At 41.6% G+C, this 127,649-nt stretch overlaps 2 protein-coding genes, 1 long non-coding RNA gene and 1 other non-coding gene across 5 annotated transcripts; 3 read left to right on the top strand and 1 right to left on the bottom strand.

The window, feature by feature from the left end:
* The first annotated feature begins 7,101 nt into the window (after window positions 1-7,101).
* On the top strand, window positions 7,102-49,198 carry LOC101531043 (aldo-keto reductase family 1 member D1). Its single transcript, XM_004594376.3, has 11 exons — window positions 7,102-7,320; window positions 22,252-22,392; window positions 23,033-23,203; window positions 33,022-33,189; window positions 36,505-36,621; window positions 39,741-39,818; window positions 41,172-41,294; window positions 42,857-42,966; window positions 44,107-44,272; window positions 47,813-47,895; window positions 49,058-49,198. The coding sequence occupies exons 3-11, from the start codon at window positions 23,111-23,113 to the stop codon at window positions 49,098-49,100; spliced, it is 981 nt and encodes a 326-aa protein (XP_004594433.2). The 5' UTR covers window positions 7,102-7,320; window positions 22,252-22,392; window positions 23,033-23,110; the 3' UTR covers window positions 49,101-49,198.
* A 9,890-nt stretch (window positions 49,199-59,088) lies between these two features.
* LOC101530477 (aldo-keto reductase family 1 member D1-like) lies at window positions 59,089-82,458 on the bottom strand. Of its 2 annotated transcripts, none has more exons than XM_012929616.2 (10): window positions 82,415-82,458; window positions 78,091-78,261; window positions 74,521-74,688; window positions 71,698-71,814; window positions 69,517-69,594; window positions 68,069-68,191; window positions 66,624-66,733; window positions 65,316-65,481; window positions 61,694-61,776; window positions 59,089-59,395 (listed from the first exon to the last, which is right to left on the bottom strand). In XM_012929616.2, exons 2-10 carry the CDS (start codon window positions 78,181-78,183, stop codon window positions 59,353-59,355), a joined length of 981 nt encoding a protein of 326 aa, XP_012785070.2. In that variant the 5' UTR covers window positions 78,184-78,261; window positions 82,415-82,458; the 3' UTR covers window positions 59,089-59,352. The 2 variants fall into 2 exon arrangements, with proteins under 2 accessions (XP_012785070.2, XP_058537386.1); XM_058681403.1 differs by having other exon boundaries at window positions 78,091-78,224.
* On the top strand, window positions 72,234-72,336 carry LOC118760267 (U6 spliceosomal RNA). Its single transcript, XR_004996683.2, has one exon. It is a non-coding gene; the product is annotated as a U6 spliceosomal RNA (small nuclear RNA).
* LOC131483390 (uncharacterized) lies at window positions 75,104-76,191 on the top strand. The gene is made up of 3 exons (XR_009247633.1): window positions 75,104-75,218; window positions 75,680-75,864; window positions 76,136-76,191. It is a non-coding gene; the product is annotated as an uncharacterized LOC131483390 (long non-coding RNA).
* Window positions 82,459-127,649: the final 45,191 nt, after the last annotated feature.

Raw genomic sequence — 127,649 nt, 5'->3', positions numbered from 1 at the left:
CCGCACCTGCAGGCACATTTCCTGGGAAACCGGGAACGGGATCCAGCCCTCTCTCCTCCTCTCCCTGCCAGGGTGGTAAAGGAAGGCCTGTGTACACTGTCCAACAGACTCTGGGATCCTGAGTAAGAATTTAAAGAAACTCACTAGAAAACTGCTTATAGAGAAACAATCAAACCCAAAATAGAATATTTTAATGGTTTTCTTGTAAAGGTCAGGAATAAGGACACCCTTTCTCCTTTAGGATCTAACCCAGCTATTACTCGGTACTCTACTGGAGACCTTAGATAATGCAGGAAGGGGAGAAAAAGACAGAAATGATAAAGATGAGAAAGAGCTTCCCTCGGGCCCACACAGAGAGTCCTAAGGATGCTAGGAGCAAAACAAAACGAGCAAACACAGCTTCAAGTTATAATGTGGTGATATAATGAGATAGGACAGAGTGAAAGAGGAGCAGATAATGCATTAAAATTTTTCAACACAACTTTATTTTTTAGCTCTGTGGGGATATTGTCCCCTGAACCAGATGCCCAAGGAGCTTGAGTCTCAGACATTGTCAGCGGGCTGAGAATGCTGCAGGAAGCCGACTTCCTGCTGGGACTGCGGGCAGCCTTGCTGGTGAGGCTGACTGGGGATGTGTGAGGCGCCTCACTATCTCTTCTTTTTTTACTGCTTGTGGCACAAACACATCCGAGCACAAACAAAGTTTTGTTACATTCCTTTTCTTGTTAAAACTGTTTCTTTACCGGTATTGGTTCCTGTAATTCATGTTTGCTATACTGTTGCCTGAAGCCTGGTGATTGTTTCCCAAATCTCTTATGATCTATCTTTAGAGGGGCTTGTGTGCTATTGTTTGCTATTGTATGCTACTGTATACTATTGCAACTAGTAACTTTTAGCTGACTGCTTGCCCTGCAAAAATCTTAGTGTAAAGATTCCCAGGGAGACTCAATAAAGTACGCATTGGTTCATCTCGCCCTTACATCCCCTGTGTCCCGATTCTTCTTGGTATGGATGTCACACTCCGGTCCTGGTCCCCTCTAGAGGGACCCCTGATATAGCTGTATTTTATTGGCAAAAAGATCAGAAGGGCTGCTGAGGCTTAGAACTGGAGTTATCCTTGGATGTTTACTGGATACACAACAAAAGCAAGAAATCAGACAGTAGTCTGCACAACTTTCTGAAACTTCAAGTTCAGATACGGAATGAAACAAATGTTTTTCCTAAGTCATAATCACATACCATTATGTTTCAGTTCAGATGGAAAGCATCCCCTGATGAGTGGTGCATACTGTGGACAGTAAGAATTACAAACTTCATTTCACCTGATTTTATATAAACAGCTTCCTGTCAAAAGCCAAACTTAGCTGGCACGTTTCCTCAGTATCACCACTTCACTATCAGCAAGAAAATTTCCAAAGCCAGTGTGGTGGAGAGAAGCAAGTGCTTCACACCCAAGCTCAAGATAGAGTAGCCTTACACAATGGGACTCGAAGCCAAAATTACCAAAATATCAAAGCAGTCTAGCTAAAAATGCCACAAACTCAAGGCCAATGTAAAGGCAACAAATGCAGACCCCCAATCCCATTCCTATGTGCCGGAGTCCAGCTCTGGCCGAGGTTCGGAACTCGGGAAGGGTGCGTGGATGAGGCGTGAAGAGAGAAAGAAAGCAGATGGACCACCATGATTCCTTGATCGTAGTGGACCAAGCGAGAAAGCTGTCCGTTTTATTTATACAGAAGCAGTACAAAGTTTTTTCTTAGGGGCATTTTGACGTAGCTTCAGAGGGGCACAATTTACAACTTCTTGAGAAATGATTGAGGAAGGATTCCACATTCCTTGCTTATCTTGGCTTGCCAGTCTTCATCTGCTCTCCTCAGGTCTGGGCTGTAACCTAGGTGCCATCTGTGTCAACCAGACCCCTACCTTGAATTACGTATGAGTTAAAAGGACTGGGGCCTTGGTCTATGGGGATCGGGGTTATTGACATTAGTTGGCCATTAGGTCTGTAAGCTCACACAGTTTGTTAACCAAACAAGTAAAGCAAGGGTAAAAACGGCGGAAAGAATTGCAGTTAGCAATGAGCTAAGTTACTCTATTTAAGTTTCAACTCTACAATGGATGAGTGAGTGTTTCCAAAGACAATTCTACAAATTGTTTCAGTATTAGACAAGGCATTATCCATTCCAACGTTGCAACCAAGAGTTTCTCAGTAGACAACACATCTTATGCAGTAATACACTCCTACTACAATTCTTATTCTACAACTTATCTATCACTAAATGGGAGAAATACATCAAGAGAGAAAAAACAAAGATCTAAGACAAAAAGTTTTAAACATTACATTCCTCTACAACTGCAGGTTCTACAACTTCATAAGTGATCAAACAATAATCAAAAGTATATCTTTATGATGTTAGTAAAATCATCCTATATTTCCTCTAGCTAAAAATTTATGAAAACAACTAAAACAACTACATTTTCTATATTCTAAAGAATTGCAAGGACAGGCTAACCTTTAAGACCACAGTAACTATATTTTTTGCCTTAGCAGGATAGCCTTCAGGGTTACAGTAGCTATATTCTTCGTCATAGCAGGATGGCCTTTAGGGTCACAGTAACTATATTCTTTGTCATAGCAGGATGTCCTTTAGGGTCACAGTAACAGGATAACTTTTAGGGTCCCTCTTATCAAGCCATTTCCTAGAAAGCATGCTAAATATCTGGGCCAGATTTTATGGCAATGGGTAAACAGCACAGACTTAATTATACTCCTGTGTGTAGTTAAAGGCCCACTCACCAGGACATCCTCAGTAACATTAACTCTTAAGCTCACGTTGGTTGTAAAAGCCATCTCACAGGGGCAGACAATGCCTCAATAGATTACAAAATTCTTAGTGGGGTGGTTGAGTGCCCATGCGAAGGGGGGTGAAAACTGCGTCAAGGTGGTCAGAGATGAATCCACTGAGCCTTGCTAAGCAGCTGGTAGCTCCCCGGGCCCTGCCAGTCAGGGAGCTGTTCTCTTCACACCTTCGTGTTATTCACACCTACTGCAAGGACCCCATCACCTATACACTGCATGGATAACTGCATTAAATAGACACTGATTCTTGAGAAAGACCTATATATGTGAAATCATACAGAGGGAGTCAGGTGCATTTACTGCATACAGACACATGTAGACACAAAAAGCGGACCCAGTGTGATGGCTCATAGGCTAGATTTGCCTTGTGTGTGCTGGGATCCCATATGGGCACTGGCTTATATCCCGGCTGCTCCACTTCCCATCCAGCTCCCTGCTTGTGGCCTGGATAGGCAGTGGAGGACATCTCAAGGTCTTGGGACCCTGTTCCCTTGTAGCCACTTGGGGAGTGAACCATCAGAGAGAAGATCTCTCTCTGACACTCCTTCTCTTTTAAGAGTGAATCTTTTTCCTTAAAAAAAAAAAGGACCATGACAAAAATCTAGGAACAGATAGAGATGGCCTCTATGGGCGAGGCATGATTTGAATGTTCAAATAGAAATTTCTATTAAAATTATCTACAGCAGCAGATGTTTGGTGCAGCAGATAAGATATCACTTGGGAAACCTACTTTCCCTATAGGAACAATGGGCTTCCTGGCTACACCCATAATTCCAGCTTACGATGCATACCCTGGGGCTAGTGAGGATGACTCATGCGGTTGGGTGGCAGGGCCACCCATGTAGGAAACTGGGACTGAGTTCACTGCTGTAGGCTTCAGTCCGGCCCATTCCAACTTGGTGAGTGCAGGCTGAAGCCAGCATGCTTGTGTATGTGGTGTCCCACTGACACTTAGATATCTGTGACTGCAGATTAAACTCTTCCAGTTCTACACACTGCACTCATGTATGTAATGACCTGTACTGATTGTCAAGATCCTATAACTGATCCAATCACTCTCCCTCACTGTGCTGCTCTCCACCCTGCATTCTTGGACCAGAAGTATCCCATTGAGCTTTCAAAAAGTTAAAGAATCTTATACATTGTGTTGCTCTGTGGTGGCAGCCATGTGCCACACAGGGACCACAAGGCACATGTGACACATGGGCCACATGGCATGTGCGAAACATGGCAAGTGTGAAGGCAGAAGTAAATGTTCGTTGTACTGATTCGTATTCACACATCACACAGGCTATTGCCCTGGAACCGGCTGTAGGGCTCTCACCTCAGGAGGAAGCCTAGGAAGTGTCTCTCTTTTCTATCACACTATGTGCTTATTTCCTTGAACACAACCAGACTTACAGTGCCTGAACCATCCAGTTAGAAACCTGCACTTCTCATAGAGGAATTCACCCCTTCCTAGCTCTGTGGCATCCCTGAGCCCACCCTCTGGCGAAGCTGCAGGGGAAACCTTCTCTCTCACTGCAGTGTGCCACCTTGCTCTGGATGGGCCATGACTTTGTGGCTGCACTGAGTTTCCCCCACACGGCTCTTCCTGAAGGCTTGGACCCAGTTACGCTGTCTGTGAAAGCTGAGCTTTCTTCAGAGCATGTCAGCAGCAGGTTGGGAGAGGGACAAGAGGAGCAGGAGTTAAACACACAGCTGAACTGCATATGAACTCTTCCCTGCCTTCAAATGGAAGTCCCTTTCTCAGGAACTCCCCCTCACTCCACGCTGATCACACAACTGCTCCTGGGCCCCTGGCTCCTGGCTTCAGATTGGCTCAATTCCAGCTGTTGTCGCCATTTGCAGAGTGAATCAGCAGATGCAAAATCTCTGTCTCTCCTTCTCACTATTAATTTGCTTTCAAACAAAAATATGTAAATGTTTAAAGAAAATTGATTGTTTCTATCACTACACATTATGCCAGGTAAAAAGCAACTGCAAAGCATAAAACTGGATTACGTCAAGCCCCCGTGCACAATGACGTGTGCGGCCTCTCATCTCCATGCAACCACAGGGAATGTGCAAGACAGAGAAAGTACCAGAGATGATCTCTAGTCCCAATCAGAATCATCCCAGTGCTGGCCTTGCATCGTGCTGACCTGATGTCCCCGCAGACAGCGGCGCTTCTGTGGATGCAGCAAAGCTAAGCACTCTAGAAGCTGAGCTGCTATGTGCACAGTTTTCCCAGGTGACAGGAGTGCCCTAACTCATGAAGCGTTTGCAAGCAGGAAGCACAGTGAGTGTGGCAGAGAAGAGCAGAGAGCAGTTTCTGGAGGGCAGGGCTGTGGGAACATACCAAATGTCCCAGAAACATGTGGAAATTAGGTCCAACAGCAGAGGAGAGAGGATGGAATCCAGAGTATAACAAACCTGGAGAGAAGAGACAGCCAGAGGGGGCAGAACTCACAGCCCGAGGTTCTCACAGACTTACTCTAATGTGTCTCCCTAAATCATTCCAAACACAGACTCATTAACAGTGCACACACGGGGTACATACACATGAGCATGCATACGCACACTTCCACACACAATCTCTTCAAAGAAAAAAACAATATCTGATGGCAACAGCAGTTAAGCACCAATGAGTAGCAGAATTGAAGGCCCCCTCCACACAGCCAAGGCTGCTTCTCTTCTGAAGCCTGCAGCAGCTCCTAAGGCTGCGCCAGACAGAACCTTGGGTGAGCAGTTAATGTGGGAGGGTCAGGATAACCAGACAGCTGAAGGAGACCTGCCTGCTCAGGGCTAGCCTGCACACCATCACAGACCAAAGAGGCCAAAGAGAGGCCCAGGTGCCTGCTGGTCTGTCAAGTGCAGAACACAGCACATTTTACTGCTGCGACCTGGCCCCCCACACTGGCACAGGTGAGCACCCACAAGGATCCACTTAGCTATGGCTTCAGCCCATGGGGGAAAGAAGATGAGCTTTCCCCACTGAAAACTTGTGGTCTCCACTCATGCTTATCCCAGGTGACGGAGTGCCCATAGTCAGTGGTCAAACCATCACAGATTTGCATCCCAGCACCACATCTGCCTGCCTAGACACTGGTGTCACTGCTGTAGTGACCATCCCAAGTCTCCATGGCCAACACTCTGCTCCCATTTGTGGTACACAAATCGGCAGCTCCACTGCCCCGAGTGTCCCCAAATCCCAGATCTTGGCACCACCACAGCTCACGTGATCCTGAACTCCACACCACGGTGGCCTTGCAGGCTCACTGCCCAGCTAGATATCCTGTGATCCACGCCTCAGTTCCCGCTGGCCCCCAGGTCACTTCCCATGTCCTCTGACCCGCAGTCGCCTCTGATCCCTGCTTGGCCTCTGCCGCAGCCTCTGACCTACCTCACCTCAATCTTGCCTGTCACGTGGCATCTCGCCTTGTCTGCCCACCTCCTACATCTTCCTGGCCACCATGTTACTACTGCCAGTCCATCCCTCCCGGCCTGCCACCTCGTGTGCCATCCATTCCTGTCTCCTGGGCCCGCCAGAGAGGGTCACTTCCTGTTTGTTGGGCTTACCACGTCCTCTCTCGTTCTCCAAAAGCGATATTTAACACAGCTGCTCTTCAGTCCATGTTCATGCTGCTGAGGCTGATGGCAGCCGTGCACCACACACAGCGGCCTCACCTCGGGGAGGAGACCTCCTCCCGCTGGGCATGGGTCCCTCTCAGCGAGAGCGCCCAGCACAGGCTCTGAAGACACAACCTTGCGTCCCTGGGATCGTGGATTCAGGCCTCCAGGATCTCTCCTCCGTCCCGAGGCCCTGTCCTACAGCACACGGCTTTCCCGAGTCGGCCAGCGGCCGTGGACGAGGTCCCGAGCACCAGAGAAGCCCCAGGCCCGTTCGGGGCCTGCACAGCGGCCTCAGCCTGTGGGGAAGGCCGCGTGGACGGAGCCCCGCCCCTGCCCTGCGTTGGCTGACCCCGACGCCCACGCTGACGCTGACCCCGACGCTGACGCAGATGCGTCCTTCCGCCCACGCTGGACGCCCCCTCCTCACCTTGGCCGTGTAATTCTCCGTTTCCCGAAGGCGGCAGGAGTTCATGCTCATGGTGTTCTCTCTTAGTGGTCCCAGGGCACCGCTGACGCCCCCTCGCACTCTGACTTTAGGCCGCAGAGGGCACCGGTGGCCACGAGCCCTTGAGGCCCGTCGCTTGAAGACTCTGGCGTAAGGGAATGAAAAGCCCCGCGGCGGGGCCCAGGCAGGAAGGCGGCCTTGAAGGATGGCTCCAAGTACCAGCAGCTCCAGACCGTAATCATGCCCATCTCAGAACTGGTGCTGAGCCGGAAGAAGCCTCTGGGTGCAGTGCCCACAGTGCCCAGCGGAGTCCCGGGAAGAAGAGGACCATGGTGAAGGAGCCTGGGAGGAGCTGGCGAAGTCCGGTGCGTTTGCGGAGGCCGGCACCTGCAGACACCAGGTAGCACAGCCTTTGTTGCCCTGTCCAAGGAATGGGTTTTAGAATAGCGTGTGTTTACTTGGGTGATATAAAAACGCTGCCATCACTTTTCCAGTCTCTTAAAGAAACAGAGCATTTCTTTCTGTGAGTGGACCTGTGAGTGTCCTTCAACTCAGTAGCTCACAATAATTGATGATACTTTGATCTCAGCTTGCAAGAACCGAACCTGTGTGTATGGTCCTTGCTGCCTTCCAGGGCTGCGCAGTCGGAGGAGGCACAGGGGCACCGGGTGCTGCTGTCTGGGCCTAGAGAAGGTGCACAGAGGGTCCGTGCCTGTGGCAGCCAGGAAATCGTTAGTTCGCTTACCTGTTTGCTGAAAGGTTGGTGGTTCAAAGCTTGCTGGGGACTCCGGGTTTTAAGATATCTCCGCATTTTGAATTTGGAGTGCGCATTGTGTCGTAATCTGCCTCTCTCTTTAGCTTCATTGCTCTGTTTTAAATCACAGGTGGGAAAACCCTTGGAATTCATGTTAACAAAATAAAATAATGAATTTTGCCCTATTAGGGTCAAAACAAATATTGTGCTTCCATGTGAGTTGGAAGATTATGTTTTCTAGTCCTGTGAAAAATCGCAGTTGACATTTATATGGCAATTGCCATGAGTCTATAAATCCCTTGAGTAAATATGGAATTTTTATAATATTAATTGTTTCGGTTAATTCACATAGCAAGTTTTTTGTTTTCATGTGGCTTTTCATTTTTCCAGTAGTGGCTTGTAATTTTCACTGTAGAAATACTTTTTATCCTTGCTTTCATTTATTACGTAGTTTTTTTGTAGCTTTTGTGGGTGGAATTATGTAATTTCTCACCAAATGTATCATTTGGTAGTAAGCAAGCATTTTGCCTGTTGATTTTTTGTGATGTGCCTCCCTTGAAGTTGTTTGTTGTTTATTTGTCTCTTGGAAGAATCTTGAGGTTTCAATAGCTCACCTTCCTGCCTTCAGGTCCTCCTGGTCTCTGGTTTGGGTGTGCAGTGTTGCTGGATGACTGAATTGTCGGGTCCTCCTGGTCTTCAGCTTTGGTGTGCAGTGTTGGTAGGTGACTGTGAACTGTCAGGTCCTCCTGGTCTCCGGCTTTGATGTGCAGTGTTGGTGGGTGACTGTGAACTGTCGGGTCCTCCTGGTCTCCGGCTTTGGTGTGTGGTGTTGGTGGGTGTCTGTGATCCCTAAGGTCCTCCCGGTCTCCGGTTTTGGTGTGCATTGTTGCTGGGTGACTGTGAACTCTCAGGTCCTCCTGGTCTCTGGCTTTGGTGTGCTGTGGCTGGGTGACTGTGATGCTTACTGATTGCAGTTTGCACAGTGTTCCGGTATTTCAGCAGTTTCTGCTGTCCTTACTTCACACTTCAAGTCTGCCTGCACTGCCTTCAGAGGCTGCTGTAAATCAGTTAACTGATCCACCGGCTGAACTCCAGAGATGCTCCCAGTGTCTGCAGGGGAAGGCACCTGCAGGGAGCTGGTTGACTGTTGGAGTTCAGGTTGGTGCAAGTCAACATGTGTATTAACCCAGGGTGTCACCAACACTGTGGTTGTGGGGAATCGCATCCTGTCTTTAAAAATTTTTACAGAATTTGCTGTTTTTTCTAGGTTTACAGATAAACAGAGCAGATAGTATACAGGGCTGCAACATATCCCTTGGCCTCCCCAACAGTCCTCTGTAATTAGTGTTTTGAATTAGCATTGTATATTTTTTATTATTGATGACGCACTATTGATATATTATTATCAATCTCCATAGTTTGTATTAGGATTAATTCATTATGTAGGGTAGTTCTGTCCCCAATTCAACATTTAGCAGGATGGTTTCACCATTAAAAGAATGCCTGTGCTTTACCCTTTCACATTTTCTGAGCCCCTTCAGCCTAAATACATTGGTGTTTTTACATTGGTATTTTACTATATAGTTTTGTCTTTTCTAGAGTGTTCTATAACTGGCATCCCATGGCATGAATATTTTTCAGAGATTTCTAGCATCAGGTGTTCAAGTTTCGCAAAGTCTTTTTTCATGACTCAGAAGCTCACTTCTTTTTTTTTTCTCTGAAAATTGCTCCCTGGTTTTAGATGCACCACAGTTTGTCTCTTCACTTAGTGAGGAGAATCTTAGTTACTTCCAATTCTTGACTGTTATGAACAAAGTTGCTGTAAACACTTATGGGCATATTTTCAAGGGAATACAAAATTTTCTATTTGCATAAGCCTAGGACAGAGATGGTTTAATTATATACAACCATGTTTAGCTTCGAAAGCAGCAATGACAGAAAGTTCTGCTTCTTTGACAGCATCTGACCTGATCAGTGTTTGTGGGATTAAGTCTGAGATTCAAAAACTACCATTATACCATCAGCTTCTATGAGAGATCAGCTTTTCTGTGTTCCACAAGTATGTAAGATTATATAATATTTATCTTTCTGGGTTTGATTTGTTTAACTTAATATGATAATCACCAACCTTAGACTCATATTATTGAAGTAACAAGACCTTTGCTACGGTGAACATTTGTATTGTTGTAGCTAATTAGTTAGACAAATTCATCATTGGTTTAGAATCAGTGTCAGCAGCTCACGCAGGAAATGAGCCTCACTGACAAGAAGGAGGGCATTTGTGTGTTTACTTGCATCCTTTACTTGGGTTGGCAGGGGCCACATTTTGCGAAACAGAGCCATAACCACTGTTAAGGGATGGTTTTGTTCTAAGGCAGACTCCCCTTACTATATGAAGCTATGCCACAAGAAACAAAAAATTAATTACTAGCCTCCAGAGTAGCTATTCCAAAATCAAATTCTGCTGACAATAACAGCAACCATGTACAACAACTTAGGAGTATAATAGTATTAAGAATATCGTTTAGCAATTGAATACTCTATTATGAATATTGTTGTAGTATCTCCAAAGCTTGTTTCAGTTCTAGAGTTTTTGTCTTAATTATCCAGAGGCTGGATAGCCCCTATAAAGTACATTTCAACAAATTTATTTTTCAATTCTTAATATATCATAGCAATTGTGCTAGTCCCTGGGAATGCAGAATTTTCCAGATCATGTGCCTTAGCTTGAAGAATTCACTGTCTAGAGGAAGACACTTTCATAAATGGACCATTCTATTGTAATCCTTACTAAATACAATAATGTTTCCTTCTTAGTCTATACTGTTGTAGACTTCAGTAGAGTTTATGATAAAAGTCTTTGAACCTGCATTTGTTCAGCTGCCTGACACTTGACCCCAACATCCGGGAACAGATTCAGCTTTACCCTGCATCAGGGGCATGTTTACGTGGCAAACAATATGTAAAGCCAAAACAATGAGAAAAAGTATTTCCTCAAACAGGACACAGGGAGACCAGCAACAGCTAGCAGTACAAACACCAGATAATTCCATCATTTTAACAAAAATCATGAGGTTGAAGAAAGTAGGAAGGAGGAAAGATAGAATTGAAATCAGTCATTTGAGTAATTTTGAGTGATTGTTCATGTTAAAATTAATAATTATAGAATTCTGGGGGGCCCAGCAGCGTGGCCTAGTGGCTAACATCCTTGCCTTGAGCGCGCCAGGGTCCCATATGGGCGCTGGTTCTAATCCTGGCAGCTCCACTTCCCTTCCAGCTCCTTGCTTGTGGCCTGAGAAAGCAGTCAAGGACGGCCCAAAGCTTTGGGACCCTGCGCCCATCTGGGAGACCCGGAAGAGGTTCCTGGTTCCTGGCTCCGGATAGGCACAGCACCGGCCATTGCGCTCACTTGGGGAGTGAATCAGTGGACAGAAGATCTTCCTCTCTGTCTCTCCTCCTCTCTGTATATCTGACTTTGTAATAAAAAATAAATCTTTAAAAAAATTGATAATTATAGAATTCTGGGGATACTGAAATATGTCTAAAATGAAAATATGTGACATCGTTGGTATACAAATCCAGAAAGTGGCACACAGAGTTAACCCTCTGGGGGGAGATTATTAAATCCACCCTAGATTTTCAACATCACTGATGAGCTCTGTCCCTATTGGTGAGGTCTAGCTTATGTGGGATTTCATTCAAACACAGTTCTAATTGATGTATTTTTCCAACAGTCTTCTTTACTCACAATTATGGCTTTGAGATGCCTCTGAGTTGTTGGAAATATAAGCAGGCTGTTCCTTTGTGAGGCTGAGAAGTGCCCTCCTGTTTGAGTATGCAGCAACTTTTTTGAATTAAAAATAAGAATATTTTTACTATGATGCTTCTAAGACTGAATGACACATTAACACTTTCATGTGATAAAGAATCCAATTGACCCACATTGTGGCAGGAGACAGATACAAGCCCTCAGAGCTGGGGCCAAATGTCTACTAAAGACACTACCATTCACCAGAGAGGAATTTCCATGGATTCCAGCATCTGCGTTGTGGTTTCCAATTAGTTCTACCATGATTTTCCCAGAATCCTTCATTCTAACACCAGCCAGCCTAGCCTTTCCAGTCCTGACTTCTTCAACATCTCGGTCAATGGCTTTGTTTTACTCACCCAGCTACCTGTGGAATCCCTACCGTCCTTAGAGGTCATCGTGGTTGGACTGAGAGCACATTACATCAAAAGCAGGCAGCTTTTGTACATTGGCACATCGCACTTGGACAGAAACCTGAAAAGGTCAGGGAATGTGTATTTCCACTCTAGTTGCTACATAATTCCCTAAAGAGCAAATGAAGCCCTTTGTTCATTTTACAGATATGGACTAATTCTGTGTGCCACGTACAAGTGGTCGGTATTTACACCCAACATATCCTGTTCACAACGGGAGGTCAGGGGATGAAAGCTGGAATCGGATCTCTATCCTGGTTCAGGTTTTTCCCACCTCTTCCTGCCTTCAAATGCTGCCTCCATTTTCCACTGTTTTATACTTTTGGGTATTAACCCATGAATCATGAGTTATAAGGGGGAGATAAAAAAATGCTAGCAAAAAAGGTATAAGAGAAGATAGGGAAAAACAATCCTGTGAGGAATTATGGCATAGTGGCTAAAGCCATTGCCTGCAGCACTGTTTCATGTTCTAGTTGCTCCACATTCCATCCTGCTTCTTACTGATGGCTTGGGAAAAACAGCAGAAAATGGCCCAAGTCTTGGGACATTGCCACTCATTTGGGAGACCTGGATAATGACTGTGACTTCTAGTTCCTAATATACTGTATAAGAACTATAGTTTTCTTCTTTGAACATTATTATTAATACAGTGCATATTAATGAATTTTGACAGAATGAAAAATGTATGCCTGTTTAAGAATGATGAACATTTTTGAGAGAATATTTTAATTAGACTTATGGCTTTTAATTGAAGAGTTTTCTTTTAATTGAAAAGGAGGATGTAGGTAGAGAAGGAGAGACAGAATTTCCATCTACTGGTTCACTGCTCAAGTGGCCGCAATGGCCCAAAGGCTGAGCCGACCTGAAGTCAGGAATCAGGAACTTCTTCCAGGTCTACCACACAGCTGCCGGGTTCCAAGGCTTTGAGTCATCCTATACTGCTTTCCCAGATCAGCAGGAAGAAGTCAGTTCAGAAGCAAAGTAGCTGGGGCACGAATAGGCACACATACGAGATCCTGGCACACGCAAGGTGAGGATTTAGACGTTGAGCCATTACGCCAGGCCCCTATGACTTTTAATTAACAGGACGAAAGACAAATAATATTTGTGATACAGTTTAGGAATACATATTTACAATTTATTATACACAAAAATCAGTAATAAAATACACTAAATGTATACCAATTTAATTGAAAGTCTTCAACGTGAACACATTCAACACAGTGCTTAAGAAACAATCTCTTTTGGGTTGACGGCAACACTTTTGGCAAATAAATTCTAGTCAGTTCACCTGAAATCTCAAACAGGTTGTTTCAAAGAGAAGTTATTCTGAAGTGAGCATTTTTGGTTTCGTTTCATCCATCAAGTCAAGGGGAATGGGTTTGTAGTGACAAAGAGCAAATACTAAACCCAAGGGACTGAGTGTTTACTCCTGAAGGGTTAAAGGTCTTCCATCTGTTCTGGGAGGCCGGACACTGGACAGGATTCCTTCACAGAAACAATCCAAGCTGTCTAGCACCCACTCCCAAGGAAAAAGCTCCTGGGAAGTTTCCCTCAATTTATTTGTTATGACAGAAAAACCTGCCATACATTCATTTAGTCTTTGTTTCCAAAGAACTTCATATTCTTGTTTAAAATTATCTCTTTCATCAGTATTTTCATCCAATTCTGTTAGCTATTGCAAGTATGATTCTTCCTTCTTTTTGTGTTTCAATGTCAGGAAGGTTTGGTTTCATTTCATGAGATTTGGTTTCCAAAAGTGTAATCTGATTTGCTGTGACGTCTGCACTTCTGTGTCAAGATCTGCTGGGCTTAAGACAGAAACTTCTTCAACAGGATTATCTTCATTGTGATGCAACAATGTTTTTGAAATCTTTTTTTGCCAGTATTTTACTTTAGAAATATGCTCAGCCATGTGGCCATATCTGCTTCAGCTTCATCCTGACACTAAGTGAATCTTAGTAGAGCGTGTTCATTTTTTCCAGTGCACGTTTAGTTCTTGAGGTAGATTGTGATGTCCTTGCTGGATCTCAGGAAAGGACTCCTCTACAGCATTTGTGCTTTTTGCAACCTCTGTTGCCTTATCCTCGAGACTTTTTAGCTCTGCTGGTAAATCTACTTCTTTCTCACTATCTTTTATTTCTCCATTTGAGTGACAGATTTTTTTGCTTTCTTAAGATTTCTGTCAGGAATCTTGATTACCTCCTGGGCTATCAGAACAGCAGAAGCACATTCATTCAATCGCTTATGTACTTTACCCCATTTGTCTTTGGGGAATTTGAGTTTATGGTTATTGATTTTTATAGTGATATTGCTTAATTGTGAACCTCAGCTCTTACAGTATCAGCTCTCCGTGACAAATCATCATATTCTGTTGTGAAAGTTCTAACATTTTCTTCTAGCAATTTTGGATTTTTCAGTGTAGTTTATACTTATTTGTATGGTACATATCAGGACAGATTTTAAAAAAGAGAGGGTCAGATTAAGAGAAAAGAGAGAGTACTTCCAAATACACATTCACTCCCAAAATACTTGAAATGGTCAGGCCGGTGGGGTCTTTATTGGGAGTCAAAGTGAAGCGTAGGTCTGTCCTGAAGGAGGTAAAAACCCACATCCTTGATCATCGTGCTGCCTCCTGGGGTCTGCATTAGAAAGAATCTGGGTTAGGAGTCAGAGCTGGGAACCAGAATCAGGTGGTTGCTGTTTCAAGTGGGGTCCCAAACACTAGGCTCTAGGTCTGCACCAGAACATACTTTTGAATGTTATGTTAGAGTCTTCCTGCTTACAGTATAGTGAAACTTCAATGGAATTTGCAACTGAAATCAACTAAAGTATTGTATTTTTGTCATGTTTTTCTAGCAATGTTTGCTTAATTGCAAATAGTTTAGGAAAAAGGGAAATGTAATACAAATGTAATACACAATCAGAACTTTTAGAAAATCGTTGCAATGAAAGTGTTAGAACATATAGTTTGCAGAAAAATCAAATCCATTTTATTAAATACTTATATCAACAACATGTCCAAAATGGAAGTGGATGGCTTTAGACAACTGAAAATAGATGGACAAATATTGATAGCATTTTTGTTCTTTCAAATAATGGAAACTGGGAATCACGGCTAGTGTCACTCAGGCTGTCTCCTGATTAGGAACAGATGATTCTTGAGCAGAAAGTACCTAAGAATACAGGATCTGCCTTACAGCACCTGCTAGTATCCCATATGGTCACTGCTCTAAATCCTGGCTACAACAGTTGTAATCCAGCTCCCTGCTGATGTGCCTAGGAAAGCAACATAAGATGCGCCGCCTTGGGCCCTTCAACCTCCATGAGAAGAAGCTGGCTCTTTGCTTTGGCCTGGTCCAACCCTGACTATTATGACCAGTTAGGAAGTGAACTAGTAGTTGGAAGAGGTCTCTCCTTCTGTCTCTGTAACTCTGCCTTTCAAATAAATAAAATGAATCTTAAAAAACCTGCTTTATGAGTATGTTATGCTTTCTATGTCATGTTTTGTTTGGTCTACTGAGACTAAACATGTTTTGTTTGGTCTACTGATGGAGAGAGAAATGTCAAAAGTCTCCCACTGCCTGTATGTTCTACTTTACTTTGGTCATGTGGTGTTTCTCCTGTAGGAAATTTGAATTATCCATAACCCATTGATATCAAGAACTTGTATTACCACTATAAGTGATGTTATTTAGCCTTGTGAGATGTCCTTGTGAACCTTTCTCTGGCTTACTAACCAATGTTAAAGTTTAGCAGTCACTTTTGAAATTACTTTTTCTAATCTTTCCTGGATCATCATTGTCTCTTTTTATTTTTTTACTTTATTTTTAAAATATTTTTTCCAAAAAACAAAACCAAACACATTTATATTGAGACAAAGAACATGATATATTAAAATAAATACCATCCAGTTGTAGAAATGACACACAGTGAGCTTAGATACAGGTACTGCACGTGTAAGCCCTGGCAAACTCCAGGGAGGCTGTATACCCAGGCACTGCCCTTACTGCCACATATGATCTGACCCCAGATTGGCACAACCCCCTATAGCCACAGCTCTGGGGAATTGAGCCCCAGGTTGGGGAGAAGGCAGTGCCAGGCTGTGATGTGCTGGGTCAGCTCAAGCTCGCTGCCTCTCGGTACCCAGCTGCCTTTGCCTTCAGTCCATCCGCTGGGTTATCCTGAGCATCTTGGCCAAGCTCGGTGTCCATCAGTGCAGCTCTGAGACCCTTCTTCAGGGGGTCAGGTCAGCACAGCTTGTTTCTTTGGCTCAGAGGCAGCAATGGCAGGGAAAGGGATCATCCCTACTTCTTTCCTCGGTTACTTTGAGGCAGAAGCAGGTATGACCCTGCTGGGCTGGTTGACTTCCTTTGGGTAAAAGGAAAGAGAACTTCCTGCCAGACATGTTCTAGAACCGGTTCAAAAGCTTCAGACTCATTAGAGTGAGGTAATATTGTTGATTTATTTCTCAAATTTTGTTTTCAAAAAAGTTTTTATTTATGTAAGTTCGTGTTTAGGAATTGTGAGACCGTGCACTGCCTTTAAAATAGTTTTTCACTGTAGGTTTGTTTTCCCTATGTTACAGTTGAGACAGAGATTACAGAATGTACTTTTGAGAAATCAAAAAAAAAAAAGGGTAAGTTAGCGAGAAGTTCTAGTTTTCTTTTCTACTAGCTTTCTATCTGGAGGAAATAGTGTTAGTGACTTTGTGAAATATGATAATTAATATAGGTGATTGACTATCCGAGGTACCGTATGTACAGAAATATGTAAATATATGGGCCAAAAATATATTATTTATCAAGGAAATGGTTGCAAAAGGTTAGGATAATCAATCCAATAAAATTTGTTATTTAATATACTTATAAAATTACACATTAAGACTAAAATTAGTAATTTACATTTGCCATCTTTTGGTGTGAATGTGTATATGTATATGTTAATATGCTTTATACAATTTATTTCATATACATTTAGTTATTTAACTTAATATACTTTATATTTAATTTTTATTTATTTTTATATACTTTAAATTGGTAAGAACAAATACTACACTTGATCTTAGATCAAAGACCAAGAAGCAATGAATTAATATACTTCAAATTTAAATTTTACTTAATTTATATTTACTTAATTTAATTCACTTATAATATGCCATATGAAGACTAAAGTTACTTTCATTTATCATCTATTTGTGTTTTTGTGTATATATACACTTTCTTAGGTTTTATATATATGCATGGTTTTTATATATGTGAAGAATATAAGAATTATATATATAAATATATAAAGTATATATATAAATAAAAGAAATAGGTTATATATCTAAATACAACCTACGCAGTATTAAAATCTGCTAGCAATCATCAGTTGTGATCCAAATTGTTATATCACTTGGAAATCAAAAGAACTGACTTGGAATGTGAGTTTTTATTTTTCTATAAGGTGTGCCAGGTGTTCTGCATCACTGTGGTGCTTTTTAATCGTCACAATTGACTGATAGCCTTCTTTACTTTAGGCATGCTCTTCAGTCATTTTACCCCAAATTGCTTTAAAGAGGGAAAACTCTCAGCTAATTATTGTTTCTTATTATGTTGTGCTTTTCAAACATTGCCTGGACAGGCAGAACACTGGTAACCATTGCTTAGCTCTAGAAGCCAGGAGCCTGGAATTCTTTCTGGGATCCCTCTTCTGGTACAGGAAGCCAAGGATGTGGCCATTTTCTGCTGCTTTCTCAAGGAGAAAATTACCAGGAGGCTAGACTGGAAGTGGAGTAGCTGGGAATTGAACCAGCACTCATTTGGAATGACAATATCGCAGGCAGTGGCTTAACTAGCTTTACCACAAAACTGGTACTCTCATCTGAAAATGGTTAATGTTGCCATTTCATAAATTCAGAAAAACCAAACATTGTGGTGATAACAGTGATTTGCAACTGTTAGAAGACATCTTTGATTCTGGGCCAAGACAGCAAAAATTTCCTGATCTTTTGGCAAAAGTGAACCTCCTGGCAATCCTGCCAGTTCCTGGGTCAGTTTATTGCTGGTGTTCAACTGACACTTATTTAAGAGATAAGTTAGCTGGACCTGATTACCTGGCAGAAGAGATCTAAGAATCCTCCTGGGACATGCAGACTTGAGTTCTGGCCTAAACACATTGAACCTGGTGTCTCTGTGTGTTCTGGGTCAGCACTGGGAGTGTGGTGAGCCCATCATCTCTGTGACCTCCAGAGCCCTTCTGAACTCTCTGTCTGTACTTCTCTATCTGCCTCCACATCAAAGTGTTCCTTCACTGCTCTCAGGAGTCTGGTGAGTCCTTGAAATACCCCACTTGTTCAGTCTTCTACTTTTACATCAATAATGTCCTCTGTGATTGAACCATCACTGGCTTTCTGCAAGCTGGAATACCAGGAATCACTGAGATCCATTAAAAAATTTTAAAATGTTGAGGTTTCACAGTCTTCGTATTTTCATTAATTTGGACCTGTTTTGCAAATTTTTCTTTTTGCCAAATTCAGTATGAAGGGGAGAGGAAACTTGATAACTCAAAGCAGAAAGACTCTTTCCCACTTTCATTGTTTAAGTAAATATGCTAATATGTTAATATAGTACTCATGTCAACAAGAATCTGTATATTTCTCAAACTAAAATGTCTCACTGTCTATTGCAGTATTTTGTTTGTGATTTTAGACTTAAAAATTTTTATCCATTTTAAACAATCAGTATAATAAATTAAGTGTCCTGAAAATGTTTTTTGTCATTATTGTTTCTCATTCAATTATTACTATCCTTAGCTTTAGTATCTTGAGCCCCCAAATTCTCCCTTCCTTCTTGGACAAAAAAGCTCCCTTGATTATTTAACTTGTTTTAGGGAGTTAATTGCTTCAAAACGTATAAAGATGCAATTCAACAACGATTGTATAAGGGATGGGGTTAGTAGAGTTTTAAAGGATCAGAGTTTTATGTACTGTTGAAACCAGTTGAATATAGTTCATACTTCATTTATTTTAATTTTTTATCATACTTGATTTTTATAAAGTCAGAGTGCTAATTCTGCCCTTCATGGTATTCCCAGTGCTATGAACTTCATTCCATCATTAAAGCCATGATGTCCATTCAACTGGTATAGTATTCTTCCCTTATCTGCAATTTTGTTTTCTTGGTTTGTTACCTATTGCGCTATAATCCAAAAATATTGCATGGAAAATTCCAGAAAAAAGACTTCATATGCTTTATATGGTATATAATTCTGAGTTGGCAATTAAATCTACCACTCTATTCTATTTTGCCAAAGTCATGAATATTTCCTTGTCCAGTGTAACCACGTTGTGCATGTTACCTAGCAACTAGTCACTTTAGCCATGTCAGTTACCAGGTCAGTTGTCATAGGGACCAACGGTTAATCCAAGTGACTCTTAATTTACCAAGCAGCCTCAAGCATGCGAACAGTGATGCTAGCTGAAGAAACTTATAAAATTCTTCCCTAAGTGAAAAGATAGTAGTTTATCCTAGGTGTACATGTATAGAGAAAGAAACACACTATATACACATTGGTGTTATCTGCAATTTTAAGCAGACTTTGTGGGTCTGGGATATGCTGCCTGCAAGTAAGGGGAGACGTGTGTTAGTAGCATAGACTTTGGGAAGGTAATTAGGTTTAGCTGGAGTCATCAGAGTCAAGCCCAGTGTCCTTACAAGAGGTGAGCTGGAGAGTTCTCTCTTCTCTATCCTGTGAGGACGCAGCATTTGCGGACATGACCATCTAATAGAAAGGAAAGAAGCCCTCAATAGGATGTGAGTTGCCTGGCACCTTGATCTTGGACTTTCTAGCCTCAAGAATGATGAGAAATAAGTGGTTCCCTTTAAAATCATCCAGTCCATGATACTTCATCATGGCAACCAAAAAAGAGTAAAGCATCCAGGAAAAAAATGTTTTAATACATAGAAAAATTCTAGCAGGGTTTTTGAAGACACGGATATGCTGATTTTAAAACTTATATAGAAAGTGAAAGAACAAAGTTAACTGAAATACTTTTGGAGGATTTACATTATATTATTTTAAGGCTTTTCTTACTAAGCTATAATAATCAAGACCCTGTATTATCCATGAAGGAAGAAATACATAAATCAATGAGACAGCATCCACAAATAGACTTAGAAATAGAGTCTTTGATTAATAACAATGATGCAAAAGAAATTCTGTAGAGAAAGCAGTTCTTTCAGAAAATGTAATTCCAACAGTAGGACATCCTTGTGCAAAACAAGAGTCACCCAAATATTTTACATTATACAAAAACTGCACAAAAGTGTGACAGCTCTAAACGGAATGCATAAAATTTAAAGTTTTAGAAAAAGGACAAACAAAAATTATTTGATACAATATTCGAAACACAATACAAATTGACAAATTGACTTATCAAAATTGAAATATTTTATTTTATGTATTAAACTGTTAAGAGATTGGAAAGACAAGCTACGGACAGAAAAGTTAATGATTTTTTCAAACCATATATTCAGGAAAAGATATGTATCAAGAGTTTAGCAAGAAATCTCAAACTCAACACTAGTAAGACAGCAATTCAGTTTGTAAAATAAGTGAAATATCTGAAAAGGCATTTCCCCAAAAGGTCACAAAGGTGAGAAGTGTTTCAGTCATCATTCGGCGCATGGAAACCTCAGATGGCTAGATGTGCTAAAGTATTACTTTAAGTATTACTTTAGGTACGGATTAAAAGTTTTGACTTACCTAAAATTTTAAAAGAACTGATAATGGTAAGTGCTGCCAAAATTGTGAAACAGCTACAACTTACAGACATTGCTAATGTTGTTTCAAAGTGGGATAGTCCTGGGCCCAGCACCCTGGCTCAGTAGCTAAATCCTCGCTTTGCATGTGCGGGATCCTATATGGGCACCAGTGGCTGTTCCACTTTCCTTCCAGCCACCCTGCCTAGGAAAGCAGTAGAGGATGGCCCAATGTCTTGGGACCATATACCCACATGGGAGACCTGTAAGAAGCTCTTGGCTCCTGGGTCCTGGTTCCTGGTTTTATATCAGCTCAGCTCTGGCATTTATGGCAATTTGTGGAGTAAACCAGCAGACAGAAGCTCTTTCTCTCTATATCTCGCTTTCTTTGAAAATCTGCCTTTCCAATAAAAATAAATATTTTTTTTAAATGGGATAATCCTGATAAATGGTGTTGGCAGGTCCTTACCAATTAAGTCCAGACTTACTGCACGACCAGTCACTTTCCTGGAGATTTACCTACAAGAATGAACACTTAATGTTCATATATATTCCTGCACAAAAATATTTACAAGAGTTTTATTCATAGGCAACCCAAACTTGAAACAAATCAAATACTTTTCATGCCAGAACAGAAAAATGATCCTTATACAAATATATATTATGACACACTACTCAGAAACCAAAGAATAGACTGATTTTACACAAAACAGCAGGGATGAATCACAGTGGCATGCTGAGGGAAAGACCATTCTCAAAAGATTACATGTTCATGATTTTAGTTTTTATTTGAAAAGCAGATTTTTACAGAGAGAACAGGACAGGCAGAGAAAGAGGTCTTCCATCACTGGTTCATTCCTAAAATAGAGCTGAGCCAATCCAGAGCCAGGAGCCAGGAGCTCCTTTTGGGTCTCCCACATAGGTGCCAGGACCCAAGGATTTGATCCATCCTCTGCTGCTTTCCTAGGTCATAAGCAGCGAGCTGGAATGGGAGCAGAGCAGCTTCCATGGGGGATGCTAGTGCTGCAAACAGAAGATTAGCTTGTGCTAGCTCCTGCTATTATATTGATGTAATCATGTCAAAAGGGGCTGGCATGCTGATACAGGAAGCTAAATGAAAGTAAACATCATTTTGAAAGATACAATTAAAGTTATGGGGAATAGGTAGTGATTTGGGGGGGGCTTGTGTGAATAGAGTGCATGACTGTAATCAATTTGAAGGTTTTCAGGGTCATGGAACTTTCTAATACTTGCAGTGTGGTAGAGGTTATATAAATCTACACAAGTACTAAAATTCATAGGGATAAACAGCAAGAAGTCAATAATAGTAAAAAACAGAAGCATGTCTTAGTCAGCATTTATGCATGCAGAAGTACGCAGTAAGCACTCTTGAATCCATTTACAAATGATGTTGACTCCTCTGCTGCCTGTGCTGCAGACTTCCCCAACCTGGTTTTCTTATACTGCCTAATGTAGATATTAGCAGGATCACGATCTTTGGCCAGTTTTAAAACCATCAGGATCAAAGCTCTCATTTTACATATAGCACAGTCTTTTTGAAAGACTCTACTAAGTATCTGTTCATTGTTTCCCCAGTGCTTACCTCTTACAGCTGATCCTCATCCCAAATTTAGAAATGGCGTCTAATTATATCAAAGTTATCACTCTAATTTCTTTCACTACCATGACCTGCTGATAGACCCATGAACCAAGAAAGGCAGTTGAGGACAAGACTGAATTTCTGAATTACAGTGTAAGTTAAGCAGTAACTGGAATGTCCTCCTTAGGTTTGATCCTGACATGATATTAGTCCAAAGACAGGTAGTAAATCCCTTTCAGTGGGTAAAGGGAGAGTACTGAGAGAGCAAGGAGGAAGGGGGACAGCCTGCAGATTGGGAAACAGGTCCTGGTCATGTCTGTTCCTCCAGTGGTTCCCAAAACTTAACTGGAGATACAAAATTAAAATTTTCTCTGTTTTGCCTCTTCTAGATTTCCGGGAAAATTCTGGGAAACTGTTCTTATCTCCCTGAATTTAGCCCTAATGCTTGATTTTCCAAGAATTATGAACCCATAAACATCTTCTGTAGTTAAAAATAATTTAGCGTTGGTCCTTCACCTGCCCACATCAGCGTCTTAGCTGTTCAAACGAGAGAGATTTGTTTACTGTTTTTTTCTTTAAATCTTCTCTTTGTAGAGAAGTATACATAAGCTCTCTAGGTATTATGTTATTTACATATTCTGATTAAGTTCAAGGGATAACCATACTCCGGATTTCCTGGACAACCTGGAAAAACACAAGCTGAGAAATATATCTGTCAAATCTCTCCTTCCTCCCTCTCCTTCCTCCTTCTGCTCCTCCCTCTTCCCCTCCTCTGCTGTTAAATATGTGCTAGGACACCCTCCCAGGACTACTCTCCGTCTGGAGTTCAGATCCATCCCAGAGAGTTGGAAGCTTGTGCTCTGCCTTCAAGATGCTCCTCAGTGCAGCAGATCACCGCCTTCCTCTCAGTGATGGAAACAGCATTCCCATCATTGGGCTTGGTACCTTCTCAGAACCTCAGGCGGTAAGCTTCTTTCACTCTCTGTGTTCTACGTGTGTGGTTAGAATGTGTCGAGAATCTGTAATCCATTTTACATGGATTTTTAAATAAACTCTGTAATAGTGGAAGCAGCTTCCAAGGGTTACTGTGTGTGAATGAATGAACATGAGCACAAAGTTAAACTAAATCAGTGCAGAGTTAAAAACTAGTTTGGATAAGTGAGGCAATGGAATCTTTTCCTTCCTCCACTGCAATTCAGCTGAATGCTGGTAGCTAGATTACTTAAAGCATACGACATTTGTGTTTATGGTTCTTTGTGCTCACCACAATGTCTTTCCTCAGTGTAACCCCTCGGGAAGGTCTAATGCCCAGAATCAGCAGTGATGTGTATTGAAATGCTCCTGAAATTTCAGCCAGCATGTATGAATGAGCTCTATAAAGCTGAGTATGATTTAAGAAGGCAGAGAAACAGAGTTGAGGCAGGACATGCTAGAAAGAAGGATAAGTACAGAGACAACAAAAATGTGTATAGAAGGCCATGTAGTGCTTGGCATGCAGATTTAACTAATCTGTTGGTGACAGTTGGATCTAAAAGCATGAGTTAAGTTAGATTTGGAAGGACTGTGAACCCCCTGCTTAGGAGTTAGAATTTTGTTCTACAGAATGCCACAGTTGTCCCTGGGGCAGGCGTTTGGCCTACCAGTGAAGATAGCTGAAATACCTGTGTCCTACGTCCAGATACCTTGGTTTGATATTCGATCGGTCTTATCTCCACTGTCCTCCTAAAGCAGATCCTGGGACACGGCCCGGCTGGCTCACCTAATTTGGTTCCTGCCACCCATGTGAAAGACTTAGGTTGAGTTCCAGCCTGACCTTCTCTTGGCTGTTGTGGACAGTTAGCCATTAGAGAGGATCTCTCTCTCTAAGAAATGAACATTTTTTTTAAAGCTGAGGATCAGAGAAATACTATGCTTTGGAAAAGTAATTATTGAGACCCCATGGGAAATAAAAATCAGAGGAGAATGGAATCACAGTCAGAAAGATACGTTCCATGTTAATTACCTACTTCCCTTATTTTTGGTATTGCAAAGAAAATCACTCTCAAAACAATTAGGAGTCTGCACTTTGACTACTTCCTCTTCTTTGTTTGCCTGCTGTCTCTGTAGGATCCATTCATATCTTGACTCCTACTGTATGTGTGCCGGCTCCTAAACATCTATTTCCTGTTATGCTTGTTATGGCTCCCCTATATAGCCACATCAGAACCTCCTGGGACTTATTGAACATGTATTATCTTGGTCCTCTTCTCCAAGCCAGTAAATATGGACCTATAGGTTACAGGCTAAAAATCTGTATTTAACATGTTCCTTGTAGAGCAAGCAGATGTGGGGAGCAGGCATTTGGCGTAGCAACTAAGAGATTTTTTGGCATTCCCTTATACCTGTTGGAGTGCCTTGGTTCAACTCCTGTCTCTAGGTTCTAGCTTCCTGGTCATGCACATCATGAGAGTTAGTGGACGATGGCTCAAGGAGTTGGGTCTCTGTCACCTTCATGGAAGACTTAGATTGATTTTTGACGTCTGGATTTTGTCTGGTCTTGCTCCAGCTGCTTCAGGCGTATGTGGAGTCAACCAACAGATAGGAAATACCTCTCTATTTCTCTCTCTGCCTTTCAAATATAATTAGTCAGTTGATTAATAGAAGTAAATAAAGTTGTTCAGGTACATCTTATGTACACACAATTTTGCACTCTACCTTCCTCAGACAGCACTAATTCTAGAACAGAAGTATGCTGGTCATTGCACCTTCGCAATTACCTTAACTGCTAATACTGCTACAAGTTACTACAGAAACCAAAAATGAAATTATGCCTTTATCCTTCCCTATTCCTCATCTCTCCCATTTTCACATGATATCTATGTGATCGCTAAATCCTTGCTGATTTTCTCTCAAATACTTTTCCAATTCGAACCCTCCTATGTATACCCATTATCACTACCTAGTGTACATTCCTATCTTGGCCTATACTTATAGTTTTGTTTCTTCACACTTACTTATCCAGGAAGGGACTATCAGTTTGTTCTCAAATCTGAATTGTGTTATGACCATATTTGTGCAACTCACTAGTTTCCTCTCAGTTAATGAAGCAAACAAGACCTGCCAGTCCAGCTGCATTTACCACCACTTTCCTACCCTTTCCTGTATGTAAACACATAAATTTCCTGTATGTAAATGCTAAATTCCTCAGCTGACTCCACTTTCTAGGAGTTTTCTGCTTTTGACCTAAAACACCCTTTCTTTCCTCATGAGCCAATGTTCTAACATCCACTAACTCTTCAAGACTCGGTTTAAGGAACAGGTTTTCTTAGAAACCCATCTCCAACACCCTGCCTGCCCAACATGTTCACAAAGAATCCAGGGCTAGATTCTGTACAGTGCCTATCACAGTGAATTAGAGTCATGATTCTCTGTGTGTGTGTTTCCATATCATGATTCTCTGTATGTGTACAAAATTCATTAGGAAAGGGACCATGTTTTTCTCAGCTTTAGGTATAGTAAATAGTAGCTGTTCAACCAATACATGTCAGACTAATGAATGAGTTTGTTAGGTACATATGTGTGTACATCGCAATGTGTGAAGCCATAAACAGACACAATATAAATACTTGGATTTATGAACTGTTTACCCATGTGCCAGGAAATCTTTCAAGTATGTATATTTTTAAAAGATTATTTATCTATTTGAAAGTCAGAGTTGCAGAGCGAGAAAGACAAGGAGAATGATAGAAAGTTCTTCCTTCCCCTGATTAGTTCTCAGTTGCTGACGACAGGCAAGGTTGGGCCAGACAGAAGTCAGGAGCCAGCAGTTTCTTCAGAATCATCCATGAGGTAGCAGGGCCCCAAATATTCTGGCCATCTTTCACTTCTTTCACAGGACGTTAGTGGGGAGCAGAATCAGAAGTAGAGCTGCTGAGACATAAACCAGTGCCCATGAAGAATAACAGCATTCTATAAATGGTGGCTTATTTTAACGTTACATTAATATTCGAATTTAACACTCCTGGCATAATAAAATACATACTAGTTAGACCCATCGATAAATAGAGAAACTGAGACTTAAAGAGATTTCAGTTTCTACGATTATATTGCTTAGGGACAGATTTGGGATTCAAACTCACGTAACTTGAGTCCACATCCTCTGCTGTGAATGTACCATTCATACACACACACACACACACACATATCCTATCAGTTTCTAACTCTGACTTTCTGTGTGTGTTGCTGTATGTTATAGGATCCATGAATGTATGTGTGTATAATTAATTAATACATGTATATATATTATACTGTACATCTGTGTATATATATATTCTTAAATTCTTGGGTTCAAGGTAGAGAATAAAGTATTAAATACTCACTATCTGCCTAGTAATATTAGATCCTTAAACTGGAAATACTCCAAGTGATCACACGCTCTTCCCGTAACTGGTTTCAAAAGAGAAAGCAAACACTGCTTAGAGAAAGTGGCGTAACAGACCTCTATCGGAGACGGAGATTATGCATGAACCAACCACGTTTGTTATCAGCAATATTATCAAATGTAAGATAATACATTAGATTAGCTAATATGATTCACAGAATCAGAGGATCTGATGTGAAGAACATAGAGCATTCATCTGGAAGATTTGAGGTAATAAAAGCTGTAGAGTTGTGGTTATGGGGGGAGCTGAGCAGTGGTGAGAATAGAATGTCTCAGAATAAACTTAAATTTTTCTATCCCAAGTCATACAGTCGACCAGCTCCTGAGTCAGCACCCCAGGGCGGAGAAACAGAAGGTTGGCCCTCTGTGCCCGGTTTGGTCACCCCTGAAATCATTGAATTAGGTTTGATTTTTAAAAGATTTTTGAAATTTTATGTGAAAAGCAGATTTATAGAGAGAAGGAGAAAGAAGAGACAGAGAGAAGTGTCTTCCGTCTGCTGGTTTACTCCTCAGATGGCCCAAATAGCCAGAACTGATCTGGAAAACCAGGAGTCAGGAGATTCTTTCAGGCCTCCCATGAGGGTGCAGAGTCCCAAGAACTTGGGCCGTCCTCTGCCACTTTTCCAAACCACAAGCAGAGAGCAGGATTGGATGTGGAACAGCAGATATACAAACTGGTACACAGATGGCATGCCAGTGCCATAGTATGGAGGGTTTAGCTTGCTGTGCTACTGTACCAGCCCCATAAATTAGATTTTATTTTGGAGCCAATCTTAGACTGGAACAGTGCTTAGATGCCAAATGTTAGTGTTCTCCTCTTGATCTGTCTAAGAATCTTTTCAAATCCGTTCATTTGTAAGAGACAGATGGTGAATATCAGATTCGATAGATGTTTAACCAGGATTCCTTCACATTCTCTATGCAGAGTAAAATCTGCCAGTGTTTGTCCTGGAATCCTGCTCAGTTTAAGTAAGAGAATGCCTGAGCAAGACACAGGCAGATGTTCAGGGGGATACAGGGATGTGATCAGAGGGGAAGAGACCCCTCAGGAAGATCAGCATGGCTGTCATGCTGTGCCCTATCACCGGTACTGGAGCACATGGAGTGGATTCAGAAACAGCTTGCAAGATCATTGTGTGGCACTTACAGGAGCAGGAGCTTCTCTTGTCTTATAACAAGTTCTTTTCCTCTGGATATACCTGAACTGAGGGAAATTTTTATGCAATTAGCGTTTCTGCTAAGTAGAAAACACTCTTTTTAATCTAATTTCCCTAATGTCTAACCCAAATTAGACAAATTTGTTCTATGACAACTTCCCCAGAAAGGTACCATACAGGGATATCAGAGCCTATCAGAGTTCCCAATCAGATCTGCCTGTTTGTCTCACAATAATTACATGTTTAGATGTGTGAGCCCCTTTCTTATTGTGTACTTTGATAAGAATGGAGTTTCTATAAACTTCAATTTATGGCCCGATTCTGATCAATAGTTGTCAGAAAACTTCAAGTGTAACTTGGAAATGTTGCCAAGGATACAAATGGTATAATTCCAAAATCAGCCACTGACAGCAGTTCAGTTCCATCAGTATTTATTGTGTACCTGTTATCTTCAAGGCGTTCTTCAAGGGAACATGGAGACCAAACAAATGGGCAAATTGTTAAGGATTTGAAATCTAAGTAGAAGGAGTGGAGGCAGAACAAATCAGTGTACCTATCAGTGAAATATAAGGACGAGCTGTAAGGTTTCAAAGAATTGTTGGTCAGTTACGAAACGGTGAACAAATCTGGTGATGGGGCACATGAAGAGGCATGAAACTGAGAAGCAGTGGTCTATACTGGGGTGAATGGGAGTAATGGTGCAACACTCCTTCTTAAGTGGCCCTGTTAAGATTTGTGTGCCGTGTGTGTTGTTAGCCTCTGGAGGCAGAGTGAGAGCCCGTGCATGTGAAGAAGTGAAGGCCAAGTACAGCAGGGACAGCCAGGAGGAGCCTGACACTCTCAGGGCATTTTGCTGCTGTGCTGAGGGACATGGATGTACAGGGCTCAGGCTCCGGTTTCAGGATGTGCTGGCCTTCAAAGCAGGGGTGGGAAACTTTTGTTCTGTCAGGAACCATTTGGATATTTACTTACAACATCAATCGCAGGACATACAGAATTAACTTTAAAAAGTAGCTGCTATGCATTCATTGAATTTGAAGTCCTGCTTGCACTTGCTTGGCAGGGTTGCATTAGATGATTTCACAGGCCTAGTCCAGTCTTCAGGCCACATGTTCCTTACCCCTGCTTAAGCCTTCCGTCCTTTCCCCGCCCCACTGCCCATCCACTCTCTCCTCCTCCTCCTTTCAACCTAAGGGACTTAATTTCATCTGAGAAAGACAAAACCTTGCTGTCACACCTGGCATCTTTGTCAGATCTATACTTAAACTGCCAACAAGGGAAAGGTGTTTGAAAAGCTCTCCCTGGAGGGTACCAGGGATCAGAAAGGGAACATAAATAAGTGGTCTATTTGGGTTTACTTTCCCAATTTCCGAGTAGACAAGAAGGCAAGACATATTTTCTTTCTCTTTTTAATTTTCTTAAACATTTTTATTCTGAAATTTAGGTTACATATATATGTATATACACATTTTTGTGTATAAATGTATATGTTAGTGTGTAAATATATATATACATATACATATATATGCACATACAGCACACACACACAGAATCTTCCGTCTGCTGGATCACTCTCCACGTAACTGCAAGAGCCAGAACTTGGCCAGAAAGAACTCAGGAACTTCATTTGTGTCTCTAACATGGATGACAGAACCCCAAGTCATTGGGCCGTCTGCTATTGCTTTTCCCAAATTTGGAAATTAGCTCCTGTTAGCAAGGATCTGGATTGGAAGTAGAGCAATCAAGACTCGAACCAGTGTTGTAGGTGGTAGCGGTATATGCTACATGCTATACCCAGGAACTGGCTCTTGTTTTTTATTTACTGCAAGAACTGTCTAGCCACACCCTCAATAGACTTGTTGAGGACACAGTACATAGGGTCCCAGAGATCGTGCATTCCATTCTAAAGAAAACACCCAAGTCTTTGGAATAGCCCCTTGTCAGGTATAAACTGCCCCAGTTGTTGCCTGATTTGCTAACACTTTTTCAGGGAATGCTACGATTATTAACTTTTAATCAGTGGTATCTATGGTTTCAAAGTTTTGTGTAAGTTTAGATGGCCTGTAATTTTAAAGGTCAAAGATCAAAGGAAAAAATTCAGTTGGTGTTGGGGTGTCATTATGTTTAGAACATCATGTGTTCTAATTGTTTCCCATTACCTGTGACTCCTTCACTGTTACACTTTGCCATGAAAGCCTTGGCTTTTGGAATCAAATCCCAAGGGACTCAGGGCAGGTCTTCTCCAAGGCAGTGGGTGTTACACATCCCGCTGCAAGGGTGGTTTGGTGCTGAGGGTGACAGTAACGAAAAAATACCAGGAAGGAAATTTTAAATATTTGTTGCAAAATGATTAATCTGCCAGATTTAATATATACCAAGAACAGAAGTAGCACAGAAAAATCAAGTGAGAGTTTTTGTATTAAATGAGGAAAAAATCAGCACTGGAACTAGGTTGAGAGCTGTGATAAAAATGATTTGTCTGTAGCCTTGGTCCAGTCTACAAGTCACTGTGTTAGATTGTACAAAGGTTGATAATCAATTAGATCCAGGCTAAGGATGGAAAGAGTGATAGTTCAGACCCAGGTACCCACAATCCTTGTGCCTAAGGCTTTTTTTCTTCATTTTAAAACTTATATAACGGGAGCAAATTCTATGTACTTCATATATGCAGTGATTTTTTTAAAAAGATTTATTTATTTGAAAGAAAGAGTTACGCAGAGAGAGAAATATCTTTCTCTCTTCTGCTAATTCACTCCCAAAATGCTACAATAGCCAGGGCAGGTCAGATACAAGCTAGGGTTTACCTTCTTCCAGGTTACCCACATGGTAATGCTAACGTCCTCACCTTGTACACACCAGGATCCCATATGGGCACTGGTTCTAATCCTGGTAGCCCTGCTACCCATCCAGTTCAGTGCTTGTTGCCTGGGAGAGCAGTCGAGGACAGCCCAAGGCCGTAGTACCCTGTACCCATGTGGGAGACCTAGAAGAAGCCCCTGGTTCCTGGCTTCAGACCAGCTCAGCTCCAGCCTTTGCAGCCACTTGGGGAGTGAATCAGCAGATGGAAAATCTTCCTCTCTTTCTTTCCTCCTCTCTGTATATCTGTCTTTCCAATAAAAATAAATAAAACTTTAAAAATAATAATGGAGTTTTAAAAAGTTAAATATACAACTATATATTTAACTCCTTTTTAAAAAGAGGTTTATTTTATTTGTATTGGAAAGGCAGATACACAGAGAGAAGGAGATAGAAAGATCTTTTGTCCGCAGAACACTCCCCAAGTAGCCACAATTGCTCTAGCTGAGTCGATCCAAAGCCAGGATCCAGGAGCTTCTTCTGGGTCTCCCACGTGGATGCAGAGTCCCAAGGCCTTGGGCCGTCCTGGACTGCTTTCCCAGGCCACAAGCAGGGGGTCAGATGGGAAGTGGAGTACCTGGCACATGAAGCAGTGCCCATGTGTAATCCCTGTGCTTGCAAAATGAGGGTTTAGCCACTAGGCTGTTGTGCCAGGACCTACTTATCCAATTCTTAGCATTACCCCCCAATTAGTAGAATAATCACTGAAACAGCATTTTCATTCATTGTCTCAGAAATCAAAGTAATCTAGACATAATTTAAGTGTCCAAGATACAATACATTATAGGCAAAAATGGTGCCGTTTGGTATCACACACTTGAGCACCCCCGAATTTGCACTGGCAGACAGTTCTTGATTGAATTCCTTACAGATATCAAGGGCAGCTATACCTGAAACTGGGTAACTTATAAGTAACAGGAGTTTCTTCTCTTATGGCTCTGGAAACTGGAAAGTCCAATATTAAAATTTGCCAGCAGTGTAGGGTCCCGGGTCTCTTGGCTTCCAAGATGGCACCTTTAATGCTGTCTTTTTTGGAGAGAGGGTAGTGTTCCTCACACAGCAGAGGAGCAGAAGGGGTCTGAGCCCACCCCTGCAGGCCCTGCTCACAGCAGCATCTCTGACTCATGCAGGCTCTGATGTACCCTCAGGCCCCGCTACCCAATTGCTGAACTGGGAGTCAAGTTCTAATGTGAGGTTAGAAGGGGCAGAAACATTGAAACCATAATAGATGGGTAATCTCTATTTCCAGTGTAAAGAATTTGTGAAGATTTTAAAAATTATTTTATTCTAACTTCTTTATTATTATCATATGGATTAGGTTTTAGAGATTGATTCATGGTGAGTGTATCAGTAATTCATTCTCTTTTATATTGTTATTATTTTGTGTGATACAGTTTTGTAGGTATGTGGATTCTCCCCTCAATCTCTCCTCCTAATCCCCTCACGCTTCCCCTGTATTATTATAATAGTATAATTGTTCCACATGTACATACATAAATAGATCAACTATTTAATGGAGACTTGCATTCCTGAAAGAGAAGCTACATTGCAGTATGCACTTATATTCCAGAATAAAAGGAGGACTCCTAATGAAGCTTAAATAGACCTTGGCAATATGATATTAGATTTTCTACCATTGCCTATACCTACAATGCCACGAGTTTATTCTCTTTTCTTACTGATTCATTTTCCATTCTGTTTTGTTCTTCTAAACCTGTTTTAAAAAGGTTTATTTTTATTGGAAAGGCAGAATTTTCAGAGAGGAGTGACAGAGAGAAAGATCTTCCGTTTACTGGTTCAGTCCCCGAATGACCAATATGTCTGGAGCTGAGCCAAGCTAAAGACAGGAGCTAGAAGCTCCCATGTGGGTGGGATGTGGACCATCCTCCTTGCTTACCCTGGCCACAGGAGGCAGCTATATCAGAAGTGGAGCAGCCGGGGCCCAAACCAGTGCTCATATGGGATGTTGTGCTTCGAGGTGAAGGACTAGCCAGTTGAGCCATTATACTGGGCCTTCATCTGATTTTTATAATTTAGTTTTCTCCCAAGGACTTGGGCCCTCCCATAGCAAAACCTTCATGTACCCTCCTGTCACGGGCAAAACTGAAACCAGTTTCTGAAGCTGCAGTGCTGAAGGCAGTCCTGGGATGAAGGAGGCTCCTGCTGAGAGAGGGAGGCCACTGAGAAGTCATTTCCTCCTGTCCCCAGATACTGTCTTCCAGTCATCACAGTGAAGAATTAGGAACTTTCCAGAAATAGATACAGAAATGTCTGATTAATGATGACTGAACTGCAAGAAGAACTCATTCTTCTCCCCAACCTTCAATCCCACCCTCCTTGTCATTTCAGACCTATAATGGACTCTGTGCAACATCAGTGAAGATTGCCATTGACGCAGGATACCGACACATTGATGGGGCCTACCTCTACAAAAATGAGCATGAAGTGGGCGAAGCCATCAGGGAGAAGATTGCTGAAGGAAAAGTGCGGCGGGAGGACGTGTTCTATTGTGGCAAGGTGAGCTCTTGTCTTCACGCTGTCTCCTCATGTGGATGGTGGGTCCTGTGCCACCTTTGTCTGCTAAATAAACTTGAATTCGCTGAGAGGAGAACATGCTCCCTGTCCTTCAGTGCTGTATCCCTCTCCCTCTTAGGCCTGGATGGGAGGACATAGCTGTCTCTTCATCCCTGGATATTGACTTAAGGGAACTTACTGTGGAAAAAAGCCAAATCTGTCAAGCAGAAGAGTTGGGCAGTGCTGGGAAGAGTATAGGTTGCTCATATCCCACAAACCCTTGCCAATGCCATCTTTTAAGAGCAGCCTTCTTTTTATTTTGTATGCACCTACTTGTCCATAGATCACCATTTTTAAATTGAGGTCTGATTCACCTACCATGAAGTCCACTATTTTCATCAGGAGTTTTAAAGCATTCACGAACTTGTACATGTGTCACCTGTAGCTAACATTTGCATCATTTCCAAAAACACACTCCAACTGCATGAGCAGTTATTGCCCCTTTATTCCTCTTTCCTTGTCACTGACAGCCTTGGCTCTTACTCTATAGTCTTTCATGTGGACATTTCATACAAATAAGATGTCCGATAGTGAGCCATTTGTATCTAGCTTCTTTAATGTATTTCTTTAGTATAATGTGTTCAGAGCTTCCGCATGTGAAGGTGAAAGTATGCACATCTTTTATGTATTTAAAAGGCAGAGTGAGTAAACAAGCAAAAAGAAAGAAACAGAGACAGATCTGCCCTCCACTGGTGCACTCCCCAAATGCCCAGAACAACCTGGGCTGGTCCAAAGTGAAGTCAGGAGTCAGCGACTCCATCTGGATTTCCCACATGGACTAAAACCAGGCGCCTTGGTTTGGGATGTGGGAGTCTGGAGGCCCAGATGGTGAGGAATGCCCCTCAGGCACAGCTTAGTGCCTAATAATTTCCTAATTACACCTTTGCAGCTGCACTGCAGAGCACTTATTTTCTTGTAGAGCTATTTCCTATTGCAAGAGCGCCCACGGTCTTGCAGTTCATGATGTCTGAGAACTAGAAACAATGGAAGGCCCATCAGCAATGCAATCTGGAAATGTGTACAATGAGTGAAAACAAAGTGCACAAGCAGCAATGTCTGCTGTAGCCGAAGGATGGCTACGAGGATGAGCTTCAGCCACACATGCCATGAGAGGAAGAGCAGGAGTCCCTTTATATGGAGATCAGTAATAGGCAGAAGTAAACAATGTGTTGTTTAGCTATATGTAGAAACATGTACAGATCATTAAAAACAACCCTGAAGCCAGCAGGAAAACTTCAAGGTAGTAGTAAGGGGGTGGCCCATAGCAAGCTTGTTAAATAGGTTAAGATTCAATTTCCTGACCTCCTTGGAGGGAATGTCTGGGTTTTTGTTTTATTATTCATCTTTCTAAATATCTCTCCCTGTGTGTGTATATATGTGCAGTTGTATCCTGAGTATGGCACTCTTTTATGTCTATGGAATCTACCTCCATAGAGCCAATCCACCATGGTTCAGAAATATTTGGAAAGCAATTGCATCTGTGCTGTACACACACATCTTTGTGCCCTAAACAGTACATTACAACAGCTATTCACAAGGTATTTACATTTGAAGGCAGCAAAGAGACATCCAGGGAAGGGGAAAACACTTTCATTGAACACTGGAGGGCATGACAGGAGAAAGGAGGGTTGCAGTTTATTTATGTTTCTCATTGGAAAGGGGCTGGGCATGCAAACACGTGGAGATGATCATCTATGCAGTAAGCAGGATCTGAAAGGACATAAAGCCCCTTGTGGCTTGTCAGAGTCAACGTCGTATGCTGATGGTCTTATCAGCTGGGGATGTCCCTGAAAAGAGCTGCAAAACGCAGAGTCCAGGGAGGAACATTAGGCAATAAAATACCACCATGTCATCCTCAGGGTCATGTGATCATAGTCCATCTTACAAGATGTGGAGTTAACCATTTAGGCCCCAGCCACCTAGCAAATCCTAAGAATGTTCTTGCAGGTTTATATTTCCAACCTGCTGAGTGAATTTGTGGATCAGATCTGAAGGGAAATCTATGTTGTCTCTTGTACAGAATGAATTTCTGGCAAAATTTTAGTATTTATCAAAAAAACTGGTCATTTCCTGCAGAAAGGTGAGAAGGGGTAGGTTTTGTTTGATTACAGTGTGTAAATCTGTAGGACCAGGCATTTATACCTTTGGCTTCTTCCCTAGGTTTGTGCTGGGATTACAAGGGTTCAACACCAGCAAGAATTATAATTGGTATTCTGAAATCATCTGAGCAGAGAACAAGATTCACGTCTCGTGACGCAAGTTCTATGTGCTCTTTTTTTTTATGATGTTATTCATCATGAAACTAACCTTGACAGAGTTCCCAGCAGGCTAGCACTGAATACATGGGCTTGATTTATGCTCAAATGGTTCTGTCAACATTTCAATTAATGCTGTACCATTTTTGTTTGCTTTCAGTCTAGACTACATATAAGATTAGGGTAAATTACAAGAATTAATCCAATGGTTAAAATTCTTGTTTGTTTTCTGTAGTGCTTGTTCCATGGCTATACATTTAAGAAATAATGAAAATCATCACACTTTGCTCAGAAAAATAACAGGTGTATCTTATGAGAAGTAAGGATCAGAGAGTTATCAGCTAGATGGAATAGTAATAGCAATGCCACATGGACAGAGTTAATATTCTTCACTGTGCTTTTAAGGGAAGAAGTACTAGTCTGAGTATCCTGTGGTGCTATACATTTTACATATGTGAGGGTACACCGTTTCAGGATGCAGTGAAGCTGATTCCATGTAGAAACGACACAAATGCTAAGAGGAATCAAATGAGAACAAACATCTCTCCAGGCCTGAGCACCACCTGTCAAAGGGTGAAAGAGTCCTTGAAGCCACACACACATTTGCAAATTTTGAGCACAGTTTTTGTCAGAATGACAGGAAAATGAGATGGCAGGACAGGTCAGGATGTTTGTTAGACACATGCTCCCTAGTTTCACAGTAAGAAAAAGGCACTAAAGGACAGACAGGAAAGTAGATTGGGCTAGGCAAAGACTTGGTCACTAAGTTATGTTGTTTGTGGTCAAGAAGATCTTGTTGTTTCTAATACTATATTTAGATAAACTTTTACTCTGTATGTTGAGTCTATCAACTAATGTGATATTCAGACAATACTGCAGCATAAACATTTTTTGTGAAATGAGTGAATAAGGTATGAATAGGTGCTTTACAAGGGGCTAATAGGCTACATAATTGCAAAAAGAGTGTGAACCTTAGCTGTCTGTTCCCCTTTAATTATTTCAGCTGTGGGCCACAAACCTTGACCCAGAAATGGTGCGGCCAGCCCTGGAGAGGACACTCAAGGTCCTCAAGCTTGATTATGTGAATCTTTACATCATTGAAATACCCATGGCCTTCAAGGTAAGTTCAGATGCCTAGAAACTGGACCTCTGCATTCTGGTAACTGTTGTTAGTCAATGCCCCAAACTAGTTGGAGCCATCGTAGAATCACCAAACTGGGTCCATTTGCCTGACACACAGAAAGTCCATCAGCAACATTGGGTGGCGGAAGAAAGTAATCATTTATTGCAAAGAGCAGAGGAAGGAACCTAACAGCTACTGCTTAATTCCTGGGCTTCCAAAGGAATTAGGTGTAAAGGTTCTTATAGATTGAAATTGGGGCTGAGAGGTGCCTGACCAGCTCATGTGCAAGTTCCTGGTTGGTCGGTAGAGCACAGTATCTTCCTTTGATTAGTCGGTGATACTAGGCTATTTAGGAACTTTATGATGACTACTTGGGCTCCAGTTGGTCTGAGGGTTATATGAGGTAACAGTTACATTTTGCCCAGGCCTGCAATTCTCTTACATAAATCACCCCAAGATAACACTGGCCATAGAGGTTCTTATCCATTGGAGAAGCAAATGGCACCTTGAGTCTGGTGATTCCAACCTTGTAGGACTGCCTGGATTAATGCCTAAAATCAGTGAATTCCTTTTGATAGAGGACAGGCAAAGATACCTAGGGTGAAGGGTTATAAACCGTAGGCTGTGTCCTGCTTTTATATTATGGGCTTTTGGTTTCATAACCATGAGCCAACAGCTAAAGGTTAATACCCCTGAATGTGGCAGTGTTTTGTTCATATAATTCAGAGACTGACAAGTACCCAAAAAGATTATGTTAGCACACTCGGGCTTGGACCCTGCGTTTCTTCATTCTAAATTCAGTATGTTTTTTTAATTACAGTGTGTTTTTACTACTATAGCTTAATTTATCATTTATCAACTAGTATGTTGTACCTAGCTGTAATACACATTTTAGTTGTCCAAAATCCAGGTGCAACATTTTCCCTGTTCACAAAGCCATAAAAATTATTTTGCACAATGGGAAAGAAAATGATACAGACAGTTAACAATATACTTACCTGCACCTTCTTCCCAGGAAGGCAGCCCAAAGAATTGTCAGAAATTTGGATCCAGCTGCAAGACCACTATATCTAAGTGATCTCTGTTTTAGTTCAAACGAAGTCCTTCCTTGCTATTTCTCGATCTATAAACTCAGCCTTAATTTGAAAACCAAGAACATACCCCGTATACACTGCTGAAGAGAAGTACCTACTTTAAAATTTCGTTGCAGGAAGGAGAAATCGATAAATAAAATTGGCCACATGTGTATGAGGTCAGTCAGGTTTTGCTGGTTAGGACAAGCAAGGATCCTCTGCCATTGTGGAGTCTAAGATTATCTCACTCAGCTAATTTGGATGCCCTGACCTGTCCTGTGCGCTCTCCTCTGTGATTACATCTGAGTCAGATGTGTGGGGAAGATGTTTCGTTTGTATCCTAGTTCATGGAGATGTGCATTTGAAAACTTCATGGTCGCTTTGGTAACTCAGGTATGGGTTTCATAGACAAGACAGCATCTCTTAAAATCTTTAGGGAATTCACAGACATCTTGGTCTGTGACTTGAAATAATACAGAACAGCAGGCACAGGTAATGTTCTCTTTGCACTTGTTTTATATCCCACTGAGCTGTATGTAAAGGTCAGGCAGGGCATCTATGACCTGTAACCTTATTTTCAGAGGGAACTTGAGACCTGTTATTTACTTAAGACCAAATCACCAAGTACGTTTGTTGTGCAGTAGCCACTTAGGCAGGTATACTGACTGTGCAGTGTTTGCACTGTTAACCCACTACATCATGAGCTGTAATTTCTGCCACATTCCCTCATACGCTTATTTCACAAGTTAATTGAAGCAACTTCATAATCTGTATGTGGACAACAAAGGACAGTAGAAGCATAGGAGTTGTGCAAGCCAAGTCCTTCAAGCTCAAGAAAGCTGTCCAGGGTACATCCGGTTGGTATGTGCTTATTGGATGACAATAAGAAGTTCCACTGTGGATTTTAGTTTGCTGATGTGCTTATGCCTGTTTACCTATTGCCTCTCCTCCCACCCCTACCCACCAAACACTATTTAACATCCCATTTGGGAAGGGGCAAGAAGAGACCCTGGGGCTCTTTACCCCAGAAGTGTTGCCTTCTCAGCACCTTCTGGAGTTATTCTTGAGAACTGCAGGGGCTTGCCTGGCACCACTCTTTGATTTCACCCGAAGCCGTGTGCATTCCTGCCTTGGAGGAACTGATCTTTCTGACTTGGCGAGGCTCAGAATTCACCTTTTACCTTTGTACATTGCATCACAAAACAGAGAGCTCGTTTTAGTAAATCATTATCTGATCTCTCATCTGACAAGCCCAATAACAGTAAACATGTTTCTCTTTCTCCCAGATTCCAACTGAAGGCTACAGAAATGGTCAAGTAACCTGGTGTTTTCTACCCTAAACCTACCTTAGCAGGCCCATTGTCTGAATCACAGAACACAGTAGGATGATATTTATGTCATGTTATTGCATGGCAGAAGCTGCCACTCCTCAGCTACAAATGAGAACAGCCTCATTGGCCTCAATCCTTCCATAGTTATGCGTTTTAGCTACATGATGTACATTATTCAGATACCTCTGAATAAGCCAAAGTTCTGTTAATAAGTGGCAGATATCAAACTGAAACTGACTTTAACTGAAAAAGGGCATGATGAATTCCAGAGTTGTCTAATTCAGCTAAAACTGGAACAAAATACAAAGCAAATCTCCATATTTCTGGTTCTTTCTCTGTCTCCACCTTCTGCTTGACTTCTCAGATCTCCTAGTCTGTATGATGACAAAGTGACCATTGATGCAGTAAGCCCTCACTGTTAGTACAATTGTGAATTTGCAGCGAGACTTCAAAGGTCTGGGGCAGGCTAAATCCAGGAGCCAGAAGCTCCACCCGGGTCTTGCAAACAGCTGGTGGTTTATAAGCCCAAGGGCTTAGCCATCCTCCACTGCCTTCTCAGTTGCATTAGTTGGATTGTAAGCAGAGTAGCCCAAAGTGCACTATGGATGCCAACATCATAAGATGCTTTCAGGCATCAAAGGTGGCACCTCATACTCCATTGTTTTAATTCCCAGATGCAGATAAAATCAATTACATACGTTCTTGTTTACAGCCTGGTGATGAAGCCTATCCCAGAGATGAGAATGGCAAATGGTTATATCACAAGACAAATTTATGTGCCACGTGGGAGGTGAGTGGAGTGTCTGTTTTTAAAAATTTATTTAATTTTATTGAAATGCCGAGTTAAGAGGCGAGTCACAAAGAGAAAGATCTTCCATCCATTAATTCACTCCCCAAATGTGCGCAACAGCCAGAGCTAAGTTAACCTGAAGTTGGGAGTCAGCATCCCCCTCAGGGTCTCCCATGCAACTGCAGGGGCTCAAAGACTTGGACCATCCTCTACTGCTGTCCCAGGCCACAAGCAAGGAGCTGCAGGGAATTGGAGCAGCTGAGTCATTAACCGACACCCAAATGGGATCCCAGCACATGCAAGGTGAGGATTAAGCCACTGAGCCATCTAGACCCGGAAGAAGCTGCTGGTTTCTGGCTTTGGATTGGCTCAGCTTTGGCCACTGTGTACATCTGAGGAGTGAACCAGCAAATGAGAGATCTTTCTCTCTGTTTCTCCTTCTGTAAATCTGCCTTTACAAAAAAAAAGCAAATATTTTATATATATTTATTATATACTATATATTTTATACAGCTGCCAGCTTTAGCTTCCAATTTGTTTCCCACCACTGCAGATCTTAGGAGCCAGTGGTAGTGGCTCAAGTAATTGGGTTCCTACCCCAGAAGAGGAATCCTGAATAGCGTTCCTGGGTTTGCTTCTGGCCTCTGACTAGTCCTGGTTTTTAAAGGCAGCTAGGGAGTAAGCCAGTGGTGGGAATTCTCCCATCATGATTCTTTTCTGCGTCTCTCAAATAAGTAAATATGTAGTTATTATTCACACTTGCAATAACTATATAAATATGTGACTCTGTTTTTTCTTGAAATACAGGAAAACATCAGTAAGCCCAGAATTACAATGGTCGACGTTTGGCATACTTTTTCACCTACTTAGAAGTCAGTAAAAGTCAGAATTAATGTTTTATGTGTATATAAACATATCTGCTTGTATTGTATATTTATAAACACACTTAGATAAGACAGAAGATGAGACAAAGTATTCTGCATTCAAATAGGAGAGTATATGTGTTTCATACACACTGAAACATTTATAAAAACGGATGAGTTTTATTACCAAATCAGTATCTATTACAAAAATGGAAGGTAAGATATGATACGCAGAATTTTCAAAACTCATTCTGTCATCAGATCCTGCCTCACACACCCTGCCCCCTTTTCCTTCACAGGATGCTTTTGAAGCGCACAAGGTCTTACTTTTGATGAATCACGGCTGTGCAAGCATTACCCTCACTGACTTTGCACTTGACTTGAAAGGTGTACCCCAAGTGGCTGCTTTGTCACCGTGCCAAACGCTGTACACTAGGCACGTAATCTTGCTGCTTGGGAGGCTCCTTTGTTGACCTGTTGTCACCCACAGGCTTTGGAAGCTTGCAAAGATGCTGGCTTGGTGAAATCCCTTGGAGTATCCAACTTCAACCGCAGGCAGCTGGAGCTCATCCTGAACAAGCCGGGGCTCAAGCACAAGCCGGTCAGCAATCAGGTACAACTTCACAGCTTCCACTGTGGAGGAGCGGCCCCAGCACAACGCTGGCACAGGCCAGCACACACACTCCTGTGATCGGTTTCAATTGTGTCACCAAAGAAGAAGTCTTAAAACATGCAATGCATACCAAAACACCTAAAAACGTTTTTGAAGGCAAAAAACAATGAAAGAAGATGATGCCTCCAAAACATCGAGACATCATATAGAATATTTCAATTAGTGCGGAGCCAGTAGAGGGAACTATGTACAAGTAAATGGAAATTAACCAACACCTTAGAAATGGCCCCTGTGTAATGAAAGCTTAATTAAAGTAACCAACGCTAATTGCAAAGAGATGGTTTCTGGTGAATATGAGGAAAGTGATTATATGTAGGAAAAATGTAGATCTTTGCTTCAAATTAAACTCAAAATTAATGTTCCTTTGGTCAGGAAGAAAGAGGACAGAAAAAATCAGTTGTAAATACTAGAAAACATCTTCAGTTTAACAAAGCATTGGCTAGAAAGAAGAAAAGGAAAATCACAGAGACAACCTTTTTATTCTTCAATTTTATTTTTTTAAAGATTTATTAATTTTTATTGGAATGTCATATTTACAGATAGAAGGAGAGAAAGGATGATCTTCCAAATGCAGGTTATTTCCCCAAGAGGCCACAAGAGCCAGAGATGAACCATTCAAACCAGGAACCAGGAGCTTCCTCCGTGTGGGTGCAGGGTCCCAAGGCTTTGGACCATCCCGCACTGCCAAAATTAGGGAACTTGATGGAAAGTGGTTCAGGCAAGACATAAACTAGCACCTATATGAGATTCCTGTGATCGCAAGGCAAAGACATTAGCCACTAGGCTACCACCCCAACCCACAACAACTTTGAAATCTTAATATATAAACATCTGGAAATAGCAAAGAAAAATAAGTAAAATTCTTAGAAATTTAGTAGTGATTGTAGTTTACATCCTTATGAGTTAAAAACATAACAGAAATTAGGGGGAAAAGTTGATGAGGAAAAGCATTAACATTCAACCACAGAAAGTACAGGAGAAATGAACAGAAGTTCTCAAAACAAGTAACTCTCAAAACTGATCACTTGGAGGGTAACTGAAGAAGTTCATAGAAGAAAGCTTATTCTGGAACTTGGGTACAAATTAATTTAGTCTGAGTGTAAACCAATGTGGAGACATACATCCACAGTCTTAATAATGTTCACAAGCTTCTGTTTTTAGAGATTCATTTTTTTGTTTAAGAGTCTCAGGATGCCCAGATGGGCTTAAGTGTGTGCTTATCTTGGCATTGTTTGAGTCGAAAAATTCAAGAAATGATTCAATAAATGATAAGACACATATAAAAACATAACAGTAGATATTTCTGAGTTGTTTTGGTAGAAAAATGTGCAGACTATTAAGGAGAAAGACCTAGATCCAAAATGTAATATAAGGTATGGGGCGAATATGTTATTATTAAGTCAAATTGTATTGAAGATTTTTTTTAAACTTTATGTAAAACACATTTGATTACTAGAATCTGATGTTGTGCCCCTTCCTCTCTCTCCAATGGAACCATGTAGGTCGAGTGCCATCCATACTTCACTCAGCCAAAACTCCTGAAATTTTGTCAACAACATGACATTGTTATTATTGCATATAGCCCCTTGGGGACTGCTAGGAATCCAACGTGGTAAGTTATGCTACACGTCTCTCGCACAGTATTTCCTTAAATATACGAAACAAAACTAGTACCATTTATGTTACTGAAATGACCCTAGTTGGCTGTGGGATCTAATCCATTATGCCGATTGTCCTAAAATAGTAGTTTTAAACACTTAAAATGACCAGTAAATGTACCTCTTTTGGTAAGTTGGAAAAAGTTTATAGCCTCTGAAAATTCACACAATTAAAAATCTAGGTTTCATGGTGTTAGAAAGTAACTGCTTAAATTCATTATGTACTAACATGTATTAGACCTAATACATCCATCTCTATGAATTGTTGTAGGAATTTCTTAAGCTATGAAATCATCTATCAGTGCCTAGTACATAGGAAAGTTCCAATAAATATTTACCCAATTGTTATTTAGTAAAACTTTTTTTTAAGAAAAAAAGACTTATTTTAATTGGAAAGGCAGATCATATTTATGGAAAGAAGGAGAGACAGAAAGATTTTCCATCCCCCAAATGGCCACCAGAGCCAGAGCAGAGCCATCCTAAGTCAGGAGCTTACCCTGGGCCTCCCACAGAGGTCCCATGGCTCTGGGCCATCTTCTACTGCTTTCTCAAGCTATAAGCAGGGTGTTGGATGGCAAGTGGTGCATCCAGGACACAAATTGGTGCCCATATGGGAGCCTGGCACTTACAAGTTGAGGATTTAGCCATCGAACCATTGTCTGGGTCCCAGTAGAGTTTTTATAGTCACATTCTGAAATATTGGAATTACTTGCTTTATTGTATTTATTTATTTTGCTCTCTGTATCCAGTGTTGACACTACCACTTGGATGTATTCCACAAAATACAGACTACCCACGCTAAGATAATTTCAGAAGCTGTGGCTCTCCTTGCACTTGAGTCCTTCTGGAGCCTTTTTCCGTGTGCCTTCTCTTAGACTCTCTGTAGGCTCAGCAGGCAGCTCTGGGAACTTGCTGCTTGGATCCTCTCCTACAAGGAGCAGCTCTTCATTGAAGGGCTTCTGTGCACTCAGAGAGCTTGATCACAGGCGACCCCAAAATGTCCTGGGACATCCCCAGTTGAAGGGCGAGACAGAGGAGAGGATTTGGTTGTCATCAGTCTGGCTAAACATGGTGCATTCTTGCTTTCTAAAAAGGGTGAACACGTCTTCCCCACCTTTGTTGGAGGATGCACTGCTAAACTCACTAGGGAAAAAGTACAAGAAGACGGCAGCCCAAATTGCTCTGCGTTTCAACATCCAGCGAGGGGTGGTTGTCATTCCTAAAAGCTTTAATCCTGCAAGGATCAAAGAAAACTTTCAGGTGAGAGAATTGGCTTTTGGAAATGTGAGAATATGAGTGTGTTTGTTGCCTCTGCTTGCAGAGAGCCTCACTTTGACTCTTGAGAAACTTGCAATTCTGTGTTGCTTTCTTGTATGCCAGCTGCCTGAGCCTGCTGCCCCATCTTTTTATAATTTGTATCCCTTGGAGACTGCTAGCTGCTTGTTTGCTGCTAGCTGACTTCAACCTTCTGCCCTCTTCTCTCTTGACTCTGGATATTCTCTACTCACTTCACCACAACAGAAACGCGTACGGTTTAGCTTTTATTATACACTTCCTCCTGTCTCAATGGCTTTGGTAGAAGCTGGGGGTAAATTTGTGAATTATTGTTAGTATTATTCAAAGATTTAGTAATTTTTATTGGAAAGGTAGATTCACTGAGTAAAAGAGAAACAGAAAGATCATCCAAGCCCCGGTTCACTCCCCAAGTGTCCACAACGGCCTGAGCTGGGCCAATCCTAAGCCAGGAGTTTCTTGCGGTCTCCTGCATGGATGTAGAGTCCCAAGGATTTGTGTCATCTTCTACTGCTTTCCCAGGCCACAGACAGGGAGCTGGATGGGAAGTGGAGCAGCTGGGACATGAATCAGTGCCACATGGGATCCTGGCAGATACAAGGCCAGGATTTAACCAACAGGCTGCTGTGCCAGCCCCAAATTTGAGAATTCTTGCAGCAAATCATTAAGGATTTTATTTGCTCTGTACATAATTTGTGATCATTATTATACCCCTCAGGTGAGGAAAGAAGCTACTAGACAACAGAGTAATTGTTCTGTTACCGCCAAAGATGAATGCAAAGTACCATGTAAAATTAGTAACTGCCCATTTGTTTATAACAAATTTCAAAGTAAATTATTTGTTCAGCTCTGCTTATAAAGATAAGTATGGATAAATTTTAAAAAATAAACAGGAAAGAGTATGTGTCCCCTCATACAGAAAAAAATAATTTAATGCTTGAGCATATTTCATAAGTGACTGGTGGACTCAGTAACTGGGATAAGGCAGACGCTTTCATCTTTTATTTCACTCTACCTTGCACCAGCATTGCTCTAACAGTTCTTAGTGAACTCACTGTGCACACAGATATCCCTCCTGCCTTATAGCTGCCTGTGCATTTCAGCCCTTGGAAACTGCAGTTACTGACACTTCCTAACTTCTCCATGGACTCAATTTCAAACATGTTTCTTTTTCAAGCATTTTCAGTTGTTCCTGTTTACTGACTGGGTGACTTGCACCAGTTTATAAAGAAGATTTAAGTGAAAAAGAAGTTCCTATATAAGTTTACTTACCACTGAAGCTGTTACTTCTGTTTCTTACGTTCTTAAGTTTCTTAAGAGCAAAAGCTGTTTCCATTGCTTCCAATTCCTATTCCCCATGATCTCTTACAATCGTTCAAATCAAATTTCCACCCTGACTGCTGCACTGCCCATCCAGCTCTCTGCTTATGATCTGAGAAAGTGCGTGCAAGACAGTGCCAAACCTTGGGACCACGCAGCTGCATGGGAGATCCTGAAGGGCTTCTCAGCTCTGCTCATCCTCAGTCATTGCAGTCGTTCAGGGGAGGCAACCAAGGGGTGGAAGACATTTCTGTCTCTCCTCTATAAAACAAATAAATCTCAGAACAAAATAAAAAGTAAATCGTTAGGCTCACTCTCAGGCACTCCATGAAATCCTGCATCAGTACAAGATCTGCAGCTCTACAACGCCACTGCGTTCATCTGCAGCCTTCGGACTCAACGGGCATGAAGCAGAACGGCTGCTTGAACAAGAATTCATTTTGATTGGTCATTCTTATTTTTGTATTATTCAAATGTCTGATCTTTATAGTCTCATAAAATTAAATAGTTGAACAATTAACAACAAATAATAATGCCCTGAAAATAGCAATTTGAACACAATTTACTAAAGGAACAATTGAGCAAATCTGTTACATCTGTCTACACTATGATTACCATAGTCCAACGAGTAAAGTCAGTCCATGTGTTTGATAGGAAAGATCAGTAAAGTACTATGCAACTGAAGTTACAGAATAAAGAAAGTAGAAGTACTGTATTTTCTTCTTCTTGTTTTAATGTGTGGGAGGAACACCTGTGAAGGGAAGTAAGCTGGTGGGAAAGATAAAAGGAACTTGCATTTTAAAAGCTGTGTACTTGTTTTGCTGGCATTGTAGTACAGCAGGTTAGTTGTCACTTGAGTTTGGCATCCTATATTGTCGTGTCTGTTTCAGTCTTGGCTGCTCTGCTTCCCACCCAGCTTTCTGCTCCTGCACTTGGAAAAGCAGCAAATGATGTCCCAAGTGCCATCCATGTGTAATACCAGGATGCAGTCCCTGCTCTTGGCTTTGACTTGGCCCAAATGTGGCTCTTGTGGTCTTTTAGGGAGTGAACCACTGTTTAGCAGCTCTTTCTTTCTTGCTCTCCCCAACCCTATCTTGCTGTGCTTTTCAAATAAATAATAAATATTTATTAAAATATGTGCTCATTTATTTTAAAAAGGTATTCCGAAACAGAAAGGAACAGGCAGATAAAAAGGTCCACAAGATGAAGTGTGAAGCGATCTGAGTTTGGGGAGGTTTTGGCCCCATGAAGCTCGGGTACAACACCATCATGGTTGTGCTCCACCTTACCTACCTGCAAGTGTGGGATTTCCCATTTAACTCCATATTTCTCTGTATACTGCTGTCAAATACTACTCATAGTTAAACTTTATAAATCAATAATACATTTAAAAATGCAGTATGCACAAAGTATGTGAATATAAAGAAAAATAAAACTATGATTATGCTGTTAAAATAAAAAGGTAGACAAGACATTGAAGCCATGTGAGAAAGTATTTCACGATATAAAAAATAAAGTTTGGAAAAATAATCAAATTTACAAAATAGGAATTAAAAGAGCAAAAGAAAGTAGCAGTCCAAAATAAAAAATGGAGCAATTAAAAAAAAAAAAGATTAAATTTCCTTCATTGAAAGTGAAGGTGATAGGCTGTGGAGAGGATTTAATGATTCATTCCCCAGAAAAGCCACAACACTCGGCTAGCTGGAAGCCAGGAGTCTGGGGCTCCCTGCAGGTGGTAGAGGCCCAAGCACTCTGGCCATCTTTGCTGCTTTTCCTTTTGCAGTAGCAGCGAGCTACACAGAAAACAGAGCAGCCAGCACTTGGACTGGCGCTCTGTTCTGAAATCCTAGCATTCCCACTGGACCCCAAGGTGAGCGTCTTACACAGAAAAAATAAGAAATCTTCTACTTCTGGAATGTCAGTAAAATTCCTGAACATTTGTTATTTGAGAGAGCATTTGGAATATCTTACAAAATATCCTCAGCAACTATCTCAAGCATGCAGAGCTAAAAAGAGCATCCAGCCCCACTTCCGGTGGTGTCTCCAGAAGCAGCCCCACCCTTCTCAGGCATGCACAGAGATGCTCCTATACCTGTGGAGGGCTCCCACAGCTGTCCCACACTCCCTCACCTCAAGCTTAACCCATCTTCCACCTCCAAGAATGTTCTTTTATTTTGGTTGTTCCAGATCTTTGACTTTCGTCTTACTGAAGATGAGATGAAGGACATTGAAGCCTTGAATAAAAATGTCCGATATGTGGAAATGCTCATGTAAGTAGTTGGGGATCATTGAGGGGACACCGCCCCCAAGGTATTGGATTGTTAGGCATCTACCAACAGGACTGTCATGCACCCAGACCCGTGTGTCAACAGAAGGCACAGGTGCAAGGATTGTAGCAGCGTGTTCCAAATGTTAAATCTAACTGGGTGGTTGAGGTATGTCCACAATGAAGGGATTTTTAAGAGGTTGAACCAAAAATTCAGTTAGAAAAAATGCATTTCAGTGATTGTGACAGTTTCCTTCAAATAGATATGATTAAATAAAAAATAGACTAGTGAAATGTGATTATTCAATCACTGTGTCAATAATTTTATGGACATTTGTGACATGATTCAGTTTGACCTTTCACATATATAATACCAATTCTTGCAAAACTGGGGAAGAATAGCCAGTTGTTCAGGATTAACTAGAAAATCAGCCAGAGGGAAAAGTATTCAACCTCATGAGTCAACAGACTATCATTCAGCGGTGCTTTTTCTTTTTTCATTCAGCTGGTCATCAACATGGGGGAGCTTTTTTTACTTTATATTTTAATTTAAAGTTAATGGTAACTTGGAAAGAACTGAATCATGACAGGGTCAGACCCTGCAGACCTTTTATAACCTATCTCAACATTGTTATTTCAGGCACAGGTTCATCATCATCACTATCAACAGTAATGAACACTTTACTGGTCATTCCCTTTGTAGATCTCAAAGTTTTACACACTCACAAGGTGTAGTGAGAGGGGACAGCAAGCATTTCTGATGAGAAGAGTTTGGAAGAGCTCATGCAGTTCATTTTGAGGGAGGGATGCAGGGTCCAGAGAGGTGTGGAGGGAGGAGCTGAGAATTGTCCTGAAAACACAGGCAGCCATGACTAGCCTCTGAGTTCATTGTTTTTAATAAAATATTCATGTGGGGCACCAGGTTTCCCATAACCTTACATATAGACACTGACACACACACACACACACACACACACACAGAGCTATTTTTCTAAGGTATGAGAAAAACCACTGACTTAGGAAGAACAAAGGAGAGTGAGAAACAAGGGAATGAATGAATGAGTGGGACTGGGAGAGTGGTGAGTGAAATTATCCAACGACTTGAGTAATTTATACAGTTGTGTGATTTTTAGAATGAATTTTCCCTCTGGTGGTTATTTTGACAGGTGGCAAGATCATCCTGAATATCCATTTAATGATGAATATTGACTTCAGGAAACGTCTGCACAGATTGTCCCTCCCCATGAATGCCCAGCCTTTGGGCTGAATGGTTTGGGACCTGAAAGGAGTTATACTATCCTCAGACCAAGTGAGAATAAAATCATACTTTTGTATGTTATAAGTAAGTTTGATTGAAAAAAAGGTTCCAATCAGATGAGAGAATTATTTGGAAGTTATCAGGTAATATTTTATTAACCAATGTCTTCTAGATTCCAGACTGTAAAATATCTTGGTTGAGAAAATTTCAAAAGCCACATATGAAGACAGAAAGGCCTTCTGAGAATAAATCTGAGAATTGCCATTGGTATTCTTAAGTTCTTTAACACTTAACAGGAACACAGAGGGAAGGAGCTGGTCAGTGCTGCCTTGCTGGTAGTTGCCTTGTAATGCAGACACGGATGGAGATCCACCTGTGCGCTATTAACAAGGATAATGACAGAGGCCAAGTACAGAAAAAGTCTGAAAATAAAGCAGTGTTAATATTCCAGTGATCGGCAAAGCATTCAGGATCTTGATGCCATCTTGCTTTCATTCAATGTGTGTTTCTACAGCTTTTGTCCAGCATGAAGGACAGATTATTAGCCTCTTGTATCCTTCTCAGAGCCCGAGAACTAACAGCACATGGCCTACACAGGCTCTGTCTTTCCAGCATCCTAGGTCCAGAGTCGTCATTGTCATGCAGCACCCATACAGGAAGTGACTTAAAACAGAAAACATACACAAATAAGCTCTTTCTTGTAAAATTGTTCCAAGATTGTCATTTTGAAAGCAGGGACCAAAGTATTCGATCATCATCAGCTGCATCAACGGGTAGTCTACAAAAGGTGGTTGGTTTATGGGCATCCAGTATGGCTTCTCAACCACTGAGAAGAAAGCCTGTCCAAGATTTTAAATTAAGAGTTTTGAAAAAAATTATTTAGGTATTTGAAATGACTGCAATAGCCAGTGGTACCAGGTTGAAGCCAGGAGTTTGGAACTCCATCCAAGTCTCCCTTATGAGTGGCAGCAGCTCAAACCATCTTCCACTGCTTTCCCAGACTCCTTAGCAGAATGCTAGATCAGAAATGGAATAGCCAAGATGTAAACCAGGTATTTAAAACTCTTTTCCCCTGAAAACTAGCAGTTTAGAGGTCAGCTGTTAATTACCACATATATTTAAATAGCAAACTAAGACCAGAAACTACAGAAACCTAATTCCCTAGGTATAGTTATATATTCTTTTTTCATTTGTTTCAACTGACTGCCACATTAAACTTTACCATTTGTCAAGTAATTTACATTTATTCTTATTGGATATTTTCTGTTAGAAATCCCTACCTACTATTACTCATCCCAGAATCTATGGCCAGTATTTTTCTGGATTTTTTTCTTTAGCTTTCTGAGAAAAAGGTGACCAAATAAAAATATTACACATTCCAGTTATGTGATGAGATGTTTTGATATACATATTGTGAAATGCTTTCATATCTGTAATGTTACAGAATTATCTTTTTCTTCTTTATATGTAGTGAGAATCCTTCTGCTTAAGTTTTCCTATCTTTAAAAAAAATCCCATGTATATAATATATTATTAACTAAACTAGCCAGCCTATAATTTTACCACCAAAATTTTCAACTGAAACTTTACACCCTTAGCTTGCTGCTAAGGGTGCCGCTCACAATTACTTCACTCTGTGTTTCTTTGTGTACAACTGTCTTAAATCCCATATTTAAATGAAATCAGTGTTTGTCTTTTGGTGTCTAGCTTATTTCAATGGACGCAGATACATATGTGCTATTACACATGGCAGAATTTCACTCTTCGTTAAAGTGGAGTCATACTCCTTCTGTACACAATAACTTCACTGTACTCAGTCCATTGACAAGAACATTTCCGTGTGCTGGCTATTACGACTAGTGAGCATGGGAGTACAGCTAGCTCTGAAGAGTTTATGGTTTGCCAATATTTTCTTCCATTTTGTGGCTTCCCTTTTCATTTTGTTGATTCTGTCCTTTACTATGTAAACATTTTTTTCTTTGTTGCCACGTTCCTGTTTGTTTTTGCCCCTGTTGCTGGTGCTTTTGATGTCATATCAAAAACTTTTGCGTAGACCCACATCATAGGTTTTTCCTGTTTTCTTGCTTGATTTTTATAGTTTCAATTCAGTTCTCATTTCTAAATTTTGATTTCTTTTTGCATACTGATTTTTCATATTTTAGAGTGAATGAATAAAAATTTGGAAGACAGACAACACAGAATGGTGATATTGACTTATGTATAATACCTGGAAGTATTTGCTATCTACAGCAGCCTTGTGGTTCCCAATGGCTGGCTCAGCAGTGACCCCAGCTGCTTTTGCCTCAGTGGTAACCCAAACCCATCATTGTTGCAGACCCTCTGCTCAAGGAAATACGTGTTCATCTCCTGTCCCTAAGAAGAAGTCAACATTATACCTGTGTGAGATTGCCCCTCCAACCTATACCATCTTTCACATGTCTCAGACCTGGAGTACAGCTGTGCACATGGGCCCCTCTGCAGACTCTGGTTCCACAGCTGCACTGCATGCACACGTGCTCAGACAGTGGAGCAGGAAACCTCCACACTGGAACCTGTAGTTAAGGTGCTTTGAAAGCATGTATTTATAGCCATCTAGCCTCACACTGGAATTCAGAGACACGGTTAATGAACATGAGCCTGTGTTCCAGTCCTGGTTCCTTTGGCTGCTACAAGCACTAATAGAGGTTCAGCTACAGGGCATATGTTTGTGCCCTAGGCCCCAGGTCTTGAAGCAGTGGTAGCACTGCACATAGCTGAACTTGAAGCTTAGGTTCTGAAGCTATTCTGTGAGTCCCTTGCCTTACTTAGCATGAACAGTGCAGCAGTGGGGGATCTTTCTACAGCCACTGATGCCACGCTACTCCAAATTCCTCCACGCAGACATCATTGTTATTCCATGGACAGTGTGGATCACACACTTTTGTTGCCATCACTCTAAGCATACCCACAGTGGTCCACTGAGAGGGAACTCCTTGTTTATGACATTTTTCTCGAAAGAAAAGCAGATTAGGGAATCTGCAAAAGCCTTTGACACCAAAAGATTCTGAACCCTTGGCCCTGCTACAGACATCTACAACATTGATCACTGAGGTCTGAAATCTTGCTTACACAGACCTCCACTAACAGCTAGCTGCATGGAATCCATCCCAATGTGTACTCATCAAAGCTAGGCAAATTGGAACTGCTTCACCTTATCCAGCCAGTACTTTTCCCACCTCTAGGTAAAGCCAAGGAAATATATAACTAATAAAGAGCACAATAGCTTCAAGGAAATGGAAATCTATGCATCGCCTAAGAATTTCAGCAATATTGCTTTAAAAAAATCAATAAGCAATAAGAAAATACAGACAACTCAAGAAAATAATACACAAAGTAAATGAGAAGTTCAGCACAAAAATAATTTTCAAAATATAGGTGAAGTTCTTTTTTTTAAAGATTTGTTAATTTTTATTGGAAAGTCAGATTTACAGAGAAGGAGATACAGAGTGAAAGAGCCTCTGTCCACTGATTCACTCGCCAAGTGGCTGCAGTGGCCGGAGCTGAGCTGAACCAAAGCCAGCAGCTTCAAGCCTCGCCCAGTCTCCCATGTGGGTGCAGGGTCCCAAGGCCCTAGGCCATCCTCAACTGCTTTCCCAGGCCACAAGCAGGGAGCCAGAAGGGAAGTGGAGCAGGCAGGATATGGGATCCTGCCACATGCAAGGCAAGGATTTTAACTGGTTCAAGGGTGAAATTTTAATACTGAAGAAGAAATGAATAAAATGAAAAAAGAAACAGAATTTATCAATAGCAACTGGACTAAGCAGCAAAAAAAATGTGAACTTAAAGATCTATTTAAAAATACTCAGAGGTGACGTTTTGAGCAGGGTATTAAGCTAACATGTTACAGTACAATGCTTTTGATCATATCTTGCCTCTGCTTCTGATTTAGCTTCCTGATGCTGCATGTGGAAGACAGTAGGTAATGGCCCAAGAGCTTTAGTTCCTACCATCATGTGGGAGACTCAGATGCAGTTTATGAACCCTAAGCTGACAACTTGGAAAGAGGAGGATAGTCCTAAAGGTTCGCAGACCTGCATTTGCTGATGGCCTGCTTCCTGGCAGAGTGCCAAGAGAAGGGAGAATATCACATGGCAAAACACAGGGAGAACATGTGTGTTCTTTCTGGTCTCGCTCCTTAAAATCCCATCAGTTGAGGCTGCTGCCATGGTGTAACAGTATAAGCCTCTTCCTGGGACACCAGCATCCCAATCGGGCACTGATTTGAATTCCAGGTCCTTCACTTCTGACCCAGGTCCTTGGTAATAGCCTATGAAAGCAGGAGAGAATAGTCCAAATTCTTGGGCTCGAACATTCAAGTGGGAAGCCCAGAAGCTACTGGCTTTGCCCTAGCCCAGCTCCAGCTGTTATGACCATTTGGGGAGTGAATCAATGAATGGAAGATCTCTCTCTCTCTCTCTCTCTCTCTCTCTCTCTCTCTCTCTGTCTCTTTCTAATTCTGCCTTTCAAATAATTAAATAATTATTTTATTTTTGAAAAAGTTTCAGCAGTAGTTAAATATGGGGGCTTTGCCCTGATGAAGATTTTTAATTCCAAGCACCTCTAAATGTACCTGCCTATACACACCATGATGAGTTGAAGATTCCGCACTCCTAATACCTCTCAATGACAAACTTCAACATTTGAACCTTGAGCCATGGAAACAAACTCAACCATAGGAAATCCATAGCAGTCATTAACCCGACTCAGCTCTTCGTATTAGAATATTATAAATGTAAATTTGGCATCAAAACAAAATGATTGAATATTATGGTAGGGAAAAAAATCTTTACAAGCAAGTGGGACCCAAAAGAAAGCATGGATAGCTAGACATACTTAGATCATAAATAAACGGACTGCAAGACAAAACTGGAGGAAAAAGAGGGTCATTATATGTTGATAAAAGGATCAAATCATCAAGATGGTATGAAAATTATATGTAGAAGATATTTATCCACCCAACATTGAAACACCTAAATATGTAAAGCAAATTATTAAGACCAACAAAATGCATGAGAGAATTAAACGTTATAATAGTAGAAGACTTCAATATACTATTTTCAACAATAGATGTTCCAAATAGAAAATCTAAAGAAACAGTAAACTTCAGCTACACTTTTGATCAAAGAAACCAACAGACACATGCAGAAAATTCTATCTAATACTAGAAAAGCACATATTCTCCAAGTTAGATTGTATGTTAGGCATCGAACAAATTTTAACATATTTAGGAAGACTGAAATAATATCAAGGACCTTTCCTAACCACAGTGTAGTTGAAATAAATATCAGGAGGAAAACTTGCAAATATGTAGTAAAATAAAACATGCTCTTAAGTAGGGAGTCAAAAAAGAAATCAAAGAGAACTTTTAAAATCTTAAAAACCAGCTAAAAAATAGAAACAGAACATATCAGAATTACAGAGTTCAATAAAAGCATATTGAAAAAAATATATCTCATGGGTTGAATATTGTGATGTAGTGAGTTGAGCCATAAGCTAGGAAGCCCACATCCTGTAGCAGAGTGCCAATTTGAGTCTTTGCTATTCCACTTCTGCTGTACATTCATGCTTAAGCATCTGAGTGAGCAGGGGATGATTCCAACACGAGGACTCCTGTCACTCAAGTGGAATATATATATGAAGTTCTGGGTACTAATTTCAGCCTGGGTCAAGCCCTGGCTGTTGACATTCGGGGCGTGAACTGGAGAAGGAAGATAGTTTCTCTCTCTCTCTCTCTCTCTCTCTCTCTGTCTCTCTCTTTCTCTGGTATTCTGTCTTCAGTCAGATGAAAAATATTTTAAGAAGTTCATAGCAGTAAAGGGTGATATTGAAAAATAGGAAAGATCTGAAATAAATAACATTGCACTTCTAGGAGCTAAGAAAAGAAGAAACTAAGCCCAAAGTTAGCAAGTAGAAGAAAGGAAATGAGTATCAGAGCATAAATCAATGATAAAAAGTCTAGAAAAACAATAAGGTTGTTAAAACCAAGGAGTGGATCTTTTGAAAATATAAAATTGATAAATATGTATCTATGGAATGAGTATTTACTGGCAATGAAGATGCCTGTATCCCATACTGATGTGATCTGGGTTTGATTTCCAGCTCTGGTTCTTGACTGCAGCTTCCCATAGATGCTGAGCCTGGAGGGCAGTGAAGATACTCAGCTAATTGGGTTCCTGCAACCCTTGTGGGAGCGGGATTGTGTTCTAGCCCCTGATTTTGGTCTTAACACAGCCCTGACCATTGTGGACTTTGAAGGAGTGAACCAGTGGCCAGAGGTTTCTTTGTTTTCATCTCTTAAATTAAAAATAAAATTAAGCTAAACTGACTTTTAAAAAAAAAGAACACTGAATGGATGAAGCCAGAAATAAAGAGGAGATAATAACTACTGAGACCAAAGAAATACAGAGCATCATAGGAAACCACTATAATTATATACAAGCTGGATAAACTGGTAGGAACAGATGCACTTCTAGAAGCATACAGCCTAGCAAGACTGGATGATTAACAATCAGAAATTAGGAACAAAGCAGTAAGGAGTCCAAGAGTAATGAAAAATCTCCCATTGATGAAAAAGCCAAGACCTGATGGTTTGCCAAATTCTACAAATATTGAAAGTGGATTAATGCCACCCTCTATAAAAATACTTTGAAAACATTGAAAATGAAGAAACGCTTCCAAAATCATTTTTGCAAGGCCAACATTACCATCATAGAAAGAGTACTGTGAGAAGAGAAAATTAAAGACCAATATCCCTTAATGAACATGGATATAGAAATCCTCAGTGAAATACTAGAAAACCAAATTTAACTGTGTGTAAAAAAAGATCATTCGTCACGCTGAAAGTGAGTATCTCTGAGATGCAATGATGGCTCAACATTGGCAAACTTACTTCATTTACAATAGGGTATCTAAAAATCACATAATTATCTCAATAAATGCATAAAAGCCATTTGACAAAATGCAATACCCTTTAAAGATACAAACTTGCTCAACAATTAGGTATAGAGGAACCTGTTTTAGAACAATAAGGGCCATGTGTCACCAGCCTACAGTGAAAACATGAAAACATGAAATCCCTTCCTCTAAGATCAAAAAGTAAGGAGACCCACTAAAATTAAGTTATACCTACTCTCACACAGCCAGTCAACACAGCATTTCTCTTTTAAGAGTTATTTATTTGAAAGGCAGAGTTACGGAGAGAAGGAGAGATGAGGGAGAAATGGCCACAATAACCAGAGCTGGGCCAGGCCAAATCCAGGAGCTTGTTCCACATCCCAGCATAGGGTGCAGACCCATGCAGTTCTACTACCTTCGCAAGTGCATTAGCAGGAATCTGGATCGGAAGTGGAGCAGTGGTGCTTATATAAGGTGCTGTATCATAGGTGGAGGCGTAACGTACTGTGCCACACCGCCTGCTCCTAACAACACTTCTGATGTCAGATGTAAGTGGGTTTATTTCCTATGGTACAAGCAGTTCTCCACCAGTTACCAACTGAGTTTTGCCCCGTTTGATTCAGTTCTGACACTCTCCGTTTGCGTATAGGACCACAGTGCAGATTGGGGCTCAGCCTCATCACACTTCCCCACTGCAGATGGCAGCCCTCAGCTGTGACTCATGCTTCTGACCAACCTGCAGTAAACCAAGCTTCCCATGACTCTAACCACAGGTTCAATCTAGAGGGGCTGATGAAACTCAGAGAAGTATTACTTAGATGTATCTATTTTTTTTCTTTTTCTTTTATAAATTTTTAAAAAATATTTATTTGGTTTTTCTTTTTAAAAATATTTATCTTTGAAAGGCAGAGTTACAAAGAGATAATAAAAGAGAACGAGACAGCTTTCACCTACTGGTTCACTCCTTAAATAGCTGCAATGGCTAGAGCTTGGTCAGTCTGAAGCCAGGAGCCAGGAGTTTTCTCTGAGTCTCCCTCTTGCTGCAGGGGTCTGGTGACTTGAGCCATTCTCCACTGCCTTCCCAGGCTATTAGCAGAAAGCTGCTTAGGAAGTGGGACACTCAGGACATTCATCAGCGCCTATATGGGATGTTGGTGCCTCAGGCAGAATAATCTACTGTGTTATGATACAGGCCCCAGGTTTTTCTACTTCACATCATGTGAATTTAAAGAATACAAATGAGCAGAGCCTAGAAGGGCTCTGAGCCCAGGAGCTTCTGCCCTTGAGAAGCTGGGCATTAACTGTTTCTATGATATATATATTTTTTTAATATATATAACAATGTAGATATATATAGGCTGTATATAGAGACATATAGACTGCATTAATAATATTTTATATATATGCCTGTCTCTGTATCTGTCACCCTATCAAATGAAAATAAATTTTTTAATTATTTAATTTATTACTTTATGATACAGTTCCATAGGCTCCAGGATTTCTTTTCTCCCTGCACACTGAAAACCCTAAAACCTTAATGAAGGAAATATATACAAATTAAATCTAATTAAATCAAAAATTGAGAGTTTCCAGAGATAGAAGCCTAGTTTGGAGAAGTGTTTTTGCAGTGTTTGGACAACATGGTTCAGTACTCAACGTTCCGCTGTTTTGTTGTGGTATCCCTTTTTGTTTCCTCCCCTTCCAGTACTAAATGGATGGCAGGACTCAGTCACAGGACTTTTAATTTCATTGAATTGATGATTCTTCCCCTTCACCCATTTTAGAAAATGAATGGAGATTCATATAGAGGAAAAAAGATCATCATACTTTATTATTCTTGACAGCATTATACAGTTATTAGTATTAGAATCATTGAAAAGTATAGTATCAGACTTTTAAGCAATAAAATATGTGCTTATGCAATGCAGATGATAAGAATTTGTTCTGCATGCCCCACATCCGGGACTCGGGGTGGGCGGGAAACCGGGTGGGGCTTCCCCCTCAATATCCCCCATTACCTCAGATACAAGATGGAAACAATGTGGACATAATAGTATTACCCACTTCCCTATCCCCCTGAACCTTTTTTTTTTTCTTTTCTTCTTTCTTTTCTTCTTTTCTTTTTCTTTCTTTAACTGTAATTAACTATGTAAAGATTGTCAACAACACAATAAAATAGATTATAAAAAAAAAAAATTTGTTCTGAAACCTGCAATTTTTTAAAAGTTCTCTCATCCTATGACAGTGATCTATTGTGAACAAATAATTGATTTAGTTTAAGTGAAAAGTTATGTCTGTAATGCTGAATTCTAATAATCTTATGTACTTTTAGAAAATTTATGGACAGTAAATTGCTAATGGTATTTTCAGCTTGCCACTTTCTCAAAATGTATATGGCTTTCGCAGTAACACTCCTAAAAATATAAGCATAATAACTTTTTGACTGTCTTTCATTATATTTCTTAAATCCTTTTAAAGTACTTGCTTTTACAACAGCAGTCTTGGAATGATTTTCTGATAGAGTTTATTTGTGATGTTGGTTTTGCAAGTCACTTTCAATCAGCAGCAGCTTTTGATGATTGTGGATGAGGGGATAAGACAGAGCCCATGCAGGTGACCCGTTGCAGGTTTGTTGGAGATTAAAACCCATTAAGGACGCAAGGGAGAACTAGTAAAAATCCATCCTGCATGCTGCATAAATGCTATAGAAACACATATTGGGTGGAACAAAATTACATTACAACGACAAGATCCTGAGGACTTTGCTGAGCTCTGTAGTGATGACGTAGCTGTATCTTAAGCCTTTTCTACATTCTGCCCTCTGTTTCTTCTCATGTGGGAAAAATTACTTCCTTGTCAATAGTGTATGATGAGTGCGTCATCTGCTGGGTGTCCCCACTTTTGATCATCCTGTTGACTACTAAAGAATTCAAACTCCTTAATGTTAGTGCGCAGATTCATGAGTTACTGTTTTTAAATGTTGCCTTTTAAACCTTTTCTAAGTCTTTAAATATTTTAGTCTGAAATATAGAAGACATCAATCTAAATATTTCTAGCTGATAATTTCCAAATAGTTATTTCATCAGATTTGAACTACTTACATTAAGTCTACCTAAATCAAAGTCACGTACACTACACAAAAGTTAGGCTTAATTTCATTATCACTTTGAGGACAGTAAAACCCTTGTCACGTCCGCATCTTTTGGAACTACTCAGCCCAAAGTCTACAAGCTCAAAGGGAGAAACAGTCTGCTCAGGGGTGCTCTGAAATCAGTATTCATCATTAAATGGGTATTCAGGATGATCACTCCACCTGCAAACACAACCCCCAGAAGAAAAACAGTCACTGCAAAAGTCATAATGCCATGTGGGTTATTCACATCTTCTGATTATTTCCTGGTCTCTCTCCATGTTTCTCTCGTATTTTCCCTCAAGCCAGTGCCTTTCCCTGCAGCCCTGGAGGGCACCCAGAGTGTGGGTGTGAGTACGATGGTGAGGGTGTTACCATGTTAACATTTTGATCAGCACAACGATAATAAGGACAACATGAAAAGAGCCAGAGGCTAGTCATGGCTGCCTGTGTTTTCAGGACAATTCTCAGCTCCTCCCTCCACACCTCTCTGGACCCTGCATCCCTCCCTCAAAATGAACTGCATGAGCTCTTCCAAACTCTTCTCATCAGAAATGCTTGCTGTCCCCTCTCACTACACCTTGTGAGTGTGTAAAACTTTGAGATCTACAAAGGGAATGACCAGTAAAGTGTTCATTACTGTTGATAGTGATGATGATGAACCTGTGCCTGAAATAACAATGTTGAGATAGGTTATAAAAGGTCTGCAGGGTCTGACCCTGTCATGATTCAGTTCTTTCCAAGTTACCATAAACTTTAAATTAAAATATAAAGTAAAAAAGGCTCCCCCATGTTGATGACCAGCTGAATGAAAAAAATATATATGTGACCCAGAATTTCTAAATGATAATTTGTTGGTTCATATAGCTTAACAGTTTTTTCATCTTGCTAGTTTTCAAACTATTTCCTGAACAATAGGCTAGAATTGGTGTTAAAAGTAAGAAATGTCAAACTGACTCATGTTACACATGTCTGTGAAAAAAAGATCAGTGCAGTGGTGGATTGGTTACCTCTTGCTGTCTAATCATAATTTAATCATATCTATTTGTCTTTAAGCACTGTTAATCAACCTCTCTCAGTTCTGGAAAAATATCATGAGCTTGTGTTTTTAGTTTTTGAGGCTGGGTAGCACCTCAATTTTTCCCTCATTAATTAACATTCAGAAATTGTTTTAACAGTAGTTCAGATATGCAATATTATACCAGAGTATCTTCTGTATCATCAAGGAGGTACAGTTTAGAGGACAAATGGCCAACTATATTAACCATTTTAGTGAGTATTTTCTAAATGCGAAGTTAAAAATTGCCAAACAAAGAAGGCTCTTTAGATGATTCAAATACTGGGAAGTAATGCAGAATGATATAAATGAAAATAAAGTGCATGTGTTTAGATAGATGTTCATATATGTAACATCTATATGATATTTTATTTTGAAAAACGTAATATTTAGTAAATAAAGGATTAGTTAAATGGATTAATTGAATGTAGTAACACTTTGAAAGAATGTAGGAAATTCCATTGTGGGAAATTAGTTAACAGTAGATCTGGAAGCTATAAGTTTTGTAAGCAGGAAATTTGCAAGCTGACACTTCTTTTCCTGCTTTATTGCAGTGCCTTTCTTCCAGGAAATTCTTACAGTATTTCTTAGAAAACTTTGCTCCAATTAGTGCATCACTCTGCATTTTTGGAAGGAATAAATGTGTTTTGCTGATACTTTCACTGCTATTGTTTAACGAATACACATTATAAATTAATTGTCTAACATAAATCCATCAAGATAACTTGTACATGAGTTGATTCTCTAACATATATGTATGAATCAGTTGTTTAAGCTTCATGCGTTTCGGTGCCCCAACATATGTGCTTAATCAGTTCATTCTCTAAATTGTACACATGGCTTAGTTTCTCTGACATACACATGAGTTAATTCTATAACATACATGAATTTTCTAACATATCTATAATGAATCAATTCTCATATATCTATGTAATGAGGTAAAATTCCCAAACCTGTATGTAATGAGTTAATTCTCTAAAATATCTACATTATTCTCTAACATGCATGTACAGAGTCAGTTGTCTAACACATGTACATTGTGAGATAATTCTTAGAATCCTTGGCATGTCCTCCTTTAACCTAAGTCATGGAATGGCTTAAATCAGGACTCTTAAATGATCCTCTGGGGTAATCACTTCCCAGCCTTTTGGGTAAAATCAAGGCCAAATAAAAATGTGAAGTTGTGGGAATTTCTGAGCATAAGGGGGGACCTCAGAAAGTTCATGAAAAATGAATGTTATCTAACTCTGTTTTCCCATGAATTTTTTTAAATCCCCTCATTGTGGACATTTAGAATAAGCTGTGCATTATATTTACACCAGTGTTTCTTACAGATACACGGGTACATGATAGCTCTGTTGGTAGATGCCTAACAATCCAAAACCACTGGGCCATTTCTTATTAACAAACCCCCCAAAACTTACATGAGCAATTCCACATATCGGACATTTTTATTCAAGGCTTCAATGTCCTTCATCTCATCTTCAGTAAGACGAAAGTCAAAGATCTGGAACAACCAAAATAAAAGAACATTCTTGGAGGTGGAAGATGGGTTAAGCTTGAGGTGAGGGAGTGTGGGACCGCTGTGGGAGCCCTCCACAGGTATAGGAGCATCTCTGTGCATGCCTGAGAAGGGTGGGGCTGCTTCTGGAGACACCACCGGAAGTGGGGCTGGATGCTCTTTTTAGCTCTGCATGCTTGAGATAGTTGCTGAGGATATTTTGCAAGATATTCCAAATGCTCTCTCAAATAACAAATGTTCAGGAATTTTACTGACATTCCAGAAGTAGAAGATTTCTTATTTTTTCTGTGTAAGATGCTCACCTTGGGGTCCAGTGGGAATGCTAGGATTTCAGAACAGAGCGCTAGTCCAAGTGCTGGCTGCTCTGTTTTCTGTGTAGCTCGCTGCTACTGCAAAAGGAAAAGCAGCAAAGATGGCCAGAGTGCTTGGGCCTCTACCACCTGCAGGGAGCCCCAGACTCCTGGCTTCCAGCTAGCCGAGTGTTGTGGCTTTTCTGGGGAATGAATCATTAAATCCTCTCCACAACCTATCACCTTCACTTTCAATGAAGGAAATTTAATCTTTTTTTTTTTAATTGCTCCATTTTTTATTTTGGACTGCTACTTTCTTTTGCTCTTTTAATTCCTATTTTGTAAATTTGATTATTTTTCCAAACTTTATTTTTTATATCGTGAAATACTTTCTCACATGGCTTCAATGTCTTGTCTACCTTTTTATTTTAACAGCATAATCATAGTTTTATTTTTCTTTATATTCACATACTTTGTGCATACTGCATTTTTAAATGTATTATTGATTTATAAAGTTTAACTATGAGTAGTATTTGACAGCAGTATACAGAGAAATATGGAGTTAAATGGGAAATCCCACACTTGCAGGTAGGTAAGGTGGAGCACAACCATGATGGTGTTGTACCCGAGCTTCATGGGGCCAAAACCTCCCCAAACTCAGATCGCTTCACACTTCATCTTGTGGACCTTTTTATCTGCCTGTTCCTTTCTGTTTCGGAATACCTTTTTAAAATAAATGAGCACATATTTTAATAAATATTTATTATTTATTTGAAAAGCACAGCAAGATAGGGTTGGGGAGAGCAAGAAAGAAAGAGCTGCTAAACAGTGGTTCACTCCCTAAAAGACCACAAGAGCCACATTTGGGCCAAGTCAAAGCCAAGAGCAGGGACTGCATCCTGGTATTACACATGGATGGCACTTGGGACATCATTTGCTGCTTTTCCAAGTGCAGGAGCAGAAAGCTGGGTGGGAAGCAGAGCAGCCAAGACTGAAACAGACACGACAATATAGGATGCCAAACTCAAGTGACAACTAACCTGCTGTACTACAATGCCAGCAAAACAAGTACACAGCTTTTAAAATGCAAGTTCCTTTTATCTTTCCCACCAGCTTACTTCCCTTCACAGGTGTTCCTCCCACACATTAAAATAAGAAGAAGAAAATACAGTACTTCTACTTTCTTTATTCTGTAACTTCAGTTGCATAGTACTTTACTGATCTTTCCTATCAAACACATGGACTGACTTTACTCGTTGGACTATGGTAATCATAGTGTAGACAGATGTAACAGATTTGCTCAATTGTTCCTTTAGTAAATTGTGTTCAAATTGCTATTTTCAGGGCATTATTATTTGTTGTTAATTGTTCAACTATTTAATTTTATGAGACTATAAAGATCAGACATTTGAATAATACAAAAATAAGAATGACCAATCAAAATGAATTCTTGTTCAAGCAGCCGTTCTGCTTCATGCCCGTTGAGTCCGAAGGCTGCAGATGAACGCAGTGGCGTTGTAGAGCTGCAGATCTTGTACTGATGCAGGATTTCATGGAGTGCCTGAGAGTGAGCCTAACGATTTACTTTTTATTTTGTTCTGAGATTTATTTGTTTTATAGAGGAGAGACAGAAATGTCTTCCACCCCTTGGTTGCCTCCCCTGAACGACTGCAATGACTGAGGATGAGCAGAGCTGAGAAGCCCTTCAGGATCTCCCATGCAGCTGCGTGGTCCCAAGGTTTGGCACTGTCTTGCACGCACTTTCTCAGATCATAAGCAGAGAGCTGGATGGGCAGTGCAGCAGTCAGGGTGGAAATTTGATTTGAACGATTGTAAGAGATCATGGGGAATAGGAATTGGAAGCAATGGAAACAGCTTTTGCTCTTAAGAAACTTAAGAACGTAAGAAACAGAAGTAACAGCTTCAGTGGTAAGTAAACTTATATAGGAACTTCTTTTTCACTTAAATCTTCTTTATAAACTGGTGCAAGTCACCCAGTCAGTAAACAGGAACAACTGAAAATGCTTGAAAAAGAAACATGTTTGAAATTGAGTCCATGGAGAAGTTAGGAAGTGTCAGTAACTGCAGTTTCCAAGGGCTGAAATGCACAGGCAGCTATAAGGCAGGAGGGATATCTGTGTGCACAGTGAGTTCACTAAGAACTGTTAGAGCAATGCTGGTGCAAGGTAGAGTGAAATAAAAGATGAAAGCGTCTGCCTTATCCCAGTTACTGAGTCCACCAGTCACTTATGAAATATGCTCAAGCATTAAATTATTTTTTTCTGTATGAGGGGACACATACTCTTTCCTGTTTATTTTTTAAAATTTATCCATACTTATCTTTATAAGCAGAGCTGAACAAATAATTTACTTTGAAATTTGTTATAAACAAATGGGCAGTTACTAATTTTACATGGTACTTTGCATTCATCTTTGGCGGTAACAGAACAATTACTCTGTTGTCTAGTAGCTTCTTTCCTCACCTGAGGGGTATAATAATGATCACAAATTATGTACAGAGCAAATAAAATCCTTAATGATTTGCTGCAAGAATTCTCAAATTTGGGGCTGGCACAGCAGCCTGTTGGTTAAATCCTGGCCTTGTATCTGCCAGGATCCCATGTGGCACTGATTCATGTCCCAGCTGCTCCACTTCCCATCCAGCTCCCTGTCTGTGGCCTGGGAAAGCAGTAGAAGATGACACAAATCCTTGGGACTCTACATCCATGCAGGAGACCGCAAGAAACTCCTGGCTTAGGATTGGCCCAGCTCAGGCCGTTGTGGACACTTGGGGAGTGAACCGGGGCTTGGATGATCTTTCTGTTTCTCTTTTACTCAGTGAATCTACCTTTCCAATAAAAATTACTAAATCTTTGAATAATACTAACAATAATTCACAAATTTACCCCCAGCTTCTACCAAAGCCATTGAGACAGGAGGAAGTGTATAATAAAAGCTAAACCGTACGCGTTTCTGTTGTGGTGAAGTGAGTAGAGAATATCCAGAGTCAAGAGAGAAGAGGGCAGAAGGTTGAAGTCAGCTAGCAGCAAACAAGCAGCTAGCAGTCTCCAAGGGATACAAATTATAAAACGATGGGGCAGCAGGCTCAGGCAGCTGGCATACAAGAAAGCAACACAGAATTGCAAGTTTCTCAAGAGTCAAAGTGAGGCTCTCTGCAAGCAGAGGCAACAAACACACTCATATTTTCACATTTCCAAAAGCCAATTCTCTCACCTGAAAGTTTTCTTTGATCCTTGCAGGATTAAAGCTTTTAGGAATGACAACCACCCCTCGCTGGATGTTGAAACGCAGAGCAATTTGGGCTGCCGTCTTCTTGTACTTTTTCCCTAGTGAGTTTAGCAGTGCATCCTCCAACAAAGGTGGGGAAGACGTGTTCACCCTTTTTAGAAAGCAAGAATGCACCATGTTTAGCCAGACTGATGACAACCAAATCCTCTCCTCTGTCTCGCCCTTCAACTGGGGATGTCCCAGGACATTTTGGGGTCGCCTGTGATCAAGCTCTCTGAGTGCACAGAAGCCCTTCAATGAAGAGCTGCTCCTTGTAGGAGAGGATCCAAGCAGCAAGTTCCCAGAGCTGCCTGCTGAGCCTACAGAGAGTCTAAGAGAAGGCACACGGAAAAAGGCTCCAGAAGGACTCAAGTGCAAGGAGAGCCACAGCTTCTGAAATTATCTTAGCGTGGGTAGTTTGTATTTTGTGGAATACATCCAAGTGGTAGTGTCAACACTGGATACAGAGAGCAAAATAAATAAATACAATAAAGCAAGTAATTCCAATATTTCAGAATGTGACTATAAAAGCTCTACTGGGACCCAGACAATGGTTCGATGGCTAAATCCTCAACTTGTAAGTGCCAGGCTCCCATATGGGCACCAATTTGTGTCCTGGATGCACCACTTGCCATCCAACACCCTGCTTATAGCTTGAGAAAGCAGTAGAAGATGGCCCAGAGCCATGGGACCTCTGTGGGAGGCCCAGGGTAAGCTCCTGACTTAGGATGGCTCTGCTCTGGCTCTGGTGGCCATTTGGGGGATGGAAAATCTTTCTGTCTCTCCTTCTTTCCATAAATATGATCTGCCTTTCCAATTAAAATAAGTCTTTTTTTCTTAAAAAAAAGTTTTACTAAATAACAATTGGGTAAATATTTATTGGAACTTTCCTATGTACTAGGCACTGATAGATGATTTCATAGCTTAAGAAATTCCTACAACAATTCATAGAGATGGATGTATTAGGTCTAATACATGTTAGTACATAATGAATTTAAGCAGTTACTTTCTAACACCATGAAACCTAGATTTTTAATTGTGTGAATACTTCATAGGCTATAAACTTTCCAACTTACCAAAAGAGGTACATTTACTGGTCATTTTAAGTGTTTAAAACTGTATTATTTTAGGACAATCGGCATAATGGATTAGATCCCACAGCCAACTAGGGTCATTTCAGTAACGTAAATGGTATTAGTTTTGTTCCGTATATTTAAGGAAATACTTGTGCGAGAGATGTGTAGCATAACTTACCACTTTGGATTCCTAGCAGTCCCCAAGGGGCTATATGCAATAATAACAATGTCATGTTGTTGACAAAATTTCAGGAGTTTTGGCTGAGTGAAGTATGGATGGCACTCGACCTACATGGTTCCATTGGAGAGAGAGGAAGGGGCACAACATCAGATTCTAGTAATCAAATGTGTTTTACATAAAGTTTAAAAAAAATCTTCAATACAATTTGACTTAATAATAACATATTCGCCCCATACCTTATATTACATTTTGGATCTAGGTCTTTCTCCTTAATAGTCTGCACATTTTTCTACCAAAACAACTCAGAAATATCTACTGTTATGTTTTTATATGTGTCTTATCATTTATTGAATCATTTCTTGAATTTTTCGACTCAAACAATGCCAAGATAAACACACACTTAAGCCCATCTGGGCATCCTGAATGTTAATGCTTTTCCTCATCAACTTTTCCCCCTAATTTCTGTTATGTTTTTAACTCATCAGGATGTAAACTATAATCACTACTTAATTTCTAAGAATTTTACTTATTTTTCTTTGCTATTTCCAGATGTTTATATATTAAGATTTCAAAGTTGTTGTGGGTTGGGGTGGTAGCCTAGTGGCTAATTTCTTTGCCTTGTGATCACAGGAATCTCATATAGGTGCTAGTTTATGTCTTGCCTGAACCACTTTCCATCAAGTTCCCTAATTTCGGCAGTGCAGGATGGTCCAAAGCCTTGGGACCCTGCACCCACACGGAGGAAGCTCCTGGTTCCTGGTTTGAATGGCTCATCTCTGGCTCTTGTGGCCTCTTGGGGAAATAACCTGCAGTTGGAAGATCATCTTTTCTCTCCTTCTATCTGTAAATATGACATTCCAATAAAAATTAATAAATCTTTAAAAAAATAAAATTGAAGAATAAAAAGGTTGTCTCTGTGATTTTCCTTTTTTTCTTTCTAGCCAATGCTTTGTTAAACTGAAGATGTTTTCTAGTATTTACAACTGATTTTTTCTGTCCTCTTTCTTCCTGACCAAAGGAACATTAATTTTGAGTTTAATTTGAAGCAAAGATCTACATTTTTCCTACATATAATCATTTTCCTCATGATATTCACCAGAAACCATCTCTTTGCAATTAGTGTTGGTTACTTTAATTAAGCTTTCATTACATAGGGGCCATTTCTAAGGTGTTGGTTAATTTCCATTTACTTGTACATAGTTCCCTCTACTGGCTCCGCACTAATTGAAATATTCTATATGATGTCTCAACGTTTTGGAGGCATCATCTTCTTTCATTGTTTTTGCCTTCAAAAACGTTTTTAGGTGTTTTGGTATGCATTGCATGTTTTAAGACTTCTTCTTTGGTGACACAATTGAAACCGATCACAGGAGTGTGTGTGCTGGCCTGTGCCAGCGTTGTGCTGGGGCCGCTCCTCCACAGTGGAAGCTGTGAAGTTGTACCTGGTTGCTGACCGGCTTGTGCTTGAGCCCTGGCTTGTTCAGGATGAGCTCCAGCTGCCTGCGGTTGAAGTTGGATACTCCAAGGGATTTCACCAAGCCAGCATCTTTGCAAGCTTCCAAAGCCTGTGGGTGACAACAGGTCAAGCAGCAAGATTACGTGCCTCGTGTACAGCGTTTGGCACGGTGACAAAACAGCCACTTGGGGTACACCTTTCAAGTCAAGTGCAAAGTCAGTGAGGGTAATGCTTGCACAGCCATGATTCATCAAAAGTAAGACCTTGTGCGCTTCAAAAGCATCCTGTGAAGGAAAAGGGGGCAGGGTGTGTGAGGCAGGATCTGATGACAGAATGAGTTTTGAAAATTCTGCGTATCATATCTTACCTTCCATTTTTGTAATAGATACTGATTTGGTAATAAAACTCATCCGTTTTTATAAATGTTTCAGTGTGTATGAAACACATATACTCTCCTATTTGAATGCAGAATACTTTGTCTCATCTTCTGTCTTATCTAAGTGTGTTTATAAATATACAATACAAGCAGATATGTTTATATACACATAAAACATTAATTCTGACTTTTACTGACTTCTAAGTAGGTGAAAAAGTATGCCAAACGTCGACCATTGTAATTCTGGGCTTACTGATGTTTTCCTGTATTTCAAGAAAAAACAGAGTCACATATTTATATAGTTATTGCAAGTGTGAATAATAGCTACATATTTACTTATTTGAGAGACACAGAAAAGAATCATGATGGGAGAATTCCCACCACTGGCTTACTCCCTAGCTGCCTTTAAAAACCAGGACTAGTCAGAGGCCGGAAGCAAACCCAGGAACGCTATTCAGGATTCCTCTTCTGGCGTAGGAACCCAATTACTTGAGCCACTACCACTGGCTCCTAAGATCTGCAGTGGTGGGAAACAAATTGGAAGCTAAAGCTGGCAGCTATATAAAATATATAGTATAAAATAAATATATATAAAATATTTGCTTATTTTTTGTAAAGGCAGATTTACAGAAGGAGAAACAGAGAGAAAGATCTCTCATTTGCTGGTTCACTCCTCAGATGTACACAGTGGCCAAAGCTGAGCCAATCCAAAGCCAGAAACCAGCAGCTTCTTCCGGGTCTAGATGGCTCAGTGGCTTAATCCTCACCTTGCATGTGCTGGGATCCCATTTGGGTGTCGGTTAATGACTCAACTGCTCCACTTCCCTGCAGCTCCTTGCTTGTGGCCTGGGACAGCAGTAGAGGATGGCCCCTGCAGTTGCATGGGAGACCCTGAGGGGGATGCTGACTCCCAACTTCAGGTTAACTTAGCTCTGGCTGTTGCGCACATTTGGGGAGTGAATTAATGGATGGAAGATCTTTCTCTTTGTGACTCTCCTTCTAACTTAGCATTTCATATAAAAATAAATAAATCTTTAAAACATAGACACTCCACTCACCTCCCACGTGGCACATAAATTTGTCTTGTGATATAACCATTTGCCATTCTCATCTTTGGGATAGGTTTCATCACCAGGCTGTAAACAAGAACATATGTAATTCAATTTCTTTATGCCAGGGTAATAAAATCAAGCTATTTGAGGGAGCTGTACTGAGGCACAGTGGATTAATTTACCACTCACAATGTCAGAATACCATATCAGAGTGTAGTGCAAATCTGCCTACTCAGCTCCAAGCTAGCACTCCTGCTAATGTGCCTGGGAATCCATGGAGGATGGCCCAAATACTTGTGTGCCTCCCACACATGTGAGAAACCACAATACAGTTTCTGGCCCCTGGTTTGACACTGCCCCATAATGAATGTTACTTCTGTTTGGAGAGTAAACCAGGAGATGGAAGATCTCCGTCTCTCTCTCCCTTCCTTCCTTTCTGTGCCTTTACCTTCTCTATCACTCTGCTTTTTACCTCCAGTTGAAAAGTGGCAGCTTCTATTATGTATGTAACAACGTATCAATCATCACCTTGCAGAGTCCTAAAATTCAGACAATGGGCTTGCCAAGACTGCAGTTTTGTGTGTTGGTAGAAAAACACTAAACTAGTTCACCTTTTTTGTAGCTTTCAGTTGGATTTTGTGAAAAAGAGAAATGTATTTGTTGCTACTAGGTTTATCAAATAATGCTTTACTAAAATGGATTCTCTCTGTTTTGTGATGCAATGTAAAAAAGTAAATGGCGAGTTCTGAGCCTTGCTGTGTTAGAAAATCGGTTACCTTCAAGTAGAATACATATGGCTTAGTGGGAAATCAAAGACTGGTGCTGGGCAAGCCCATAGATGGCTCATCTCCTGTTCTTATCTGTAGGTCTCAAGAATAACACCAAAACGTATTGGAAATGTAACATTTTGAGATAGGATGGATCCTGCAAACGAGCCCTAGAGAAAATAAACATTATGGCATTGCTATTGGAATCCCTTATCTGCAGCCAATGACATACACAGGTGAGATTTTATTCAGTCTATGAGCAGTTTTCCTGAGCTTGAGGATGCAGGATTACTTGAAGGCTGGGTTTCTGCTGTTCCTCACCCCCCATGTGTGACATAAAATAGCTTCACTTAACATGTCACGTGAGTCCTCCATCTCTTAGGACTGATGCAAATGGCAGAAATTAGAAGCCAACACGGCAATGGACCAAAGTGTCAGAATAACTATCATGTGTTGAATCTACCAAAGCAACTAATTGCACAATGAATCTACGTTGGAATTGGGCCTAGGCAAATAATAGTTATCAAGTTCCTATTAAAGGAAAAATCCCAGGCCACCAGTACCCTGCCTAATTGTTTTATTTTGAGTTAGAGACCAGGATGGCTATCACTAAGTTGTGGTTTTAGCAGATAGGCAGAACAATGACCGAGGCACTGTGAAAGCTTCAAACCCGTGTCTCCAAGAAGCAGGATGTAAAAGAGACATCTTCCCCAAAGTCTGCCATAGAGTTGGATGGTGACCACAGAGGAGAGTCAACCCTTTTGTCAGCTATGGGAAGACCAAAAAGCAAGAGTGGTTAACTCAAGCAATTTTGGCCTCTGTGGTGGTAGAGAGTCCTTGTTCTTCCTGACCAGCAAACTCTGATTTACATTATAGCAAAGTAGTCAGTTTTATTTCCCAATCTCTCCTTCCATGAATAAAATTGAAGATGACATACGCTCTTCAACTGTGCATATTAGGTACATTATTGGTTTTTAAATTAATATTGAATTTGTAGCTTAAGAAAGTCTGAGAAATGGCTTTATTTTAACTGGAAGAACAGATATCATCTAGAAATCTGACCTTAGAGCTGGATCCAAAAATCTGACTCTTTGGGAGAGGGTATAAAGGAGGTTGTCTGTACTACTTTGTATTATGTTGAAAACGGTTGATTTTATCAGAGTATGATTGAGAAGAAGGTTGTATCTGGATGCTAGATATCTAAAATGTGGAATAATAAGGACCACGTCCTGGTTTGATAAAGGGAGGTTCAGCGATAGTAGGAAAAATAAACGTTAATGGAAACAACATTGAAGTAAGATTGAAAATAGTCGGGATGCAGGCCTACGTGGTTCTCAGTAACAAACATGCTTCCTGCTTGTAACTACTGGCTTGTACTCACGGGGGTGTAGAAGCCCAGCTTCTAGGCATCTGCACTCACCTTGAAGGCCATGGGCAGTTCAATGATGTAAAGATCCACATAATCAAGCGTGAGGACCTTGAGTGTCCTCTCCAGGGCTGGCCGCACCGTCGCTGGGTCAAGGTTAGTGGCCCACAGCTGAAATAATTAAAGGGGAAGAGTTAGCTAAGGTTCACATTCCTTTTACAATTATGTAGCCTTTGTAAAACCTTTGTAAAACCCTTGACCACAGAGTGCCTACCTCATTGACAAAGTCTTCTCCTGCCCCATGTTAATTTCCTCTTTGGCCCATAGTGTGTTCATTTAACCTCACTGTGAAACCAGAGAACAAGCATTCAGCAGATGTCTAGACCTGGCCTGCCGCTTCAGCTTCCTACCACTATGAAAAAATGTATATTTCAAATTTTCAAATAAGAATATGGTTATATGTGGCTTCAAGGAGCCCTTCATCTTGGAGCAGATTGTACCAATGCCTGGTGCAAGGTTAAACTGCATGCATTTAAATCCCTTTTCCTGCTCTTTTGTACTCATTAGATCCATCAGAATTCAGGTTAATTGTGCTCACATTGGCAGCACATATATTAAAATTGAAATGATATTGAGATTAGTGTGGCACCTGTACAAACATCACCCCAAATTTGTGAAGCATTTCATATTTAAAAAAATATTTCAAGTTAATTCTGTCAGTTCTCACTAAGAATTTGCTTAATTTCTAAGTGTACATAAAGAGGCATTAAGATTTGGTTGATCATATGGAAGTTCTGTACACAAAATTATAGTTTCCCAGAGACACTCAGACAAATCCTTTTTGCCATGGTAATGCAAAGAAAACTAAATGTGGAGAAATCAGTGCAAAGCGTATTTTGTCATTACTGTGGGAACACTTGGTGTTGTGTTTACTGTTCCTTCTAAGCGAAATCCTGCTGTTTATTTTAATGACTTTATTTCTTTTCTTGATCATGTTTATTCAACAGACACCTAGCATATCAGCTTTGTGCTAGATATGGATTAAGTATTTTGCTCATCTTAATTCATAATAATCGTACCTTATTATCCCTCCTTTACAGAAACTAAAACTAAGGTTCAGAAACTCTAAACTGCTAATAGCTCCTAGTGACAGAGCCGGAATGCTAGGCTGGTGGTCTAGCACCAGAGTCTGTGCACTTACCCACTGCCAGACACTGCCTCTCAGGCACAAGCTGAGCTGCAGTGAAAGCCAGTGCTGCTCTGGGGCCATAACAACTACCTCTCACTGGGACACAGCCACACACTCTCTGTTGATGTAACCTGGCACAGTTCTGCTGTGCCTGCCTGTGCTTTAGGCTGTGAAGCACATTACTGAATTATACACAGAAAATATAAGAATGTAAGACAATTATACTTTCTGAGGAAATGTAAGGGTTTTAGATTATGTTAGGCTTAATTAATTAATTGTTAAGTGCCTCCTGTACCACATCCGTGTGCCTGGGTTAAATTCTTTACTGTACCTCACTCCAGCTTCATTGCAGACCCTGGGAAGTTCATTCTCTCTCTCTCTCTCTCTCTCTGTGTGTGTGTGTGTGTGTGTGTGTGTGTGTCTCATTCTGTCTCTCAAATTAGAAAAAGAAGGATTTTTGGGCCCGGCGGCGTGGCCTAGCGGCTAAAGTCCTCGCCTTGAAAGCCCCGGGATCCCATATGGGCGCCGGTTCTAATCCCGGAAGCTCCACTTCCCATCCAGCTCCCTGCTTGTGGCCTGGGAAAGCAGTTGAGGACGGCCCAATGCATTGGGACACTGCACCCACGTGGGAGACCCGGAAAAGGTTCCTGGTTCCCGGCATCGGATCAGTGCGCATCGGCCCGTTGCAGCTCACTTGGGGAGTGAATCATCGGACGGAAGATCTTCCTCTCTGTCTCTCCTCCTCTCTGTATATCTGGCTGTAATAAAATGAATAAATCTTTAAAAAAAAAAAAAGAAAAAGAAGGATTTTGCAGGATGCTTTAATTACTTTTTTCTTAGACACTAACTTTAGCACCTGCCAAATGGAGAAATGACTGTAAGACGTCAAACCAGAGGCTTACATGGTGTGCCTGCCCAGGATGCTCACATAACTGGATCTTAGATTTGTAAACTTTTTTAAAGACATATATTTACTTATTTGGAAAATGTGAGACCAATGCCACACACAGAGAGAGAAAGAGAAAGAGAAGTACAGAAAGATCTTTTTTCCACTGGTTCACTGCCTCTCAAAGCCACAGCATCCAGGGCCTGGGCAGGCTGAAGCCATGAGCCTAGAACTCCATCTGTGTCTCCCACATGGGTGCAGTGTCCCTAACACTGGGGACATCTTCTGTTGCTTGCTTAGATGCATTAGAAGAGAGATGGATTGGAAGTACAGTTGGCCTCAAGCCAGTGGTTACATAGGATACTGGCACTGCAGCCACCAGCTTAATAGGTTGCACCACAATGTAGGCCCCTAGAATTTGTGGACTTATTAACTGGTCTTTATGTTTGGTTTTATTAAACAAACTCCACTGATTGCAGAAGTTGACTCTATTCCTCTTCTCAAAATATTAAGGTATCTATCACTTCCCCCATGATCTGATAATACAATAATATTGAAAATCCTATTTTGTATGATTTTGGTATCATCTTAAATTCACCTTAAACAAAAAAAGAAGTTATTACTAAATACATAATGTCACTGTTCCTCACTAATTACGTGGCATTGCTTCTAAGATCCCCAAACACAAAAATCTGTAAAGACTCAAATCCCTCCTTTGAGAGTGTTCAAGATTCTCTACCGTACAAAGGTGGTCCCAGATCCACCATCCATATGAGGAGACAGCGTGAAGACAAGAGCTCACCTTGCCACAGTAGAACACATCCTCCCGCCGCACTTTTCCTTCAGCAATCTTCTCCCTGATGGCTTCGCCCACTTCGTGCTCATTTTTGTAGAGGTAGGCCCCATCAATGTGTCGGTATCCTGCGTCAATGGCAATCTTCACTGATGTTGCACAGAGTCCATTATAGGTCTGAAATGACAAGGAGGGTGGGATTGGTGGGTCAGGGGAGAAATAAGTCTTTCCTGAAGATTGGTCACTACTAATCAGGACGCTATGTGTCCATTATTGGCAGTTCACACAACCTTTACATAAAATGGCATAGAATTTGCATATAACCTATTGCATCATGAATAGTATAAATTTTATCTAGAGTATTTGTAATGCCTCCCACAACATAAATGTTAAGCAGTTGTTATATTATTTCAGGAATAATGACAAGAAAACAAAGTCTTTTTGTGCATTACAGACTCAGTTTTTAACATTAATTTATTTACTTTTGAGGAAGGAAGAGCATGAAAAGGAAAAAAAAAATAAACTCATCCATCCACTGTTTCCATCCACTCATTCATTGCCCACAATAGCAAGGACTGGACCAGAATGGAAACAAGAATCAGAAACTCAATCTAAGGTTTTCAGTTGGATAGTAGGGACACAAGCACTTGAGCGATCACCACTGGCTCCTAAGTCTGTATCAGCAGGAAGCTGGAATCAGGAACCAAGTGGGGAATTGAACCCAGGTGCCATAAGGTGGGAAATGGTGTGTTAATTGCTAGACTAAATGCCTGCTCCTGAATTTTTTTGAGCATTTTCTAAATTTGTTTGTTGAATCTCTGGACAAACATCAGTCAGAATCAGAGTCCAAGGCTTTGTGTTACAGCAGCACAAAGCAGACTTAGATTTCATTTTTTAGATTCCACATATCCCATCATGCTTCAGTTATGATTGTATTTACAGAAACACAACTGTGTCTAATTTACTTATCATCTTTTAGAAAAGAAAGGCCTAATAATGATGTCCACCAAGCCACCTGTTTAATCTCATCAAGTACAATTTTCAAATTGTCCTTTAGAGTGTGGTTGGTAATGGATTAATCTGCTGGTTTTTAACTTCATATTTAGAAATTGTTCTGGTATTATGTAATGAATGTTGAGAAATGCATCTGCCTGCTTCTGTTTTTCAGTGTTCTAACCACATGCTTGCCAATAGACATTGGGAGGGCGGCATCACCCTTGGATCGGTGAAATTGGCAGCATTTCAGAACTATACAAACCACTTGGACAGAACCCTAGAAATATGTACACGTTGAGACTCTGGGTTGATGTGAAGTGGCGGTTCCTCATTCCTGGGTGCTTGGACATGTGGAAGGTCATGAATGGTTCCCCCTTTGTCTCTCCCCTTGCCCCAGACACAACATAAGAAATAGCAAATTTGGAAGCAATGATTACACCCAATTTTCCCTAAACCTCAATCCTTCCCACTCTGATCTGCCATGTAATGTTTATTAAAAATAAAATGTGTTAAAAAAAATGCTTGTCAGGTCGCATCAAACATGAGGTCTATGACCCACAGCTATTGATCTATTGTGAAAAAATTAAGAAGTTTAGAATTTATCTCTAATTACTTTGTAACCCCACAGGAAACAGAGAGCCAAAAATCGAAAATGAAATGGATGTTTTAGAAGCATACCACACAGAAAACTAAAAATAGTGAGTGGGATATAGACCAGAAGAAACGACACAATACTGCTTCAGTGGTCTCTCCTCCCTGTCAAAGACTGGCATTTCCTACTTTCCATGAACAGAATGTGGCAGACTCTGCCCTGTGTACAACAACAACATGTGCTCTTCGCAGCATCTATTTGCACATCTTCTCCCAGCCACCAGGTAAGTCTCAATATATCTTGGCAAGGAAAAGGAATTGTGAAAGGGGCAGCAAAGAGAATAAAGAAGATGTCATACTGAAAGAATGATGGAACTACACAACCAGTACCTTAGGAGATGAGGAGTGTAAACAGGAATATGTCTTGGGGGATCTCGCATCAGCAAGTCAGGAAGGGACTGAATATTTTTTTATGAAAAGAGCTTCTTTTGTCTTAATATGAGAATCCTTTCCTCTGAAACATAACCTCACACTTTAAAAAGCAATAGAAACAGTACTGTCAAAGCTTTCAATGACTTGTAAAAAGTGATGACCTACACTAAATGAAGTAGGCTTTCACATATGGCATGAAACCTGGCCAAAAACTGGACAAAACCCCAAGAGGACAGGCTAGAGTGAATCTACCATGTAAACTGAGAAAATGAAGCAAGAGTCTGTTTTTTAGCAGGGTCCAGTTGACACACATTTTAGCAGAGATAGGGATATTTCAATGACAGAAACACCAAAATCATTGAGCCAGTTACAGCTGCCCTCAGTGGACCGAAACAGATTGCTGGACATGCCATTGCAGAACTGGGTTTACTGATAAATTGGGAAGGTTGAAATTTTTTCAGCAATAGAGGCCAAATGGTAGTAACTAAGCTCCAAAGTGAGGCGGCAAAAGTTAACCTAAGGAGTTCTCCAGAGAACATTCCCTGTAGAGAGCTATGTGGATGGTTATGGACATAAAACTTTAGAGTACTTTTGAAGAGAAAAGCAGATGTCACAAAAATTAGCATTTCAGATACGTAAGAATTATTTTTGCTATAGCAAAAATACAGATCTCAAATATTAAATGGGACAGGCTTATATTAAAAATAATTTGTTGTTAAAAATAATTCATTGTTGATCTGAAATTCAAACTTAACTGATTATCTTGAACTTTAAAATGTTAAATCTGGCTACCTTAATTTATGGGCAAATTAGACAGGCTACTTCTTTTTTTTTTTTTTTTAAAGATTTATTTATTTTTTATTACAAAGTCAGATATACAGAGAGGAGAGACAGAGAGGAAGATCTTCCATCCGATGATTCACTCCCCAAGTGAGCCGCAATGGCCGGTGCGCGCCAATCCGGATGGGAAGTGGAGCTGCCAGGATTAGAACCAGTGCCCACATGGGATCCCGGGGGCATTCAAGGCGAGGACTTTAGCTGCTAGGCCACGCCGCCGGACCCTAGACAGGCTACTTCTAAGGCTACTGCATATTTATCAAGCCAAAGCAATAGAGAGTATATTTTGGGGAGTTTGATAGAAGTTTTAAGAAAAGTTATTTATATGGCTGCAGGCTGGGGAACTTTAAGAATGACACAGCAAAGTTAGCAAAGTTAGTGAATATAGTGTTCTAGAAACAGTATAGTCACACTTGTAGTGTCTATTCCTACCAGTGCTTATGAACTCAGTCATAAACTCAGAATTACCATGTGCCTTAGATCACTCTAGTCAATAACATTCAGCCAAATTTCAGTGAAAGGAACAGAAACATTTCATTATCTTTCAATGTTTTAACCTTGAACTGATTTAGTTTAACCTTTGACTCAATGCTCACACACAGTAATCCTTGGAGGCTGCATCCACTATTACAGAGTTTATTTAAAAATCCATGTAAAATGGATTACAGATTCTCGACACATTCTAACCACACACGTAGAACACAGAGAGTGAAAGAAGCTTACCGCCTGAGGTTCTGAGAAGGTACCAAGCCCAATGATGGGAATGCTGTTTCCATCACTGAGAGGAAGGCGGTGATCTGCTGCACTGAGGAGCATCTTGAAGGCAGAGCACAAGCTTCCAACTCTCTGGGATGGATCTGAACACCAGACGGAGAGTAGTCCTGGGAGGGTGTCCTAGGACATATTTAACAGAAGAGGAGGGGAAGAGGGAGGAGCAGAGGGAGGAAGGAGAGATTTGACAGATATATTTCTCAACCTGTGTTTTTCCACCATTGTCCATGAAATACTGTGTATGGCTGTTCCTTAAACTTCATCAGAGGTGAATAAATAACATAACCCATTGAGAGTTTATCCTTACTTCTCTAAAAAGAGAACATTGAAAACCAAGGAACATATCTATCTGGTCTCTTATCAGTGTGGGCAAATATAGGACCTACATTAAATTCTCTTCAACTACAAAGGAGTTCATAGTCTTGGAAATTCTAGCAGCTGGGTTTGAGTCACGGGTACCAGAATAGATTTTCAGGATTTCCTTGGCAATCCAGAGTCATAGCAGCAGTGGAACAAGGTCTCAAAACTATAGCTTCCGGGAGGTTTGAGAACCACTAGACTATAGGAACAGATATGACCAGGGCTGGTTTCCCCAACCTGCAGATCATCTGTCTTCCTTCTTTCACTTAAATGAAGAACTTTATGATGTCCCTTTGGCATGTCTGAATTGCCAGCATCATTACTCTGGCACTGTGGTGCCTATTAAGCAAAACAAGAGTGACTTGAACACCATCACTGGATATGAAAAGTCAATATGAAAACTGAGATGTCAAATGAGGAAGAAAAGTCACTTGACACATACATAGGAAGACATTTTGATTATTCAGAATGATTTATCGTTTAAAATTATGAATTTTCTGAAAATTTATATTAATATTTTTATTATAGTTGCCTATAGGTAGAGAACCGCAGAGAGCAAAACTAGAAATAAGGGAAGACTACTGTACTATGGCATTGGAGGCCATGACTTTAACAAGTGGAATCACCTTCACAGTACTATGGTTACCATGGAGGTTACAATTAGCATCTTGACTTTACAAAAATAAAATCTGAATTAATCTCAACCTCTTTTTTTATTGGAAGTAAAGTCTACAGATAGAAGAGATAGAAAGATCTTCCATCTGCTGGTTCACTCTCCAAGTGGCTACAGGAGAGGTTCTTCTGGGTCTGCCATGTGGGTGCAGGGTTCCAAGGCTTTGGGCCATCCTCTTCTCCTTTCCCAGGCCACGAGCAGGGAGCTGGATGGGAAGTGGAGAGCCTGGGACATGAACTGGCACCCATATGGGATCCTGGCGCACTCAAGGCAAGGACTTTAGCCACTGGGCTGTCGTACTGGGCCCCAAAATCATTTTAATAGCATGCAAATTCTCTGATATTTTGACATAGAAACTAGGCCAACTGCCATTGGAAATGTTAAGAGCCACTATTATTCTTTTCGTAGGCTTCACTTTCTGCCCAAGATAGACAAAATTGGACTGTGTATTTAAATATCCAACTGTATCTGCCCTAGTATTTACATATTTGCACCAGGGATTATTTGTGCTTGCGTTACCTTTCTCTCAGGTGGCCAAGAAGAAATCACAGATTGGGTGTTTACACAACACCTTAGATAATGACTAAGCTTATAGGATGGACATGAAGAGCAGTTCTCTAGCATGGACTCCAGTTGAGTGTAAACCCTGCTGCTTTTTAAAAGCAGTAACCCAATCACAGAGTCTCAAAGTGGGCCTATTTCTGGGTGACATGGAAGTTCCTGAAGATCACACTAAGAGAATAATTCCTGTTTAATGATGCATCCTATTTAACATCCTCTCGAGCTGTGTTGTGTTGACGGGGAGGAGGCATAGTCCAGTGAATCTACAAAGTGGAAACTGGGCACCCAAAATATCAGAGACATGTCAATACCAGAGAAAATTTATATAAATAAATCTTTTTAGAATATTTTTTAAAATATCTACCACAAATATTTTTCCATTGGGGCCAAATGGTATTGATGCACCAATAGCATTTGCAGCAGTAATTAAAAGCTCAGGAAAGTGCACACGAATGCTTGGTTTCACTTTAAGTGACACAGAGAACTCCACAGGGACTTAGAAGTGGGAGGAGGGGAGAAAAAACTCAGGAAGAGTAGAAGGAACAGGGACACATGAAGGAAGAGGAGATGGTGATATGGCAAAACTGAGAATGCAGTAGTCAGTCCCTGGGGACGTTCAATGTACATTGTTGACCAAGTTCAGTAGTAAGAAACACCCACAGAAAAAGAATACTGAGTTATCTGAAATTGATTCTTGTCCCAGAGATGTGAGCACAAACTCTAATTTATATGAAGAGGCTCCTTTCAGTTGAATCAACTATAACTTTTATGGATTGTTACTGAAGATTGTAAAGAAGCCTCAGTTTGAGCTTTGTAAGTCAACCAGAAGTTTGATAATGTAGAGAAAATGGTGTATTTCTCTTCAATTACATATGTGAATCTGAAATTACCACCTTTAAGTTTTATCACCATGTTAACTGCTAATAGTGCCTGATAAAGTCCATATTGATTTAATGTCAAAGTAAGCCTCTTCCAGAAAATTAAAATCTGTAGATTTCAGGTCTTCAGTGGTAATTTTGCAAATTCCCCTTATATCTATTTAATAGTAACATCAGAAGTATTTAGTCCTATCAGCTTGTTGGAGGGCAAACATCGCTAGAACTATGATATTTCAGGAAGTTTTTGAAATGTTTTCAGGCCCAACATGATGGCTCCATGGCTAAATCCTTTCCTTCCATGTGCCAGAATCTCATATTGCCAGCTGCTTCACTTCCTGTCCAGCTCCCTGTTTTTGGCTGGGGAAGCAGGAGAGGATGGCCCAAAGCCTTGAAACCCTACGCTTGCATGGGAGACCCAGAAGAAGGTCCTGGCTCCTGGCTTCAGAATGGCTCAGTTCTAGCCATTGTGGCCACTTGGAAAGTGAACCAGCAGATGGAAGATCTTTCTCTCTTTCTCTCCTTCTCTGTGTAAATCTGCCTTTCAAATGAAAAAATATGTATATATTTTTAAAAAAGGAAAAAAATTATCAAGCAAAATAGTAATAGCAGGGAAAGCAAATTGTTTTGGAGAGTAAAGAGATCTCTTCTTCCTTCCACAAATGGAAAACCCACAGCCTTTTCCAGGTAAGAGTATCAGCATAAGCATATAACTTAGGCTGATTTCAACATGTGACCATTCTTAGCCCCACCATGCTCCACCAAAACCAAGGACAAGACCATCTAAGAAACCAACATCCCAAATGAGTGCCAGTTCAAATGCTGACCGCTCCACATACCCAGCTCCCTGCTAACATGCCTGTGGAAGCATTAGAAGATGGCTCAAGCGCCTGAGTCCCTGCCATGGACATGGAGGAGATTGTGGCTCCTGGCCTTTGCCTGGGCTCAGCCATATGGGGGTGAACACTGGACTGAGGATCATTCAGTCTGTCTCCCTCTACAGCTGCAGCTCTGATTTTCAAAGAAATAAAATAACACTTTCTTTAGAAGAACATTACTGAAAGACTGATTCTGCTGTTCTCAAACAATTCACAGTTCCAACAGTTCCAAGATTATGTAACATCATTTATGTTTAGTCAACACCTTTCACATTACCACCAAAGATCAGTGTCGTACTACCTGCCGCCCAGAGATGGTCAACTCAGACCAGATGTTAATTCATGATTTACAAAGGGAATATCCACAGGTCTGTTCAAAATGTAGATTAACTCTCTAAACAAGTTAAGCATTCATGGACATTTTCTTATTCAAGTAGGAAAAGGGAATTTCAGGGCTCAAGGTACTCAAGCTAAGGATAGTAATAACTGAAGGAAACACAATAATGGTAATAATGCATTTTCAGGACATTTCATTTAGCCCATGAGTCTTTTTGTTATTTTAACAGTCATTTGTCATTTCATTTAGACATGTGTATATTTCGTATAGCCTCAAAAGTACATATTTAATTGTTGAAATGTATTTATACTAATATATGTTACAAATAATTCATCTAGGAGGGGCAGTCCTCACTTTATCAGGTTCCCCTCCCCCATCTCTTTTAAACTAAATGTGATAAACCAGTTTGCACAACAGCTCCAAATCAATGAAAATTTGAACTATGTGAAACAAACTGTTTTCACTTACTTTTAAAATCAATCTCAGTGATTCCAGTAGTCTGACTTGCAGAAATCCAGTGGTAGTTTAATCATAGAAGATATTGTTGATCTAAATAAAAGACCGAGCAAGTTGGGGTATTTAAAGGACTCACCAGACTCCAGAGTGCAGCGAGGGAACACTTTGATGTGGAGGCAGAGGAGAAGTACAGCCGGAGAGTTCAGAAGGGCTTTGGGGGTCACAGAGATGACACCCTTGCCATGTTCTCAGCGCTGACCCAGAAGACAAAGAGCCACTGGGTTCAACGTGAGGAATCTGTTTAGGCCAGAACTCAAGTCTACATGTCCCAAAGGATTCTTAGATCTCTTTTGCCAGATAATCAGGTCCAGGTAACTTATCTGATCGGGCCAGCTGGGCTCCTGCCCAGCAGATGGAGGGATGGCCAGTGGAGGTTTACCTTTAACCAACAGATCATAAAATTGCTCCTGTCAATAGACAGAGAACAACAAGGAAAGCTTAGAACTAGACAGGAAACAGTCAGCGTGGACTCACACATACCTTACTAGGTAGGACACAAAGATAAGTTACTCCCCACTAAGGTATTGAAGATTTCTCTGTATACCCCTCCTAAAACTGTTCTGCACCTCAGCTGTTGACATATGCCTTGTTAGAGTTATAAGCCAGTTTACCCTAAAATCTGCCAAGTTCATTAAAAATAATGCTTCAACACTATAAACTGCTAAATACTAAAATGATAATAGACACAAGACAGCTGAATAGTACCCTAGCCATTTTAAGGTGTATAGAAGCCGGTTGTATACAAACTAAAATTGAAATGTCAATGAAGTAGTCACAGGATGTGTTAGCAACCTGCATTTTTTTAAACATATTGGTTACTCAATACCATGTCAATTAACTCCATAATGTTGTAAATTGTTGTTGATGTTATGTTGAGACTTTTAAGTGGTTGGGATGATATCCTGCCAGCTCAGCCTTCAGACCAGAGATGGTCTCCCCAAGAAACCATTGAATGTATCTGGACAATGAGATGCTGGACTCTATGCTTGGGATATGCCTATAATGAAAGAATCTTGACTGGATTTGAACTGTAATATTGCAACTAGGTGGAGGAATCCACCATGGGGTGAGAGAATGTGGAGGGGTTAGGGGAATCCCAGAGTCTATAAAACTGTGTAACAAAACGAAATGCAATCAATAATTTAAAAAAATTGCCCCTGTCTTGGCCCAGAACCAAAGATGTTATCAAAGAGATGCAGAGATAGAATATTAGCTTTTCATCTTTAAATCAATGCTATAATTTGCAGTGTCTCATTTTTCTTTTTTTTTTTTTAATTAATATTTAGCATTATGTGACAGTTTCATAGGCTTTGGGAATCCCCCTCCTCCTCCCCCTCCCCTCCCCCCTGGTGGATTCCTCCACCTTGATGCAGCATTACAGTTCAAATTCAATCAAGATTCTTTCCTTGCAAACATATATTAAGCATGGAGTCCAGCTACTTATTGTCCAGATGGGTTGAACGGTTTCTTGGGGAGACCATTTCTGGTCCGAAGTTAGAGCTGGTATAATATCATCACAGTCAATTAAGAGTCCCAATATAACATCAACAGCAATTTGCAATATTATGGAATTGACATAGTTTTGAGTAACCAGTATGTTAAAAAAAAAAAAAGAACAAAATAACAAAAAACAAGTCCTAACCACAACCTATGATTAGCTCATTGACATCTCAATTTTTGTTTATATACAGGACCGGACCGGCTGCTATATACCTTGAAAAGGCTATAGGGTACCATTCAGCTGTCTCATATCTATTTCATTTTAGTATTTAGCCATTTGTTGTGTTGAAGTATAATTTTGTTGATCTTGGCAGATTTTGGGATAATCTAGACTGGCTTGTAACTCTAACAAGATATTTGTCGACATTTAATGTGCAGAACATTTTTTTGGGGGGGGGGTGTGCAGGAAAATCCTCAACACCATGGTGAGGAGTGACTAATCTTTGTGTCCCACCCAGCAAGGCATGAGCCAATCCATGCCAGCTCTTTCCTGTCAGATTTCAAGCTCTACTTTCTGTTGTTTGTCTATTTATTTTAGGGTTGTTTTATTTTTAGTTTGTATGATTGTTTGTTTGCTGTGAGGGGTTTTCGAAGCGATCCCGATGGTCACTGCGAGGGAGGGCGGGGGTCCAGAGGTGGAGCCAGGCTCGGACCAGAGAAAGCTCTCCTCCCTGGTCCCGAAGGACATTAATTGTTCTTCTGTGTCTGCTGACCGCTCAGAGCTTCTGGTTGTCTTTCCGATGACGTTGGTTTCTGCGAGGTAGTGTTTGGATTTCTTCCATCCCCTGCGGGAGCTCCGGTTGAGGGTGGGTGACCTCAGAGTACTCAGCCTCCGAGGGCATCCAATTCCCTGTGGCCTCCTTGGCAGTTGGGGTATAGTCCTTGTTGCTCGTATTAGTAGTTTGTGTTGAAGATCTGGGAGTCTTTGTGGTTGGGATCCAAGCTTCCTCCTTACCACCTGCTCCACTCTGGAGTGCCCCCCTGCTCCACGCACATGACCTCCTGTTAAGAGGTTGTCAGGATCGCACCCGATTCCCCCCTCATGCATTGGTATAGTAGTTTTATTGTTTTTTAGTGCCGCTTTGAGTCTGTTGTCTATGAATTACCAGATTTGACCTTGATAAGCTATATTGTATTTTTTTTTTCTCTCACTCTTTTTATGGTCTTGAAAGATTTCCCTGCACTCCCTCCCCATTACCGGTTAACATAGCGTATTGAGGGTATAGTAGGTTTTACAGTTTTTTGATGTAGATCTTAAATATTCTGACATTAATTGTTGGTTTATAGATTATATCGTGTTATCTTATTGCATTGGATACAGGTTGTTAGAGATTGCACTAATATTACAATATACAGGTACTATCTTTCAAGTTGTCATCTAGAAATCGAGACCAAAATAAACAATTGGGACCTCATCAAACTAAGAAGTTTCTGTACAGCTAGAGAAACAATCAACAAAGTAAAAAAACAACCTACAGAATGGGAGAAGATCTTTGCACACTACATAGGAGATAGAGGGCTGATCTCCAGAATATACAAAGAGCTACAGAGAAACCAAAACAACAGAACAAACAAACTGCTCAAGAAATGGGCACGGGAAATGGGCAGACATTTCACAAAAGAACAAACACAAATGGCAAACAAGCATATGAAAAAATGCTCAAGTTCCTCGGCAATAAGGGAAATCCAAATGAAGACAACAATGAGGTACCACCTAACTCCAGTAAGGATGGCACACATACATAATACCACCAACACTTGCTGGCGAGGCTGTGGGGAAAAGGGAACCCTTCTCCACTGCTGGTGGGACTGCAGACTTGTACAGCCTCTATGGGAATCAGTTTGGCGAATACTCAAACAACTGAAAATCAGCATACCATATGATCCAGCAATAGCACTCCTAGGGATATATCCAAAAGATCTCCTACACAAGAAACCAACATGCACGCCTATGTTCATAGCAGCACTATCTACAATCGCAAAAACCTGGAAGCAGCCAAAATGCCCATCAATAGAAGACTGGATAAGAAAGCTATGGTTCATCTACTCTATGGAATACTACTCAGCTATTAAAAAAAACGAAATGCAGTTCTTTGTGGACAAATGGGCCCGACTGGAATCCATCATGCTAAGAGAAATGAACCAATCCCAAAAGGTTCATTTTTCTTAATTTGTGAAAGGCAAAATCTAGAGTTTTCAGATGAGAAAAGATGAAGACATTGCACAGGCTCCAGAGATAAGCGATGTTTATCACTGTTTTCCACTGTCCAACCAATAACTGAGGAGCACACCACAAAGCAAAGAAGAATGAGTGGAAAGTTTTCATTCCTTTTAGCCATTTTGGGAATTAGGGAACCCTTAAAAAACCCAGAACACTTTCTGAAAAACCAGTGTCTCTCCATCTCTCTTTCTAGAGTCACCCCATCTCCTGGACCCGTTCTGAAAGTGCTTTCGCCTGACCTGTCCAGGGCAGTAGCCACAGACTTGTGTGACTGTGTGAATACAAATTAATACAACATAAAGGCTTACTTTTGCCTTCACACTTGCTGTGTTTCACACGTGCCATGTCTCCCATGTGTGGCACATGGCTGCTACACAGGACAACACAATGTATAAGATTTTCGCCCTTTTTGAAAGCTCAGTGGGATATTTCTGGTCCAAGAACACAGGGTGGAGAGCAGCACAGTGAGGTAGAGAGTGACTGGGTCAGTTATAGAAACTCAACAATCAGTATAGGTCATTACATACATGAGTGCAGTGTGTAGAACTGGAAGAGTTTAATCTGCAGTCACAGATATCTAAGTGTCAGTGGGATACCACATGCACAGGCATGCTGGCCTCAGCTTGCACTCACCAGAACTCTTTACTGCCTCTTCTGATAGCAACTTCTTTCCTACCCCCTGGACATCAAAATCACCGATGTTCAATACCTTATGCAAACTAGTGCTATATTTCCCTATTACCCATGCTGTCTTCCCATGTCTCTTAAATCCTCTCTGGATCATTTATCAGGCCTAATACATTGAAGATGATATGCAAATAATATACTGTGTTATCTAAGGAATGCTGGCAAGAAAAAAAGTCATTTATCCAACACAAATTCAAATTTTTTTTTACCTTCTTTTAATTCAAGAGACAGATTGAGAGACTCAACTACAGAGAGAGCTCCCGTCCTCTGCTTCACTCGCCTATACCCACAATAACCAGGGCTTGACCATGATAAGAAGCTAAGAATACAATTCTCGTCTCTCATATTGGTGACAAAGTCCAACTATTCAACCACTAACTGCTGCCTCCTAGGAGCCACATTGGCAGGAAGCCGAAATTGGGAGCCTAAGCTAGAAATGGAGCCTGGACACTCTGGTATGAGACACAGTTGTCCTGACTAGTGGATCAAAGCTCTGTCCCCTTTGAGATTTCAGGTCTGTGGGTCATGAATCTGCAGGTGCAGAATCTGCAGACATGCAGGACTGACTGCACTCACCTAATATTCCAAGTGGGAATGTGTATCACCTGCCTAGACCATACTCATGATGAGCAAATTATGGAAATCTTCAAGAATTCATATCTGTAAGTCCCTTGGCTGTAGAACAAGAAGTTTGCTCTCTGCCCCAAATCCGGGACCTGAGGTGGGTGGGAGACTGGGTGGGGCTTCTCCCTCAATATTCCCTTTACCTCAGATATATGAAGGAAACAATATGGAAATAATAGTCTTACTCACTTTCCTATAGCCTTTGTACCTTTTTACCCTAATTAACTATGTAAAGATTGTCAAAACTGTAATAATAAAAAAAGAAGTTTGCTCTCAATTCATAGTGTGAGATTACACTGAGCTATGTTTGTTAGGGATGTAAAATTGAATCACGTATCTTTAAAACTGAAAGTAACCCTACAAATCACATTAGGGTCACCACACTACTCAGTTTCAGGAAACACACACATCTCATCATTTATGTACATAACATCCATGGTATATGTAGGGTTGCCTAGATCTGTGGTTTCTATGAATCCTACATGACCAAATCATCCCTATGTATCAGTATCCCAACATACATTAAGGTTTAGATTAGCTTGTATAATTGATAACACTAAGAGAGCAGTAATGAATGTAATAAAATATCCATAAATACAATATTACTTAGCATGCCTTAACTACTTTAATTTTGCAGTGTGAGACTCTTAGCGTTCACTTCATTTCCTAGGTTCCTTACTCTGCGCTATGCATTTCTTCGACCACTTGGTTTCTGTACATTTAATGAGCCAACCCTGTTTTGAGGTTGCATTGCAATTCCTCCCACCAATTTTGAGGCTTGTTCTGTAGCATTTTAATTACTTTGAGGTAAGAATGGTGTTGGGGAGTGAGTCTAAAATAGTGGAAAAGGGGCCTGGGTTAAAAAAGGGTTAAGCCGGCACCTGTAACACCAGCACCCCCATGGGCATGCTCCAGCTCCTTGTAGATGTGCCTGGGAAAGCAGCAAAAGAGGGCCCAAATGCTTGGGCCCCTGAACCCATTTGGGAGACCCAGATGAAGAAGAAGCTCCTGAATCCTGGCTATTACCTGGCCCAGCTCCAGTTGTAGCCATTTGGGGAGTGAATCAGCAGATTTAAAATCTTTTTCTCTCACTACAAATTTGCCTTTCCAGTAAAAGTAAATAAATCTGTTTAAAATTCTTTCTTTCAAATAAAGAAATCTTTCCAAAAAATAAAGTAAGGGACAAGAACTTTGCTGTAGTGTAGCAAGTTATAGCTTCTCTTGTAACAGAAGCATCCCTTACGGATGCTCGTTCAAGATCCAGCTGCTCCACTTCCCATCCAACTTCCTGCGAATGTGCCTGGGAAAGCAGTGGAAGATGGGCCAAAGCCTTGGGACCCTGCACTCACACAGGAATCCTAGAAGAAGCTCCTGGCTACTAGCTTTGGATCGGTTCAGCTCTCACCCATTGTGGCCATTTGGGGAATGTACCAGTGGATAGAAAAGCTTTCTTTCCATCTGTCCTTCTCTGCAAATCTTCTTTTCCAATAAAACTAAATAAATCTTCATAAATAATAATAATTGATTTAACAAAAACTGGACACTCAGAAGGGTGAGAAAAAGCTTTCACCTTGCTATTACACCTTCTGGGCAAAAGCAACATCTTGTCCGTTCAGAAAGGGACTTGCCTTTCTCTCATTTCAACAGGGACCAGAGCTATCCACCTATTAATTTCTCTAACTCCTTATGTAAACATACACACATAATGAAATTTTACTCAGACACAAAACAATGAAATTCAGGGATGAGTGTTATGGTGTAGCAGGTTAATAGTTAAGCGTCCGGGCAGAAAAAGACAAATATTATGGAACTCGGAAGAGCATTTAGATCTTTGACCTCAGCTCCGCTTTAGGAAGAGACTTTACTTCATATTTACCCAATAAAGCAAAATTAGAATGCTTTTCCTGGAATTCAGTGAGGGTTTGTCTTCCATTTAATTCAAGCTTCTAAGTGAGAAAAGCATTGTTTATGTAACTGAAATAATAGTTGTTTTCAATTTTCAGATTGTACACCTGCTGGAGCCCTTCTTTGAGATCAAGGTCCAGGACTGTGGTCTTTGTACTGGAAAACACAGAAAAGTCAATACCAGTGCTGTCCCAGGGAGCCCATGGTTTTGTTAAAGATGAGAAAAATAGGGATGAGTCAAAACGGAGATACAGCTAAACTCAATAGTTACTCAAAGAATTTATGTAGATTATTATTGTTTGTATAATATAGATGACTACATTAACAGTGATAAGTTGATTTCCTCGCAGTCATCAGTATCAAATATACCTGCTGATTACTTTGTAGTGAGTGTATGCATATTCAACAGCAAAAATTTCGCTCTTACATAGATGTTTTGAGGCTTACAACAGGTTTCTGCTTCATAATCAAAAATACAGAATTTCATTTTTTAAAAATTACTGATTGATTTTTATTAGAATTTAATAAAGTGAATATGAAATTAATATAGAATTGTAAATATTAAAGACTGGTATAAAAAGCAAAGAAGAATAAAAGGGAAAAATGGTGTTGCCTTTTAGAAAGCAGTAAATGTTATAAGGATATAAAGGAGAAAACAGTTGGGAATGAAGTCTGTTGAAATACAGATTCTAGGCCAGCCATATGAATATATGGAAATACAATATAAGGAACAAGTGAGATTTCAGGTTGAAAGAAATGGATAAGCCATTCAATGATGGTAGTTGGTAACACTGAGCGTCCTTATGGAAAAAAGTGTCAGAGGAGATAAACTATCTGTTGTAAAAAGTGGGGTAGGAGGTCTAAGGTCTATTCAAGGTGACTTGGGCCCAGGAGACAGCCCGGGACTTTAAAAAATTATTTTTATGTAAAAGATGGATTTTGACACAGAAAGAGACAGAAAGATCCGCCATCCACTGATTCACTCCCCAAATGGTCACAACATCTGGAGCTGAGCCAATCCAAAGCCAGGAGCAAGGAGCTTCTGCTGGGTCTCTCACATGGGTACAGGGTCAGGTTTTGGGTCATTCTCCACTGCTTTCCCAGGCCACAAGCAAGCAATTGGTTGGGAGTGGAGCAGCTGGGGTGTGAATTGTTGTCCGTATGGGATCCTGGTGCTTGCAAGGTGAAGATTAAGCAATGAGCCTTTGGCTGGGTCCGAGTTTTAATGAATATTGGGCAGAATTCAAAAGTGGTCAAATTCTACTCAGAATGTATACAATCCATGATAGTAAATGTTTACTGATTTTTTTAAGATTTATTTTTATTGCAAAGTCAGATATGCAGAGAGGAGGAGACACAGACTGGAAGATCTTCCATCCAATGATTAACTCCCCAAGTGGCTGCAACAGCTGGAGCTGAGCTGGTCTGAAGCCAGGATCCAGGAGCTTCCTCCAGGTCTCCCATGTGGCTGCAGGATCCCATAGCATTGGGCTGTCCTCGACTGCTTTCCCAGGTCACAAGCAGGGATCTGGATGGGAAGTGGAGCTGCCAGGATTAGAACTGGCCCCCATATGGGATCCTGGCAAGTTCAAGGCGAGGACTTTAGCCGCTAGATCATTGCATTGGGCCATGTTTACTGATTATTACAGAGCAAACACACATTAACTTGTTGCAAAATGTGAGAATTGGAAATCATTTTCTCACAAGGTCTAGGTGACTTTTTAAAAAAAAATATGATTACTTACAAACATCTTTGGAGACAGCATACTATCTGAGAAAAACAAGCCAACTGATTCATTTTAGGAAGGACATTTCTGGGAGAGACAAAAGCAAAAGATCATGCAACACTCCTCCAGATGGTTAAGACCACAGACCCTGTGTTGCACCTCACCCCAATCAAATCAACATGATAGACAAAACTGATAGCCATGTCCCTCATGGGTCCCCATGGGTGTTGCTCTTACATGCTTGACAGCCTTTTTAGGGATTGTCTATTCTCCCAAGAGTTCATTTGATTTTCTCTTTCTCCCCTCAACATGAACGTAGTGTTCGTGTCACAGAGCTGTTACTGTATTATGTGAGTATTCAAACCCACATTTTGATGGAAAAATATGAGAAGATCTTCAGACTATAAAGAGATGTTGCAATCTTGCTTATGTGTATAAGGGTTCAAATACCAGTTTGTATATGAAAATATGTACAGAGAAACCATCTGGAAGCATAAAAAGTAAAACTGTTGCCATGGTTACCATAGAACCACGCTCAAGAGCTGAGTAGAGCTGTAAGCATGTGCTGGTTACTAATTCTGCTGGCATCTGGTTGCCATTCACTCTCCCCTGCTTCTTTTAGACAGTATCTCCATTCCTGCTAAATTGTTGCAAGGCATGTAGCCACTCTGCTAAAGGGGACATGTCCCAGTTTTCCAGGGTGCTGTGGATGGCCCTGTGAAAACAACACTGTGTCAATGGAAAGGAGTGCTCAACTTTTGCATTATTTGATGATAATTTCCTGTCCTCCAGTTCTTCTTTTCCTAAGTAGAATAATAGGTTGGGGAGTGAGGTCTGGCATGTGGAACAGTGCAACGTTCTAAAGGATGGTAGAACACACCCAGCTGGAAGTGATCAGCAAAACCACTCGGTAATTATGAGACATGTAGGCAGAGGGAGCAGTGGAGCCACCAGGTGTCCGTGAGTTGAGCTCTGGAGTTAGATGGATCCCTTGCCTGATCCAGTTTTACACCAATCTAGGGACAGACACTGACCGAGGTTAAGTTAGAGCTCTTCATACTATCATTGCACTATGTCAGCATGCTAAATGACACACCTGCCAGCTGTCATGACAGGACACATCAGACTACAAAAGAGAAAAAAAGAGCACCAGGTACATTTCAGGGAATCTCTACCTATTTTCCAGAAAAAGCATGGTTCTTTTTCCTTCATTAGAAGGCATCCTCCCTTTCATTAAATTTCCCAAAATAAGCCTGGGACCACTCCCCATCTGACTGAGCTACATTTTGGATTTGGATTGTGTAGTTTTGCTTTCTCCATAAAACATTCAATACTTGCTAAGTTCATGGTTTATTTGTTTTCTTTCCCCCCTTTTTTTTTTTCATTTTTAGATTTTTCCAACAGGTGGTTCATCCCCCAAGCAGCTGCAATAGCTAGAGCTGAGCCAATCGGAAGCCAGGAGCTCCTTCCAGATCTCCCACGAAGGAGGCAAGGTCCCAAGGCATTTGGTCCATCAACTGCTTTCCCAGGCCACAGCAGGGAGCATTATGTAAAGTGGAGCCACTGGATCATGAACCGACACTTACATAGGCTTTTGGTGCTTGCAAGTCAAGAATTAGCCAATTGAGTCATTGCACTGCCCCTTGCTGTGTGAGAGGGTGCATGTCTCTTGTTATTTCTAATAAGCACCTTTCAGCTACAGGTGCACTTATACTAATGAAGGAACTCAGAATCAAATCAAGACTCCAGGGTTGAAACTTTTTTTTTATTACAAAGTCAGATATACAGAGAGGAGGAGAGACAGAGAGGAAGATCTTCTGTCCAATGATTCACTCCCCAAGTGAGCACAACAGCCGGTGCTGTGCTGATCTGAAACCAGGAGCCAGGAACTTCTTTCCAGGTCTCCCACATGGGTGCAGGGTCCCAAGACTTTGGGCCGTCCTCATCTGCTTTCCCAGGCCACAAGCAGGGAGCTGAATGGGAAGTGGAGCCGCCGGGATTAGAACCGGCGCCCATATAGGATCCCAGCGCGTTCAAGGCAAGGACTTTAGCCACTAGGCCACGCCACCGGGCCCCCAGGGTTGAAACTTTAAACCCCTACCCCTAAGACCTCTGTAGAGGGGATTGGGATTGGAGAATGTTTAATCCCAGTGGGCCTGCCATGATATTAACTGACTCCGGAGGATCCTCCACAGGGGAGTCCCTGTAATTCACCAACAGTCAGGGATCAACAGGGTAGCCTGCTGGCTAAGGTCCTCACCATGCATGCACCTGGATTCTGTATGGGTGCCAGTTCATGTCCCAGTGGCCACACTTCCCATCCAGCTCCCTGCTTGTGGCCTGGGAAAGCAGTTGAGGACTTCCCAAAACCTTGCTACCCTGCACCTGCATGGGAGACCTGGAAGAGGCTCCTGGATTCAGATTGACTCAACCAGCCTTTGTGGCCACTTAATGAATTAATCAGTGGATCGACAGTCTTCCTTTCTGTCTCTCTTCATCTCCATATTATCTGATCTTCCAATAAAAAATAATAAATCTTAAGAAAAATCAGCCACAAACTGGAACTGTTCAAAGAAAGCTTTATTGTTTGAAGGAGCTGCTGGGAAGGCAGACGTTGCTAGTGAGAAAGTTTCCCTGAGAAGCGACGTGTTAGAAGCAGTGTGTTAGGAAGCATGTGGGATGGAGAAATAGGGGGACAGGACCGCAAGATTTCCTCAAATAACACACATCCTCACAACTGGTGTACTCAAAAACCCACACAGACTGATACTTTGAGAAAATGGCCCAGCTGTTTGGGCTCCTGCACACAAGTGGGAGACAGAGGGGAGGCTCTGGGCTCCTGGTTTCAGCGTGGTTCAATCTATGCCATTGCAGTCCTTTGAGAAGCTAATCAGCAGTAGAAATATTCCCAGGAAAATAAAAATACATCTTTAAAAAGTCATGTCATTCAGCTGCGATCTAGAGATGGCTGAACCACAGGCTTGCAGTTCACTGTCCCTTAGGGTAGTGTAGCTATGTGGTTAAAGAGTGGCTGCCTGTCTTTCGGGAATGAAAGGCTGAATCAAGCCCCATGTGAGTAAAGGAAAGGATCCTTGAGACACCAATGCTGGCATCGGACAAAAGGTTCAGAACTGTGGGAAGAATATGTGTTGGGGCAAGGGATGAGGGGAGACCTGAATCCTTCTGTGCCTCACATCTGGACTGGTCATCGAAGGCTAGAGGACATCGGACCCCAAGAGAGAAATCCCTCATTGAGCTGTTCACCTCTGCAGTACTGATCCCAACAATGCAACAAGTGAGAGAAGCAGCATGGGCTTAGTCCCCAGGAATGTAAGTCCCTTCCCAGGCCTGAATGAGAAAGAAAAGGGTAGCCAACAATGTCACAGAGGGAAAGTTGGTATGAGGCCAGTTAGTGACCAGATGGCAAGCCTTCAGGCTGTCTTGAATTGGCAGGAGGGTAACCACTTTATGTGCCTGTTGCTACTTAGATACAAGTGTGTGTACTGAAGGCCAGCTTGGGTCTTGAGGAGAAGACTTCAGTGCCATGAAGTCTCAATGCCAGAGAGGAAGGCTGGGTTTTGCCGTCCATGCCACCACTGCCTCCTGGAGCAATGGCTGTGCGTCAAGAAAGAAATCAGAGGCCAATAGGAGAGTAAGTTCACCTGCTCTCTGGCAGCTATCTGTGAAGGGAATCACCTTCCCCTTCTGTGTATACTTGCAGGTGCAGCTTCAGGGATGAGAGTCAGGATGTGAGCAGGGGCTGATTTGGCATAAGAGGCTAAGCTACTGCCTGCGATGCCGGCATCTCATATGGGTAGGTGTTCCACTTTTAAACTGCTACGGGGCCTGGGAAAAAGCAGGAGCAACTGTTTGGGCCGTTGCACCCATGTAAGGGCCCTGGAAGAAGTTGCTAGTTCTGGCTTTGTCCTGGCCTACCCCTGCATTTCTGGCCATTCAGAGAGTGAACTAGCTAGTAGAATGTCTATATCTTTCTCTGTCTTCATCTCCCTCTGTAAATTTGATATTCAAATAAGTATATCATTAAAAAAAAAAGGTGTGAGCTCAGTGTTTACTGTCAGTGTTGAGCAGGGAAGGTGTACATTACGATGCAGCAGTAAGTAAATTAGTGCAGGGCTGTGGTCCCTGTGGTGGGAGGGACACAGCCCATGGGGAGCTAGACTGAGAAGGTCTCTGTCCATAGGCCACTTCCCAGTCTGCTTCCTGATGTCTCGCAGCTTCTCGGCTGCCCCTCTTGACGTCTTGACGCAGATCGCCCCTGCACTTTCCTCCACCGTCCACACATCATTTCTTGCTGTGCTTCTTCCATCTGCTCTCTGACCTGTATCCCACCTGTATCGAATCCTCATCTCTGGAGCTGTCCTCAGTTTACAAAAGTGAGAAATAACTGCTCACTGGTGTCACTGGACAGTCTGTCTTGAGTTGGTTTTTGTTGGAAGATGCATGGTCTGGGAGGGGCACCCTGGGCTTCACTCATTGCCCTCCCTCTCCCCCACAAGGCTCAGCAGTGAACTGCAGAAGGAGAAAATGAATGAGGTCTACAGGTCCTGCTGGATTCCAGTCCCTCCTGGTGCCTCAGCATCCATGCCTTGTCTGGTGTCCACTGGTCTCCCTGCAGCTCCCCCTGCTGTCTGAGCAGCTGAAAGCCAGCTCTGATAAGGACAGATTGCAATACAAAACTCTTGCTTTCTTTCTCTCCTTTTTCCCTAGGAAGGAAAGAGGCAAATTGCTTCTCCCAAGATCCCACCAGCCAAAGAACTGGGAGAAAGCTCAACTCCTGATTTGCTGGCCAAGTTCCGTGTTTCATCTGCAGGAAGTCTCCTCAGCAGGTGCTGCTGCTTCCCTGTTGGAGATGCTGAGTACCCTCAGACAGGGCCAGGTTCCTGTCACATTCAGGGAGTGATGGGTACCACGGCGGTTGTTGGTATGAGCATGATGCCTTCTCTGGAGGTAGGTAGAGGGGTGCATTTCATTCCCATGGCTGAACAGAACTGCCAGAGCGTAGTGTTCACTCACAGATCTGCTCCTGGATGGTAGGAAGAGTCTCAGCTTTGTCTGCCGCCTCTTGCCTCCCACCAGGACCAGCAGCTGCCTCTGCTTTGATGGGTGCTGAGAGCTGACCTTAGGTACTAGTGCTGTGAGCAAGCACAGAGCTTGCTTTTGCCCTCAGCTCTCCTGTGGGAGAGTCAAGAACATATTGAGGGGGAACCATCGTGAATCTGTGAGCCTGTGCTCAAGGCTTCTGGACTGGAATGGAGCAGGAGATCGTAGGGAAGCTGTTCACCTGGAGCTGCAGTCTTCTGCTGAAATGCTTTGTGTGTAAGCAGAGCAAGCAAAGAAGGGTCCTCAAGGGCAGACGCCTCCCCTAGTATACCTAGGGTGTGTTCCTTTGAGACCAAGATGACATGGTGTCAGATCATGAGGCAGCAGCTACGTTTCACACTGGAACCATTGATTCCAGCACTGGACAATCTCCGCTGGTTTGCATTGGAGTATAATCTGTCCCTCAGCAGCCTGTCCCATGCCTACTTCTTTAGAAGACTAGACAGACACGTAAGAACTTCCCAATTCCTAGAGATGTATCTTCAAATCGGCTATATATACAAATTACCTAGCAATTAAATTAACGTAGACATTTCCAAGCTCTGCTCCCAGGAGGTATAATTTTATATTTCTGCGTGAAGACCTAAAGCATCTGTGTGCCATGAGTGATTACCCTAAGTGATTGAAGGCCCAGCTTTTGTGTGGAACCCACTCTTGCAAGTCCTTTATTTGTCTTTTAGACATGAGACATAGATTTGAGAGCCCTACGTCTACGTTCCACAGTCTACGGCTGCTTCTTGACATAGTTGGTGCAGCCCGTGTCCACAGCTGTCCTCAGGATGGGCGCTGATGCTGCCATAAGATGAGGTGTAAGTGTAGGGAGGGTCTTGTCCGAGAGTGAAGCAGAGATCCACCTGGGAGCAGCTCCCTAGGTGCCTTGGGAACACTTTGTCTCAGCCTTCCTGCTCTGTGTAGACCCAGGGTTTCTGGATGAGACTAGGTCATGGTGCCTTGCTGTCTTCACCAAGTTGGTCTTGAGTTGGTCAGCCCAGGTTGTGGGGAAGGATGGGATTCAGCCATCCCAGCCTGTCTGGAAGCAGTGAGCACCAAGGCTGTCTCAGTCTGTACCACATTAGACCCAGGGTGTGGTCTGTAAGCCAAAGAGTTTGTGTCATCACACCGAGTGTGTCCCTGGTACCTAACCCTGTATCTACTTCCATACATTCCCATGTTGATTTGTTGCATTTTGATTACCATTACTGTATGCACGGTATATTCTGTCTTACACATTTTTAAAATATTTGGTGTCTTTTTATTGCAAAGGCAGAATTAGACAGAGAGGTAGACAGAGAATCACACAGCTGCTGGTTCAGTGCCCATATGGCTGCAGTAGCCAGAGCTGGACGTGATCCAGTCCAAACCAGGAGCCAGGAGCTTCTTCTAGGTCTTCTGTGTGGGAGCATGAGCCCAAGGATTTGAGGAATCCTCTGCTGCTCTCCCAGGCCAAAAGCAGAGAGCTGGATTGCAAGTGGAGCAGCCAGGAATTGAACCAGCAGCCACATGATATACTAGCATTAAAAGTGGAAGATTAGCCTATGACATCATGGCACCAGGCTCAACCCTACAGATTTTTAAATTTCAAAAATGTTTGGAGTGGTGTGCACAGGAACCAGGAATTCTGGTACTTGTATAAGCTATGTTCTCCATTGCTCCTGTGTCCCGGGACACCTGACTGACAGTCCAGTGGCCCTCTTGGGAAAACAGTGTAAGATTACCAAGTAAAAGAACTTCACAAAAATGAGTGTACGACAACTGCTCAAGACAGTCCAGTTCCCTATTAATGCACCTCAGAAGGTTCAGAGGATAGTCCAAGTACTTGGGTCCCTGTATCCTGAAGAAGCTCCTGGCCTCAGATATGCCCATTTGCAGCTGATGGACCCATTTGGCCATGTGAACCTTTGGATGGAAGATTCTTTCTGTCTCTCCCTGTCTCTGTAGAACTCTGCCTTTCAAATCAATAATCTTTCTTTAAAAATACTGAGTTAATCCAAAAGATGGCAGCAAAAGAAGAGGAGCGAAGAACAGATAGAATGCCTAGCAGATAATGACATACAATGTCATTTGAAATGTCAAAATAAAAGGAAGATATTGTCAGACTGGGTGAAGATGTAGGACTCAATTACTGGTTGTTTCCAGGAACCTCACTTTAAATGTAAATATGAATTAAAAAAACAAGACAAGATCACTTTGCAGCTGCTACATTTGAAAACCTGGTGGATGCTGACAATAATGGACTGTTCGTTAAAACATCTCCTAGGACAGTCGTCCAGGGAGCAACTGGGAAGTGAGCTGAATGAAGTCTGTACAGGCCTAGGGTCAACCACTCAGAACCTAGGGCTGCATCCCCAAGAAGGCCCCCTAGCTGCCAAGGGCTGTCAGGGACCCTCATGGCACCTCTGCTGTGAATGAATGCCAGTAGCAAGCCGGGTGCCCTGGCAGGGGAGAAGGGAGGTAAGGCCCAGTGAATGCACATCTCAGGGCACGGCCCAGCTAGTAGGAGCCAACCAGAGAGCGGTAAGCGTGGACATGTGGTTCTTTTAAAAGAAAAAAAAAATCACTAAATCTTTTTAAGGAGATATATATATATATATACACACACACACATATTTACTTTGAAGGCAGAGAGAGAGAGAGACTCATTTGCTGGTTCACTCTTAAATAGCCTCAGGGTAGCAGGGTCCCAAGTGCTGAGTCCATCATCTGCAGCTTCCCAAGGCACATATCAGCAGGAAGCTAGAATGTGGGACAGAACTGGGACTCAAACCCAGATGGTCCAGTAGAGGTTTCAGTCTTCCAAAACAGCATCTTAACCACTGTATCAAGCACCCACTGTCCAAATAGGCATGTTTAAAATGTACTTCTAAATGAGAAAAAAAAGGAAACAGAAGTTTACAACATGATACAATTTATAGATACATGCATTAACCAACACTGCCCATTTTAGAGAAATATTCTTACAAGCAAAAGTGTATGCATATGTTAAAATAGTTGATTACATATGGAGGGAGATGAGAAAGTGAGTATATTGAAATACATCCCAAATAGGTTCTGGATACTTCCGATCCAGTTCCCTGATTATGGCCTTGGAAAGTGGCAGAGAATGGCCCAAGTCCTTGGGACCCTGCATCCATGTGGGAAATTTGGAAGAAGCCACTGACTCCCAGCTTCAGATCAGCTCATCTCTGGCTGTTGTAGCCAGTTGGGAAGTGAAGAGTGGATGGAAGACTTCTCATCCTATCTTTCCTTCTCTCTGCGTAAAAATATGCCTTTCAAATAAAAATAAATAAATCTTTAAAAAAAAACCACAAATCTTGCAGTAGGACAGGCATTTGATCTAGAGGTTAAGAGGCTGTGAGTACCTCCACCCTCTGCTTCTGTCTACCCTGCTTCTAATCTAACGCCTTGCTAATGCATCCTGGGAGGTAGCAATTATGTCAAAAGTATTTGAGCCCCAGTCATCAAAAGGGGAAATTCAGATGGAGTTTCGGCTCCTGGCATTCATCCTGGCCCATCCCGGAATGTGGAAACATTTCGACAGTGGATGGAAAATCTCTCTCTCTCTCTCTCTCTCTCTCTCTCTCTCTCTCTCTCCCTCCCTCTTTTCTTTCTGCTCTTTGTTTTAAAAAACATTTATTTTGTTTTTATTGCAAAGTCAGGTATATAGAGAGAAGGAAATGAGAGGGAGGAAGATCCCCCACCCAATGATTCCCTCCCCAAGTGACAACGGCCAGAGCTGCGCTGATCCGAAACCAGGAGCTCTTGGCTATGGTCTAGCCCAGGCTCCCATGAAGGTGCAGGGACCCAAAGCTCTGGGCCGTCCTCTACTGCTATCTGCTTTCCCAGAACACACGTAGGGAGCTGGATGGGAAGTGGGCTGCCGGGATTAGAACCGGTGCCCATATAGGATCCAGGCACATTCAAGGCGAGGACTTTAGCCGCCAGGCCACCATGCTGGCCCTTCTTTCTTTTATATATATATATTTATCGGCCCTTCTTTCTGTTCTTGATGTATTAAAGATATATGTTTCAGTCAGAAACTGTCACAAGAGGTACAGAAAGTCATTACTAATGGATAAAATGCTAAATTCATCAAGAGAGCCATTGCAAACCACAGAGCTCCTAAAAGTTATAAAGCAGATATTCACAGAATATTTTCTTGCTTGCAAAGGGAGAAAGATGCAGCACCTCAGCAGAAGCAGTGTCTGTAGAACCTCCCTGTCAGTAGTGTAGAGTTCAGCCAGACAGGAAGTTGGTATAAAAAGTGCTAGACTGGAACTGCACTTTTGATCAAATGTACCTAACAGACACTCACAGAACTTTCCATCTAAACATAGAAAAATCCCTGTTTTTCTCTAGTGCCTATGAATACCCCCCACATGACATGTTAAGACACAAGACAAGCCTGAACAAATGTTAAAAGGTTGGAATAACAACTAGAATTGTTTCAAACTGCAATGATATGAAACTAGAAATAACAGAAGGAAGCATAGAAGAAAATCACAATATGTGGAAGCTGAATGGTATGCTCTTAGAAACACCAATGGGCCAAAGAAGAAATCGAAGATAAATTTTTAAATGTATTTTGAGATAATCAACAATACAAATACAACATACCTAAACTACAGAATACTCCAAAGTTAGGAACAGAATGAATGTATGGAAGATCTGCCTCTCTCTTCTCTCAAACCGCCTGTTCCACCTCTGCCTTTAACAAAAAATGAGGAAAAAAAATGTAAAGCTAATGTCCAGGGGCCAGAACAATGGTTCAATTGGTTTTCCTCCATCTGCAAGCACCAGCATCTCATAGTGGCATCAGTTCATGTCTCAGCTGCTCAAATTCTGATGCAGCTCCCTGTTTAGGCCCTCAGAAAGCAGAGAAAATGGCCCAATTCCTTGGACCACTACAACTGGGTGGGAGAACTGGAAGAAGTTCCTGGCTACTGATTTTGGCTCAGCTCAGCACTGGCCATTGAAGTCATTTGGGGAGTAAACCAAAGAAATTCAAATCACTTCATACTCAATTTAGCAGTATTGGTCATTATAATTATATTTTTATAGTCTCCTAGACCACATTGATAAAAGTTGTTGAGAATCTTGGAGACAAACAAGATCTTCTTTTCATTTTTAAAAATTATTTTATGATAAAGTTCCATAGGCTCTGGGATTTCCCTTACTCCCTCCTCAAATCCCCCCCACACACATACACTAATTTCCCCTTTGTTATTACAGTAATATAGTCCTTCATAAACATTCATAAGTCCATCCTTCTATAATTTAAATGTATCATGACATTACAGACATAGACAATGGCAGAAAGTCCTGCATCCTATTGTCAAGATATATTCAACAGTTTCATTGGGAGTCCATCTTTGATCTGGAAGTAGAGATGCCTACTGCATTGTGTCCTTGAACCTCTGCCTCACATCGGAGCCTGGAGCAACCTCCTGGCTCCTGGCTTTGGGTTGCCCCAGCACTGGTTGTTGCAGCCATTTAAGGTATGAACTAGTGGATGGAATATCTGTTATTATCCCACCCTTCCGCTGTGAGTGTGTTGATATGATATGTCATACCTTTTTAAAAGATTTATGTATTTGAAAAGTAGAGTTTGAGAGAGAGAGAGAGAGAGAGAGAGATGGATCATTTCCCAAACACCTGGAACAGCCCAGGCAAGACCAAAATCAAGAACATGGAACTGCACCTAGTACCCCCACACGAGTGTCAGGGTACTAGAATCATCACCTATTGCTTCCAGTGCACATGCAGCTCATAGCTTGAGTCAGAAGCAGAGCTGGAGCTGAAGCCCCAGAACTCCAACAAGAAATGCAGAAATCCTGAGCAGCAGCTTAACTGCCTGCCAATTTGAATATTTAAAGCATTGTGTTAACTGAGAATTTTTTTAAAAAGTAAAAAGAAACAGACTGATTTCTACAACATGATGCAATTTACATACATTGAAGACGTGCATTCCAAACAATGCTGCCCATTTTGGAGTACATACAGAAGATGCTCATAAAGTGATCAAATGGTTGCTTGCATTTATATAGAGACAAGGCCATGACCGGGGGGTGGGGAGGAAACAAAAATACAAATATGGGAACTAGGCCTTTGGCACACTGTTAAAATGCCACCAGGTATGGCCACTCCATATCTGGTGTCAGAAGGCCTGGATTCAAGTCCGTACTCTCTTCTTCCAGCACCCTGCTGATGTGCAATCAGGAGTGCTGCAGATGGTGACTCTGTGGCTTCGGTCCCTGCCACCCGTGTGTGAGACCCAGAGTAAGTGTCAGGCTCCGGGCTATGGTCTGGCCCAGTCCGAGTTGCTGTGGGTGCTTGAAGAGTAACCCAGCAGATGGGATGTTTTTTTAAATGCCTGTTTCTGTCTCTTTCCCAGGTTGCCTCACTGGGTATGTGCATCTGCTTTTCAAATGCATACAAATGAGTAAAAATTTCTAAAACTGTACATGGACATACGTAAAAACAAAAGAAGCTCTCATAAGACTGCTGAATAGATCCTGCTTTGGACTCTGCCTTAGAACCAGAACAACAAATGAAGGATTGTGTTTCTAGGAGTTGTCCAGGGACAATTCCAGTAAAAAAAGTGAGGGGGGCAAAAAGGGGTATGTAGCTCACATTAGTTTTGCACTTGGGACACCTGTATCCCATATGGGTTGGTTTGAATCCTGGCTGCTCCACTTCTCATCCAGCTTCCTGCCATTTCCTCTGGGGGGATAGCAGAGGATGGCTGAAATACTTAGGCCCCTATAACCCACTGGGAAGACCCTGATGGAATTCCTCTCTCACGGCTTCAGCCTGGCCCCACCCTGACTGTTGCACACATTGGAGGAGTGAACCAAGGGAAGCTCTCTCCCCACCCGCTCCACTATGTCTCCCTCCCTGTCTGATTTTCAAGTAGAAGAAAACACATAAACAAACATTGAAAATCAAAGTGATGGGGACACTTGATGACACAATGACTCACAAAGCCATCACAGAAAGAGGAAGCAAGATTCTCCACAACTGATTGGTTGATCAACAGTCCTACCTTCAGGAGAATTCTATAGTCCTCACTGGAATCAAATCAGGTCTAAACAGCTGCCTGAAGTCCAAACAGCTAAACTGCGCCAAAGGGAAAGTCATACTGCCTCCCTCCCAAGCCTCAGTCTGTGGCATGCCACTATCAAATCCCAGCAGGCAGCTCCATTGCCACTAGAAACCTTCAGAGCCAAAGCCAGGGTGCTGGGGCCAGCGGTATGACGCAGCTTGATAAGCCTAGCTTGTAACACCAGAGTGCTGTGCTAGATCTCAGCTCTTCCACCACTGATCCACCTTTCTGTTAATGTGCCTGGGAAGGCAATACAAGACAGCTCAAGTACTTGGGCCCCTGTAGCCACATGTAATACCCAAATGAGGTTTCCGCCTTCTACCTTTGGCCTGGCTCATATGCATGTTGTAGCCACGATGCTGAGTGAAGCAGAGGACTGACTAAATTCTCATTCTCTCTCTCTCCCTCTGTCTTTCTATCTTACTGTCTTTCTCTCTCTCTCTTACTTTGTCATTCCAATAAATAAAACAAAAGCCATGGGTTCAACATAGTGGCTCAACTGGCTAATCTTCCATTTGTAGCACCAGAAATTTCATATGGATATTGGTTGCTCCATTTCCCATTGGCTCTATGTTTTATTTATTTATTTGCTTGTTTATATTGGAAAGGCACATATACAGAGAGGAAGAAAGATAGAGAGGAAGATCTTCCATCCAATGATTCACTCCCCAAGCGGCCGCAATGGCCAGAGCTGTGTCAATCCAAAGCCAGGAGCAAGGAGTATCTTCCTGGTCTCCACGTGGATACAGGGTCCCAAGGCTTTGGGCCGTCCTCGACTGCTTTCCCAGGCCACAAGCAGGGAGCTGCCAGGATTGGAACTGGCACTCATATGGGATCCCGGTGCATGCAAGACGAGGACTTAGGTCCCTAAGCTACCGCACTGGTCCCAAAACCTGCAATTTTAAATGCTCCAAGCACTTATTCTCCCTTTTTCATCTCAAATAGTATCATTAGAATCCATGCCATAAAGTTCTGTTTTTCACATAAGCCTCTCTAAGGTAATTAATACACGAAACAGGGATATCATTTCATCTTGCTCAAATTAATAATAATGTGATCTGTAAAACAAGCTTTGCATATGAAAGAGATTACTGAGGCTTTTGCTCTGTGTAAAAAAGATTTCTTTTTACTGACAAGTTATGTGTACAAAATTGTAGTGTACACAATGATGCTGTAACATGTATATAATGTGAAAGGATTAGAAGTTAACTAATACACCCCTCCTCTTAATTATGTATTCCCCTTGTCCAACTACAGCATTGTCTGTTCTGAATAGCATCTTTCTCCCCACCCCAGCCCCCATCACCTACCTCCAGGCTCTAAGAACCACCATTTTCTGAGTACAAGGTCCCTAGAATATGCTCAGGGCTGAAAAATCAGGGGGAAAAAGTGTAAGTGAAGGAAGCAAAGCAGGACTTTCTCCAACAGAATAAGCAGCAGCAGAGGATACTTCCAGTTGCAGGCTCGCGGTTTCTTTTGCCAATGAACCTCTCATCCTTCTACCCGTCTCCCCTACCTCGCCTGGGCCAGAGGGAGACCCCAGACTGATTTGTCTGCTAGACAGAGTCCATTCTCTTCCAAGAGGTAAGACATCCCCTACTTAGAGTAGGGTCACATTTCAATAAACCCATCATAGTTGGAAATAGCATAAGCTGGAAAGACTTGGAAAACACCAACTTGACCACGTGTGGTTCTTGGCAAAGCAGGTCCCATGTGGGGGATCTTTGTCCGCACTCAGGATCACTTGGCTGGCTGGCAGGGCAGCACTCAACATCATTATTACATGACTCCCGTCCGGGGAAAAACTCCAATTCAAAACTCAAGTAGCATTTCTACTCATGCACAAGGCTGACACTGCAACTTAAAGGCGAAAACCTGTAAGTCAAATTGGACTCTATTTCACTAGATCCCTGACATTATCACATTGAGTGACTTAGGATTTTAGATACAGAACTTTTTTTTTTAAGAAATAGATTTTTTAAAATATCGTATTGGGGCCTGGCATGGTAGCCTAGTAGCTAAAGTCCTCGCTTTGTATGCACTGGGATCCCATATGGGCACTGGTTCATATCCTGGCTGCTCCACTTCCCTTCTGCTTGTGGCCTGGGAAGGCAGTGGAGGACGGTCCAGAACCTTAGGACTGCCCCCACATGGGAGACCCGGAAGAAGCCTCTGCCTCCTGGCTTTGGATCAATCATTGCGGCTACTTGGGAAGTGAACCAGTGGATAGATGATCTTTCTGTAACCTTTTCTCTGTAAATCTGCCTTTCCAAGAAAATTAAATAAATTTTTTTAGAAAGGTGATAGTTTGTCTTTTAAAAAATTGTACTGGAAACATCCAGTATATAAGGGAAATAAAGGTTATTTTCAGTTATATTTAGGATTTCAGAATATAGTAGAAAAATCTATTTTTAACTGGTGTAATGTGTTTTAGAAATTCAGATTTATAATTTTACCTACTCTGTTTATTTATTACAATGAGATTCTTCCGATGAACCAAAAAATAAAAAGGATGCTGATATTTTAGCAATCTCTAGAAGCAAATTTCTTTCAATTTTTAATTACACACTGTTGGAAAATCCTAAAACAACGGTTTTCAAGGGTAATAGTTACTGTTCTTTCTCCGTATTTAATAACCATGTATTTATTATGTTGGTCACAATAAAAGTTAGATGTTTGCATGATAAGTAATAAGTAATCAGTAATGCAATAGCTCTAAATACTGAAAAAAAAGGGTAACACAATTTCATAATTGATTTGCTATGTTTATGACATATGTGTCATAAACATTAAAATCAAAAATGAAATGCCCAAACTTATCAAAGGGACTAAAATTCTTATCTGATATAATGATTTGATTACTGATATAATATAATCTGATGTATTATCTGATACAGTATTTGATTACTACCACATAAATGACAATGACAATTATCCAAAGACTAGGAACATCCTCCAAGAGTCTCAAAATTAATATCCAATCTCTGCTTCCACTGTGGAACAGAATAGACATTGTTATAGATTCATAACACATTTTCTTCCATTTAGAAATGTTGAAGAGGTATGTGTATATTCATCCATCTCTGTACATGTAAAATGTGTGTACAATTCAATATTTTAAATTCATACTGGCGTTACTTACCATATAGCACTATTTAAATGCATGTAATTTAATGTTCTGCAATTATATATAACCTCTCAGATTTCAGTAGCCAATGTGCTATCAAGAGAGGAAAAAAGATTGTTGAGAACAAATGTTTACAGAACACTGTTCCCATGAGAAAATTCATGCTATTTAAAAAGAAAAAGTACTTGCATTCCCTTCCTCAGCTGAACCCCTACCTTAAGTTATAAAGTGTTAGCCCCAAATTTTCTAGCAGTGGATAAAACAGCAGCAACACTGGTACACATCCAGTGTACGACCATGGCCGTGAGGCTCTCTCCATACCTAACACCCCAGACCTGCTTTTCCAGGCTGCGAACACCAGGTGGCATATGGTAGCTGAATCAGAGCCTTGGTAACTATGGCAACCAGCTACCATTCCAGCTCCGCAGCTGCCATCTTTTATCCAAGGCAGTGTTCTGTGTGCCCTGGGGATTTTGCTTTGAAATGGTTGTACTGTTGCTTTTCGTTTCTTCATATAGTCAGAATTCCTACTTCTAGGAGAAAAATCCAGGTGCCAGAGATAAATAGCTGAGATCAGAGTTGCATGCATTTTATTGTCTGTGCTTTCTTCACCGCGTCTGCAGAAAGCACACCCTACTCTGACACTTGAGAGGGGCACACCTTCCACAGCAGCCTTTCTCTAGCGAGGCTGGATTCCACCGAAGAGAAATGAACCATGGGCTGAATGACTGCTCGGTGGCCAAGGTGAAGAACCAATGAGGGCGCCCAGCTCCATGTCTTAATTGGCTATATGTACAGTGACCCAGAGAGGTGACTAGTTACAGGGTGTCTGCCAGAAACATCACTGATGGACAAGAAGGCGTCTGCTCACCGATCTCCTGGGAGGGTGGTGGACTGACTTAAACAGCATCTTCCTGCAAAAGCTATGGCCATGCCATAATCAGTCAAATATTTGCAAATTGGAAACTAGCCCTTTCCTTTCATATCAATCAAAAGCAATGAGATTTTCAAGTTAATTGTCAGACATTGCCTCTGCTGATTAGTGGTATATTATAAGTTCCTAGCTGCCAAAAGCCATTCTCTTTGTTGTTAGAAAGAGGGCTGAAAGAAGCCAGGTTACCCAAACTTCTTCCAAAACTCCAAAAAGGTTTAAACTGAGACTCACCCATAAACACATGCACTACACCACGGAGCTGTCTCTCCCTATCTGTTAGAGGAACCGTATCTTAGGATATGGTGCAATCTTATGCTAAAAGGTCTTTCTCACAGAATAAAATTCTGCTTAAAGCTCATTATTTTATGACACATGAAAAATGAGGATACACTCTGTATGAAATTTAATAATAATCATGAAGAATGAAAGAGAGAAGCTTCTGCTTGGAAAATGAGAAGAAATATAAAAAATATTAAGAGTATCTCATGAGATTGAAAAGAATTCCCCCCCCCCGTTTATACGTTATTTTTAATCAGAACTATTAGATGTCCTAATCTTATTAACAAAAACACGATTGTATTCATTTAAGTTACTAATATAAAATCTCTCATATTTCAGGTGGTGGAAGACTGAACCAGTGGACAGAAGAATCTCTTCCTTCAAATAAATAAACATCTCAAAAAAAATGGTGGAGGAAAGAGGAGAAAGAAGAAAAGATGTGAGTAAAACTAAATTGAAATGATAATTGCGGATGAAGCAACTGAGGCAAGACAGGCCGACTTCGGCACTGCCTCCTAAGTACTTGTCCATTGTTGACGACAAGGAGTCTGTGTTGCTAATCAAAGTGTTCTGCTTATCTCAGCCAGAGCAGTTCCACTGTGGAGACCCCAACCCGAAATGTCACACTTTGGCTAAGACAAAAGAGGCAGGACCACCCTACCCCACCCTTCTCTCATGAAGCAGCTCATGAAATCGAGTAAGGACGCTCCTGGGGGAGATGCACTCCTCGGAGGGGCGTCTTTATCTCTTCGCTCTGAAGACACGAGGACCCAGAGAAAATTCTGGACAAGCTTTCCTAGGTTCTCCCTGGATGATAATTGTTAGTCCAGAGCCCTTTGTCCAATCACATCTCTTCATCATAATTCACTTCCTCATCCAATCTTGCATGAAAACATGCAGATTCTTGCAGATACAAGGAAACATCCTCATTTCTGGAGGAAGACTCCACATCACACAGAACTTCCATGAAATAATTCTGTTCTTTTCTGCTATGAGCCTACACTTGTAGAGGCCTCAGCCATGAACCTAGCAACATATGAGCAAAGTTTTGTCCTACTTTAAAATTTCATTCTTGAGACTTCCCTGCCCCCAAGATTAAAATATTGTCTGCTCCCCCTGTAATTTATAATGTTTGTTTCTAGCTCTTTAATCTATCTAGAATGTTTTATTGCATATGCCAAGAAATAGAATTAATTTTGTAATAAGGAAGAGGCCATTTTTACAATCACTGTAATAATTATTATTGCATTAGACCCACTCTGGATCTTATTCCTTTGTTTATAATTCTGCCAGAGTCTGAATCAGACACATGTGATTAAATTCCAGCAGGTGAACAGTGGAAATAGCTGACAAAAAAAGAAATGATTTTTAAAACAAACGCAAGTATTACTCAGACTCACCCAGTGACTTGCGTGTCAATAGCCAAAGATCATAAATTGTGTAAGGAAGGGTTAGGGTTGAGATGATGCTTACAATAAACTGAAACCAAGTTGGTTGTGAACACTTGTTAGTTGCTTTTTAAATAGCTCTCCATGGTTTTTAATAGTTGGAAGCAAGTGACAACCACAGGGACCTCACTTCTAGATGTTACAGTGCAAGCAAGCCTCGGTCCTCATCCTGCTATATGTATAAACACACAGAAGTGCACGTCATTTTGTTGAGTGTTGCTTTACTCACAGATACTAGCAGGTAGGAGGACTGTTTGTTGTTATTTGAGTGGCAGAGAGCTCCTGTTGGCCGATTTACTCCTCCAGACACCATCTATGACTGGGGCTGGACTCGAGCTAAACTGGGAACTCTGTCCAGGTCTGCCACGTGGGTAGCAAGAACCCACTTCTTCAGTCATCACCACCAAAGCCCAAGGTGCTACTGTAGCCTGCATTGCCGGAAGTTGGAGTCCAAAGCGAGCTAGGACTAAAACCCAGAACTTCTTGTGTGGGATGTGGGTACCTTCACTGGTACATTTCTTCATAACTGGGCAAAATAACCACCCTAATATGTTCTCTACAAAACTGAAAGTGTAGGACAATCTTGTATTGACCAAATCTATCACTGTTTCCAATAGCCATGCTCACTTCCCTTCTCCTTTCACATTGTTGGTGATTCTTGCAGTATTTCAAATGTTTTCATTAATATTTCTGATATCTGTGATGGTGATACATAATGAGCGATCCCTGCTGTTACTACTCTAATTTTAGCAGGGTGCCACTGTCCCACTCCTATGGAATGATAAATTCGATCCATAAATAGGTGTGTTCTGACTGCCCCATTGACTGGCTGATCCCTACCCTCTCCTTAGAATTCTCCTTTCCGCTGGAGACTCACCAATCTTGAAATTAAGTCAGTTGATAATCTAACAATGGCCTCTTCACATTCAAATGAAAGGCTGAGTCATACAGCTCTTTCTTTAAACAAAAAAACTGAATGTGATTAAGCTTAGTGAAGAAGACATGCTGAAAGCTGAGATAGATTGAAAGCTAAGCCTTTTAGACCAGTTTGCCAAGTTGTGAATACAAATAAAAGAACTGCTTCGATTAACCCATGAGAGATATGAGACTGAAACAGCTTGATGGATAATGGGAAGAAAATTTGAATCATCTGACTAGAAAAGCAAATCAGCTACCACATTTCCTTATGCCAAAGCCTGATCGAAAGCATGGTCCTCGCTCTACTCTGAAGGCCAAGAGAGAGGAGAAAGCTGTCAAGGAATTTGAAGCCTCAAAGTCTGAAGAAGCCATCTTCATCACATAAAAACTGAAAGTGAAGTAACAAGTGCTGATGAAACAGCTCCAGCAAGTCATCCAGGAGAAGCAGCTAAGATGGATACAGGTGGCTACACGAACCAACAGATGTGCCATGGAAACAACCAGCCTTCTGTTGGAACATGCTATCATCCAGGACTCTCAGGTCCAGAGAGAAGTCATTGACTCACTGCAAAGCTTCAAAGCACTGGTGGCTCTTGAAACAAGTCAGTGCCTTGGGTGACTCTCAAAGGAAGCCAGTGCCCACTCATCATCCTGAAGATCCTAGGGCATCTATGATTTACACTGACCTACTCAGTCTATTTTATCCATGGAAAAATATGTCTACACGGTAGGCTATCAGTTTAAGACATAGTTTGCTGAACATTTTAAGCCTACAGTTGAGACCTACTGCTAAGAAAACAAATTCTTTAAAAAAAAAGATTTATTTAGTATTATTGGAAAGGCAGATTTTTACAGAGAGAGAGAGAGAGGTCTTCAATCTACTGGTTCAATATCAATTGACTGCAAAGGCCAGAGCTGGGCTGATCTGAAGCTGGGAACCAGGAACTTCTTCTTGCTCTCCTGCATGGGTGCAGGGTCCTGAGGCTTTGGACCATGCTCCATTGCTTTCCCAGGCCACAAGCAGAGAGCTGTTTTGGAATGATCAGCCAGAACACAAACTGGCACCCATATGGAATGCTGAGACTTGAGGATGAAGGATTAGCCTGCTATGCCATTGTACCACTCCAAGAAGCATTCCTTTCAAAACATAACTGTTCATAAACACCACACTTGGTATCCAAAGAGTGTTGCAGGGTGCAAGAGAGATCAAGCCAGACAAGAGGTACTGGGGAAGCCAAGAGTTGGAGTGCCAGAATGGGGGAAGCATGCAACCCAAAGAGTGAACCACTCCCTATCATGGGCCTTTATGGAGGCTTGTGAGGGGACTGGTTACAAAACAATGCAATACCACCCCCTCTCAGGTTCCAGGAGCTGATAGCTGGGCATCCCAGGTGGGCAGAAAGTATGTAGGTGGGGAAGGTATGGCTTCCAAGTTCATGATCCTAACTAGCTGCCTAATCCACAACAAGAGCTCTCATGGAGATGTACAACAAAATTGACGTTGTCTTCATGCCTGCTTGTGCAACATCCATTCTGCAGCCCATAGCTCAGAGTAATTTCAAAATGTCACTCTCTCTCTTTAGGAAATACATCTCTTACAGCTCTAGTTGCTCTAGATAGTGATTCCTCTGGTAGACAAGGGCAAAGGAAATTGAAAACCTTCTAGAAAGCTGTGTCATTCTAGGTACCATGTAGAACATTCATTATTTCTAACACCATTCAGCCTAATGGTTAGGATGTTTATAGTAGGAGGACCAGAAGAAGGGGCAGAAGAATTGTACTATGAAATTCAACACTGAAAATAAAAATTAAAAAAAAAATTCTAGTCTTGCCTGGCTTGACCTCTCTGACATTCTGCAACAATGGGATATCTGTCTGTCTCTCTCCCTTCCTCCCTTTCTTTCTATTTCTCTGCTTCTCAAATAAAATTTTTGCTTAAAAAGTAGCATTTATTTGTGGCCATCTAGGGAGTGAACCAATGAATGAAATCTCTCTCTCTCTCTCTCCCTTTCTGTAAATCTTCCAAAATAAGTGATTATTAATATTAAAACAGCATTCATCGGACTGGCACAATGGCTCAATTGGCTAATCCTCTACCTGCAAGCATCAGCATCCCATATGGGGTTTCATGCCAGTTCATGTCCCAGCTGTTCCACTGGCTAAGGCTCAAAGGTCCCTAGGGTTAACCAAATCCACTATGTCTCAGTGGAAGAAAGCCTTATAAATGATAAACATTCTCTTCACCATACAGCAATGAGCCTCAAAAATCTGGACTTGTAGAATGACTCATCAGAATCTCGTCCAAGAAAGACCTCTCCATCCTGCTAATCCTCTCTGGAGATAAACTCATTATTCATTTCCCCAAATTCAGCATTTCCATGAGAATTCCTGTCTGGATTCTGTATTTTGTCATCTCCTGCACCTGAATCAGTAACAAGGGTTTGTATGTCACACCAGTCCATTGCCCTGTAGCCTTAGCTCCTTGCCTCCGGCAGCCTTGTCCATTGCATTTCACAATAGAAGGAGAAAGTGCAGCGAGGAATGTCTAGCCCTGAGCTATCTTTTGCATCTGCGGGCAGCCTGCCTCCAATCCCCAAGCAGGGGAAGGGAAATAAGCCTTTGGTCTATTCTTCCTTTGTTCTCTGAGACTTCCCTCCCAAGGAGATTTTCTTCTCAGATTAGATTTGGAGAGGTCTTTTTTTCTTTTGCTTAGCGGATTTGAACTGAAAATTTGCATCTACAAAGGAAACTAAGAAATATTGAATGGCTACTACTCCCAGTAGGCACTGTGGAGACCTCCACACCACAAACCTCCATTCTGCAACATGCCAACTCAAAGACGAGATTCTCAGGGCCCATACGGGTTCTATTTTTGTCTCTGGATAACTCTCTCTACAATCGCATTTTTTTTTTAAGTCACCAGCCTTAAAACCAGCACACCCTTCCCCTAGAAACAAAACCAAAAAACTAGATAATTTGAATAAAAACAACCAAATAAAAACCCAGGATTAAATAAATTAGTCAAGAATTCCAAAGAAGTAGATACTGTGTGTCACAGTGAAAATCTGACACAACCCTACCACCAGTAGAATTTTTCATTATGAACAGGTTTTTTTTAATATTTCTTTTTTCACAAAATATATGCAGCTTACTCCCAGCGAGTTAAAGGAAAACCTCGCTTTTCCTCATGAAACCTGAACAGATTTTTTTATAAGAGAAATACAATAAAATACATAGCAACTGAAATAAAATAAAGAGATGATAACGATGAAAGAAAAGCAGGTATAACCAAAGAAATCAGAACAATGGGAACTGAAGCACAATCAAAGTTAGAATATAAAAAATTTTCCCATCAAAAGAAAACAGATAATGGACTGCGAGCAAGTGTCATGTTGTGGGGGAAGGGCTGGGAACAAAGAGCAGCACTCCCACCTGCCTGGGGAATGGTTTTAAATTCCAAACACAGAGCCAGCAGGGACTGTGCAAATGGGAATAAGCCAGCAGCTTCCTATTGAAGAATTTATGAGGTTCTTTCAGCCCCTTCAGCCAGCACCTAACAACAGTGCCACCTTTAGTTGAAGACTAGCCTGCTCCCCTCACTCACAGGCATCAAACGCAATAGAAAAGAGGAGATTCAGGCTTCCAGAAATATCCAGTAATGACAGGGATCTGCTAAAATCAAAGTATTCGCTTTGATTTCATCAGACTCACAGAGTCTGTGAGTCACAGTTACATTTAACATCAAGCTTGATGAAATTCAAAATGTGCAGCTAGCCATTCTCCGCTCAGTGCACACCACAGTCAGCTAAAGAATATTTATTTTCTGGTAATAATCACTTTCTTTAAAAAGAAAAGTCTAAGACCAACGTGCTTGTAACTGACTTCACACCTAGGCCTCTGTGTGTCAAGAACTTTGACCGAAAAACATTAATAGTAAGGATCAGGCAGAGATAGAATGGGGCAATGCTTTTTTTTTTTTTTTTTTTTTTTTTTTTTTTTGCTCACAGTGGTCACAGCCAACACTCTCAAAACGAAAGACTGATTAACAAAGAGAAAAGCATACTGAATTTGTTTAATAAATATATTGTATAAGACAGAGGAATATTCAAAAAAATGAAAATTCCAAGTCAGGAAAAACTCTGTTTTCATGCTTAGATTTGATGTATGAACAGCTTTATTCAAATGTAATTGTCTGAGAAGGGGATGAGCTAATGAAGAGGCTGAGGGCAAACCGAAAAGATCTCTTTGCTTGCATTCTTCTAGGCCTTTCTGTGTGGCATTCCTCCCTCCTAGGAACGCGGCAGCACTCCCAAAGGAAGAGAATGTTATGACCTAACATCCACCAGTGTAGACCAGAGAATTTCTATAGGTCTGGTTCTTACAGAAAGACAGGGGAAGATTGAAATAATATTTCTAGCTTTTCTGGGTTGCATTTGACATTATAAATTTTTTTTTTTAATTTTAGAGACAGAGAGATAATAAGAGATTTCCATTCTACTGTCAATCTTTAAATGACTATGGCAATTGGCATTGAGCTGGAGCTGAAAGTGGAAGCCAGGAATGCCATCTGTATTTCCCACACAAATTGGGTAAGCCTTCACCACTGCCTCCCTGTGGTCTACAGTAGCAGGCTGCTGAAGCCAAGAGCCAGGGCTATAACCCCAGGCACCAGCAATGTGGGAAGTAGGCATTTTTTAAAATAGATTTATCTTCATTGGAAAGTCAGATTTAGAGAGAGGAGGAGATATAGGGAGATAGATCTTCTATCTGCTGGCTCACTCCCAGTTAGCCACAGTGGCCGGAGCTAAGCCAATCTAAAGCTAGGAGTCTGGAGCTTCTCCCATGCAGGTGCAGCGCCCCAAGCCCTTGAGTCATCCTCCATTGCTTTCCCAGGCCACAAACAGGGAGCTGGATGGGAAGTGTAAGTGGTACATCCAGGACACAAACCAGCTCCAACATGGGAGCCCAGTGCATGCAAGGTGAAAATTTAGCCACTGGGCCATCAGCCAGACCAGGAAACAGGTATGTTAATGGCAAGACCAAATGCCTGCTTTAAGATGTTCGAGCTTCTATGATCCACCTTGAGGAAAAAGAATACTGATTTCTGTGTTTTGCTTTGGCATCAGGTGCATGATGGAAGCCAGAGTGTCAGCCGTGTGACTGTATTCAAATGCAATTATAACAGACCATCATGGTGATGTATCAGTAGCCATGTTGGATGTGACAAGTTGCAGACCATGGAAGAGTTTGAAAGCAGCTTTGCAGGATGGTATGATGACAGCTTATCAGAGTTTCTGTTTTGTTTCATTTTATTGTTTTGTTCTGCCTTTTTTTTTCTGATTCCTGGCTGTTTCCTTATAACATTTTGACTGGATATTGCCAAGGGAAAAAAATCAGCGCACTTGAACAGAAGATAATGCAGGCTTCTATAACAGAAAAGATAAAGCAGGCAAGATAGCCTAATGGCTAAAGTCCTCGCCTTGCATGTACACTCCGGGATCCCATATGGGCACCAGTTCTAATCCCAGCAGCTCCACTTCCCATCCAGCTCCCTGCTTGTGGCCTGGGAAAGTAGTTGAGGATGGCCCAAAACCTTAGGACCCTGCACCCATGTGGGACACCCAGAAGAAATTCCTGGCTGCGGGCTTCGGATTGGCTCAGCATCAACCATTGCGAATACTTGGGGATTAAGCCTGTAGATGAGAGATCTTTCTCTTTGTCTCTCCTTCACTCTGTAAATCTGACTTTCCAATAAAAATCTTTACAAAAAATTTGGGCCAGTACCATGGCATAGTAAGCTAAGCCTCTCCCTGCAGTGCTGGTATCCCATATGAACATCAGTTGGAGCTCTGGCTCCTCCAATTCAGATCCAGATTTCTGGTGATGTACGTGGGAACGCAATCAAAGATGATCAGAGTCCTTGGGCTCCTGTGACCACATGGAAAACCCAGAGGAAGCTCCAGGCTCTTGGCTTTTGATTGGCCCAGTTCTGGCCATTGTGGTCATCTTGGGAATGAACCAGGGGGTGGAAGGTCTCTCTGTCTCCTCTCCTCTCAGTGTAACTCATTTTTCAAAGAAAAAAAAAAAATCTTAACACTGTCCTACTCACCCCAGAGTGCTTAAATCTGAAATATGATGGCTAGCTAAGGAATTCTAGAAACTTCAGAAAAGCTTTTAACATAAAAGAGATATCAAGAAATACACAGGAAAAAAAAAAAGAAACTGGAAAGAATTGCAAAGGGGGAAATACTCTAAAAACATAATTAGTTTCATCAGAGAGATAAGGAAGTCCATTTGTGAAATGGGAGGCCTATAATCTTAACTAAAGGGAAAACATTTTCATTTTTTTACATTATTCTTAGCAAAAGCTAATTGCTGACTTTGTGACAAATCAGACCTAAGTGTAACTCAACAGATAAATAACACTTGCTTAAGATTCCCATGGGCTGACCTCTGAGAAGTAGTCTAACACGGAAGGAGTTTTCTGTCACCACACTCTAAGCCAAAAGGACACAGCCACCTAATTGCACATCTCTGGTCAGTCATACAAGTAGCCAACCCTTAGCTCAAAAGGCCTACCACCGAGGCAGGCTAAGGTGATGACCAGAACTGACCCCGGACACCTGACAGGGCCTCCAGATCCCTGTCCTTCTTTCCAAAGCTCTCTGGCTAACTTGAAAATTGGGAAAGCCTTTTTTTTGGAGACAAGAACACCGTTTTTCTCGTCTCTAGCAAATTGACCTTCAAGCAAAGAGTGTGACACAGGCCTTCATTTTATAACATGCTAGGGGAGCACAAAGGTTCAGGTCATCGAGCCAGACTCCAGAGAATTAAAAGTATTTGCCAACATCAAAATGCACTGCTTACTCAAAAGACAGAGGTGACTGTGACATACAGGGAAGGATAGAAAAGACTGGACCTTGTGTTGTGGCACAACGGCTTAAGCCACTGCCAGCCGTACCAGCTTCCCTCAGAGGCAGCAACACACATCCTGTGTCCTGGCTACTCCACTTCCGATCCAGTTCACTACTAATCAGCAGAAGGTGGTCCAAGTGCTTGGGCCTCTACCCACCACACAGGGTGTTTGGATTAATCAGATCAATAATCTTAAAACTAAAATGAAACAAAAACAAAGAGCCACCAGAGATGCCTGATCCCTGGGTGCTTCCAATTTAGGACACAGTCCTATATGGATTTCACATGTGCCACAGATATACAAAGACAGCGATTTCATTCACAAAATTTTCTGGCTCTATATTCTGTCAATTACTTAACTGACAATGGCACTTTGCAATGAGCCAGGCCTCCCCTCCGCGTATGTACGTAACTCCAGATTGGTTTGCCAGGTGCCTCCTGCTCAAGGCATCCCAAGAATGACAATTGTTTTTCTTAAAGATTTATTTATTTTTATTGAAACGTAAGATTTACAGAGAGGAGGAGATACAGAAAGATCTTCCATGCACTGATTTACTCCCCAAGTAGTCTCAAATGCCATAGCTGAGCTGATCAGAAGCCAGGAATTTCTTCAGGGTCTCCCATGAGGGTGCAGGGACTCGAGGCTTTGGGTCATCCTTGATTGCTCTCCCAGACCACAGGCAGGGAACTGGAGGGGAAGTGGAGCAGCCAGGATAAGAATCGGTGCCTATATGGGATCCCACGCGTGCAAGGCGAGGATTTAGCCACTAGTCTACTGCACTGGGCCCAGGAATGCGAATTCTCTCTCCTCATCAACACGAGCCCATTTGTTTGCTTACCAGAAGCTTCGATGTGGTTATTTCTCCTTTACTTTTGTCTTTTCCCCTGGTGTTTCCAGGTCAGGTGGAATGAATTACAGATCAGAGATTAGCTTTCTTCCCCCACCTCCCCCAGGCAGTATAGAAAGAAACATCCAGAAAGTTCTTAGAACTGTGACAGTGCATGCACATATTCCTATAAAAAGGCTAAAGTATAATGCCAACAAAAATCTCTCATAAAGTAGAAAAGGCAAAGCAATAAAACTGAATAAATTTTTTAAAATTGTTAAAAGACCAAATCAGGAGATGAACTAAAAAGAGCTCCAAAGGAGGAAAACCGAGTTTGAGTCCGAGGAAGGGCTGCTGGAAGTGACAGTATTTCTTTCCACCAAGGAGAGGACCTTTCCACCTTATTTGGGGTCTGCTGTTTGGCCATCTCCCGGTAGTTTCGAGAGTATGGGCTGGCTTTTGTTCATTGGAGGGTAAAGAGAAGAAGGATTTGGGGGATTTGTTCTTCAGTTGCAAATGCACGGCTGGTCTCAAGTCCACAGCGGAAAAATGATGGGAACCTTGAGCCTTCATTTTCAAGCCAGATTCTCGTTCCACACACAGAGAAATATTTTAAGTGGAGTCTTTATAAGGCTCACAAAATGAGAAAAAGATTTGTTTAAAAGATGATAAAATGAACATATACTCACATGTGAGTCTGGGCCATTCCACGTGGAGAATTAGCAACCAAAAGCAGGCCAGAGGGTCTCCCTGAAATCCAGACTAGCACCCCAACAATAGTCATGCTGTTTCCTCCTTCCTGGTTTCACTTGACACAACTGAATCCCGGAAAAGTGGGCATTTTAGACTAACAGGTAAACAGACAACACTATTGTTAGTTATTTAACGCACTTACAGTTCTTAGGTTATTACGCGCAGCTAATTCCCGCAGCTCAGTTTTTTTACCCTGAGCCAAAAAAACACCAGACGCAACCAGGCACTTTAGGAGGCTTATTCCAGCAGGGCAGGAATGGGACGGAGGTGGTGGGAAAGCGAGGAGAAAAAGGAAGCGAACAAGAGGGGGCAGGCACCTGTGGGGCCCTTCATGTCATTCAGGTGAGTCCCCAAGGTGTGGGGGCGGGGATTGGGAGGCATGGAGGGCAGGCCCCAGGGGATTGGTGCCTGAGACTGTCACAGGTGATTGCCTAAGAATGATTGGTAAGTGGACAGAGTTGGAGAAGGGGCTGGGAGATTGGGGCGGGATTCTCAGGTGAAATGCCGGGTTACATCTGATTGGAGGGTGGATGGACCTGTGCGGAGGAGGAAATGGCGCCAGGTCCAGGGTGGGATGTTCGAATAACTCCTTACAATTATATCGCAGGGATACCAAGAATTCCAGCTCACCTAAACCTAACTGACTTCCTGTCTAGTCACACCATATGGAAATGAGATGGGGAAGTATAATGCGGTTACTTGCACGGGTTTGAAGGGTGAGCACTTCAACATGTCTTTTTGGAAGACACAATTCCATCTGCAACACTTTCCCAGCTAACTATTCTCCCACTTATTTTTATTTTTGAAAGGCAAGGAGAAACAGCCATAAATCCTGTATCTGTTGAGTCACTCCCCCAGGTGCCCATGACAGTTGGAAGTTGGGCCAAGCCACAAACAGAAGCCCAAAACCCCATCTGGGTCTCCCACATGGGTGGCAGGAATCCATGGGCTGCTGTCTCCCAACACGTGATCTGCAGCCACAAGCACCTGATGTCATTTTTTTAAAAATGCGGTGGGGGACACTATAGCCTCTTGGCAAGCCCTGCCTCATTTGAATATTCAATAAAGTGTCACTCTGGCACCACCCCATCCTATGAAAGGATAACTTAAAGACCTGTCAGTTGCAATATTCATTTTTTTCTAAGGTTTGTCCACACTCTCATCTGACTGTGTGCTTTCCCTTGGTCTTTGTATGAACCTTACATTCCACTCCCCTTTACCGAGGATTCCTCACATTCTTTCATGCGTGGAGGCCAGAGCCTGAAACAATTCAGGGAGATCTCCACTCCCTCACTCCTATTTTGAGGGTGTTCTATAACAGAATCAACCCAGGCCTTCCAAATTCTAGTATTGTATTCGTCCCATCATCCCAAAGCAAGAAACCTCCGCCTGTGACCCAAATCCAGTTACCATATCAAGGTCAGTCCTAGATTGCACTAAATTCTGAGATGGGAACTGTGGGGGAGCAGGAACACAAGCAGGAGGAAGAGACTGAAGAGGAGCAGGAAACGAGATGGGGGAAAAGGAAGGGACAGGAGGAAACGACAAAACTGGCTAGAAAATCTCTTTTGAAAAAATTGTTAAATAGGGTCTAGAGTAACAGCCTAGTGGCAGAATCCTCACCTTGAAAGCACCAGGATCCCATGTGGGCGCTGGTTCATGACCTGGCTTCTCCGCTTTCCATCCGGCTCCCTGCCCGTGGCCTGAGAAAACAGTGGAGGATGGCCCAAAGCTTTTTTTTAAAAAAGATTTATTTATTTTTATTACAAAGTCAGATATACAGAGAGGAGAGACAGAGAGGAAAATCTTCCATCCGATGATTCACTCCCCAAGTGAGCACAGCGGCTGGTGCTGTGCCGATCCGAAGCCGGGAACCTGGAACCTCTTCTGGGTCTCCCACGCAGGTGCAGGGTCCCAAAGCTTTGGGCCGTCCTCGACTGCTTCCCCAGACCCAAAGATTTGAGACCCTGCACCTGCATGAGAGATCTGGCAGAAGCTGCTGGCTCCTGACTTCAGAGCTGTTGCAGCCACTTGGGGAGTGAGCTAATGAACGAAGGACCTTTCTCTCTTCTCTCTGTAAATCTGCCTTTCCCATAAAAAGAAGTAAATTTATAAGATAAAGGAAGCAAGGAAGGAAGGGAGGGAGGGAGGGAGGGAGGGAGGGAGGAAGGAAGGAAGGAAGGAAGGAAGGAAGGAAGGAAGGAAGGAAGGAAGGAAAAGGAAATTGTTAAATAATGCCACAGGAAAAAATCCCGAAGGCCGACTGTCAGAGCTTCCCCCTATGAATGGAAAGCAGACACTGGCAGTTGTAAGTTCGTGCTAATTTCGTTTGTGGTTGAGTCATACATGCTGAGCAGTGCATTTCCCAGGCTTTCACAGTTAAATGAAAGTAGACTGGACAAGCATTCATCTTAGCATGGGAGTGCTTTCTCTCATCGGCCCTGAAGAGAACCCATTGTGTTACGGTTAGATCATGCATGAGTCAACCCCCCACCCCCAGGAATGCTTTCAGAGTGACAGAATATTTATTTCCCAGAGAAGTCCCGAGGTTTGGAAAGTTCTGCTGAGCATGCTTACAAAGCCTTGGTGGTCGGAACCGGGCCTAAGATCCATCTTCCTCCTACCTGGTAGGCAGGCTGTTACGAGGACCCCATTACTTAGGTAAGGATGCCCGCCTTTTCATTCTAAACATGAGCGTAATTAATGGAGCCCAATTATTCAAGAGTAAATTTCACTCTAAAAAACACTTCAGGATAATTCAATAATTCATGTTTCACATGTGTGTGGAACAAAATTTCCAGACCAGAATTTAAGCTTAATACAAGTCATAAAATGCCATTTTTCCTCAACCTGTTGTAATGATTCCATAAACACATGGATTTTTTTTAAAGATTTATTTATTTTTATTGCAAAGGCAGATACAGAGAAGAGGAGAGACAGGAGGAAGATCTTCCGTGCAATGGTTCACTCCCCAAGTGAGCCGCAACAGCAGGAACTGAGCCAAAAATCCAAAGCCAGGAGCCTCTTCTGGATCTCCCATAAGGGTGCAGGGTCCCAAGGCTTTGGGCCGTCCTCGACTGCTTTCCCAGGCCACAAGCAGGGAGCTGGATGGGAAGCAGGGCTGCTGGGATCATAACTGGCACCCATATGGGATCCTGGTGCGTTCAAGGCGAGGACGTTAGCTGCTAGGCTATCATGCCAGACTCAACACATAGATTTTTAACATCAAACACTGCTTCTAAAATTATTTGTGCAAGCAGAATATGCTTTCAAATCAAATCACTACAGGCATAAGGGATGTTATAAGTCTCTGATGCCAAAATTTTATGAATTCAGCTATGAAAATCAGTGAATTCATATCCAGAGGTTGAGTTGAATGAAGACCCAGTTCCCAGGCACTCAGTGTTATTACAGTGAGAAACCTGGATGGATGATGGATACTAGACCATTATCTTCCCTCAAATCTGTTAACCTGAAATGACCCCAGGTGAGATATTTGTAATGCATGAAAAAGAAAATCAGGTTATAGATTTGGGATTTTTTTTTAAAGATTTATTGTTATTGGAAAGCCGGATATACAGAGAGGAGGAGAGACAGAGAGGAAGATCTTCTGTCCACTGATTCACTCCCCAAGTGAGCCGCAACCACCGGTGCGCGCAGATCCGAAGCCGGGAACCAGGAACTTCTTCCAGATCTCCCACACGGGTGCAGGGTCCCAATGCATTGGGCCGTCCTCAACTGCTTTCCCAGGCCACAAGAGGGAGCTGGATGGGAAGTGGAGCTGCTGGGATTAGAACCGGCGCCCATATGGGATCCCGGGGCATTCAGGGCGAGGACTTTAGCCGCTAGGCCACGGTGCCAGGCCCAGATTTGGGATTATTGATTGAATCACCTAACCAGGCACTCTTTGTATTCATGTACTCTACCTGAGGTAGAAACTATTAAAACAACGACCTAATGAGAAAATTATGGAAGGCCCTTGTTTTGAACACAATAAAATCTCATCCTCATCAGAAAACAGATTGCTTGCAGATTCATTGTGATTCAAGGGACTGAGTCATGGTGTGTGATCCCGGAATCCTGTGGCAGTGTACCTGCTGGAATCCCCCCTCCTCTGCTTCCAGTCCAGCTCCTTCGTGTCCTGGCTGGAAAGCCAGCAGATGGAGAGGGAAGGCAGCATTGTGATACAGCAAATTAAACTACCACCTGCAATGCTAGCAGCCCATAGAGCTCCAATTTGAGCCTGGCCACTCCACTTCTAAGCCAACTGCTTGCTAATGCACCTGGGAAAGCCACATAAGATGGATGGTCCAAGTGCTTGAGTCCCTGGCAACCATGTGGAAGACCCAGAAGAAGCTTCTGGCTCCTGATTTCTGCCTGGTCCAGTCCCTTTCTTGTGTCATATGTAAATGGTAAGTGGGAAAATCTTTATAAATCCTCAGTGTCTTTATTAAGACTTATAAGCACCCATTTATGTTTAAGTATGTTAACATTTTGTCTCATTGCAAATGAAATACCTTGTTTGCTGGTTTCTTAAACTGTGGTATCTTATTTTTGTTTGTAGGGCTTATATATTTAAAATTAAATCCTGTCTCTTGTAGCCCCATTTGAGTTTAATTTTTCCCGAAAAGCATGTTTATGTTATATCGTATATATTTGATTTTCAACATTTTTGTCATTTTTCAGCATGTTATAAACTAAAGACTTCACAAATTTTTTTGTCTTAAAAGATGATTTATTTTAAAAGTCAGTGTTAGAGAGAATTTGTTATCCACTAATTCACTCCCCAGACAGCCATGATTGTCAGCATTGGACCAGGCTAAGGCATAAGGAGCCAGGCTCTTCCTCTTTGTTCTCATATGGGTGTCAGGGACCCAAACACTCGGGTCATCTTTCATCACTTTTTCTAGGATATTAGCAGGGGTCCAGATCTTTAGAAAGATTTTCTCAACCCTGGTATAAAAAGCCAACAACATCTCTGAACTACCAAAACCACTCAAGTAACACCTTTTGTAAGGACAGAAATTCATACTGAAAAGATCATTACAGCACAATGCTAATAGCTGATTTCTACTTCTGTAAATAAGCTTGCTTGCTTTTGCTGGGGACACCTGGGATAAGTCCATGACCTAGGTCACTATGAGAGATAACAGCCAGAACAATAAAATGTCGTCACTGCAGGTGGTCCACCTGCTGGAATTGGTGATCTAAGAGATGAAATATGTACAACAGTGTTCTATGGAAAGTATAAAACCTCTGTTAAAATTACCTCGGGGGCCACACTCTGGTAAAGCATGTCGGTCTGGCTGGTCAGTTTGCTTTGCTTCTCAGTAAATCCATTGCAATGTATATCTGAGTACTTTACATCTGTTTCAGAAGGCCAGTGGATGCAACACCTTGGAACACTCTTACCCACAGCAGGGTCACATCCTCGAATGACCATCCCCCATCCCAGGGTGCTGATGTAGTTTGACAACGAGCAGCCCCCTCCCCTTCCTATTCCCACCCCCACGGACACAGGACACACACACACACACACAAAAACATTTGTCCCACCTCCCTTCCTCCATACCTCTATCCTCCCCACCCTAACTGGAAGCCCAAAAGGAGTGAATGAGGAGCATGCCTCCTCCCACAGGCTACTTAAGCAAGCTTTAGGTTGTTTTTTGCTTTGTTTTGTTTTTAAGATTTATTTATTTGAAAGTCAAACTTACAAAGAGGGGAGTCAGAGAGATCTTTCAAGTGTTTGTTCACTTCCCAAGTGGCAATAATGGCTAAAGCCAGAGGTTCTTCTGTGTCTCCTGTGCGGGTACAAGGGCCCAAGTGCTTGGGCCATATTCCACTATTTCCCCAGACACAATGGCAAGTAGCTGAACTGGAAGTAGAGCAGCCAAGAATAGAGTTGGTGCCCAAATGGGATGCTGTTACTATAGGCTGTGGCTTAACCCTGATCCACATTTTAGATTTTCTGTCATAAACAAATTAGACAGGATTACAATTCTAGCACCCTGATGGATTTTGCCCTTGCCTCTTATTAATTATTCTAGCCCTCTTATTCTGCCTCTCCCCTGAATGGTTAAATATTGGTAGCCATTTTGTGTATAAAGGACCCAACCCTGGCAAGTTTTCCAAACAATTCCTCCAGTAACCCCTCATCTTGGAGGCCCTTGCTGTAACAAGTTTTCTCACATAAATACAAACTTGCTTCATTCACTGTCCTTGTCAACGAGGAAATCTGACATGTAACAAAAATCGTGTTCGGGGCCTGGCACGATAGCCTAGTGGTTAAGGTCCTCACCTTGAAAAGCGCCAGGATCCCATATGGTCTCTGGGTATCATCCTGGCGGCCCCGCTTCCCATCCAGATCCCTGCTTGTGGCCTGGGAAAGCAGTAGAGGAGGGCCAAGGACTTGGGACCCTGCACCCGAGTGGGAGACCCGAAAGAGCTCCTGGCTCCTGGCTTCAGATTGACTCAGCTCCAGCTGTTGCAGTCACTTGGGGAGTGAACCATCAGACGGAAGATCTTCCTTTCTGTCTCTCTTCCTCTCTGTATATTCGCCTTTCCAATAAAAATAAATAAATCTTTAAAAAAAAATCATGATCACCATCATTGTGTCATAACAATTTCACTAATGCTTTTTTCTGGCCCAGAATTCAATCCAGGCTTCCATGTTGCATGTGCTCAGTGAAACTCCTTAGTCTCTTCCAGTTGGTATAGTTTGGAGTTGTAATTGGTTGTTTTGCTTATGAATAACACTTTTGAAGGGCCCGTTGTTTTGTGAAATATCCCATAACTTGGGGTTGTGGTATGATTTAAAAAACAAAGCAAAACAAAAACAACAACCTTGTTTGGTTTGCAGCACAGGGCACTGAGCTCCAAAATGTCTGGAATTTCCTGAATGATAGGAATGCATTTATTATATTAATGAGGTTCAGCATAGGGACTGATGGCTATAAAAACAACCTTACTTTAGGTTTAGAGAATTATAACTTTCAGGCTCATTTCCCCCAACTGCTGAGCAGGGGAGGGCAGCTGGATTGAGATCTATCACCAGTGGTCAGTGATTTAATCAACTGTGCCTGCATAATAAAGCCTTGATAAGAACTAGTCCCACAGGGAAAATAGTACTGACTTTGGCATTCTGCAGGTGCCACCCAAAATAGGTCCAGGTGGCCCTCAAACCTAAGAGCCAACAGGTTTTGGCAAGGTCAGCATCACCAACAACTCGGTTATTTAGAACATGTTGCATCTCCCTAATCCTGGGAACTGCTCGAAAATAAAGAGGGAGAAAGGTTATGTAGGCAACTATGCAGTAATCACAGCACAGGATCACAGGAGGTGAGGAGTGGTGAGCCAGGAGCTGGGGCTGTGGAGACCATGAAGGAAGCCTAACTCAAGAGCTCAGGCCTGATATTCACTGGAGGGAGTGGCACAAGTGACTACAAACAAAAAACTGGGTACCAAATGCAATCGGTAAAATCAAACTATAAACCTATGGGTGACACAGCTTAGAAACCTGCTCTGTGGAGAAGAATCTGCTAACGAAAATTACAATGACCAGGAACTAAAGATGAGACAGAAGCACAATGAATATTACTGAAGACTCAACTACAAAGGTGGGTGGAGGTGATTTGGGGAGGGGTAAGGGAAATCCCAGAGCTTATGGAACTGTATGATAGAATAATAAAACAATGAAAAAAAAAACAAAGTAAAAGAAATATACTAGGGTAATTGAATGAATGCTAGAAGAAAACAGATTAAGTACAAGGGCAGAATGAGGCAAAGTCCATAGAATTACTGGTTTAAGCAAAAAATAGCATCAGCATGCTGCTATTTAAATCGAATATGAATTTACCCCACATTTCTATGTCAGTCATAATTGATGAGTTTCCCAGAAAAAAGTGGAACTGAACAAAAATGACTCCATTAAGTGCAATATATTTTCTGTGGGTCCTAGTACAGATCCATATTTCAAAGTTAAATATTTCAAAGAAACTCCAGTTTGTAATTATGTCACTCAAATTATAGGCCATGTATTTTTGAAACTATTACACACAAATTTTTTGAAGTGACAAAAATATCGCTTTTTTTTTTCTACTTTAAAATAGTCTGTATTTCATCTCTATTTCAAAGTTGATGATGGCAAGAAATATCGACTGAAGACTGGAAATATGACAAGATTGGCAGCAGCATCATATGTATTTGGTAAGAAGTTTAAACACATCCCAGTAACAGGGTTACACATTCACAATTGAAAGCTGACTTAAAAATACAGCTGTTGTAGAACCCCAAATAAAATCCATGTCTTCTCACCCAATGCACAGCAAGCCCGTCATTGCTGTTGTAGGGTTTTTGACCCCAAATACGGCAGCAACCTCAATTCTTGTCTCGCAGGAAAGAATTTTCGTGCGGACACAGTTTAGTTTTAAAGCAAGATTTATTAGAAAAGCTGAGAGAGGAGGTTCCCGTCCTAGTGACGGGAGGGGGCTTTGAGACAGAAAGGACCCTTACCCTCTGCCATAGTGGCAGGAGGAAAAGTAAAAAGACCCGTATTCATGGTGGGGACAGCACCTTTTAAAGGTTTACTTCAAAGAGTTTCTCCAAAGACAAAAGAAAATTCCTGGTCCCCCCTGGTATTTGGCTTTGGGGCACAAGGCCAGACAGGTGTCAGACATTGGACATTCCTGGCCTCGGGAATAGGAGTACTACTCTTCCTCTGGTCCTGTGAGGCCCTCCCCCACAATGGCCGGAGATAATGGCTGATGCTTCGGGTGGGGAATTGATATGATAATGTCACCCTAGACCCTTGGAAGAGACACGCTCTGGTGAATCCAAGACATGGTGGGGAAAATACCCTTTTAAATTTGAGAAAAAAAATGGCTCGGGGACCCAGACTGCCCTAACTGCCTACTACCCAGTCTAACTCCTCACACACTGCCATTTGGTTGGTGGAAAGAATGTTTATTCTGCAGTGTACACAATAAGAAGTACAGGCAACTATCACTCAGTTCCCAGACTCCCCCAAGGGATGAAGGATGAGGAATTTTAGATATTATAATGTGTTTAAGCTACCAGCATCATGGTGCAGTGAGCAAAATTATTATGACCTGCATATGAGCATTCCATAACACAGCAGTTTGGAGTTCCTACTGATCTGTTTTTGATCAAGCTCCCTGCTAATTCAGCTAAGAGACCAGTGGAAGACAGTCCAAGTACCTCTTCC

This window comes from Ochotona princeps, chromosome 25 (genome assembly GCF_030435755.1).
Source record: "Ochotona princeps isolate mOchPri1 chromosome 25, mOchPri1.hap1, whole genome shotgun sequence".
NCBI lineage: Eukaryota > Metazoa > Chordata > Mammalia > Lagomorpha > Ochotonidae > Ochotona > Ochotona princeps.
The sequence above is the reverse complement of the archived record's forward strand: the minus strand, read 5'-3'. Positions and strand labels throughout refer to the sequence as shown.

Bases quoted from the DNA above. Each gene is read 5' to 3' on its own strand.
- LOC101531043 (XM_004594376.3), top strand. From the start codon at position 23,111: ATGCTCCTCAGTGCAGCAGATCACCGCCTTCCTCTCAGTGATGGAAAC. The intron at 23,204-33,021 runs GTAAGCTTCTTT...TTGTCATTTCAG, and splicing joins CCTTCTCAGAACCTCAGGCG to ACCTATAATGGACTCTGTGC. The intron at 39,819-41,171 runs GTGAGTGGAGTG...TGTCACCCACAG, and splicing joins ATTTATGTGCCACGTGGGAG to GCTTTGGAAGCTTGCAAAGA.
- LOC101530477 (XM_012929616.2), bottom strand. From the start codon at position 78,183: ATGCTCCTCAGTGCAGCAGATCACCGCCTTCCTCTCAGTGATGGAAAC. The intron at 71,815-74,520 runs GTGAGCTCTTGT...TAATTATTTCAG, and splicing joins ATGTGTTCTACTGTGGCAAG to CTGTGGGCCACTAACCTTGA. The intron at 65,482-66,623 runs GTAAGTTATGCT...CTTTCTAAAAAG, and splicing joins ACTGCTAGGAATCCAAAGTG to GGTGAACACGTCTTCCCCAC.